Source organism: Lynx rufus, unplaced genomic scaffold (genome assembly GCF_022079265.1).
Source record: "Lynx rufus isolate CCGP_SWC_20201006 ecotype Redwood Valley unplaced genomic scaffold, mLynRuf1.p SCAF_10, whole genome shotgun sequence".
NCBI lineage: Eukaryota > Metazoa > Chordata > Mammalia > Carnivora > Felidae > Lynx > Lynx rufus.
In genome coordinates this window covers 30,283,984-30,389,619 of record NW_025814824.1, presented here as the reverse complement: position 1 = coordinate 30,389,619, position 105,636 = coordinate 30,283,984, and the positions used below count along the sequence as shown (strand labels likewise).

General features: G+C 39.9%; 2 protein-coding genes and 2 pseudogenes across 2 annotated transcripts; 3 read left to right on the top strand and 1 right to left on the bottom strand.

The window, feature by feature from the left end:
• Nucleotides 1-472: 472 nt before the first annotated feature.
• ZNF367 (zinc finger protein 367) lies at nucleotides 473-27,699 on the top strand. The gene is made up of 5 exons (XM_047103132.1): nucleotides 473-1,215; nucleotides 17,877-18,027; nucleotides 21,299-21,418; nucleotides 22,489-22,627; nucleotides 25,179-27,699. The coding sequence occupies exons 1-5, from the start codon at nucleotides 799-801 to the stop codon at nucleotides 25,399-25,401; spliced, it is 1,050 nt and encodes a 349-aa protein (XP_046959088.1). The 5' UTR covers nucleotides 473-798; the 3' UTR covers nucleotides 25,402-27,699.
• Nucleotides 27,700-30,276: 2,577 nt separating this feature from the next.
• SLC35D2 (solute carrier family 35 member D2) lies at nucleotides 30,277-94,276 on the top strand. The gene is made up of 12 exons (XM_047103120.1): nucleotides 30,277-30,428; nucleotides 38,007-38,040; nucleotides 40,043-40,129; nucleotides 45,346-45,413; nucleotides 53,677-53,748; nucleotides 54,644-54,712; nucleotides 59,412-59,514; nucleotides 60,799-60,891; nucleotides 65,996-66,063; nucleotides 91,296-91,374; nucleotides 92,871-92,953; nucleotides 93,585-94,276. The coding sequence occupies exons 1-12, from the start codon at nucleotides 30,277-30,279 to the stop codon at nucleotides 93,685-93,687; spliced, it is 1,011 nt and encodes a 336-aa protein (XP_046959076.1). The 3' UTR covers nucleotides 93,688-94,276.
• LOC124529277 (60S ribosomal protein L35a-like) lies at nucleotides 87,397-88,048 on the top strand (annotated as a pseudogene).
• A 3,505-nt stretch (nucleotides 94,277-97,781) lies between the features above and the next one.
• Nucleotides 97,782-100,267, bottom strand: LOC124524203 (syntaxin-18-like; annotated as a pseudogene).
• Between the last annotated feature and the right edge of the window lie 5,369 nt (nucleotides 100,268-105,636).

The window sequence follows — 105,636 nt, the reverse complement described above, 5'->3', positions numbered from 1 at the left end:
GGGCGGGGCCGGCTGGCGCGCGCCCCCGCTGGCCAACGACCGCCCCCCGTCCCGGCCTCATCCCCTCGCCGAAGCCTCTCCAATGCGTACCTCTCTGGCCTCCCGCCCCGCGCGCCTCCGACCCTGACAACCCGCGCAGAGGGATGACGGGGGCCGGGGCTCCTGGCGGGTGTGTCTGGGCGAGTGCCGTTGTCGCGCGCTCCCCCGGAGTTTCGAACGCAGTTGGCCCTCGAGGCAGAAAAAAATACGAGAACGGCGGCCAATGGCGTGGCAGAAAGGACCCGCGCGCAGGCCCGGCTCCGCCCTCCTCGGCTAGAAAGAAGTCCAGGCCCGGCCATTGGCTCGCGCGACCTGTCACTCGCTGCTGCGGCCAGCGGGCAGGGGCCTCGCAGTGATTGGTTCCGCCCAGGCGCGAAATGTAACGCGGGAAAAGCCGGAGCAGTGACCCAGGCGGCAGGTTGTTATTTTCGGGGGCTCGGCGCAGCACGTCCTGCTTTCCTGTCACCGAGAGGCAGGCCGCCCGCAGCTTCCCGCCGGTGCAGCCTGCGTTGGGGAGTACAAAGAGCGGAGGGCGGGCCTGACTCAGGGTTGGGGGTCTGGCGCTGGCTGCCCGGTGCCAGCCGAGCCGCTCCGCTGCTTCGCTGGCCGCCGCGCAAGAGGTTTCCGGGAAACGTCCGCCGGCCATGAGCCGGCGGGACTGAGCGCCGGCGACTGGGCAGCAGCGCGGGCGAGCGGAGCGAAGGGCCAGGCCGGGGCTTAGGGAGTGCGGCTGCCGGAGCTGCGGATCGGGGCCGGGCGATGATCCGGGGCATGGAGGCGCCGATGGCGGACAACCCGCCGCAGCCGCCGCCCGTCATCTTCTGCCACGACTCCCCAAAGCGGGTGCTGGTGTCGGTCATCAGGACGACCCCGATCAAGCCCACGTGCGGCGGCGGGGGGGAGCCGGAGCCGCCGCCGCCACTCATCCCCACCAGCCCCGGCTTCAGCGACTTCATGGTGTACCCGTGGCGCTGGGGCGAGAACGCGCACAACGTGACACTCAGCCCTGGGGCCGCGGGGGGCGCCGCCTCGGCCGCCTTGCCTGCCGCCGCCGCCGCCGCCGAGCACCCGGGGCTTCGAGGCCGGAGCGCGCCCCCGCCCGCCGCCTCCGCCGCCGCCGCCTCGGGAGGTGAGGACGAGGAGGAAGCGAGCAGCCCGGACAGCGGCCACCTCAAGGTGAGCGGCGCGGGCGGGTGGGAGGGGCGCGGGGCAGCCAAGGCCCGTTAACGGCGCGGCCAAGGGAGCCGGCCGTGCCCGCGGATGCGGCGGGCGGGGCGGGGCCGAGTTTAAAACGCGAGGTCGCCTCTGGCCGCGGCGGGGGCGGTGGCGGGTGACAGGACGCTGACGTCACTGCCGCGCGCCAAAAAACGGGTCCTCGCGGGGGGGGGGAGGCGGGGCGACGGTCACGTGAGGCTAGCGGAGGGGTGACGGGCAGACCCGAGGCCACCCAGCAGCAGGTGCAGTGAGCGCAGCCTGGGGTCGCGGAGGAGGCCCACTCGCGTTGCAGACGCTGGGCCGACCGCTGAGTCTTCTCTGGCCGGAGAGGGAGCGAAGGGATGCGGGCCTTCAGCTGTTCCTCTGGGTGCTGGACGGGAGGGATTTGCTCAGATTCCTCCATCAATGCAGATAACCCGGCCCTACTAAAGATGTCCAGCAGAGATAGCCGAAGAGCGAGAAGGGATTTTAGGGCAATCTTCCATAGCGGAAGTGGGCCCTCACTGCCCCTCATGCATCCAGCGTACCACCTTGCTAGTTGGCTGAGAGCACGCAGTGGAATGGGAAGCTGTTAACCTTGAAATGCTTACGCTCGGACTGTTGAGAGCTGGGAAAGATAGGACTACCTGGTTCAAGCTTACAATGGATCAGGCAGCTAAGCCTTAGAGGGATTGGTGAAGGGACCTCCTCAAGGTCCCACAGCTAGGTAGTGGGAACACTGGGACTATGGTGGTTTTTGTGGCTCGCAGTCCTGAAGCTTGTATTCACGGGTGCCTCTCTGCTGACATACTTATCTCTGTAGACTGTAAGCTGCTAGAGAGCCGGGATAATTTTTCTCTGGAAGACTGTTCAACTTTAATTCCTCACACTCCAAATGCTGAATAAAAGTGCTCGGTAAATATTTGTGTAATGAATGAATTGTGCTAATACAAGGTTAATATTCAGGTTCTATTTGTTAAGTGGCTATGTCAGATAAGCAGTTTACTGAAGAAAAAACCGTAAATTAGTGGATAAGTGCCTGGATATTGGCAAATACCGTATCTACAAATTGAAACAAGTTTAACTTGGTCATGATTTTACATGCAGTAACAAAGATGTTGAAACTCCATGTATTTTGAGCCCAGAGGAAATTGATATACTTTGTTACTAATGGCATTGTTATTAAAGAACTACAGAATTATAAAACTCTGTGTTTGACACCCTTGTAATTCTTGAAGCTGCACTTCAGTAGAAATTTAAAACAAATTTGAAAGGACAAGCAGTGAAAATACTCATAATAGTGCTGAGTGAGTTTGTGAAGGAAACAATCCCTGTTGCTGTCTCTAGGTAGCCCTTAGTGAGATGGCTGGGTAGCCTAGATACTTTCCTGTGTTAACATACCTAGTCTTTAAAAAAGGAAACAAAAAAAAGTTAGGTTATATAGTTGGAACCATAAAGGCATACAGTGCACAGGTACTCGTAAAATATTTTGCATTTATTATTTTACTAATCTAATTTTGGATTATCCAAGAAGATTAATGTTATAATAGATAAATGAAATTTATAGGTATGTTCATTTTGGCCTAAAATAGACTTATCTTAACAAACCTTATATAAAAGTTGCCCACAGTGCGTGGGTTTGAATTTTAGGTCCTCTTTCTCCACCTCTTTTTAGAGGTAAAATATACCAGAAATTTTGAAGAATATGTAAGCAAAAAGGCTGTTTTATATTTCACTTTTTTTCTCACACAGTCATATTTCAGAATTACTAGATGACTTGATTTTAATTTGTCCTTTAATCAGTGAAGCAATCAGCTACAGCTGCAAAAATTCATTCATTTTAGCTTTTCCATCTTGAGGGGAAAGGTCTGGAATATACCTTTATTTAAGGATGGTAACTAGTTTTGTTTGTAATCATTTCTAGACTAAAGGTAGGGAATTCCAGTCCCCTTTACTTTGTTTTGTTTCTCTAAAGTACTTGTAGTTCTTTATCTCTACACGGGTGAATCATGCTGACTGAATCTGTTTACGGAAAGATAGGACACCAGTAACATGTTTCCCCCTAGTCCCTTCTCTCAGTATACAGGTTAGAGGCAATAACAGTTGTGAGTTTGAGAAAAACATTTGTGTTCGTTTATTGTCTGTTCGTTTATTGTCTGCCACTGCCCCCCCTCCCCAAGGGCAGGTGTTAACATCTGAGACCTTCACACTAAGTGTCAGCTCTTGCCAGCTTTCTTGTTTGTTCCTGCCCTACGCTTCCTTTTCTGCCTGTGGGGAGAACATCCACCATCCACCAACTTATTTTGGCCCATCATCACAAGATTGCTTCGCACTGTTGGAGTATAATTATATATTAGCATTATCTTCTCTCAGTTTGTGAATTCTGAGAGGGGAGTGGAGGGGAGGGTGCAGGTCTAATTTCTCTCTGCCCTTAGGTTATTTCCAAGCTTCTGCACCTTGTGTCCTATCTACTCAGACTATGTTCATGAGGTTACTCTTCACTGTTGGACCTGTGTTTGGCTTCTCTGTGCATAGCCTCAGATACCATTCACTCTTCAGGACCTGCCAGCTGCCTATTCCACTTTGCCTTTCTGTCACCTGAACACTGCACAGAGTCTTACAGATAGCAGATTAGTACATATAATTTTGATCACCACGATGTTAAACATAACCTGTTAATGTAGTGGCTACAGTTTATTGCCTAGCACAGCAAACTGCTGGGCTTTTGAATTCCTTAATTAAATTAACCTTGTTTATCCAAAGAACAAGGAGGAATTAGAGAAAAGAGTCTCCAAGATTGTTTAGTTAACATAGTATGGTAAGTGGCAGAATTGATTGGCACTTTCAAGAGCCTGTGTTCTTAATCCCTATGTGGTATTGCTTCTGTATATATCATGTATGAATTGACTTTAGGGGTTTATTATTTTTTTAGTAGTAAGCTGATGATGGTAGACATATGAAATACACATTGTTTACACATGTATGTTTCTCAACTGAGGTGCTTTATGAGGGAACACGCAATACAATTGACAAATGCAAATTAAGACTTGGAAAGTTGTGCAGGTAAGGCAAGGTGGGGGATAGAATGAGGAAGCAGATATTATAGCCAAAGAAAATTTGGATCTAAATCTGAATTTAAAAAGGGAAATATGATCAATTACATTTTTCTCATTTTCTTGTCAAGGTCCACATGCCTTTCTCTGAGACCTATTTTTCTTTTCCTTCTAGGTTATATTTGTGCACTTTATTTGAATTTTACTTTGTATAAAAATGTGCCAAGGACTTTTAGGTTTGTCATCACCCAGTTTGAGTATAACTTTCTGTAAAATCTAGGTAAATGTGTCCATTATTCTAAGTGGCTTGAGAAATAACCCAAATTTTATTAAATAACTTTTTCGTAAAGATTTTCTTTTTTTTTAAATTTTTTTTTTTAACGTTTTATTTATTTTTGAGACAGAGAGAGACAGAGCATGAACAGGGGAGGGTCAGCGAGAGGGAGACACAGAATCTGAAACAGGCTCCAGGCTCTGAGCTGTCAGCACAGAGCCGGACGCGGGGCTCGAACTCATGGACCGCGAGATCATGACCTGAGCCGAAGTCGGCCGCTTAACCGACTGAGCCACCCAGGCGCCCCTTTAAATGTTTTATTTATTTTTGAGACAAGAGAGACAGAGCATGAGCAGGGGAGGGGCAGAGAGAGAGGGAAACACAGAATCCGAAGCAGGCTTCAGGCTCTGAGGTGTCAGCCCAGAGCCCAGCGCGGGGCTTGAACTCACCAACCACGAGATCATGACCTGAGCCAAAGTCGGATGCTTAACCAACTGAGCCACCCAGGTGCCCCTATTAAGTAACTTTAAAAAAAAATGTTTATTTATTTTTGAAAGAGAGAGAGCAAGAACAGGAGAGGGGCAGAGAAAGAGGGAGACAGAGAATCCCAAACACGCTCTGTGCTGTCAGCATAGAGCCCGATGTGGGGCTTGAACTGACAAACTGTGAGATCGTGACCTGAGCCGAAATCAAGAGTTGGATGCTTAACCGACTGAGCCTCTCAGGGGCCCCTTAAATAACTTTTTAAAGATAGTTATTGACATTGAAAACTCAAAACATTTATCATATGTATTTCAGAAAACACTTTGAAAATTGCTAATCTACCATCTGGTGGTACTGAAAGTCTGTCTTAAAAATGAAATTTAGGGATGCCTGGGTGGCTCCTTCTGCTGAGCTTTGGACTCTTGATTTCAGCTCAGGTCATAATCCCAGAGTCGTGGGACCGAGCTCTGCTTCGGGTTCCGCATTGGGCTCCGTGCTGAGTGTGGAGCCTGCTGATGATTGTCTCTCTCTGCCCCTCTTCCCACCTTGCATGCATGATCTTGTGCTCTCTCTAAATAAATTACCAAAATTTGCAAGTGTTTTTTTGTAATTTAATCATTTTGCTTCTTTTTAGTAGCTTATTTTGCAGGAGATGCCACAAAGTAATGTGTTGAATTTGTTTTTAAAATTTTTAAAAAATATTTTATAGAACTAAAAACTTCTTTTTTTTTTTTAAATGTTTATTTATTTCTGTGTGACAGAGTGTGAGAAGGACGGGGGCAGAGAGACAGGGAGACACAGAATCCATTGCAGGCTCCAGGCTCTGAGGTGTCAGCACAAAGCCTGACGCAGGGCTCAAACTCACTGACTGTGAGATCATGACTTGAGCTGAAGTTGGGCACTTAACTGACTGAGCCACCCAGGTGCCTGTTGAATTTCTTTTTAACTTAACTTTCTCTTGTGAGCCATCAAGCAATCCTGACAAGATTTGTCTCTTAGACTCCAGGCATACTGGATTGCTGAGGAGTTAGTTAACACTCTGTTATTGTCAGAATGTACCTAGATGCATAGTTTTCTTATTGCTAAGGCCAAAATGAAAAGGACCTTTAAGTAATGCAGCTCATTTTTGTATGTATGGTTAAAAAAAGATGCTCTTTATTTAGGGCATAAGATGATTACTTACCTTGCTTAATTTTCACAGTTGAAATGATATACTTAGTGAAGCCTTAACCTGTATATGGCTAGGATGTTGTATTATATTTTATTTATTTTTTTAGCTCTCTATTTCTCATTTGGAAATTGCAAATATATGATTTAGGCGGGGAAGCAACAAATTGTTAACTTTATAAATACTCAAACCCCCGTTAGACATGATTGAAAACAACTTTTTGTTTTGTATTATTTTTGTTTTTTTAATGGAAACAGAAGATAGTAATGGATAATCTAAAAATTTTGATATTAACTAGTGAGTTATTTCAAATTATAATAGAGGCAACAGTATGCTTTTATGTATTTAAAAATACTGGGAAGGGGCACGTGGGTTGTTCTGTTGGTTAGATGTCCAGCTCTTGATTTTGGCTCAGGTCAGGATCCCAGAGTCCTGAGATCCAGCCTGAGTTGGGCCCACGCTGGGTGCGGATCCTGCTCAAGATTCTCTCTCTCCCTCTGAGCCTCCCCTGCTCATGTGTGTGTGCACTCTCTCTCTCAAAAATTTAAAAAATAAATAAATAAAAATACTGTGAAAAGATTCTTTCATCATGGAGTAATTGTGTCACTAAGGCTTTTTAAAAATTAAATACATACAGTATTATTAGTTTCAGGTGTACAGCATGATGATTTGACAAGTCTATACATTTCTTATTGCTTATCAAGATACGTGTAATCTTAATCCCCTTTATCTATTTCACTCATCCTCTTACCTACCTCCCCTGTGGCAACCACTAGTTTGCTCTCTGTATTTGTTTTTTTAATTTTTTAAATGTTTTTATTTATTTTTGAGACAGAGAGAGACGGAGACACAGAATCCGAAGCAGGCTCCAGGCTCGGAGCTGTCAGCACAGAGCCTGATGTGGGGCTTGAACTCACAGACTATTAGATCATGACCTTAGCTGAAGTCGGACGCTTAACCGACTGAGCCATCCAGGCTGCTCTCTGTATTTAAGAATCTGTTTTGTGTTGGTCTCTTTTTTCCTTTGTTATGTTTCATAAATTTCACATGAGTGAAATCATATGGTTTTTGTCTTTCTGTAATGTATTTACTTAGCATTATGGCCTCTAGGTCCATCCATGTTGTAGCAAATGGCAAGACCTCATTCTTTTTAATGGCTGAGTAACGTTCCATTGTGTGTGTGTGTGTGTGTGTGTGTGTGTGTGTGTGTGTGTATACCATATCTTCTTTATCCATTCATCTATGGATAGATACTTGGTTTGCTTCCATATCTTGGCTGTTGTAAATAGTGCTACCATAAACAGAGGTGCATATTTGGTGCATCTATTTGAATTAGTATTTTTGTTTTCTTTAGGTAAATACTTAGTAGTGGAATTCTTGGATCATAGGGTAGTTCCATTTTTAATTTTTTGAGGAACCTCCATGCTGTTTTCCAAAGTGGCTGTACCAATTTGCATTCCCACCAAAAGTGTTCCTTTTTCTCCACATCCGTGTCAACACCTGTTACTTCTTTTTGACTTTAGCCATTCTGATAGGGGTAAAGTGTATTTTATTGCAGTTTTAATTTGTATTTCCCTGATGAATAGTGATGTTGAGCATCTTTTCATTTTTCTGTTGGCCATCTATGTCTTTGGAAAAATGTCTGTTCAGGTCCTCTTCCCATTTTATTTTAAGTTTATTTATTTATTTTTGAAAGAGAGAGGAGGCAGAGAGAATCCCAAGCAGGCTCCACACTGCCAGACTGGAGACCAATGTGGGGCTTGAACTCATGAACCGTGAGATCATGACCTGTGCCAAAATCAAGAATTGGATGCATACCTGACTGAGCCAACTGGGCGCCCTGGTCAGTCCTCTGCCTGTTTTTAATCAGATTGTTTTTTTGGGGTGTTGTTGTATAAGTTCTTTATATATTTTGGATATATCACTTGCAAATATCTTCTCCCATTCAGTAGGTTGCCTTTTCATTTTGTTGATGGTTTCCTTCATTGGGCAAAATTTTATATTTCGATATAATCCCAATAGTTTAATTTTGCTTTTGTTACCCTTGCCTTAGGAGACACATCTAGAAAAATGTTTCTATAGCTAATGTCAAAGAAATTACTACCTATGTTTTCTTCTAAGAATTTTATGGTTTCACATCTCACTTTTAGGTCTTTAGTCCATTTTGAGTTTATTTTTGTGTATGGTGTAAGGAAGTGGTCTAGTATCATTTTGTTTTTGCATTTGCATTATTTTTATGTATTTAAAAAAATATTAGGAAAAGATCCTTTCATGGCAGAGGAGTTATATTACTAAGGTTTTTAATTACCCTAATTTCATGTTCCATTTCTTAACAAAATCACCTGCTATTTTTATGGATCATAGATTGATTATTTATTTATTTATTTTGCATTTTACATTTTTAAAACAAGATTTAAACCAATTATTCATCATATAAACATTACCAGCAACAATCCAATTATTGTAACTCAATAAATGATGGTAATGGATTCTCTAGTTTTACTCCTGGTTAGATCTTTGCTGACTCTGGATTAACAGTTTCAGTAAGCAAGACTAGAGCAAAGTGTAGCTAGTAAGAGTCCCAGCCAAGGAGTAAAGGTGAAGGTGAAAGTATTTGGTAATGACCAGTAATTGCTACAAGTTGATTTGCTAGTTTGCACTAAGTCAGCGTCCAGGTAGGACCTTCCCAATTCCTAGCTTCATTATAAATGGAAACTTCTAAATTTTTTTTTTTTCAACGTTTATTTATTTTTGGGACAGAGAGAGACAGAGCATGAACGGGGGAGGGGCAGAGAGAGAGGGAGACACAGAATCGGAAACAGGCTCCAGGCTCTGAGCCATCAGCCCAGAGCCCGACGCGGGGCTCGAACTCACGGACCGCGAGATCGTGACCTGGCTGAAGTCGGACGCTTAACCGACTGCGCCACCCAGGCGCCCCATAAATGGAAACTTCTAAAAGAGTTATATAAGGTTAAGGAAATACATCAATTATGTGCCTCTTTTGTCAATTTTGATATCAAAAAGAATTGATGAGATCTTTATCCCATCAGCAAATATTTATTAACAAAGTGCCTCAATTAGCTTAGGCTGGAGCATGGTGCAGAATGCGACTGTGGAAATCCCAGTTTCAGCCTGATCATGACTCATGTTGTTCTGTCCTGTGAGGGTTGTTCTGTCCTGTGCTGGTATGCACCTTGTCTTGATCATTCTGGGACCCCGAAGGAACATCTCCTACCTGGGGACATTTGGGTCTCAAGGCAGAGAGAAATGAGAGATGAAAGAGTCATGTGATGGCTTCTAAAGCTTTTGCTTAGAAGTCATACATATAATTTCCACTCACATTTTATTGGCCAAAGCAAATCATATGGTCAAGTTTGCCTCATTGGTACCCACAGTGAGAAGAGGGGCAGTGAATATTTGTACAGTATTATTATCTGCCTTTCCACTGTGCCTTTTATGTGCCTTTCCACATATTGCCTTTCCACATTCCTTTTTGGGGTGTGTGTATGGCAAAAAACAACAAAATTTACCATCTTAATTGTTTTTTGGTGTTAACTATATGCACATTGTTGTATAACAGATCTCAGGAACTTATTGATCTTGCAAAATTGAAACTCTGTACCCATTGAACTCTTCTTTTCTCTCTCCCCATAGTCCCTAGCAACCACCATTCTACTTTCTAAGAGTTTGACTAGTTTCGATACCTCACATGGTGGAATCCTGTCGAATTTGTGGTGTGTGTGTGACTGGTTTATTTCACTTAGCGTAGCCCTTTTAAAGTTCATCCACATTACAGCACATGGCAGGATTCTCTTTTTTTAAGACCGAATAATTTTCCATTGTATTGTAAATACCACCTTTTTTTTCTTTTTAATCTATCTGTCAATGGACATTTAGATTGCTTCCACCTGTTGACTGTTAAGGAAATGGATTTTAATATCTAAGAATTTTTTAAACATGACTTATCCTTAAGAAAACTCACCCATGTTGAGATTGAGCTTTCTTTCAAAGTGAAAATTGGTGGAATGGAATTTTGCTGGAGCTTATTGTTATCCATCAAGGCTTTGGCCTGATGTTTTTAAGGATTTGGAAGGCTTTAAGTTTTTATATTGTAGGCAGTAAAAACATCTTCATTTTGTTTGTAGTTGTATATAATCTTTTTATGATTTTTTTTCATGTAACTTGTATGTATAAAATTTAATTTACCTGGGAAATGAGAAGGTTTTTTTTTTTTCAAGTGAATGTTTATTTTAGATTAGTTCTAGATGTATGGAAAAGTTAAGATAGTACCGGGTGTTCCCATAAATCACATACCCAGTTTTCCCATTGCTAACATCTTAAATTAGCATGGTATGTGTGTTACGATTAATGAACCAGCTTGATAAATTGTTATTAACTAACATCCATAGTGTATTCAGATTTCCTTAGTTTTTTTTTTTAAATTGAAGTGAAATTCACATAACATAAAACTAACCATTAAAAAAATTTTTTTTTTAATTTTTTTTTTTTCAATGTTTTTTATTTATTTTTGGGACAGAGAGAGACAGAGCATGAACGGGGGAGGGGCAGAGAGAGAGGGAGACACAGCATCGGAAACAGGCTCCAGGCTCTGAGCCATCAGCCCAGAGCCTGACGCGGGGCTCGAACTCACGGACCGCGAGATCGTGACCTGGCTGAAGTCGGACGCTTAACCGACTGCGCCACCCAGGCGCCCCACCATTAAAAATTTTTTAATGTTTATTTATTTTTGACAGAGAGAGAGAGACACAGAGAGACAGAGAGAGCATGAGCGGGGGAGGGGCAGAGACAGAGAGGGAGACACAGAATCTAAAGCAGCCTCCAGGCTGTGAGCTGTCAGCACAGAGCCCAACATGAAGCTCGAACTCAGGAATGGCGAGATCATGACCTGAGCCAAAGTCGGACACTCAACTGACTGAGCCACCCCAAAATTAACCATTTTAAAATGTAATTCAGTAACATTTAATAATTCACAATGTTGTGCAACTACCACCTATATCAAGTTTCAGAATATTTTTATTACCCCAAAAGAAAGCCTTGTCCTCAGTAGTTACTTCCTATTCTCCACTGCATGCAATCTCTGGAAACCAATCTGAGTTCTGTCTCTGTACACTTAACTATTCTGGAAGTTCCATTACACGGAATCCTACATATTTGGCCTTTTGAGTCTGCCTTCTTTCATTTAGCATACTGTTTTTGAGGTTTGTCTACCTTGTAGCATGTATCCTTTCTATTGCTGAAAATATTCCATTGTGTATGTGTATGTTTATGACATTGTACCATACTCTGAAATTGTTTTCCCACCAGCAGTGATTTTGAGGGCTCCAATTTCTCTACCTCTTTGCCAAAAACCACTTTTATTTCCTATTTTTTTCTTTTTCTTTTTTTGAGTATAATCTAGTTGGTGTGAAGTCGTATCTTATTGTGCTTTTTGAAAAATTAATTTTATCGAGATGTAATTTACCTTATAATTGTTTTGATTTGCATTTTGCTAATGATGTTGGGCATCTTTTCATGAACTTGCTGGCCGTTTGTATAACTACTTTGGAGAAATGTGTTTTTAAGATCTTTACACATTAAATCGGGTTCTTTGTCTTTTTGTTGAGTTGTAAAAGTTCTTTACATATTCTGGATACTAGACACTTATTAGATATAATTTGCAAATATTAATTTCCTGTTCTGTAAGGTTGTCTTTTCATTTTCTTGAGACTGTCCTTTGATACTTAAATGTTTTTTCATTTTAAGTCCAGCTTATTTATTCTTTTTTTTTTTAATTTACTTATTTTGAGAGAGAGAGAGAGAGAGAGAGAGAGAATCCCAAGCAGGCTCCACACTGTTGGAATGGAGTCCGATGTGGGGCTTGAACTCACAAACGGGAGATCATGACCTGAGCCTATATCAAGAGCTGGACATTTAACCAACTGAGCCACCCAGGCAACCCAATAAGGGTTTATCTCTTGACTCTCAATTCTGTCTCAGTGTGTCTTTACTTAGGCTCGTACCACACTGTCTTGATTGTTGCTGCTTTGTAGTAAGTTTTGAAATAGGGACGTATGTGTCCTGCTTTGTTCTTTTTAAATATTGTTATTTGGAGCCTCTTGCAGTTTTACATGGGTTGGAGGATCACTTTCCATTTCTGGGCCTTTGGAATTTTAATAGGGATTGCACCAAATCTGCACATCAGTTTAGGTAGCATTGTTATCTTCTATGAAGCCTTCAAATCCAAGAACTGTATCCCATAAGTTTTGACATGTTGTGTTTTAGTTTACATTTGTGTTAAAGTATTTTCTAATTTCCTTTGTGATTTCTTCTTTGACCCATTGCTGTTTAAGACTGCATTGTTTAATTTCACATATTTGTGAATTTTCCAGTTTTGTTTTTGTTTTTGGTTTATAGGTTCATTCCATGTTTGTCACAGAAGATACTTTGGATGATTTTCTCAGTCTTTTAAAATTTATTGTTACTTGCTTTGTGGCCTAACACATGGTCTTTCCTGGGGAATATTCCATGTGCACTTGAGAAAAATGTATATTTTGCTGTGTATTTTGAGTGATCTATATATGTCTGTTAGGTCTAGTTGGTTTAGAGTGTTCAAGTGTTCTATATCTTTGTTGACCTGTCTAGTTCTATCTATTATTAAAAGTCAGACCCCAACTATTTTGAATTCTTTCTCCTTTCAATTCTGTCAATTTTTGCTTCATGCATTTTGGGGGTTCTGTTGTTAGGTGAGTATTTATAATTGTTATCCCTTTTTCCGTTCTTTTTTTTCTAAGTAAGCCTTAGGCCTAAGGTGGTGCTTGAACTCACCACACTGAGATCAAGAGTTATATGGTCTACCAACTAAGCCAGCCAGGAGCCCCTCCTTTCCATGCTATTCTCTTCTAACTCTTCTAACTTATTTGTGTTTTTGGATCGAAAGAAGTCTGTTGGAGACAGCATATAGTTGGACTGTTTTTTGAAAAATCCATTCTGCCCATCTCTGCCTTTTAATTGGTGATTTTAATCTATTTATATTTAAAGTGGTTACTGTTAAGGAAGAACTTTTGGTATTTTGTTATCTGTTTTCTGTATGTCTTCTACCTGTTTCATTTCTCAGTTCCTCTCACTGCCTTCTTTGTAGTGTACTATTTTCATATCTTGTTTTCTTCTTGATTTTTAGGGTTTTTGTTTGTTTTTTGTTTTTTCAACTGGCTGCCCTGGGAATTTCAATTAATCTCTTAGACTTAAAACAATATATTTTGAATTAATAACCACCTTAGCTACAATAGTGTACAAAAACTCTGCTCCTATTCAGCTCTGTCTCTCCCTCTTTGTTATAGTCACAAATTACATATTCTTACATTATGTTCCCACTAACATGGATTTATAATTTCTTTTCATTGCTCATTTATGTTTGAGAGAAACAGAGCATGAACAGGAGAGGGGAAGAGAGAGAGGGAGACACAGAATCCGATGCAGGCTCTGGGATCTGAGCTGTCAGCACAGAGCCCAAGGCAGGCTTGATCTTGAGAACTTCAATATCATGACCTGAGCTGAAGTCGATGCTTAACCAACTGAGCCACCCAGGTGCCTCGGATTTATAATTTTTTTTTAAGTTTATTTATTTATTTTGAGAGAGAAAGTGCAAGCAAGGAAGGGGCAGAGAGACAGGGAGAGAGAAAATCCCAAGCAAGCTCCATGCTGTCAGCTCAGAGCCTGACATGGGTCTTGAACGCTTGACTGAGATTATGACCTGAGCCCAAATCAAGAGTCAGATGTTTGACTGAGCCACTCAGGTGCCCCTGGATTTATAATTTTTATTTTTTTTTATTTTTTTTTTTAAATTTTTTTTTTTGACGTTTATTTATTTTTGAGACAGAGAGAGACAGAGCATGAACGGGGGAGGGGCAGAGAGAGAGGGAGACACAGAATCGGAAGCAGGCTCCAGGCTCTGAGCCGTCAGCCCAGAGCCTGACGCGGGGCTCGAACTCACGGACTGCGAGATCGTGACCTGAGCTGAAGTCGGACGCTTAACCGACTGAGCCACCCAGGCGCCCCGGATTTATAATTTTTAAAATACATTTGGCATTTGCCTTTTTTTTTTAAAGTTTGTTTGTTTGTTTATTTATTTAAGCAATCTCTACACCCAATGTGGTGCCCAAACTCATGACCCCAATATCTAAGAGTCGCATGTTCCTCTGATTGAGCCAGCCAGGTGCCCCTGGCAATTGTCTTTTAAATTATATAGGAGAAAAAGAAGAGTTACAAGCCCTGAATACAATACTTTTGGCATTTGTATTTACTTATGTAAATACCTTTACTGGGGTTCTTTATTTCTTTGTATGGCTTTGACTTTGTCAGGTGTCCTTTCATTTCTGCCTGAAGAACTTCCTTTAGATTTATTGTAGGGCAGGTCTACTAGCCATGAACTCAACTTTTGTTTCTCTGGAAATGTCTTAATTTCTTCTTCATTTTTGAAGGATAATCATGTTGGATATAAGATTGTTGGTTGACTTTTTTTCTTTTCAGCACTTCAGACATGTCATCCTACTGCTTTCTGTAGTTTCTCCTGAGAAATCAGTTTTTAATCTTCTTGAGGACTCCTTGTAACTGATGAATTGCTTCTCCTGTTTTCATGATTCTCTGCCTTTTGTCTCTTGACAGTTTGATCTAATGTGTCTCAGAGTGATCTTTCTTTGCGTTTATCCTTCTTGAAGTTCTTTAAGCTTCTTAGATGTTTACACTTATGTCTTATCAAAATTGAGAAGTTTTCATCCCTTATTTCTTCAAATATTCTCTTTGCCCATTTCTTTCTTGCCTTCTGGGTCTCCAATTATGTGTATGTTGGTATGCTTGATGCTATAGTTTGAGTATTTATGCACCCCAAAGTTTGTGTGGTGAGATCCTGACTGCCAAAAGATGATGCTGTTAGGAGGTGGGGCCATTGGGAGGTGGTATCATGAGGGTGGTGCCCTCTTGACAGGGATTAATGCCTTTCTGAAAAAGGCTCCAGAGAACTCCCATGTGAAGACATAGCTAGAGGGTACCATCTATGAGCCAGGAAGAGGGCCCTCACTTGACTATACTGGTGCCTTGATCTTGGACTTTCCAGCCTCCAGGACTGTGAGAAACACATTTCTGTTGTTTGTAAGTTACCCAGTCTGTGGTATTTTGTTATAGCAGCCCAAATGGACTAAGACACTTGATGTCCTACAGGTATCTTGGGCTCTGTCTACTTTTCCCTTTTCTCTTTCAGTTCCTCAGACTGGATAATTTCAATTGACTAGTCTTCAAATTTGCTGATTCTTTCTTCCTGCCAGTTCAAATCTGCCATTCAAATTCTCTAGTGAATTTTTCCATTTCAGTCATCATACTTTTTTTTTTTTTTAGCTCCAGAATTTCTATTTGGTTTCTTTTTATAATTTTTAAAAAAAATAATGGTTATTTATTCTTGAGAGAGAGAGACAGAGTGCAAGTGGGGGAGGGGCAGAGAGAGAGGAAGACACAGAATCTGAAGCAAGCTCCAGGCTCTGAGCTTTCAGCACAGAGCCTGCGACATTGGACTCAAACTCACGAACTGTGAGACCAAGACTTGAGCTGAAGTTGGATGTTTAACCAACTGAGCCACCCAAGTGTCTTCCCCACCTTTTTAAAAATGTTTATTTATTTTTGAGAGAGAGTGTGTGAGAAGGGGAAGGGCAGAGAGAGAGACAGAGGAGCTGAATCAGGTTCTGCACTGTCAGCACAGAGCCCAACGTGGAGCTCAAACCCACAAACCGTGAGATCATGACCTGAGCTAAAACCAAGTGTTGGATGCTTAACAGACTGAGCCACCCAGGCATCCCTATAATTTGTTTCTTTATTGATATTTTCTGTTTGTTGCAACAATGTTCTTCTGTTTTTCCTTTTGTCCTTTGTCCATGGATTCCATGACCTCATTCAGCATATTTAAGACCATTTATTTAAAGTCTTTGTCTAGTTAGACCTGCATCTACTTCCTCTTGGTCTGTTTCTGTGAATATCTCTTGTGTATGGACCATACTTTGTGTCTTTACATGTTTAGTAATATTTTGTTGAGAATGGGATGTTTTGAATATTCTACTGTGGTGATTCTGGAAATCAGATTCTTCTGTTTCCCCAGAGTTTGGTTTGGTTGTGTGCTGGGGGTTGTAGTTACTTGTTTTGTAAATTTGCTTTTTCTTTTCTTTTTTTTTTATTATTATTTTTTTTTAATGTTTATTTATTTATTTTTTTTGAGAGAGAGAGAGAGTAGGGAAGGGTCAGAGAGAGAGGGAGATACAGAATACGAAACAGGTGCCAGGCTCTGAGCTATCAGCGCAGGGCCTGATGCAGGGCTTCAACCCATGAACTGTGAGATCATGAACTGAGCCAAAGTCAGAAGCTTAACTGACTGAGCCACCCAGGTTCTCCTGGTTTGCAAATTTTCTAAACTATTTTTGTAAACTCATTTGTTGTGTTTGTTCTCAGCTAGAGATTGCTAGAGATTGCCTTGAATGCCTGTAGCCAAAAACTGAAAGGGAACAAATACCTGACTTTGCAGAGATGGCTCTGTGTTGTAGCTTTCTCTCAATGCTTACACTCATTATAACTCTGTCTTAGCCTTCATTTCCTGCTTGTGCCTAGCTGAGGATCAGAGGTGACAGCTTAGGGTCTTTTCCGGTCTTTTCTGAGCATGCTTCCTGCCCTGGGCAAGTCGGTGGCTTTCTAAATTTTTATCTTTAGGATACCAGGGCAATTTTCAATGCCCTAATTACCCAAAGAAACTCTCCCTCCAGCTTTTCCTCCCGGGCTTTTGATGTGTCCTTTTGTCTCAATTGAAACGTTTTGCCCCTGGTGGCAGCAAGTTATTATTGAAACCTTACAAGGTTTGTTTGTTTTTTTCTCTCTCTCTTTTAAAGATGGTGACTTCTTTCTTTCTTTCTATGTTTGTTTATTTTTGAGAGAGAGAAAGTATGCGCACATGAGTAGCAGAGAGACTGAGAGAGAAAGAAAGAGAGAATCCCAAGTAGGCTCTGCAGTGCCAACACAGAGCTGCCAAAGAATTGGACTAAAGAGTCAGCTGGATCATGACTTGAGCTGAAATCAAGAGTCAGACGCTTAACCGACTGAGCCACCCAGGTGCTCCTAGCCTTACAAGGTTTTGAGCGGCTCTGTTTAGCCACTTTACTGCCCTGAGAGAGTTCTGAGTTAGGTCAAACAAAGACAAACACCTTGTGTTAGTTCTTCAGGTAGCACCCTGACAGGTCAAAACAGACAAACACAATTCTTTTAGAATTAAATCTGCTTTGCTCTTTGTGGAGCCAGGGACTGAGTGAGAATGAAGGCTCTTCAAGATCACTGGTGGGGGTCAGGGAGAGGCAAGGGCAGGGAATAAAAATACTGCAAAGCTTTCCTATTGTTTTAGGTTGCCTGTGTTTTGATTCAGTGTTCCCTGTAAATCTGTTTTCTGGAGTTGTGATAAAGGTGATTTTGACAGTTTTTTCTCAATTTTTCAGTGATCTGTGGAGGGGTGGGCCTTTGGAACTACCTATTCTACTATATTCACTGATGTCACTCAAGAAAGATTTAAAAAATGATTTATTGTGATATTTTACTTTAATGAGAGGATCTAAGAAATTACATTAACGTTTATACAAATTGTTAATAGGATGGAATCCGACGTGGTAGACCTAGAGCAGATACTGTCCGGGATTTAATAAATGAAGGAGAGCATTCATCCAGCAGAATCCGTTGTAACATCTGTAATAGGGTGTTTCCACGGGAGAAATCACTCCAGGCTCACAAAAGGACTCATACAGGTAAGTTGAGCAGAAGTATTACTAAAAGCTGATCTGATGTTTGGGCCCATAAATTAATATTTTAGTTGCTTTATATTTCCTTACTGTGAAGTTTTTTAAGACAGGCACTGTATAGTCGGTTTCTTTTTTGGTAGGAAAGACTTGTTTTCTCAGCATTGGTACCATGTGACTTCTAAAAGTATCATGGTAATTAATCTAGTTGTCATAGGAATATTATTGCTAAATTGAATTCTATCATTCTGCCTACTTAAATGTCAATATTTGACATGCCCTTCAGTTGTCTGTGTAATTGATAAGATTGATTTGTAGGCCAAATACTAAAACAGTGTCCAGTTTTTAGCAGAATTACTAGAATCCCCAGTGTGCCATCAGAATGTTTCACCTAGCTATTTAATCTAAGGTGAAGTATAATTTTTCAGAATTAAATGTATTATAGGTAGTTATCCCAGGACTATCACATATCTCTATTTGTGTAGAGAAATTATACTTAAATTTTAAATACCATATAGAGAGCAAAGAAATAACATAGAAAGAGCCCTTGTTCTTTCCATAGAGAAAGTTGGCCCCAGAAGAAGGAGCTTTATGGTTATAATAATGGTATTTAATAATTTACAGATGATAAAACTGAGGCATCAAGAAAAGCAAAGACCACTGCCTTACAGCCTCCCATACCGTTAAGTCTAGGGCTGTGCTGGCAGATACCGTAGCACATGCTGCTCTTGAGCAGTTGAAATTTGGCTAGTCTAAATTGAGATGGGCAATGTGTGTAAACTATGCTGAGTATGAATAAAAGAGAGTAAACAATGTCCTTAATTACTTTTGATATTGATTATATATTGAAATTATATTTTAGATATATTGGGTTAAATAAAATATATTATCAAAATTAATTCCACCGGTTTATTTTTGCTTTTTTTAATGTGGTTCCTAGAAGTGGTTCCTATTCTCTTTCCATTGGGCAGTACCAGTCTAGAACTTGGGCTGTTAAGGCTTAGTTCCCTATTTTTTTTGCAGTGTTTATGTCACCACCTGTTTGGTTTTTTGGTTTGTTTTTGAAAAGATACATTTTAATAATATGCTAGAATATAGTTTTCTTAGCTAAATCCCTGAAAAAGGGTAAAGTTTTAATTTTGAATTATTACAAACTAAGGTGGCCAAGAGGTTTTTGACTTTAGGAACCATTCAGTAAAACCATTACAAAACGAAATACATGATTTTGAGAATTTTCAGATTTATTTTCAATCTAATTGGTCTGAAATATCCCCAGATAACTGGTTCACAAGCCACAGAGTACATATTGCCAGTGTAGATAAGATTCGGGACCATGTGGTGTAATGATAAGATCCCTGAGTCTCAGGCCTGATCTACCACCAGTCCACCATGTGTCACCCTATATTTTCAGGCCTTGGCCTACTATGCTGTATGCCAGAGGGCTGAGCCCAAGATCTCCATGGTATGGTTAAGCTCTAGTAGTACGTATATGGTTTGCAAAAAACTTTCTCTTACTATTTTATTATTTATTAACTTAAAAAATTTTTTTAAACATTTATTTTTTGAGACAGAGACAGAGCATGAGTGGGGGAGGGGCAGAGAGAGAGAGGGAGTCACAGATGCTGAAGCAGGCTCCAGGCTCTAAGCTGTCAGCCCAGAGCCCGACTTGGGGGTAGAACTCACAAACAACCGTGAGATTATGACCTGAGATGAAGTTGGTTGCTTAACTGACTGAGCCACCCAGGCGCCCCATCTCTTACTATTTTAAATACCCCCATACCCCTGTTTTATTAATGCGTGTCTATCACAATCATTTGGTACATTTCTAAATAATGAGAAATTAAGGGAGTACTTGTTACTGTTAATTGAGTCATATTGGAAGGACCAGTGCATACTTGTTGATCACAGAATGACTTTTCAAAAAATGATTTTGGGGCGCCTGGGTGGCGCAGACGGTTAAGCGTCCGACTTCAGCCAGGTCACAATCTCGCGGTCCGTGAGTTCGAGCCCCGCGTCAGGCTCTGGGCTGATGGCTCAGAGCCTGGAGCCTGTTTCCGATTCTGTGTCTCCCTCTCTCTCTGCCCCTCCCCCGTTCATGCTCTGTCTCTCTCTGTCCCAAAAATAAATAAACGTTGAAAAAAAAAATAAAAAAAAAATGATTTTAATTATGGTTAAACAATATTTTTGAGCACTTTCTCAAGCCTAGCACTGTGTTGTATATATGAATTGCAATGGAATACAAAGTATTATACATCTTTGTGTCAGGAGAGTACCAGGATACATAAATAACAGTGGATTATGAGGTAGTGAAGGGATACATAGTTCAATTATTTGGAGGTAGCAGGGAGGTACAAGGAGATTCACTGAGAGAGCCTACAGGACTGGGAACATTTGAATGGGCAGAGAAGATTGGATTTTCAAGGAGTACAACAACATGAGGAACTAACTGCCTTGTGGATGGAATGAATCTCATGGAATGAAGTAAAGTTAAACCCTGCCCTCTTATGCAGTAGCTATAGTGCAGATATTAGGGGACCACTGAAAAGTCAGCAGATAATTTTCAGCTGTTCAAGGGGTGTAGTAGGGTTTGGAGTGATTTAGGAGGTAGTTTGTATGACAAAAGCAAATGTTCTATGTCATTCACTCCAGAAGTACTGTGCAGGGGTGGAGAATAGAGGCCAGCTAGGGTTCCTGCTGGGTGGGAGGGGTGGGGAAGTTGCAATGGGAAATCAGGAGTGGGAGACATTTTAAAGAATTAGCAAGAGGGGCACCTGGGTGGCTCAGTGTCTGACTTCGGCTCAGGTCATGATCTCTCGGTTCATGGGTTTGGGCCCCGTGTCGGGCTCTGTGCTGACAGCTCGGAGCCTGGAGCCTGCTTCGGATTCTGTGTCTCCCTCTCTCTGCCCCTCCCCTGCTTGTGCTGTCTGTCTGTCTCTCTCTCAAAAATAAATAAACAACAACAAAAAAAAGAATTAGCAAGAGCTAGTGATTTGGATTATGGGGAGAAAAATGACAGGATAAGCCGAAGATAACTTCAAGGATTTGAACCTGGGAGCCTAAAAGCTCAAGGCCTAACGAAAATATTATTTTGCTTTCAAGTGGATAGCTACTTGGGAGCATTGGAAGCGCTGTTGTTAGCATTAACACTTGCAGCTTTGTAGAGGCTATGACATGTTTTATTGTTTTTGGAGTCATGACCTGTATGGAGGTCAGTTCTCTCTGTCCCTTTCTCTTCTTACATGATTGTCTCAGAAATAATATATATTATTTGTCTACTTAGGTGAGAGGCCCTATCTGTGTGACTATCCGGACTGTGGAAAAGCCTTTGTTCAAAGCGGACAGCTCAAAACACATCAGCGTCTTCACACCGGAGAGAAACCTTTTGTTTGTTCAGAAAATGGTATGGTGTTAAGAGTTAAGTTTATGTAAGAACTGGTTGTGAGTTAAAAGCTAAAATATCTTTTACTTAAGTTTTTTGGGAGGAGAGATTTCGATGTAAATTTTATAAAACATCATAAGTTCTCTTTCTAAATTGAAATCCATGCTCATTTTCTGGGAATAATTGATTTTTAAATAAAATATTCCTTCTAGGTGAAAATATTAAAAGGTAATTAAAAGTAGTAGTATATTCAGGGGGCACCTGGCTGGCTCAGTTGGCAGAGCATGCAACTCTTGATCTTGGGGTTGTGAGTTTGAGCTCTACAATGGGTGGAGAGATTACTTAAAAAAAGAAAAAAAAATAGTAGATTTAGGTAGAGGTGGTAGAAAGATCTATAGAAGTAAAAGCAGCCTTTAGAGTAGGCTTTTAATTGATTTTAAACTTTTCAACTATTAAATGGAAAGAAATACATCATTGTCTTAATTTTCAACAAAGGGGGAGATTTTACCATCTTGCTACTGCCACTGTTAGTAATTTCTTACCACTTTTTGTAAGTGATTTTCTAAATCTCTTATCACATTTCTTGAGATGTTTTCCTTATGCACCTTTTTACATAGTTATACCTGAAATTCAGTATAGTTTTGTGCTGCTGTTGTGTGGTTCTCTTGATTGTTGTCAGTTGTTATGAATGTCTATATGCTTTTTCATTTGCGTAAGCATATACACTATGATTGTCTCAATGTTGGATATTGAATATTTGTTTTTAAAATTTGTTTGTTGCCAACAAAGCTGAGGGACACGGCTTCCTCCTTAAAGCTTTGTTCATCTTATGGGATGTTTCCTTATGATGGATTCCAATAATGGAATTCCTGGGTCAGAGGTTTTGATCATTTTTGCTAATAAATCACTTTCTGGTGGGGTTGATGCATTTATATTGCCATGACCAAAAGGTGAAGGCACTACTTGCTTCTCCTTAGGGTTGTTTTTTTTCTCCTCCAAGTTACAGAATGCTAAATCCCAGTGAAAATGAACATTTTCCACATCTGCTGGATGTCCAGATTCTGATAAGTGTTTCCCTCTGTGTTTTGAAGGCTGCCTAAGCAGATTCACCCATGCAAACCGCCACTGTCCGAAGCACCCTTATGCCAGGCTGAAACGGGAGGAGCCCACAGACGCTCTCAGTAAGCACCAGGCTGTGGACAACCAGGCTGCCGCCGAGTGGTTGGCGAAGTAAGGCTCTCCCTGCACTCCACTGCACAGTACTGCCCTGCACATGGGCTGACACTGGGAGCTTTGACAGTTCTCTCCTTTTAAATAAGTTGCTTTTATACATATTTTATAAAATAACTTGAAATGGTGCTTTATTCCTTTAAACCACAGAATTGTTAGGAGTGGTGTGAGGATCTTTGTGCAATAGAAAATAAGTACACGATATTAATTAGTCTGAGTGCCCAGACCACAATTTATTTGAAAAGCAAGAATTTTCCTCATTCTTAAAGATTGTTTTATATGAATTGTACTCTACTGTGCAGCCTGTCTTTGTTTTCTTCATATCAGTTAGGTGCTGATTATTCCTGGGATATAGGCTAGATTCTTGTAAAGTCTGAAAAGCACCTGGTTGAATTTTTTTAATGGCAACAAGGGGGCCAGCATGCAAAAGTATCTCTAAAGGTATTCTGATTTAAGGAGTCATCTGGTCATCTGTTGTGTGCAAACCAGCACTGGCTGTTCGGGGCACCCCCTCCTTCATCAGATTCCTCTGCACTAAGGAAAAGTCTGGAATCCCTCATTGTGCTGTTTAGCTCTGCCTCCCTCTGGCCTTGCACCTGTCTCCAGCTACCCGGCCTTCCTGTTTGTCAGCACCACCCTCACTGTGGCTTGCAGGCCTCTGTGCCCCCTGCTCCCTCTGCCCGGAATGCTGCTTTCCTCTTCGTTTAGCCACTACTCATTCTTCATTTCTTACTGAGGTCAAACATTGTGTCAGGAAGTTCTTCCCTAACCTGCTCACTAACCTCCAGAACAAACAAGGTTAGACCGACTTAATAGATCCTTTTATAACACAGTGTGTTTTCTTTTTCAAAACCTTCATCACACATTTATTTATTCGTTTAGTGTCTGTCATCCCTGTTAGACCAGAAGCTCCACTTAGACAGGTGTTGTTTGTCTGGATTACTGCGTCACTTCCTCCCTCCCTCTTGCTCCTGGCTGGCCTCTGCCACCCCATGAGCTCTAACTTTGCTCAAGTCAGAAACTTGTTGGTCATCTTTGTGTTTTCCTCTCATTCTCCCATCTACTCAATGACAGACTAATGGATTCTACTCAGTATAAAGTCTAAACCCGGTATCATGTGATTCGAAGTCCTTCATTGCCTGGTGGTCCCTGCTGACCTTGTTGAACTTCTTTGCCATTCTTCGTTCCAAGTTGTCCTTCAAGTCATACTGAACTGTTTGCATTTCTTTTTTTGTATCTCTGAGTATTGCCCAAATTTTTCCAGGTTTGAGATGTCTGGATTTCCTGAAATCTAATAGTTGTGTTATTTTTGTATAATTTTAAAAACAGCTTTACTGAGGTGTAATGAGCACACAATAAAGTGTACAATTTGATACATTTTGACATATGTATACACCTGTGAAACCATCATCCCAGTTAAGATGGTGAACATATCTGTCACTTTCAGAAGTTTCCTCATGCCCCTTTGTAAGTCATCACTTTTGTCCCTGCTCCCCAGACTGATCTGATTTCTGTTATTATAAACTAGTTTGCATTTTCTACAGTTTTATACAAATGGAGTCATACAGTATACACTTCTGTTGTCTGGCTTCTTTTATTCAGTGTAATTATTTTGGGATTCATCCATGTTGTTGACTGTTATCAATGGTTTATTTCTTTTTCTTTTTTTAGTTTATTTTTTTAATTGAAGTATAATTGGTACACAATGTTACATTAGTTTCAGGTGTACAACATAGCGATTCTCCAAGTCTATGCATTATGCTGGCTCACAAGTGTAGCTACCATCTGTCACCATATAACCCTAGGTTCATTCCTTCTTACTGTTGAATAGTACACCATTGTATGGATACACCTCAGCTTGTTTATTCATTTGCCTATTGCTGGGCTTTTGGGTTGTTTTTGGCCATTACAAATAAAGCTAATATGAGCATTGATATGCAGGTCTTTGTATGGGACATTTTTGTATATAGTGGTACTGTTCTTTAAATGTGCCTTTCTTTAGTTACCAAAAGGTAGAATATTTTCTCTTGTGAATTATCATTTGGTTTTGTAATAGAATAATCATGGTACCTCTTAGATTTTTGAATAAGCTCTGTGTGTTGTAGACACTAATCTGTCACGTTTTGTGGGTTTAAAGTTTCTTATAGTTAACTGTCAGAAGAATAGGATAACTAATTTTCTAATGATTATTTGTTCTACTCTGTTTAATTTTTTATTGAGGTGTAATTGACAGACAACATTTGTTCTACTGTTTGTGTATTTTACTGTAGTCCATTTCACATATGATCTTAAAGGCAGTTAATTGGTGAAAACCTATGATTAGAGAGTTGAGTATAAGACCCAGAACTGCCAGTTTTTGATTTTGGAAATCTGAGTGTGTGCCTCAACTTTCCCTCTATAATGGGAAATATATGTAAAGTATATGAATCACTTTAGAACTTTATAAACTAAGACACAGAAAACAATACTGTGGTAACATGTTTTCTAAAGAAAAGTAAAGGTTTGAGGAGGTCGTGTATACAAATAGCTAATGTGCATGCATTTCATGTAGGTATTGGGAGACAAGAGAGCAGCGTGCCCCCACCTTGAAAGGGAAGCTCGTGCAGAAAGCTGATCAGGAGCAGCAGGACCCTCTGGAGTACCTTCAATCTGACGAGGAGGACGACGAGAAGCGCGGTGCCCAGCGCCGGCTGCAAGAGCAGCGGGAGCGTCTGCACGGAGCCCTTGCTCTCATAGAGCTCGCCAACCTGACCGGGGCGCCGCTCCGCCAGTAGCCTCGACACTGACTCTGCCACTGTACAAAAAAGTACTGCCCAGCGTACTTAAAAAGTAGATCCTTGGGCATAAGCTAAGCACCTTATTTGCTTATCATAGGCTGCTATTCTGTAGAAACTTATGAAGAATGTCATTGCCCCAGAATATGGGGTGAGAGAGAATTGCACTTTTTTTATATGGTAATGGATTTGTTGTAAAGTTTAAAATATTTTGTAAATATGGGACTTCTAGTACAGGGTAGAAAAGGACATATTGTGGGAAGCTAGATTTTGCAAGTTTAATGCATTCATTGGAAGCAGTTCTCACAGGAAGCACTTTCTGAATAAGACACTTGTATGAAAAAACAGAATGGTACATGTAGCCAAAGAACGTTGAAATAGATTATTTATAAGATCATTTTTTAACAATGTATATTAGTATGTTTAACAATACTGTAAACACTGAGGCAAGCCAGAAAGTATAAGATATGTGTGTAAGATATAGATTTTTAAATTGCAAAATAGTGTGCCTAATGAAAAGTGGAAAACTGACTATTTTGGAAGATGTTCTAAGTTATGGACTTTGGAAGAAAAGAGATATTTGAGGATCTTGGCAAGATGCACAATAGTTGAGAATTTTCAGAATTGGATAATATCAGTCTTATTCTGTCTTTCCGAGGCTTAACAGCTCACTCTGATGTTCAGGTTTGAAAAGCACTTGGCATCCCTGTTATGTTAACTTGGGAGCTTTTGCACGTTGCATATTTCTCATTTGCTGAAATTGAGTGATTAATCTTGCAAAGTCTAGGTAACTTGGTAATTGGTATTTTTTTATATATATATTATGGGCCCTGTAAGAGATTTGGCACTTGGATTTTTATTAATAAAAGGGACACCTACAGGGTTGTTTTGTAGTGAACTGTTTTAGATCTTCTGTTAGCAAACACTAAATTTTAATTGTATTGCTTGTTTAGAATTATTAGCAAATGGAAGCCTCCTATTTATATTTTCAGTGCATAAAGCCACCTTCTTGCTTTTCTTCAGAATAACATGCCAAGCTATTTTGTGTTCACTAAATTTAGTTATCAGGTAAACACTGCAGAAAATATTAGCTACTCAAATAAGTAGGTTTCTGAAATAGTTTCAGCTGCAAGTGTGTTAACTTGTGTGGTGGTTTTAAGCCATTTTTCCAAATAGATGAAGTTTTTAAATACCACTTTATGTACTGAGGCATGAACAGGAAAATCAAGACCAGAGCAGTTCACCTCCTTTATGTAGGCATAAACCTCCATCATTTATGCTTTTGTTTTAAGCAGAAACTAAATAACATGCATAGCATGGTAATTTGATAGATTGCTTAATTGGAGTAGACCTCAAGAGTAATAGAGGGCAATATGGGCTCTTCAGCGCCTTTTTTTTTTTTTTTTTTGAAGTAGTAGCCTACAGATGTAGTTTAAACATTATCTAAAATGTAGGCTTCTTTATCCAAAAATCCCAGTGTGTTGCAGTACACAGATAGTTTAAAATACTAGCCATGGGGAAGGGGAGGTATGTAAATGTCTTGGAAGGAAGCAAAAGTGTGAGAGATGATAGTAACAAATAATGTGTATGAACGAGGACATACTTTAAAAATGTAATTCCTCTGTACAGTAAATTACAAATCTTGAGGGATTTTTTTTTTGTAATAAGAGAATTTATATTTGTAATGGTCTGAGAATTTTGTTTGTAATCTGGTATATAGAATTTTAACTTGGAGCACTTATAAGCACAGGGAGAGAGACTGTAGCATCTGAATTTTCTTGGTTTAGGTTTCAACATTTTCTCTAGATTTTTTGCTCTCAAATATGACTTAAATGAACTATGAAAAGCAACACTCATCAGTCTTGGGAAATTTAAAATTTGATGAACTTACCTAAAGAAGGAAGGGCAGTAGGAATTTTAAAAATACAAATACTTGTCAATTCACAGATAATAAAATTTACAGTCTTCAAAAGTAAGGATTTTTGTTTGTTTCTTGGTCAGCTTTTGTCAACTATAATAGTTATATTCACAAACATTTTTTATTTGTATAATTGGAAGTTTTAAGAAATTATTACAACTACATACTATAGAAATATTTAAAATGTTCTTTTTTGATATAAGCTATATGCTTGGAAAAAATACATTGGCATCTAAAATTTGAGGTATGTTAAGACTGCTTTTTGTTTTAAAAATGTGGTTTACATTCAAATTTTTGAAGTGTTTTATGCTTCATATGGCTAAGATGTAGTTTGGCAAAGATAAATAACAGCATAAGAATAAACATGCTGTAATTTTAAAAGATGCTTTGAATAAAAATTTATTTTAATTTACAGTTTAAAGTACATGTTCATTCTTGAACCCTTTATAATTTGTTTTCCTGTGAACAATAACCATAATATAAAAAATTGAAAAGGTAGAAATGTCACCTATGGCCCTGCGTTCTTCTATCATTATTATTTGGTGCATTTTCTACTTCATTCCAGTATGAGCTCATCTCAGGTATCTTTTCAGCATAGTAGACACCATAGTGTAGATTGCTTTTTTTACTTTAAAATTATGGCCTTTTAGATTATAGATGTAAATTTAACTTCCTCATCTGGTTCATTATTACAGTGTTAAAAATACACTGGTGTGGATAGTATTGCCAGCTCTATATTAGGCCTGATGGGTGATCAGGACCTGGGATTTCATTTCATTTATATTCAGGATGTGTTGAGCAGCCGAAATAGCGCAGCTGGGAGAGCATTAGACTGAAGATCGTATATTCAGGATGTGTTGAATTTGGGGTCACCTCCCTGAGGAGACGCTCAGGGCCTGTTTACTGTTTTGTTTTAAATTTTTTTTAATGTTTTATTTTATTTTCGAGACAGAGAGAGACAGAGCATGGATGGGGGAGGGTCAGAGAGAGAGGGAGACACAGAATCTGAAGCAGGCTCCAGGCTCTAAGCTGTCAGCACAGAGCCTGACCCGGGGCTGGAACTCACCGTGAGATCATGGCCTGAGCCGAAGTCAGAAGCTCAACCGACTGAGCCACCCAGGCACCCCGGGGCCTGTTTACTGTTTAAAGAATCAAGCAAATTGGTTTAACTTTTTCATTATTTATCTTTAGTCGTATACTTGCAATTGGCAAGGTTCAGCCTGTCCAGGCTTTGAGCAAGAGAATTTCACACGCAATTCTTCAGTGTGAGTTGTGATTTAAACAGGATGAGATTTCAATAGTGACTGAAGGTCCTGGAAGTATGTATGTAGAAGCAAATTAAGTGCAAATATGATTAAATATTAAAAATGACTTTACTGTTTTGCAGTCAAAACTATTTGGAGACTCACGGGAACTAAACTGATCTTTTTAAAAGGAAATAATCCAAAATGACTTCAAGTTCTGAGTTTTTGGTTCAACTGGAATCTGACTTCATTTTCTATTTTAAAATGGTCTTAATGTGTGTTTGCTTTCTTATTTTGGGTAATGTGGACTCTTTATGGCTTTTTAAGTATTCATTAAGAGTTCTACTTTGGTTCTTACCAGTGCTGAAAATGTTCCTGGTTGTTCAATGCCTACAGATTGCATGGCAAACAATTGCATGGCATGAATACAGTTACGCTCAAATGTTTCTTTCATTTGAAATCTTCAGCTTTTCTAAAAAGCCAAAGTTTCAGATTTTTTTAATTTAAAACTTTTTTAATGTTTATTTATTTTTGAGAGAGAGAGTGAGTCAGAGTGTCAGCAGGGGAGGGGCAGAGAGGGAGACACAGAATCCGGAGCAGGCTCCAGGCTGAGCTATCCACACAGAACCAGATGAGGGTCTCAAACTCAAGAAACTGCAAGATCATGACCTGAGCCAAAGTCGGATGGCTGACCGACTCAGCCACCCAGGCACCCTTAGACTTTAAGATTTTTATAAGTTCATTATAGAATGAAAATAGGGGACGCTTACTTGCAAAATGCTACAGCAGGTAGAGTGTGGTCAAAGTAGACCGTTGTGGGAGACTCTTCAATTCCTATGAACAACAGACACTGGAGCTAGTTGCCCTTTGCCTAGAAAAGAAATGGGCCCGTGTGTAAGGAGACAACTTGCCATAAAGCACATAGAGGCAAGAAAAGACTTGAGACTTTGCACCCATCTTAACCTTTCCTCCTTCGTGTTTACCAGAGAGAAATGGAAATGGTTCACAGAAGAACTTGTACACGAATGGTCATGGAAGCATTTTGGGTTATAGCCCTAAACGGGGAACAACCAACATGCCCATCAACTGGTGAATAGGCAAACTCTGGTCCTCTTCAGCAAGTTAAAGAAACAAGGGTGGGAAGCAAAAGCAATAAAGAGTACAAAAAAGCCTTGAAAGAGTACATACATGAAATTTCTTTATGAAATTCTAGAAAAAGGGAACTCTAACTCGGCAATAGAAGTCAGAATGAGATGGGGTTGGTTTCAGTGGGGGCACAAAGGGCACTTTTAGAGGTGAGGTTAATGTGTTGATTGGGTGGTTACAAGGGTGTACGCATTTGTCCAAACGACGAACTGTGGGTCGTAAAGCCTGCATTTCGTTGTACGTTAATTATATGTTTAAAATGTATGAAAAAAAAAAAGGCAAAACAAACGTTCAGACCAAACTGAAGCGTCTCCCCGGGAGGGCCGCTGGGAAGGAGCGAGGACTTTTCACCTCTCGGGACCCCGTTTCTGCCGAGCTCAGACCCGGGCACTGCGGGACGCGGGCTCCAGCCCCCCGACGCCGCAGCGGCGGGGCGCGCTCTGGGCGGCCGCGGCCCTTCCTGTTTCGGCCGCGCCCTCTCGCGGGCCGACCGCGGGCGGGGACGGAACTGGGGCGGAGCGGGCCGGAGAGTGGCGGAGGCCGGCGGGCGGCGCGCGGCCGCGGGACATGACTGCCGGCCGCCAGGCCGAGGGCGCGGACGCGGATGCCGCGTCCGCGCGGGGGCCTTCCCGGGTGGCCAAACTGCTGTCGGCGCTCTTTTACGGGGTCTGCTCCTTCCTCATCGTGCTGGTCAACAAGGCGCTGCTGACCACCTACCGGTGAGGAGAGCGCCAGGGGGTCGGGCGGGGTCCGCGGGGCGCCGGGTCCCGGGACCGTCCGTTCGCGGCTCCGCGTGAGGTCCCGGGGTTCGGGGCGCGGCGGGGCTGCCCCTGCGCTCCCAGCACGTTGGCCGCGCGGGGGTCCGCGGGCTGGCAGGAACGGAGCGCGTGGGGTCTCACTGCCGACTCCGGTGCCAACGTGGGTGGCTGTGGGCTCGACACACCGCGTTTTTACCGAGCCGGGACCTTCCACAACCCAAGCCACAAGCTAACAAAGTCGTTTTACTCTCAGTAATCGCGGATACGCCTCTCCACCGCTTACTACTACTGCGAGACAGAGACACTGCGTAGCGCGCTTGTAGAGCTACACCCCAAAGCGTTCAAGTGCCCCGGTGCGCTGAAACAAGTGATCTGAATGTGAACTTTAAAGGCGAACAGTTTACACAAGTGGAGATGTTCAACAATCAGATGAGTCCTAAGCGGATAAGTTTATGTTTATCGTTTGATCATTCATTGTCAAATTACCAGTGTATTCATGGAAGACTGGGGAAAACCATTAGGAGTTCACATGACGAGGAAAAAAAGTTCTCATGACGTACTTTCTTGGATTAGTGTGCAGTAAACCAGATTCCTGGTTCCTTGAGCCTATTTGTAAGGACTAGAAAATCCTGTTTAATTCTGCTATCCTTATAGCAGCACTGAGAGCACTGTGGATTTAGATCCAGTTCCACCATCTAATAGCTGTGCCTGTTGGGCCAGACCCAAAGTCAGCAGTTTTCTCAAATGCAAAAGCCGGATAATTACAATCCTGTTAATTACCTGTTAATTACCTTCCAAAGCTTCGCAGGAGCTGCCGTTTAAGTAAAGCTGCTCTTTGTAAACTATACTGTCTGTGCTACAAGAGTGTAAAATCAGAATTTTATAAAGAGCCTAAAGAGACCTCAGAGAGTATCTTCAGGTTTCTTATGTTATACCTGAGAAAGCTGCGACCCACAGGAGCTTGGCCGGTTACACCTCCCACAGATATTTACTGAGCACCTACTGTGTGCCAAGCCCATTGCAGGCACCAGAGAAGCAGGTGTGATCAACACAGAGCCACTGCTCTGGAGATTCCATACCATTGGTAGAGACAGAAAGGAAGTGGGTTCAAGAATAAGCAGGGTGATTTCAGGTATGTTATGAGAGTGCCTGGGATGGAGTGGTTGGTGCTAGAGCATTCCAGACAGGCAGTCTGATGAAGTGGGCATGAGTTTGGTCTGTTGGAGGAACTGAATGAGCAAATGGAAGAAGGTAGGAGAGATGATGGGGGGAGGGAGGCAGGAAAGGCAGGATCAGACCCTTCATTCACTCAATAATATTTCTTAAGCACCTGTTATGTGCCAGGCACTATTCTAGGCACTTGAGATATAGGAGTGAATAAAGCAGATCAGAACCCTAAATGTCATGGAGCAAATATCTATCCTTCTAAAGCTTACATGGAGCTTTCTACTGAATCAGTAAATAAACTGATAGAATTTATATTATGTCAGATGCAGTTGTGTGGTCAGGAGAAAAAAATAAGGCAGGGAAGGGAGTTAGGGAGTGTGGGCATGGGAAGGAGTTTGCCATCTCAGTGTGATCAGTGAAGCTTCACTGAGGAGGTGACAGTTGAGCCAAGAGATGAGTGACATGAAGGAAATGAGGAAAGAACATTCCAAGCGTGAAAGAGAAGGGTGTTTGGGTAGAAATGGTACTAGGTGAGGGTAATGGATTGTTAGATCCTGGAGGGCCTATGAAGCTGCCATGGAGGCTCTCAGGAGATGGGAGCCACCAGCCAGTGTTGAGCAGAGGAGTAACATGATCTTGAGGACCAGGGTGGAAGCACAGGGAATGATCTAGTATTCTAGATAATTCTAAAAGATGTCTTGGACTGTGGGGAGGGGCAGCAGCAGATATGGAGGGAAGAGAGAGATCTGGGATATTTTTTGGTGATCTTACAGCTGTTGATGTTCTTTACAAGTCTCTCCCAGTGTGTTGCAAGCATGCTTGCTGGTGTCCATGGGAAACACCAACACTGCTAATGAACAAAAAAGAAAACTAAACATTTTTGACCAAAAATAATAAGAGAATGCTACTAATAGGCTTGTTTGGGAGTGGTTGGCAGTTATGTTGGATAAAGTTTGAAGGTCAGTCTCTATTTTCTGCACTTGAATGAGCCGTGTGCTCTCTGGCCATGGCAGTCACTGCCTCCAAAAACAGGTGTCTTCTTGTTGGAAGCAGGGACCAGTAAACAGTGGTTACGTGCTTTGAAGATGAAGGGGAAGTCTCCAACCAGGAAGGATTATTATTATATGAGATATCTTACACCCTAGCCTTTCCATCTTTAAAATGTTGAGGTCCATGATTAAAGGAGGAAATGGAGGTTTTTTTTTTTCTCTGCAAGACAAAACTCTTTCAATCCTTAGAAGTAAACATTTCACATTTCCGTAATGTAATATACAGTTGGAGAACCCTGTTCAAATAACATTATTCATTCTCTCATCTCAAAATGCTTTAGGAGCACATTTTTGAGGGGAGGAGGGTTGGGTTGATTTGGTTACAACAATAAACCACAAAAATCTGATCCAAACATTAGATGTTTGAAGGTAGAATATTGTGTTGTAGAGTAGAAAGAAGGGCATTTTGATAATTACCTAATCCACAGGGTCATGGGAATGTAGCTCAAGGAATATTTTTTTTTCTCCTGCATTTTGAACAGATTGTTTCTGGTTGGGGTTCAGGTCTGATGAGTGGTGTTCCTTATTTCTTACGCTAGACTTATTTGGTTCATTGTAATGCTAGATTTATCTAGTTGGACAGAGAAATCTTTGAAGGATATGAACTCTCAGAATCTGTTAGGGTGGGAGGGAAAAGCAAGGTCACCTAAGAATCTGTGGCTATTTGGTTACACTAGTGGGTCTTCGGAATCAGATTCATGAGGGTGGTGGGGTGGTCTGGAGTTGCTTTTTTGTTGCCACTGAAATACACTGTTCTCTAGGACATGCAAGAATTTACTAATGGTGCTTAATAAAAATATAGACCTTAGTTGTATTCAGTTCAATGAGTATTTCCTGTATGTCTAGTTCTTTATGTATCCTAGGACATTGGGATCATTTAGCACAGTGGTTTTCAAACCTGCCTGGGACTGTGAATTACTTGGAGAGGTTTTTATAAAATATATTGTATCAAGTCTCGGGCAGTGGGAACTGGAAATCCATACTAAAAACAAAACCAACTTGTAATTTTCTCTTTCTTTGGTGAAAACCTGCTCTCTCCTGAAGACACCGCTTCCTTGGCTTCCTTGGCTTCCTTGGCCCCTGGACGCAGCTGGATGTTGGTTTCACCCCAGGTGTGGCCAGGAGGTGGGGTGGGGTCCTCGTGGCTCCCCACTGCCCAGACTCTGTGTGCTCCAGACTTACCACTCCTTATGGTCTTTTGTGGTGGCTTCTGAGCTCCTGTCACTCACACAAGGAAGAGGCCTGATCTCCATGTGGACTGGTGTCAACCTTGGGGACTCAGGGACTCCTTGCGGGGAACCCTGGCAGTCGATGTGGCCTTGCTTCCTGCAGACACTCCCTGGGGGGTGCATGCTTGGCTGTGACCCACCAGCTTTTCACGCCCAGTGCTGTCTCCTACTGGTGTCCACATCCAACCTCGGAGTCCTTTCTGGGGCCCACTGGGCCTGGCCCGGGTCTGGCACAGCCTGCCACATGCCTCCTTCCTTCACTGAGCAAGTCAGACTGTTGTGGGAGGGAAACCACTTCTGAGCTTTAAAGTGGTAATCGCAAAGCTCAGCTGGCTCTCCTTCCTGCCCACTTGTTTCTTCTGGGGTTTTGCTTTGACTCCTTTCTGCTTTCTCCTGCCTCCTGGAATCCCACCTGCCCCCCCTCCCCCGCCCTCCACTCCCCTTCTCCGATACTTTACTGAGAAAGTGGAAGGTGTCATTTGAGGCCCCGACGGTGCCCTTATGCTAATATGTAGGGAGCCTTTTATCCACCTAAGGTCCCCCTCTCCTCTCTGTGGGTGCAATGCTCCACTCCTTCTACCCCCTCCTCATTCTGCCTCAGCAGCTCTAGCCCTGAAAACATGTTCAGGTTCTTAAGCAACACCAACCCATTTTTGATCCCTCGTGGACCCTCGTTTCTCTGTTCCTTTCAGAGTCTGAGTCTTACCAGTTGTGTACACACTTGTTATCTTCACTTCCTCGCATTCACTCCTACAAGAATTCATTTAAAAAATTGGGGATTATTTAAATACAGAATGTACAAAGAAAATAATTATCTATATTCCCCCTACCTAGAATCAATATCTATTAAATTTTTTTTGGCTGCTCCTCCCCCACTAACACTGTCTGTCTCAAAAGTAAACATTAAAAAAAATTAAAATTTTTTTGTGGGGTGGGGGGCGCCTGGGTGGCTCAGTCCCTTAAGCTTCCGACTTCCGCTCAGGTCATGATCTCGTGGTGGTTCGTGAGTTTCAGCCCAGCCTTGGGCCCTGTGCTGACAGCTCAGAGCCTGGAGCCTGCTTCCTATTCTCTGTCTCCCTCTATCTCTCTGCCCCTCTCCTGCTCACATTCTGTCTTTCTTTTTTTTTTTTTTTATTTATTTTTTTTTTTTCAACGTTTATTTATTTTTGGGACAGAGAGAGACAGAGCATGAACGGGGGAGGGGCAGAGAGAGAGGGAGACACAGAATCGGAAACAGGCTCCAGGCTCTGAGCCATCAGCCCAGAGCCTGACGCGGGGCTCGAACTCATGGACCACGAGATCGTGACCTGGCTGAAGTCAGACGCTTAACCGACTGCGCCACCCAGGCACCCCCACATTCTGTCTTTCAAAAACGAATAAATGTTAAAAGCCTGATCCCAGGGGCTCTGGAGCTGAGAGGACTCGACAGAATTCTGAGTTAGGGTGGGGCTTGGAATGCAGGGTGCTCACAGGGAGGGTGTTTGCCATGGCAAGGTAGCTTTCTTCAGCTGAGGATGTTCTTGGGCAACTGGGGAATGAATACCTCAGCGTAGAAGGGGGTATCTGGGTGGCACAACTGGTATCCATCCACTAGAATGGATTTCATTCTCATGGTGTTACTGTCCAGACATTCATTCTGTTTTCTTTGATAAGGTGAGTCAGCTCTTTACTCTCTTCTTGCCCTATCTGAAATAGGTGTGTTTTCCTCTGACATGCAGATTGAGGGCTGAGCTAGGGGTGAGAGTCTCTGAGAGAATGACTGGGAGCCAGTGCACGTTTGGGTAGTGAGCAGGGTGAGGTGATGTGCTGCCTTGTTAAATGTGGTGTGAAGTGTATCATCTAACTTACCCAGTGCCGTTTGTTGAAAGACCATCTTTCCCTCACTGCTGTGCACTGTCATCTGTGTCATGTATGTGTGTATCTGTCCTCATCTCTGTTCTCTTCCATTGTGTGGATGCAAAATGAACAAACCTTTTGGAGTCTCTAAAAGTAAGAGCTTTATTCGAGCCCAAGTTAGGACAGCTGCCCAGGAAACATATTCTTTACAAAGAAGAAAGAGCTCCAGAGAATGAAAAGGTTTTACAGGGTTTTTACAGTTTTCACATCTCATTAAAGCTTAGAAGATTATATATGAGCATATAGGCGAGAATCACAAGTTTTAATGTCAAGGAACAGGGAGTAGGAGCATTGATTGCTATCTTAAGGACAACATGGTCTTCTTTTAGGCTACTCATTCACCAAGCAGGGGTACATTGTATGCTTGGTGGGCCATGAATCAGGCTTTTGGTTTCAACAAAGTGTACGTGTAGTTATGCTGACTTAGAAAGAAATCCAAAATGGCTTCTCTTATATCCCAGGCCTTTAAAGAATTTTTTCTCTCACCAGTTGTAATGGAATGCATTTATTGTAATCTTTAATTAATCTTTTGTTAGGTTTGTTCCTGGATATATTATTTAAAAAAAAAATAGCATAGGCATACTTCAGAGATGTTGTGGGTTTGGTTCTAGACCACCACAATACAGTAAGTATTGCAGTAAAGTGAGTCAATTGAATTTTGTGGTTTTCCAGGGCATATAAAAGTTATGTTTATACTATACTGTAGTCTGTTAAGTGTGCAATAGCATTATGTCTGAAAAACAATGTACATACCTTAATTAAAAAAATACTTTATTGCTAAAAAAATGCTAACCATCATCTGAGTTTTCAGGGAGTCATAATCACTAGTCACAGATCACCATCACAAGTATAAAAATAATGAAAAAGTGTGAAATATCACGAGCATTATCAAAATGTGACACAGAGACACAAAGTGAGCAAATTCTGCTGGAAAAATGGTGCCGATAAACTTGCTCAAGGCAGGGTTACCACAAACCCTCACTTTGTAAGAAATGCAGTATCTGCAAAGCATAATAAAGTGAAGAGTGATAAAATGAGATATATCTGTCTAATGAATCACCCAAGTAGCCGTCACCCAGTGTCAACAACTCATTACATTTGTATCCCCCCTTGCACTCAATCCTACCATTTCCCCCCAGAGTTTAAAAAAAAATTTTTTTTAATGTTTATTTATTTTTGACAGAGAGAGAGAGAGAGACAGAGCATGAGCGGGGGAGGGTCAGAGAGAGAGGGAGACACAGAATCCGAAGCAGGCTCCAGGCTCTGAGCTGTCAGCACAGAGCCTGATGTGGGGTTTGAACTCACAGGCCACGAAATCATGACCTGAGCCGAAGTTGGACACTCAGTGGACTGAGCCACCCAGGCGCCCTCCTGCCTGCCGAGTTATTTTGAGGCAAATTAAAAACATATCATCATATGCATTTCAAGATGTATTTCTAAATGATAAGAAGGGCTCTTTCATTTAAAAAAAATACCACCCCAATACCTTTCATACCTAAAAAACTAAAGGTAATTCCTAATATCATAAAATATACAGTTAGTATTATTTGATGTGCTTTTAGTGCTATTATAAATGATCTCTTTAAAATTTTCACTTTGTTTCTTCTGGCATGTAGATATATAAATGATGTTTTTTTCATATATTCATCTTGTAGCCAGTGACCTTGCTAAAAATTATTCTAATAATTTATCCCCAGATTATTTTGGCTTTCTATATACATAGTCATGTTATCTGTTAATATGATGACAGACAAGGGGCAATAGAAAATTGCCAATTTAGCAACAATCAGTTTATTAAAAATTTTTTTTTCAACGTTTATTTATTTTTGGGACAGAGAGAGACAGAGCATGAACGGGCAAGGGGCAGAGAGAGAGAGGGAGACACAGAATCGGAAACAGGCTCCAGGCTCTGAGCCATCAGCCCAGAGCCCGACGCGGGGCTCGAACTCACGGACCGTGAGATCGTGACCTGGCTGAAGTCGGACGCTTAACCAACTGCGCCACCTAGGCGCCCCTGCAACAATCAGTTTAAAAATGAAAAGAAATGAACAAATGAAAAGTCAATGAATTTTATGTTAAGTTTTAATGGTCTAAGAATGAAAAAAAAGTCTAAGATTTTTAAATAACTCCTGCCATTACATATTATAGACTGCAAATTTTTATCAGTTGCTAAAATTGTTATTCTGTGTTTTTTATAGTTTCCCATCACCAATTTTTCTTGGAATTGGACAGGTAAGTGAAAATGAAAAATTAACCACTTAATTAGTTGTCATTATACACAATGAAATTTTAAGTGCTTTTGTTTAAGACTGCGGTTTACAAATTTATTCAGCTGACAGAGGGCCAGAGGATCATGGTACTTTTGGTGAAAGAGCATAAAATATTGACACACATTTTAAGTCTTTCTATAATTTAGGAACAGTTGTATTTGTAGGAAAAAGCAATTACTTGTTTCAGCTTTCTTAATTGAATTTAATTACCCTTTAAAGCAAGGGCCAGAAGACTGAAAGCCTCAAGGCCTGGTGGGGAACAAATGAATCAATTGGAGGCTGGAGTGGGACAAGGATATAGTTGCCAAAGTTGAAGTGTGCATTTGGGACTCAGTTTAAGCCACTGTGCTGAGAGGAGAGGACTCAGGAGATGAGATTGGGTTCACTATGCCCTTATTTTAACACCTCTGGACGTTTTCCAAGAGTAGCAGGGATTTTGAATTTTTACATCAAATTTGTAAATGCTAGCAACACATTCAGATTTTTACAAAACTCTGTGGGCCTAACTAAACATGTTTGCATTTTGTTTCCTTCAGTTTGTGATTTTTGTTCTCAAGTATAAAGACAAGATTGGATAAGCTTTCAGACTAACCCCATTTAGCTGCTTCTGAAATTTCCCATTAATATTTATTTGTGGCTTGTTTACTATCTTGATCATATGCTGGTGATTTCCAGTAGGCAAGTGGTAACAGGCACCAAAGGCACCTTTTTTTTTTTTGTTTGGTTGGTTTTGCTTTAATTTATAGGGAGAAAAACATAAAATTGTGAAAATTGTGTCTGTTAATTAAATTTTTAATTGTGAATCTTGAGAAGGATGTCATTTATATGATTAAACATTATTCTGGTTAAATGTTTTGCTGATAAGGTACTCTTTGCAATATCATTTTAGGAATAAAAAATATAATAATATATTTCCTTAATGCCAAAAGTACATCATCTTAATGTTTCAGTGTGAAAAATGTAGAAAAAAGTACTCTAAAAGATCAGTGAATATGTGATAATGTGCCCTTAGTAATCCCCAAGGCAAATAAAAATTCACTGGCTTGTGCTCAAAATAAAGCCTTTCTGATACACAATTTGTGGGGGAAGAGGGCAGCAGACCTCGTTTAAAAGTCTGAGTTACAGAATATTTTAAATAAATGTTAGTATATTTCTGTAAGAATTATAAGGTCAGTTATAAATACAAACTATAATTATAATTCAAGATGGCCTTATGTTACGATCTATCATAAGTATTACATTTGTAAACTCATTAGGCTCAGGGTTTAGGGATAATCATGTTGAAGGATGTCTTAAATTTTTTCATAATAATATGGAAACAATTGAGCAAGTTCTAAAATTTGCATAGGAAGATGATATTAAAATTTTTTATTTCATAATAATCTGGAGTATTTCTAATATACTTGTACTCTAGATGAGTAGGATTTGAATGAGACATTTTTGCAGTACCGGCTAAGATTGAAGAGAAAAGTAGATCCCTTTTAAAATTGTTTTTCTCTTAATTTGTCTTCTGTGTTATAGGAATATGAGACTTTACAAAAAGTGTGTTAGTGTGGAGTTTGCCCCCTTGCAGTACCCCTAGACTCACTTTATGTGGAAAGGTGTCCATATGTTCAGTACATGGGAAGTATGGTCCAGGATCAAGGACTGGCCTCACCAACTGTGGTTACTCTGGCCAGTTTTGGGGACACCATTTCTTTCTCTGAACCCCTTGAGATAATATGCATATATGTGTGTGAGTCTATTTGATCTTAACACTTTTTGCCTATAGTTCTGATAGAATTCATACATTGGCAAGAAAAACAATTTTGATATTCTAAGAAATAGTTATTTTTTGGAACCTAGAAAATGGATTTTTTTTGGATAATGTATTCTTTTTGATGAATGTATTTTCTTCTGAAGGTGTCTTTGTACCTCAGTCTTTCCAGATATTTTGCTGAAGTTTCTCCTTCCCTTTTTTTTAGATGGCAGCTACCATAATGATACTGTATGTGTCCAAACTAAATAAAATAATTCACTTCCCTGATTTTGACAAGAAAATTCCCGTGAAGGTATGTGATGACGAGTACAAATAACTATGGTGAAAGATATGAAAATACTATAGAATTACAAATTGATCTTGGAATGCATGTCGGTTTCCATACACACTGTGCTTCCTGCTTACACTGGGTAGAAACTTCTTAACAGAGATTTTATATCATTCATTCAGTTGTTCATTAACATAATGTAATAATAGTCAAAGTGTGTGCTTAGCAACTGACACTAAATAATACTATGTGTCTTCTGAATTGGCAAAGCCCTATAGCATTAGGATTTGGTAGGCTTTTTTGGTAAAAAAGCAGATAGTAAATATTTAGGCTTTGTGGGCCAGACCATCTCTGTTGCAATTATTCAGCTCTGCCACTGTACCATGATAGATAAATAAATTGCTGTCATCGTCTTCTAATGAAACTTTATTTACATAGACAAAAGATGGGCCAGATTTGGCTCATAGGCCCTACTTTTCTGATCCTATTTTAAGTTTTCATTTTTTGCCTGGATTGATAAAAGCTGTGAGTAGAATGAAGAATATAATTTGATGCACATAGAAATACATGGGTTTTTCTGTGGTGGAACTAGAAACATAAAACCTGCCTTACCTTCCTGGGAATGAGGAACAGAACTACCTTTTTTAAACAGTTGCTGGCTCAATAAACAGTTGCTTTAAGTCAACCATTTAATTCTTAGAGCAGTCCTATACAACAGGTAGTATTAACTGTATTTTGATGACATTTTTGGATTTAGGGAAGTTAAATCAGGCTGTCAGTTCCTTGAGAGTGAGAACCTCTCCTGGCTTGTTCACTACCATGTCTCTAAGCCCTGGAAAGATGCTGGCATCTGTCACTAGATTAATCATCAGTCTGACTAAGCATCAGGGACATCCACAAAAAGAGAAAAACAAAATATTGAAGTATAACGAAGGCTATTAACCCAATCATCATAGGAACAATCAGAATATCGTTGGCCTTGCTTACACTTAGTTTATGATATGCTATAGTTTTAAAACACTTTAAGCACTGTGAAATATGATCTATATGTAGGGAAAAGGCATCATACATGAACGTATACTTGAATGACTAATAACGCGTGTAATCATTACCTAGATCATGAGATGGGATCACAGAATCCTCCTTACCCACTATTTTGACTTTCGTAATAATTTTCTTACTTTCTTTGTAATTATTCTAATATGTGTCCCTGAATTATGTTTTGCTGAACTCGTACTATTCTTGAGTGTTCTGTAAAGAGAATACTGTTGTGAACATTTTTTTTGAGTTTTTGCTATTGCATATATCTTTAAAAAATATATTATTTGGGGGGCACCTGGGTGGCTCAGTCAGTTAAGTGTCCAGCTCTTGATTTCGGCTCAGGTCGTGATCTCATGGTTCATGAGATCAAGCCCCATGTGGGGGCTCCATGTTGGGCATGGAGCCTGCTTGGGATTCTCTCTCTCTCTCTCTCTCTCTCTCTCTCTCTCTCTCTCTCACCCTCCCTGCTCACTCTCAAAATGTATATATATATTTAATGTTTACTTATTTATATATTTATGTATAAATAGATATTTAATAATTTAATCTTTACTTATTTATATATATTTAATAATATACTTTTTATATATATTTGATGTTTACTCATTTATATATTATAAATGACTATATTTATATATGTATATATAATTTGGAAAATTAGATGGATATGTTTTTATATTGCATTTATATACTGTTTTTATATTTGAAAAATTATAGAATATTAATCATAATTTATTTGTGGTTTCCTTTAGATTTTTCTACATTCACGATCAGGTCATCTACAACAAATGACAGTTTTGCTTCATTCTTTCCAACATTCTAACTTTTATTCTTTTACTTCTGTTACTGTATCGTATAGGACCCTCAGTACAATTTGGTATAAGTGGTAATACTGGCTGATCTCCAAGGGCAAGCTTTTAGCATTTCACTGTTTAGTGTGTTGTTTGTTGTAGGCTTTTTGTAGATACCTTATATGCCTATTCCAGTTGTCATTTGCTGCATAACTTGTGACTCAAAACAATAATCATTGTGTTATTTCTCACAGTAACTGTGGTTCAGGAATTCAGGACAGTGTCAACTGGGTAGTTCTGGCTTAAGGCTTCCATATAGTTTTGGACAGACAGTAGCAGAGTGGAAACAACGATGGGGTTTCTGGTTAGTGCAGCTGGGAGCTGGTCACAAACCTCTCTTCCTATAATCTTAGGCCTCTCTGTGTGGTCACTCCTATAGGCTCACTTGGGCTTCCTTACAAAATGGCAGGCTCAGGGGAGTCAAAGTGGTCACATGGTGCTGAATTCTTCAAGGGTGAGTGTTCCAGCAAGCAGGGCAAAACTGCCTTGCTTTTTATGACCTAGCCTCAAAGGTCACATAGTAGCATTTCATCTGTACATTATTAATTGAAACAATCCCATGCAGTTTTAAGAGGAAGGGACCTAGATCATACCTCTGGATGGAAGAAAGTGGTAAAGTCACATTTTAAGAGCATGTGAAATAGAAAATATTATTGTAGCCATCATCTCTGATTATGGATTTGTCTATTTCTCTTGGTATTGATGTCAGGTTTTTTGTTTTGTTTAATTTATTTTGAGGCCATATCGTTAGGTGCCTAAAACTTTAGTTAAATCTTCCAGGTAAAGTGTTTAATCACAGCTCACCCTGAAACAACATGGATTTCAACTGCATAGGTTCATCATATGTGGATTTCTTTTTCTTTTTTTTTTTTGGATGAATACAGTACAGGGTTGTAAATGTGTTTTCTCTTATGATCTTAACATTTTCTTTTCTCTAGCTTACTTTATGTAAGAATGTAGTATATAACACATGTAACATACAAAATATGAGTGCCTGTTTATGTTATTACTAAGACTGCCAGTCAACAGTAGGCTATTAGCAGTTAGGTTTTGGGGAAATCAAAAGCTATACATGGATTTTTGACTGTGTAGGGTGTTGGCATCCCTAAGCTTCACATTGTCCAAGGATCAACTATATATGAGGTGGACTTCTGTTTCAGTTCTTTTAGTGTACCTGGAAACTACAGCAGGCATACCTAACTTATCAAATTGTAAAGTTAATTAATAAGTGTATCTTCCCCCTCATGCTCCTGGGTGGCTCAGTCAGTAAGCGTCCAAATCTTGATTTCAGCTCAGGTCATGATCTCATGGTTTGTGAAATTGAGCCCACTTTGGGCTCTTTCCTGACAGCACGAAGCCTGCTTGGGATTCTCTGTCTCCCTTTCTCTCTGCCCCTCCCTTGCTCATGCTCTCTCTCTTTCTCTCACAAGAAAGAAATAAACTTAAAAAAAAATAAGTGTATCTTCCCCTTCAACAGTGTAAGGACTTTTACACATTTACCCCTCCTCCCAATTTAATGTGCTGTTTTCAACAGGTACTTGAATAACTTTATGTAAATCTCACAATATATATTTATTTTCTTTAAAAAAAAACCCATCAGGGGCGCCTGGGTGGCGCAGTCGGTTAAGCGTCCGACTTCAGCCAGGTCATGATCTCGCGGTCCGTGAGTTCGAGCCCCGCGCCAGGCTCTGGGCTGATGGCTCAGAGCCTGGAGCCTGTTTCCGATTCTGTGTCTCCCTGTTTCCGATTCTGTGTCTCCCTCTCTCTCTCCCCCTCCCCCGTTCATGCTCTGTCTCTCTCTGTCCCAAAAATAAATAAAAAACGTTGAAAAAAAAATTAAAAAAACAAACAAACCCATCAATGTTTATTTATATTTACCCACATATTTACTGCTCCCTTTGCTTTTCCCTCCTTTTTGCATCCCACACTTTCTACTTTCCTCCTGATTAAATTACCTCCTTTAGAATTTCCTTTACTAATAGTCTGCTTAAATTCCCTTAGTTTTTTTTTTTTTGTTTGTTTTTTTTTTTTGTCTGAAAAAGACTGCATATTTTTCCTTTGCTTTCAAAAGACATTCTTGTTGGGGGGTAGCATTCTAATCTGACAGACCCTTGAAGATGATGCAGTTCTGCTGCCCTCTGCCTTCCATTGTTTCTGGGTTTCTGTTCTTGCTTTAGTTTTTGGCTTGGAGACTCACTATCTCCCACATATTTCATGCTTTTATAAAGGTTTTAAGTTATTTTACCTAGCATTTTTAATTGTTTTCAGCAGGGAGATTAACACAGATAATCTAGCTCACCATTACCAGGAACTAGAAGTCAGTATTGTTTTTATTTTGAATTATACATGGAAAGGAGGGCAACTGATTCTTTTCAATACCTAAGAACCTCTAAAGTTGTAATATCCCAGAAGTTTTATTGTTTAGCCAGTTGTAGGCTGTCAACCAGAATGTTGTGAATGAAGAGGAAGGTCTTGGATGCGAGGCCCTCTCTTTCTTTCTTCTTTCTTGAGCAAATCTCCTGATAATAACGTTTTCTAATTTTGGGGGGGTAAATGACACTTAGTATTTCAAAATCCTTCAAAGGATGTCTTATCTGAATTGCACACTTAATGTCTTTTTAGTGGGAAAAAAATGTTGGACTCCCCTTGATAGCTGTGGATTGTATATCAGTCAAAAAGTTCTCAGTGTGTGACCTTATGAAAGGATATATATTTTTTTTCATTTATGGAAGAGTAGGTCTTTTGATGTTTCTTCAGTATGTTCTGAACAGTATTTCTCTTGAAGAAATAATTCAGGAGGTCAGAGCTCAGTAAACCTAATTCAAGTACTACTGGTATGTTGTTTAACCTTGGTAGATATGTAATCATTCTAGACCTTGAAAACAAATAAAGTAACTCCAAAGTAATGTGGGTGGTAGACACAACTTTTTGAAAGGGTCACCAACCTTGTGACATTCCAGTGGTGTGTTTTATTTATTTACAGTTTTTACTTTATTTATTTTTGAGAGAGAGAGAGTGTGTGTGTGTGTGTGAGCAAGCAGGGGAGGGGCAGAAAGAGACGGGGACAGAGGGTATGAAGCGGGCTCTGCTTGGATAGCAGAGAGCCTGATGTGGGGCTCGTGGGGCTCGAATTCACGAACTGTGAGATCATGACCTGAGCTGAACGCAGACGCTTAACTGACTAAGCCACCCAGGCACCCTGTGGTGTGTTTTAGATTGTGGAAAATTCACAGTTGTTACAGGGAAATGATTTGCTTACTGATGGGGAGTGAGTGTCACCATCTATATATATGAAGGAAAATCATTATTGGAGTTCTAATCAAATATTCTTTTTTTTTTTCATGGAAGCTGTTTCCTCTGCCTCTCCTCTATGTTGGAAACCACATAAGTGGATTATCAAGCACAAGTAAATTAAGGTATGGTGCAGGGGAATGGTTGATGGGAGGTTCTTCACTCGATTGTTTCTAATGGTATAATACAAAGACCAAGTTTGATTTTTTCAAAATATTACATGAGATTGAGGAAAGCCCTATTTGTATAGTGAGAGTAAAAAGGGGACAGGTGGAAGGTAGACCAGAAGAAGGACATATAAAACTGACAACAGAAAGTAGACCCCTCATCTTTCCTCTTATTTGGAAAGGACAGATTGTAGTTGTGGAAAATAAAATGTGAAATACTGGTTTTAGTTATACATTTTAGTTTTTTTTTGTTGTTTTGTTTCTTTCTGGGATTGGGACGGTTTTCCTTAATTGTATCAAATTTGCATTAAAGCTTCCGGAGTTAGGTGCTATTGCTGTGTTACCATGGATCTTATTGGCTTGTCTCTGAATGAGTTCACCTGCAGCTGTGGGGAATGGTTTCGGTTAACACTGACAGCTGCTCACTCCTTGCATCGGGGGTCTCCGCTTCACAGATGAAGGCTTTGCTTCCTTCTTCTTCCTCTTCCTTCCCCCACCCCTCTTTCTCCCCCGTCCTCCCTTTTCCCTCCCCCTCCTCCCCTCCCCACCTTCTTCATCCTCTTCTGTTTTAAAAGTAGGCTTCACCCCCAGTGTAGAGCCCAATGAGGGGCTTGAACTCAAGACCTGAGCTGAGATCAGGAGTTGAACGCTTAACCGACTGAGCCACCCAGGTGCCCCTCTTCTTTTTTTTTTTAAAAGTGATTTTAGAAGCATACTTATTATAGATGTTCTGAAAGGCTCTACATGCATTGAAGAATGAGTATAACTTCCATTCATTGATACAACACTGTTCTCAAGGTAGCAATGTTAGAAACATCTTTATTACAAGTGTTCTTAAACACTTCCCTACATGCATTTGGAGAAGAGGGCTTCTCAAGTGCCGTGGGGTTTCTAGGAGAAGAGAGTTAACCAGAAAATGAGAGTAAGGAGGAAGAGAGATTGTTCACGTGGTGTCATGTAATGTGTTCTGCTGTGCCTCATATTTTCCGTAAACTGGTAGCTGGTTCTACTGCTTTGATCATATTAGGTTCAGTTTTTCAGACAAGATCAGTTTATTGGTGAAGTTGGGTTCTTTCTATTGCATCATGGGGCACATAATGTTTTAGCCCACTTCTTAAAAAAATGTTTATTTTCTTTATTTTGAGAGAGAGCACGAGCAGAGGAGGGACAGAGGGAGAGGGAGAGAGAGAATACCAAGCACATGGGGCTTGATCCCATGAACTGTGAGATCATAGCTTTGGACTGTTAACCGACTGAGCCACCCAGGTACCCCTAGCCCACTTTTTTAAAAAACCCCTGTTTGAGGTATAATTGGTATAAAATAAACTGTACATAATTATAATGCACAAATGATAAGTTTTGGCCTGTGTATAAGTCTGTGAAATCTATCACTGCAGTATCTAACACCCATAAAGATTTCCTCAAGTGACCTACTTATAATGATATTACATTGATTGATTCCCCTTTTAATGATTTTAAGGGGTCAGTCTGGTCCCTTCATTAGAAAGTGCCCCGTCAGTCAGTCAGCCAGCCAGTCTGTCTTTTTCTTTCTTTCTTTCTTCCTTTCTTTCTTTCTTTCTTTCTTTCTTTCTTTCTTTCTTTCTTTCTTTCTTTCTTTCTCTTTCTTTTTTCTCCTTCCTTCCTTCCTTCCTTCCTTCCTTCCTTCCTTCCTTCCTTCCTTCCCTCCTTCCTTTTTTAATGTTTTATTCATTTTTGAGAGAGAGAGAGAGAGAGACAGAATGAGAATGAGTGAGGGAGGGGCAGAGAGAGAGGGAGACACAGATCCAAAGACGGCTCCTGGCTCTGACTGTCAGCACAGAGCCCGACATGGGGTTCAAATTCATAAACCGTGAGATCATGACCTGAGCTGAAGTCAGATGCCTAACTGACTGAGCCACCCAGGCACTCCCATCAGTCTTTCACCTAATGGTTTTAGATTCATTGATGATGACTTTCTAGATCCATTATTTCATTACAAGTTGCAGATCACCCTGTCTTCATGTATTATGTAAACTTCTTTAATAAATACAAACTTTCACCATTTCACATAAGAAAGGCAGGACGTAAGCTTTATTTATATATGTTCAGTATAATAAATTAGTGTCCTGTCACCTTCAATGGTGACCAGTGAGAGTTTTTGCTTGTTTGTTTTTGTTTTTTACTATAATCATTATAAACTCATGAATTTCCATTTACTTGATAGAAGTCTTTTGTCAGATCTGTGTTTTGCAAGTATTTTCTTTCAGTCTGTAGTTTTGTCTTTTTGTTCTCTTAGTGTTGTCTTTCAGAGAAGTTTTAAATTTTAATGAAGTTCCATATCATTTTTTTCTCTCATGGTTCATGCTTTTGGTGTTGTATTTAAAAACTCATTGTTGAGGGGTGTCTGGCTGGCTCAGTTGGTGGAGCATATGACTTTTGATCTTGGGGTTGTAAGTTTGAATCCCATGTTGGGTGTAGAGATTACTTAATAAAATCTTAGGGGTGCCTGGTGGCTGAGTTGGTTAAGTGTCCAACTTTGGCTCAGGTCATGATCTCATGGTGCGTGGGTTAGAGCCCCGTGTTGGGCTTTGTGCTGACAGCTTGTGGTCTGGAGCCTGCTTGGGATTCTGTCTCCCTCTGTCTCTGTTCCTCCCCCACTCTCTCTCTCTCCCCCCACTCTCAAAAATAAAATAAAACATTAAAAAATTTCTTTAAAGATAAAAAAAAACAACTCATTGCTGTACCCCATCACCTACATTTTGTCCTGTGCTATCTTCCAGGAGTTTGATAGGTTGCATTTTACATTTAAGCATATGGTCTATTTTGAGTTTATTTGTGAAAGGTTTAGGGTCTGTCTAGATTCCGTTTTTTGCATGTAGATGTCTAGTTGTTTTAGCATGATTTGTTGAAAAGACCATCCATTCTCCATTAAATTATGGTTGCTCCTTTGTCAAAGGTCAGTTGACTATACTTGTGTGGGTTTATTTCTGGGTGCTCTAGTATATTCTATTGATCTATTTCATTTACTTGATGTTTTTAGTTAATTATATAAATAATTCTTTTGATGCTCACATTATCCCATCTCAGGCCAATGGGAGCCCCTATGAGTTGGCTTTTATGTTCTAGGTCCCCAGTGCTCTGGTTAGTTCCTTGCTTTCTGGCACATGATGTCCCAGGCTTATCTTGAACTTTTCCTGCCATTCTCCAAGGATCCCCTGTTTGTTTTTATTTTATTTTATTTTATTTTATTTTATTTTATTTTATTTTATTTTATTTATTTTGGAGGGAGAGAGAGAGCACATGAGCAGGGGAGAGGGGCAGGGGAGAGAGAGAGAATCTTAAGCAGGCCTGATGTAGGGCTCCATCCCATGACCCTGGGATTATGACCTGAGCAAAAATCAAAAGTTGGACGCTCAACTATGTGAGCCACCCAGGCACCCCTCCCCTGGTTGTTTTTAATGGTAAAGGTTATGTTCAGGCCACAATCTAGGTTCTGGATATATTGTGAAGGACCAGCCAACACAATTTCCTGATAAATAACATGTGTGGGAGAAAGAAAGGAGACAAGGATGACTTCATTGAAGAATGGGATTGCCATTGATTGGATTTATGTCTAGGAGTAGGATTGCTGGTCATATGGCAGTTCTCTGTTTAACATTTTGTGGAACGTCAAACTATTTCTCAAAGTAGCTATACCAGTTTACAGTCCACCAGCCATGTAAGAGGGCTGCAACTTCTCTACATTCTTGCCAAATTTGTTATTGTCTGTTGTTCTGATTATGGCTGTTCTAGTAGTTGTGAAGTAGTATCTCATGGTTTTGATTCCATTTCTCTGATGACTAATGGTATTGAGCATCTTTTCATGTGCTTATTGGCCATCTATCTATATAGATATAGATATATTTTAGAGAAATATCTATTCAGATCTTCTGTGTATTTTTAATATGGTTATTCATCTTTTTATTATTAAGCTGTAAGTCCTCTTTATATATTTTATATACAAGTCCCTTAACACTTAACACACAAGATTGCAAAGTTTTCTCTTATTTTGTAGGTTGTGTTTTTACTCTCTTAATGGTATACTTTGAAACACGAAAGTTTTAGGTTTTTAAAAATTTAATTAACAATTAAGGTAAAATATATGTAACATAAAATTTACCATTTTAACCATTTTTAAGTATATGGTTCATTGGCATTCAGTATATTCGCATATTGAGCAACCATCTTCAGTATCTATTCCTTGAACTTTAACATCATCTTAAACTGAAGCTCTGTACCCATTAAAAAATAACTGCCAATTTTCTCATGCTTCCAGCCACAGGTAACCTTTATATTAAATTCTATCTCAATTAACTTGCCTACTCCAGATATTTCATACAAGTGAAATGATACAATTTTTTTTTAAGTTACGGCTTATTTCAGTTAGTATAATGTTTCAAGGTTCACTCATGTTGTAGCATGTATAAGAATTTTATTCTCTTTTTAAAAGATTTTATTTTTAAAGTTACCTCTACATCCACCCTGGGGCTTGAACTCACAACCCCAAAATCATGAGTCACATGCTCTGCCAACTGTGCCAGCCAGGCACCCCTATTACTTTTTTAAGGCTAAATAATATTCTTTTTTTTTTTTTTAATTTTTTTTCAACGTTTATTTATTTTTGGGACAGAGAGAGACAGAGCATGAACAGGGGAGGGGCAGAGAGAGAGGGAGACACAGAATTGGAAACAGGCTCCAGGCTCTGAGCCATCAGCCCAGAGCCCGACGCGGGGCTCGAACTCACCGACCGTGAGATCGTGACCTGGCTGAAGTCGGACGCTTAACCGACTGCGCCACCCAGGCGCCCCAATATTCTATTGTTTGTATATGTCACCTTCTGATTATCCATTTATAAAAGTTGAAAATTTTGATGAAGTCTAGTTTATCAAGTCTTTCTTTTGCTGCTTGTACTTTTGGTATTATATCTAAGAAGACTGCCTAATCCAAGGTCATGAAGATTTATCCCTATGCTTTCTTCAAAAATTTTAATAATTTTAGCTCCCATATTTAGGTCTTTGATATGTTATGTGATAAATTCTTGTATGTGGTGTGAGAAAGGGGTTCAAATTCATTCTTTTGCATGTGGATGCATATTCAGTTGTCCCAGCACCATTTGTTGAAAAGACTTTCCTTTCCCCATTGTATTGTCTTGGAACCCTTGTTGAAAATGAATTGACCATAATTGTATGGATTTATTTCTAGATTCTTAATCCTATTCCTTTGATTACATGTCTATAATCAATAACTAGATAGTGCTAATTACTGTACCTTTGTAATAAGTTTTGACATTGGGTCCAGCAACTTTATTCTTTTTCAAGATTGTTCTAGCTTTCTGGTTTAGCTTTCTTGCATGACCATATTTTGATTTTTTAATCTTTATTTTTTATAGATTTTTTAAATTTTATTTTTTTTATTTTTATTTTTTTTAATTTTTTTTTTTTCAACATTTATTTATTTTTGGGACAGAGAGAGACAGAGCATGAACGGGGGAGGGACAGAGAGAGAGGGAGACACAGAATCGGAAACAGGCTCCAGGCTCTGAGCCATCAGCCCAGAGCCTGACGCGGGGCTCGAACTCACGGAGCGCGAGATCGTGACCTGGCTGAAGTCGGACGCTTAACCGACTGCGCCACCCAGGCGCCCCCTAGATTTTTTAAATTTTAGATAGAGAAAAAGTGCAAGCTGGGGAAAGGGGCATGGGGTGGGTGGGGGAGAAAGAGAGAGAGGGACAGGGACAGGGACAGGGAGAGAATCTTAAGTAGGCTCCATGCTCAGCTCAGAGCCCAATGTGGGGCTCAATCCCACGACCCTGGGATCATGACCTGAACTGAAAACAAGAGTCAGATACTCAACCGAGTGAGCCACTCAGGTGCCCCAATCTTTATTTTAAGTAGGCTCCATACCCAGTATGGGGCTTGAACTCACGACCCTGAGATCAAGAATCTCATGCTGTACTGTCTGAGCCAGCCAGATGCCTCACCATATCAGTTTTAACATCAGTTTGTTAATTTCTGGGGGGAAAAAAGCCAACTGAGATTTTGATAGGATTGTGTTGAAACTATAGATCTATTTGGGAGTATTTCCAATAGTTTAACAATTTTAAGCCTATTGATCCAGAAACATGGAGTATCTTTCCACTTAACGCTTCTTTAATCCTCTAACAATATTTTGTAGTTTTTAGTGTACAAGTCTTACACTTATTTTCTTAAATTTATTCCTAAGAATTTTGTTCTTTTGATGCTATCATTAATGGAATTGTTTTAATTTCCTTTTTGGATTGCTCATTGCAATATATATAGAAATGTAATTGATTTTTGTATATGCAATTTTTTTCCTGCACTCTTACTTAACTATTCATTATGATAACTCTTTAGTGGATTCCTTAGGATTTTCTTTACATGTCATTTGCAAATAGGGATAACTTTATTTCTTGCTTTCTAAACAGTATCCTTTTTTTTTTTTTTTTTCAGTTTAATTGCCTCTTCTAGAATCCCAAGTATATGTTGAATTGATGTAGTGTTGAGAGCAAACATTCTGGTCTTATTACTGATCTTAAGGGGAAAACAGTCAGTTTTTCATCATTAAGTATAACTTACTTGCTTTTAAAAGGCATCATTAAAAATACTTTTTGGAATTAATTGACTTTTTGGTTGCTTTGAAAAAGGCAGTTCTAATCAGTCTCATAAGAGATATTTTTTTTTAACGTTTATTTATTTTTGAGACAGAGAGAGACAGAGCATGAATGGGGGAGGGTCAGAGAGAGGGAGGCACAGAATCTGAAACAGGCTCCAGGCTCTGAGCTGTCAGCACAGAGCCCGACGCGGGGCTCAAAATCACAGACCATGAAATCATGACCTGAGCCGAAGTCGGCCGCTTAACCAACTGAGCCACCCAGGCACCCCTCATAAGATATCTTTAAGTGTGGGTATAAAGTTCCTGAAAATTCTTTCTGTACTTGTTCTCTGGTTGTGGCATCATTAATCACATGGAACCCCTCCACAGGTCTGGTCCGGAGGAGATGGTCACTGCTGTCCTGGCTGTGGTTCTGACTTTCTTTCTCCAGGTCACCATCTTCTCAGGGTGACATCTGGAAGCAGGTGGAGGTTGGCTGTTCCAGCCTAGTCAGTTTTTTTGGGTGTGCATTGAGCTGTGTTTTGGAATCTCTTAGTTTTGAGGCCCCACTGAAAGTTCTTAAGTATTTTTAAAAGGCAATGAATATAGCCTCATTACATAAAGTTTTGAGGAAAAAATAACTCATAACTTTATCTTCTAACATACTATTTTAAATATTGATTTCAGTGTTTCCCCATATGTACAATGTGTCATGTTACAGTTGTAGCTTCTACATAGTTATGTATTCTCCTTGTTTTATTTAATATTTATTTTACAATAGTGGTATAAAGTTTTACATTCTAGAGTTAATGTGTAATGTTCCCTCAAATAGATTTATCATATATTTTATCACTGTCTTATGGTGTGACTTTTTTTTGACGTTTTATTTTATATTTTAAGAGACAGAGAGAGACAGAGAGTGAGCAGGGGAGGGGGCAGAGAGAAAGGGAGACACAGAATCCAAAGCAGGCTCCAGGCTCTGAGCTGTCAGCACAGAGCCTGCTGCAGGGCTCAAACCCACAAACGCAATATCATGACCTGATCCAAAGTCAGATGCTTAACTTACTGAGCCACCCAGGCGCCCCTTATTGTATGACTTTTAGGTTGTTTCTGATGTTTTCTCCAAAGACACTGTTGTAATGAACACATTTGCGCACCTGGTTTTTTTCTTTCTTTTGTATTATTACCTTGGGCTGAATTTCCCAAAAAGAAATCATTAGGTCCAAGGTTAGCACTTAATGACTGTTGATACATAATTCCAACTTAATTTGCCAAAGGGTGTGTTGGTGTATACTGCATACGGTATTTTAACATAGTCTTTGTAGTTTTAGAACAATGTTTGCAGTAGTTGGATAACATGATTTTTAAAAATTGCTAGCAAGTGAAAAAAATTGCTAATAAGCAAAAGTGGCATGAAACTACTAAATCTCCATTTCTATTATTTAATGTGATTTATTGGTGTTATATGTGAGAATTAAGGTTAATTTCTTATATTTAATTTGGAAAGTTAGTGGGCTTAATTAAAAATGTAAAGCATGTGAAAAAAATACTTGGTGTCTGATGTTACTATACTTGAATCTTTTCCCGACAGTTTGCCGATGTTCACCGTGCTCAGGAAATTTACCATTCCACTTACTTTACTCCTGGAAACCATCATACTTGGGTGATTTTTGTGTTTCCTCTGTTCCTCTCATGTCCTTTCCCCTCATCCCATATTATTTTTGCTTAGCAAGTTCTCAATATCTAATTGTTTTTCCAAATAGTCAATTTGAATTGCTAGTAGCAATAACTTAAGGACAAATGGTTTATTCATTTAAAAGCAGTCTCCTGTTTCCATGATTCCATAAGAACATGAGTGATTTTTTTTGCTTTTGATTTTATAGTAGACTAATAATATGTGTTTATAATAGAAAATTATTTAAAAAAAACCCCAACAATCCCCAAACAGATGTAAGTATGTTTCCTGAGCCAGCTGGAATATACCCTGACAGGAATACAGAGGAAAAATTCTCCATGTGTACATATAGAATAGGAATGCAGGAAGTCATGAAAATCCATTCTGATGTAGTGATTACGAGAGAACATAGGAATAAATTAATTTTTATAATGTTAGTTTAAAAATTTCTCATAAAGATACTCAGGCCAGTATCAGAAAAGGTGGTTCCTGATTTTGCTTAGGAAGATTATTTAGCAATGGAATTTGGATGATGGCCCAATGTTCTAAGTCCTATGTTGAATTTTATCTTAGTCTTTGGATGCTTGATGTAAGACCATCTAGAACTGTCGGCAGGGGCCCTTCTGCATTCTGTCACAGCATCTTTCTAATGAGAACAGAGAAATACACTTATAATTAAATTAGACAACTGTTTAAAAAAGACATTTGGTCTGATTTATTAATCCTCTTACAGATACTTACAGTGCTTTCTCTCTGTAAAGCTATGTCCGTTAGATTTTAGCTATAAAACTGTGAGCAATGTGTATTTTCAGTTTAAGAATTATAATCTATATTTTTTCCTTTTTCTTTCCTTCTCTATCATCTTTCCATCTATTTATCCCAGGAAACACTATTCCTTGAACATCATCGTCAGTGTTTTTACCATCATACTTGGTGCTTTCATAGCAGCTGGGTAAGACTCTGGACTGCTTCTGTTCAGTAACTTCTTTGTGCCTTTGACAATAGGCCCCACCCCGCCCTCATTTTCCATTTTCCATCTGGCTGCAGTTGAATTGAGCAGCCAGGAGACAAGTCTGTTGATGTTAGTGGGTTCCCCATGTGTTCCTGTGAAAATCAGACTGGGTTCTAACTTGGCTGGAACATTTCTGAGAATGTATAAAGGGAACATTAGAAGATATGAATACAGCTTTTTTTCATAAAAAGGAGTAAACTACTTGCTTTTATTACTGAATGTTTGTCTTCAGTACAAAAAATTTACTTGAAAAGTTCTTGGGCATTTGGTCAAGAATAACAGCTTTATAAAGCCCTTGTATGCTGATTTGTTTTATCACCTGTGATGCCTTAGCAGTCTGTTTCCCAGGTGGGGTACTCTAATTAAATGTATTTGTATATCTGGGACAGGAGCCAATACCAGTGCATGACTAAGTTGACCCTTGAACAACACAGGGATTAAGGGTGCCAACTGCACTCCCTCCCACTCCCCTTCCCTCCGTGGAAAATCCAAGTATAGCTTTCAACTCCCTAAAAACTTCACTACTAATAGCCTATTGTTGACTGGAAGTCTTACTGATAACATAGTCAATTAACACATATTTTGTATGTTATATGTATCATATACCGTATTCCTAAAGTAAAGCAAACTAAAGAAAAATGTTAAGAAAATCATAAGGAAGAGAAAATACATTTACATTTACAAATACAAATACAAAATACAAATACAATATTGTACTGTGTTTATTGAAAAAAAAAATCCATGGATAAATGGACCAGCACAGTTCAAACCTGTGTTGTTCAGGGTCAATTATAGTATCATATTTGTTAATATGTAAGACCAGGAATTCGGACTCCAAGTTTGCATTTGAAAGCAGACACTCAGACTCCTGGCTTTTAAATAGATTTTTTTTTTTAATGTTTATTTATTTTTGAGAGACAGAGAGAGACAGAGTGCAAGCAGGGGAGGGGCTGAGAGAAAGGGGGACACGGAATCTGAAGCAGGCTGCAGGCTCTGAGCTGTCAGCACGAAGCCCGACGCAGGGCTCGAACTCACTGTGAGATCGTGACCTGAGCCGAAGTCAGATGCTTAACTGACTGAGCCACCCAGGTGCCCTAGACTCCTGGCTTTTATAGCCTGGTGCTTAAAGCATATGTACAGTTATATTCCCTGGGTCCAAAACTTAGCCCAGCCCCTTGTCAGCCGTTTCTCAGCCTCTCTGTGCCTCAGTTTTACTCATGTGTACAGTAAAGAATAGAAAAAAAAAAAACCCTACCTGAGTGAAGGGAAGAATGCAGAGTGGATGAATTTCAGTTAAATTAGTTTCCTTAACTGATTGAGAAAGAAGAGTTCTGGATCATTAATTGCAAATTAAATAAGGGCATGGATATTCTCTTATTCTAGTCTCCTTGCTTACTAGCTGTACAACCAGGACAAGTGATTTAGCCTGCCCGCACCCCAGTTATTTCGACTATGCAATGGAGGTTAGAACAGACCCACCTACTAGTGTCTTTGTGAGAATGAAATGAGATAGAAAACTGGGGTTTACTCTAGCATGTGGCCAAGTTCACCAAATACATGTTGAGTGTGTACTATACACCAGGCATCATTCTAGGTGCTGGGGAGTCCAGCTGTTAACAAAACAGACAAGAAACCTTGCCTGCACGGAGCTTCCATTCTAGTTGGTGGAGACAGACAATAAGTAAAAGAAACAGATTAGAAAATATATCATGCCAGATGGTGACAGATATTAGCAATTTATTTGTTTTGTTTTTTTATTATTATAAATGTGGTTAGTCCCTTGCCTAACCAAAGTTTATTATTTACATTTTCATCTGTAACATCCCTGTCCCCAGTCCTATCTGTGGCTGAATTCAGCCCCTCTGCAAGCTGGCCTCTACTTTCAGCACTGTTTTAGGTCTCTGGTATGTGGACTTGAAACAGCAGCACTTAGAGCCTGTTGTAGTCGTGAAGATTTTGTTCCAAGATAATCATAGGAGCAAAGTAGCTAAAAGAGGGAGGTGCTCTGTTGAAAGTGGCCTCCTCCCATAGCGCTTTGAGGTGTCCCCTGGGCAGCCTCTTTTTTGTAAGTTTCTTAGAGCTTGATTTGGAAACTGCTCAGAGTCAATTGTATACTTTTACAAAAATGGTTTATAAAAATGTCTGTAAGGCTTTCGTGAGGAATGGTGCTTCAGATGCTGTGTATACAAGGGACCTCGTGGCGCAACGGTAGCGCGTCTGACTCCAGATGCTGTGTATACGGAGGCATATTTCCAGACCCAGTGAATAGAAATTCAGCTCATAATTAGCACATGTGATATTCTAATGAGCTCAAAGGGTAGTGTTCCCAAAACATCTAACTTTCCCCCAAGAGCCAGCTTGGAACAGTACTTCTCAACCTTTCCCATCCTCAGCACCCACAGAATGGATACTATCTAGGTGGGTGACAAGCACAGTTCTTAGCTGCAGGCTAGCTGTGACCCCCAACCTTCTCTCTGCTCATTCAAATCACCTCGTCTAAATGCAAATAACTGTAGAGCTGATTTACTCAGATGAGCCAGTTTATGCTGCTGTAACAAACAGCTCCCACATTAATATACCAAATATATTCTGCTCACACTACTTACTCAGACCAACATTAGTTAACGCTCTGCGCTCTGCGGGTGCTCAGCTCATTGTAGCTACTCAGGGACCCAAGCTGATGGAACCCCTGCCTCAAAGGGAGGGAAAAGGGCATGTGGGGAATCGTGCCCCAGCTCTTCAAGCTTTTTCCTGGAAATGCCATGCATTACTTCCTCTTACATTTTGTTTGCTGAAGCAAGTTACATGGCCAGATAAAGTTAAAATATCATGTCTGTAAACAGCCGTAAATGACAACTAAAGGGTTAACCATGAATTTGCTCTCATTTATTAAAGCAAATGAATTCTTTTCAAATTTCTGTGCTTTTACCAGTGGCCTAAACAAGTGGTGCTAGGAAACTTGAGGCCCCCGGAGCAGATCTGAGAACTCTGGGAATTTCCCTCGGGCTCTCCTAGGAAGTGAGCAACACCTTTCCACTCTCCTAGAAACCTGGCTCTTTTATCCATTGGATTCTTTGCCATTTTGTGGAACAGCAGACGCTTCTTAACATGGAGCCAAATGTGGGTAGGCATGAGATTTGGAAGACCCTTATTTTAAGAGATTTTATTTTTTGTGTGAGCCAGAGAATTCTGATTTATGATGATCTAAAGTTAATTTACATTCTCACAAATATATTTGTAGTTAATAATGCCAGCAGAAGCCTCAAGCAAATCTGGTTTAGTTTGCATTCAGATTTTGGCACAACTTTTGCCTCTCTATTTCTTTTTCTTTGGTTAGAAATGATCTTTCTTTAAAACAAATTTTTATGTTGCAGGAGATCAGGATATGCCATTCTAAAATATGCCACTTGGGCACAAACATTATTTTGAGCTGAAGGCAATTGAGAACCAACAGATGTAGGAAGAGTTCTCGATCTTCCCCTTTCCTGCCTAAAAGCAGACCATAAATTTCCCTTTGTGAATGTGCCCCCCTTCTCCTGCACCAGGAGTAGGAGAGCAGTTCTCACTGGAGACAGAGGACCTGCACCGAGATGAGTCTGTGTAGATAAACCTTACTACAGTAACGCTTATCTTCCATTGGTTTCCCCCATGCATTTCCTAGTCCTTTCTCCATAATTTATTTGTTCCTTGGAATCCAAATGTCTTTTTTTGTTAAAATGATATATAAGCCCCAGAGTCTAACCACTTATTTGAGATTCATTTCTTTTTTGTGAACTCCTATACATGTGAAATGTTTTATAAAAGTTGTATTCCTTTTTTCTTGTTAAGCTACTGTCAGTTAAATTTGCAGGCTCCAGTCACTGAACCTAAGAGGGTAGAGGAAACCTCCTTGATGATATGTATTTATGAATTATGACATGGGTCTGGTACTGTCTGTAGGATCAAGTGTAGTAGGTGACTCATATCATGGCTCAGCTGTTCTTTCTCTCCCTGTGCCGTGTGCCCCCGAACATTTTTCTACCAGTATTATTTATATAAAATGGAAGTAGAAAAGAAGATGTTCAAAAGAATGAGGAGAAGGTAGCCTTAGAGGAATTGCAGAGAAGGAATGGATCGATGCCTTGCCTTTTTGACAAACAGGGTGGGGGCGTGCTGGTGGATGATGTGACCGGCGGGACACCAGATGGAGGTGTCAGTTCCTCTTTCGACCTCTCTTGCCCCAGTCACTGCCCAGCTGTCCCCACAGGGCATCTCCCCTGGAGATGGCCCTGTTTATTACAATAAGCAAAGCCACTGGGTGGGTTGGACAAATCATTCCCCTCAGAAAAGCAGAGCTCACCGATTATTACGCCATTTGATCAGTTGGCGAAAGAAAGGGCTTTGCAGTTAAAGGAAGGTGGTTAATGTTGCTCTGGTTTTAAGCCATTCATGATTAAATTGAAGCCACCTGATGGCCTGGTTTTGTTTTGTCTGGAGGCAAAGCAGAGGAATTAACCACAGAGGGGGGAAATATGCCAGAGGAAAAGAAAGTGGTTACTAGCATCACAAGTGGATTTGATTAGGGCAAGATAAAACAGGCAGGCTTGAAGGCCAAGTTGTGAGTTTCTGAATAATCATCCTTTTGTGTTCTCCCTCCCAGTTCTGACCTTGCCTTTAACTTGGAAGGCTATATTTTTGTATTCCTGAATGATATCTTCACAGCAGCAAATGGAGTTTATACCAAACAGAAAATGGACCCAAAGGTACCAGATCTTCACTCCTTTGATTTTTAGGCTTTGTCCTCTGGCCCCTGAAATTACATGAAAAAACAAAATGGATTTGTAAAGTTGGCACATAATTTAATTTACATGATATGCTTTATAAGTCACTAATTTCTTTTCAGTTATCTTGTTTGTATGGGTTCTTGTTATCCCTTACCTTACAAAGTTTTGGTTGAAAATAAGACACTATTTTAGATGCAAAGTCAGAATATATAAAGAGATTATTTTGAGAGGCAGATTAAAATTAAAAGGTGTTTTTTGCTATCCTCATCAGTGACCAAGGCAAAGTCAGGGGTATTCTGAGAGCCACTCCAGTTTGAGAGTCTGAAGGTATGGGTTACATATAAAAGTTATGCTGCTTACTGGTTGTTGTGACTTGGACCCTTAAACTTCTCCAAACCTCAGTTTCATCATCTGTGGAATGGATCATTTGTAAGTTCTTGCCCAGCAGGAACTGCCTCTCCTGGTCAGTAACTGAGCGGTCTCCCCAGAGACTGGTGGGCAGATGGGCGTTTCTTGCATGTGGCCGCCTCCACGTCTGTGGGGGTGGGGGGACAGCGCTTACCCCACCCCAGCTGTTCCGGAAGCTCTGGAGGATGAGCCAGGCATATGTTGCTTTGTTCCAAGTTCTTTGTGTTGAGTGAGGGAGTTTGCTTTGATGGACAGACTCATTTCTGTGAGCTGCTCTTTATCTGCACTGTTTTTTTCTGCAGGGCCCTTTGTTTTTTTACTGGTGGCAGTTTTACAAAAACAGGTTTTTTGCCTTTTGAGGGTCACAGTGTGTCACCCTTTATGAAAAATGGTGGAGAAGTAGTGAAGCCACTTTAATGGAAAGTAAATTTATGCAAGATTAGAAAATGAGATACCTTGTATTTTAACACTGCTGTTCCTTACCAGAAAGAGCAGATGTTTTTAAGGAGTTCTGTTTATATTAACATTTTAAATGTTCTTAATTTTGTTCCAGATTTCTCATTTTGCAGACAAAATGATAAAAAAAAAACAATTAGAATGTGAGAGATGGGTGGGCCTCAGAGTCCATCCATATTCATCCATTTTATCTGCCATTTTTGTTTAAAACAAATGTTTGTTTTGCTATCATGATATGCTTGAGGTGAAGCATTTTACATTAGGAATTTACTGAAAATATTCCAATATAGAGTTGGTCAGAATAGATTTTTAACTCTGCATAAATACATAGTTATATAAATGCCTTCGAAATTTGATGCTTTGTGTTTCTAAAATTCAGTGTTTTCTTTGTTTTTGTAGGAGTTAGGCAAATATGGAGTGCTTTTCTACAATGCCTGCTTCATGATTATACCAACTCTTATCATCAGTGTCTCTACTGGAGACCTTCAGCAGGTGAGCTGGTGACAGTCATTACATTCCTGCTGAGCAGACTCTGAGAGTCTTAATAGTTAACTTTTTGTACTGCAGTGTAAAGCATAAAGGTAAGTCGGATTACCAGGAGGGTACATGGAATCGAGATGTGTGACATCACCAGTAATACCTGTGACACTATCCTTCCTTTGGTGTTTATCTTTAGACACCTGGGAAGCAGCAGAAGTAGTCACAAGAATTCTGGACTTGATTTTGGAAAACTACAACAGTAAAAATCTGAGTTTGAGCCTTCGTATCCCTGTTTGCTGATGTGGGGATCCTAGGAAAACTAATTTAGAAGGGGATTTTGATAGTTTTAAAAATGGATTTATTTATCTATTACCTTTATAATGCACATTTTGAAACATATGCAAAGTACAGAGAATAATTAAATGAACTCTCCTGTACCCACCACCCAGAGTCAATACTGTTCGGCGTTTTGTCGTTCTTATTTCATCTGTCCCCATCTGCTTTCATTTTTTCCCCCCTCTGGAATATTTTAAAGCAAATTCCAGATATTATGGGATTTTGTCTCTAAATATTCCAGGATGTACATTTGAATTTTGAGAACGTGTTGTTCTTTTGGTATCTGCCCTGCTCACCTGTCTGCTGCACATACATGAGAGACAAATCAGATGGTAGATGAGTAGAAACAGAGGGGGCCCAGCTGGAGGGAGTGAAGACCAGTCATTCAGGAAGGGTGATGTTCACCCAGTAGCATCCCCAGTAGCCACCTTGAGGTGTGTCAGCCCCTGCCAAGCCCTACTTTTTCAGAAAGTTGCCAGCTACACCTCTTCTAAGAATTTTGCCTGTATCTTAAGGGAGATGTTTAAGCTCACGTGAGAAGATTTGCTAGGCAAAATTATGGTCCAGTCTGGCCTCCACCCACAGAACCAACCCTCAGCAACCCTTTTGTTGCTGGACCGACAGGGGTGAGGGTGAGAGGGGGGTGTTCAGAGAGGCCTTGTGCAGTAACCCATCACCTGCCACATGACTGTTATTTCTGTGTTTACTAATCAGCATGTTTCTGTGGTGCAAACAGTTTGAGTTGATTCCATCTCCCCCCATCCAACCCCCGCCTTTTAGGGGGTTGAGTACTTCCAGAAGGCTGCAGGCTCTTGTGGGCTCCTGGGTGGATGTCAGGGTTTCGTATTCTTTCTCAAAGCTATACTTTTCATTTGTACAGTTCCTGTCCAGAAGAGGAAACAGACCAGAAACTGAAGTTTAGGTACCTTATGAGTTAAATTGACTAGATGTATTATGTTAATAATTGATAACATTGTTTTGATAGGAATATATGTTCCCACACCCAAACCATTGCTTTATAACTTGTAACATGGGCTCTCAGAAGTTTCTCTTCCTTGTAACGATTATCCCTGCAGAATTATTATACTTTCTCAGGTAATAATAAAAGTAATAGCAGCTAATATTTATTGAGGACTTATTGTATCAGACATTGTTTAAAGCACTGTACATGAACGATTTCACTGCTTTCCACAGCAGCCTTCTGAGGAGAAGGGACTGTTTGCTATTCATCTTGTAGATGAGGAATCTAGAGCATGGTGTTTAAATATCATCCAAGGACAGCAGGTGATCGATCCAGGCAGTCTTGCTCTGGAACCCATTCTCCACTGTAATCTTAGTTACCTTATTGTACATGAAAAGTGTTTCTTGCCTTCATGCATGAAAAACCATAACCTATCACTTATATCTTAGAAAGTACAAGAGGCCTAACGTATACTTTAACTCATTAAGTAGTGGTGTTCTAGGAGAATGTTATGCTCCTATCCTGGTTTTTGGTGCTGAACTATCTCAATATGTACCCTATCTAGTCTCTTTTTTGACCAGGCTTCTAATCTACAGTTTCTCTAGGTACCTTAGAGCCCCAGCTGTGATTACTCTCCACAGAAATTCCAGATGGAGCAGAGCTAAATATATAGATTTATTTAAAAATCTATAAGAAACTTATAATTGGAAAAAAATAGAATGTGTTTATAACTGTTAAAAGGGCCTTCTGTAAAAATGATAAGATACAAAATCACGAAGTTAAAAATTTGACTCTATTTTAATTTAAAAGTATTGTATGATAGGAGATCCAGAAGATATGGGACACTCACTATAATCAGTGATTTTTAAAACCCTGTGGAAAAAAATAATGTATTTTTCACTAGTAAGATTGTTCTGCTGTGTGTTAGTTCCATTGAATCGTAAGCTTCTTCCAATTGGTTACTTTTAACCATGTGTGAATCCATTTTAGATTGTGAACTGAATGTAATAAAGAAGAGAACTTATATAATTAGATGTGTTAGCCTATAAAATTGCATTTTGTTTGCCAAGTTTGGTTTGATTATAGCAGAAATTGATTGATAAATTAGGGCAAAATATTAACTTGTTAATAGAAAAAGTACTTAGTTGAAGCATTTTTCCTGGTTGGCTGGAGAGGATCAGAGGTTGTGGTTAAGACTCATGTGTATGACTTACTGCATGGAGATTCATTCACTCTGGGACCTTGGACTTACATGGTCAACAAACCTGGTAACAGCACCTTGACTCTGTCTCTGATTGTCCAAGTCCATGAAGCCAGCTCCTCTTGTCAACAGTTTGTGCCCCTGGATAATACTGTTTGGGTGACCTTTTTTTAGTCATTTGAATTGCTGCACCAGGCTCAAAGTACATGGGGTATATTGCATTTGATGAATAGGGTAAATAATAGGATTTATTTTTCTGATAAAAAAAACACATAAATGCAAAATAAAAAAGATGCATGCTCCACCATACTGCTAGAGAAATAGCAAGTCTAGTATATGTGCTGCCGAAGCGAGCACAGCAATAGCAAGTCTAAAGGAAGCAGCACTTCATCGTTCTTCACCTTTAATTATTTTGTTTTAAAATAAATGTCATACTACATTATTTTTTACATTATTTTTTTAAATGCCACCAGCACAGCCTCATCATTATTAAAGGAACAAAATAAAACTAAAATCTATTAAAATATAGATTGGCAAAGAATCCAGATATTTTTGTGAAGATTACTACATAGCCCTCAGTGGTTTATATGGTATCAGAACAGTTTTTATTTACTGTTTGCAGAAATACTTTCAGCTTGTTGAGTAAATACTTCCAGTTTGTTGAGCAAATAAATGTTTTTCTATCTGTGGCTTGGAGTTTGGAGCATATGGTTTTCTCTTATTTCCAGTTTTATTTTAACTTTAGATACAGAGTGTTTTCTATAGTTTTTGTTTGGTTTTGATCTTTGACTACCTTGGATGTTTTCTGCCCCTTTGACAGTAAGACAGCTTTATATTTATATTTTCCTTTCAGAAGTAAGCATTAAAAAAATAATTTTATGCTGGAAACTTTTAAAGCTATACAGAAGGAGAACAAATAGCATAACAGACCCCACGTACCCACCAACCAGCTTCAACAGTTATCATCAATATTTAACGTGTATCTTTTTGATAAGAGATGTGGGCAGAGTCTTACTAATGAAAAAATAACAAGTGTGGCAAGATTGTATTAATTGGGGGAGAATTCCATTCTAATTGGCTTAAAATTTTTGAATTCTAAACTTAACAAGAATTTAAATAGTTTTAAATCTGTAAACTTATAAAACTTGATTAACCAAGTTTTGCCTAGTAGGAAGTGAATAGAGCTTATGTTCAACTGTGTTATTCAGCATATGCTTATGTGCAGCACATGCTTATTGTCTTGAGTCACTTTAAAATCATTTTTGGATGTAGACAAAGGACAAATCATGAATAAAATGCTCCTTTTTATTGTTACCTGTCATTTCAAGGGGTTAATTTCATCTTCTCAGCTAAGTTCTTGAGAGTTGAAACTCCTGCACCCAACTTCTGTCTTAACTCCACCACCCCAATTACTTCCTTGCTTTGTAAAAAGCAAATAATTTAGGGGCGCCTGGGTGGCGCAGTCGGTTAAGCGTCCGACTTCAGCCAGGTCACGATCTCGCGGTCCGTGAGTTCGAGCCCCGCGTCGGGCTCTGGGCTGATGGCTCGGAGCCTGGAGCCTGTTTCCGATTCTGTGTCTCCCTCTCTCTCTGCCCCTCCCCCGTTCATGCTCTGTCTCTCTCTGTCCCAAAAATAAATAAACGTTGAAAAAAAAAAAATTAAAAAAAAAAACAACAAATAATTTAGTTTATTTGTTCATAATACTTACTAAGCATTTGTAAATTCTTGAAAATAGTTCATGGACTTAGCCATTATTATTAATTTTCTAATAAGCTTTCTTCTAAGATTATTACCAAAAAAAGTTTTAATGTTTATTTTTGAGAGAGAGCGAGCAAGCATGAGTGGGGGTGGGGCAGAGAGAAGAGGACAGAGGATCCAAAGCGGGTTCTTGCTAACAGCGTGAGCCCAATGTGGGGCTCGAACTCACAAACTGGTGAGATCATGACCTGAGCCAAAGTTGGATGCTCAACTGACTGAGCCCTCTGGGCACCCTTCTAAGATTATTTATAAAAAGTAAACCCAATCCTGATTTTGTGACTACAGATTAATAAAGAGTTAATTACAGATTAATAAAGTCACAGCAACAATAGTGATACTGGATACTTGGCTCCCGCCAGGTTCTAAATAGTTTCATTAAATCCTCACATGGACTTTTTGAGGAAGTTTTTTTAAAAAATCCCTGTTTGTGGGGCGCCTGGGTGGCGCAGTCGGTTAAGCGTCCGACTTCAGCCAGGTCACGATCTCGCCCTCCTTGAGTTCGAGCCCCGCGTCAGGCTCTGGGCTGATGGCTCGGAGCCTGGAGCCTGTTTCCGATGCTGTGTCTCCCTCTCTCTCTGCCCCTCCCCCGTTCGTGCTCTGTCTCTCTCTGTCCCAAAAATAAATAAAAAAACGTTGAAAAAAAATTAAAAAAAAAATCCCTGTTTTGTGAAAGGAATCTGAGATTTAGGGAGTAAAAGTGATATGCCCAACATCCCACAGCTGGTATTGGCTAGGATTTTTTAAGTTGTATTTTGTTTGGGAAAGTGGTTCCTGTAATAAAACACGATTTGGTAAAATCCATAAATTTAAACTGCAGTATTATGAGTCTAACCATTAGTTTTCTTTCTTTTTTGTAATAGGCTACTGAATTCAATGAATGGAAGAATGTTCTATTTATCATACAGTTTCTTCTTTCCTGTTTTTTGGGGTAAGAAACCATAGACAAGTAGAAGCTCAGTCTATGACATCTCTTGACAAGTCAAATCGAAATATACGTTCTGTATGCTCTGTTAAAATCCCTTTGTCTGTGCTTCTCCAGCTTTCTCTGGAAAGTACCCCGGCAGCAGAGGAGTGAAGTGAGACCCAGGATCCCTGGGAACACAGCCCAAAAGACCAGGAGCAAGCATGAAACACTGTTATTTTTGAGAGTCATGTTAACATCACATTTCTCCAAAATATGATGTTGTCTATTGATTTCTGAAAGTTAGTCTGCATGAGGTCCGCTGATGTATTGCATTCAGTGCTATTTGTTGTCTTTGCTACAATGTCCCTCAGTTTTCAAGATCTTCCACCCACATAAATATGTGGAAATGACAACCATTTACTCTAGTGCCGTACCTGCTGTATTCAGGGAAATTTCTGAGGAGCATTGTCCAAGCCATTGTATTGTCCAACAATTTTAGGCTTTTGTCTTAAAATTTTCCTTACGTCTGTCTTCCTGTTGAGAAGCCATGCAGCCTGTGTCTTTTATCTTCCGAAAACTTGAAAATTCCCTTTCATGAATAGGTAATACACGCAACTAAATAATCCAAGAACTGCAACAGAATTCACAGGGAACAAAAGCTACTCTATTTTTCCCTGTCCCCCAGCACTGCAGTTTTCTTCTTCAGAGGTGACCCCTGTTTGAAGTTTTTGGCATATCTTTCCTGAGTGGGGCTACATGCATAGATGAACACCTATCTTATCCCATACTGAAAGGTGCTTTGAATGACTATGTCAGGGAATTACTTATCAAAAGTAATTCTGTGAATTCCCCCCCCCCCTTTTTTTTACCGCCAATAGTACAGTTTTCATTATGTTTAAATTGGCTAAGAACACCTCAGTCTCTTTGATCAACACTTAAAAACTCTCAAACTTGATTTTAATTGCAGTGATGTAGTCTCACACGATGCAAACATTTATGTATAACTTCCATTTCACTAATTCTCTTTTTAGCTGTGTCTGATTTAATGTTGAGCCTCTTGATTGACTTTTTTTTTCAATATATGAAATTTATTGTCAAATTTGTTTCCATACGACACCCAGTGCTCATCCCAAAAGGTGCCCTCCTCAATACCCATCACCCACCCTCCCTCCCTCCCACCCCCCATCAACCCTCAGTCTGTTCTCAGTTTTTAACAGTCTCTTATGCTTTGGCTCTCTCCCACTCTAACGTCCTTTTTTTTTTTTTTCCTTCCCCTCCCCCATGGGTTTCTGTTAAGTTACTCAGGATCCACATAAGAGTGAAACCATATGGTATCTATCTTTCTCTGTATGGCTTATTTCACTTAGCATCACACTCTCCAGTTCCATCCACGTTGCTACAAAAGGCCATATTTCATTCTTTCTCATTGCCATGCAGTATTCCATTGTGTATATAAACCACAATTTCTTTATCCATTCATCAGTTGATGGACATTTAGGCTCTTTCCATAATTTGGCTATTGTTGAGAGTGCTGCTATAAACATTGGGGTACAAGTGCCCCTATGCATCAGTACTCCTGTATCCCTTGGGTAAATTCCTAGCAGTGCTATTGCTGGGTCATAGGGTAGGTCTATTTTTAATTTTCTGAGGAACCTCCACACTGCTTTCCAGAGCGGCTATACCAATTTGCATTCCCACCAACAATGCAAGAGGGTTCCCGTTTCTCCACATCCTCTCCAGCGTCTGTAGTCTCCTGATTTGTTCATTTTGGCCACTCTGACTGGTGTGAGGTGATATCTGAGTGTGGTTTTGATTTGTATTTCCCTGATAAGGAGCGACGTTGAACATCTTTTCATGTGCCTGTTGGCCATGTGGATGTCTTCTTTAGAGAAATGTCTATTCATGTTTTCTGCCCATTTCTTCACTGGGTTATTTGTTTTTTTGGGTGTGGAGTTTGGTGAGCTCTTTATAGATTTTGGATACTAGCCCTTTGTCCTATATGTCATTTGCAAATATCTTTTCCCATTGCGTTGGTTGCCTTTTAGTTTTGTTGGTTGTTTCCTTTGCTGTGCAGAAGCTTTTTATCTTCATAAGGTCCCAGTAATTCATTTTTGCTTTTAATTCCCTTGCCTTTGGGGATGTGTCGAGTAAGAGATTGCTACGGCTGAGGTCAGAGAGGTCTTTTCCTGCTTTCTCCTCTAGGGTTTTGATGGTTTCCTGTCTCACATTCAGGTCCTTTATCCATTTTGAGTTTATTTTTGTAAATGGTGTGAGAAAGTGGTCTAGTTTCAACCTTCTGCATGTTGCTGTCCAGTTCTCCCAGCACCATTTGTTAAAGAGGCTGTCTTTTTTCCATTGGATGTTCTTTCCTGCTTTGTCAAAGATGAGTTGGCCATACGTTTGTGGGTCTAGTTCTGGGGTTTCTATTCTATTCCATTGGTCTGTGTGTCTGTTTTTGTGCCAATACCATGCTGTCTTGATGATGACAGCTTTGTAGTAGAGGCTAAAGTCTGGGATTGTGATGCCTCCTGCTTTGGTCTTCTTCTTCAAAATTACTTTGGCTATTCGGGGCCTTTTGTGGTTCCATATGAATTTTAGGATTGCTTGTTCTAGTTTCGAGAAGAATGCTGGTGCAATTTTGATTGGGATTGCATTGAATGTGTAGATAGCTTTGGGTAGTATTGACATTTTGACAATATTTATTCTTCCAATCCATGAGCACGGAATGTCTTTCCATTTCTTTATATCTTCTTCAATTACCTTCATAAGCTTTCTATAGTTTTCAGCATACAGATCTTTTACATCTTTGGTTAGATTTATTCCTAGGTATTTTATGCTTCTTGGTGCAATTGTGAATGGGGTCAGTTTCTTTATTTGTCTTTCTGTTGCTTCATTGTTAGTGTATAAGAATGCAACTGATTTCTGTACATTGATTTTGTATCCTGCAACTTTGCTGAATTCATGTAAAAGTTCTAGCAGACTTTTGGTGGAGTCTATCGGATTTTCCATGTATAATATCATGTCATCTGCAAAAAGCGAAAGCTTGACTTCATATTTGCCAATTTTGATGCCCTTGATTTCCTTTTGTTGTCTGATTGCTGATGCTAGAACTTCCAACACTATGTTAAACAACAGCGGTGAGAGTGGGCATCCCTGTTGTGTTCCTGATCTCAGGGAAAAAGCTCTCAGTTTTTCCCCATTGAGGATGATGTTAGCTGTGGGCTTTTCATAAATGGCTTTTATGATGTGTAAGTATGTTCCTTCTATCCCGACTTTCTCAAGGGTTTTTATTAAGAAAGGGTGCTGGATTTTGTCAAAGGCCTTTTCTGCATCGATTGACAGGATCATATGGTTCTTCTCTTTTTTTTTTATTAATGTGATGTATCACGTTGATTGATTTGCAAATGTTGAACCAGCCCTGCATCCCAGGAATGAATCCCACTTGATCATGGTGAATAATTCTTTTTATATGCTGTTGAATTTGATTTGCTAGTATCTTATTGAGAATTTTTGCATCCATATTCATCAGGGATATTGGCCTGTAGTTCTCTTTTATTTACTGGGTCTCTGTCTGGTTTAGGAATCAAAGTAATACTGGCTTCATAGAATGAGTCTGGAAGTTTTCCTTCCCTTTCTATTTCTTGGAATAGCTTGAGAAGGATAGGTATTATCTCTGCTTTAAACGTCTGGTAGAACTCCCCTGGGAAGCCATCTGGTTCTGGACTCTTATTTGTTGGGAGATTTTTGATAACTGATTCAATTTCTTCGCTGGTTATGGGTCTGTTCAAGCTTTCTATTTCCTCCTGATTGGGTTTTGGAAGAGTGTGGGTGTTTAGGAATTTGTCCATTTCTTCCAGGTTGTCCAATTTGTTGGTATATAATTTTTCATAGTATTCCCTGATAATTGTTTGTATCTCTGAGGGATTGGTTGTAATAATTCCATTTTCATTGATGATTTTATCTATTTGGGTCATCTCCCTTTTCTTTTTTGAGAAGCCTGGCTAGAGGTTTGTCAATTTTATTTTTTCAAAAAACCAACTCTTGGTTTCGTTGGTCAGCTCTACAGTTTTTTTAGATTCTATATGGTTTATTTCTGCTCTGATCTTTATTATTTCTCTTCTTCTGCTGGGTTTAGGCTGCCTTTGCTGTTCTGCTTCTATTTCCTTTAGGTGTGCTGTTAGATTTTCTATTTGGGATTTTTCTTGTTTCTTGAGATAGGCCTGGATTGCAATGTATTTTCCTCTCAGGACTGCCTTCGCTGCATCCCAAAGCGTTTGGATTGTTGTATTTTCATTTTTGTTTGTTTCCATATATTTTTTAATTTCTTCTCTAATTGCCTGGTTGACCCATTCATTCTTTAGTAGGGTGTTCTTTAACCTCCATGCTTTTGGAGGTTTTCCAGACTTTTTCCTGTGGTTGATTTCAAGCTTCATAGCACTGTGGTCTGAAAGTATGCATGGTATAATTTCAATTCTTGTAAACTTATGAAGGGCTGTTTTGTGACCCAGTATATGATCTATCTTGGAGAATGTTCCATGTGCACTCGAGAAGAAAGTATATTCTGTTGCTTTGGGATGCAGAGTTCTAAATATATCTGTCAAGTCCATCTGATCCAATGTCTCATTCAGGGCCCTTGTTTCTTTATTGACCATGTGTCTAGATGATCTATCCATTTCTGTAAGTGGAGTGTTAAAGTCCCCTGCAATTACCACATTCTTATCAATAAGGTTGCTTATGTTTATGAGTAATTGTTTTATATATTTGAGGGCTCCTGTATTCGGCGCATAGACATTTATAATTGTTAGCTCTTCCTGATGGATAGACCCTGTAATTATTATATAATGTCCTTCTTCATCTCTTGTTACAGCCTTTAATTTAAAGTCTAGTTTGTCTGATATAAGTATGGCTACTCCAGCTTTCTTCTGGCTTCCAGTGGCATGATAAATAGTTCTCCATCCCCTCACTCTCAATCTGAAGGTGTCCTCAGATCTAAAATGAGTCTCTTGTAGACAGCAAATAGATGGGTCTTGTTTTTTTATCCATTCTGATACCCTATGTCTTTTGGTTGGCGCATTTAATCCATTTACATTCAGTGTTATTATAGAAAGATACGGGTTTAGAGTCATTGTGATGTCTGTATGTTTTATGCTTGTAGTGATGTCTCTGGTACTTTGTCTCACAGGATCCCCCTTAGGATCTCTTGTAGGGCTGGTTTAGTGGTGACAAATTCCTTCAGTTTTTGTTTGTTTGGGAAGACCTTTATCTCTCCTTCTATTCTAAATGACAGACTTGCTGGATAAAGGATTCTCGGCTGCATATTTTTTCTGTCTAGCACACTGAAAATCTCGTGCCAATTCTTTCTGGCCTGCCAAGTTTCAAAAGAGAGATCAGTCACGAGTCTTATAGGTCTCCCTTTATATGTGAGGGCACGTTTACCCCTTGCTGCTTTCAGAATTTTCTCTTTATCCTTGTATTTTGCCAGTTTCACTATGATATGTCGTGCAGAAGATCGATTCAAGTTACGTCTGAAGGGAGTTCTCTGTGCCTCTTGGATTTCAATGCCTTTTTCCTTCCCCAGTTCAGGGAAGTTCTCAGCTATTATTTCTTCAAGTACCCCTTCAGCACCTTTCCCTCTCTCTTCCTCCTCTGGGATACCAATTATGCGTAGATTATTTCTTTTTAGTGTATCACTTAGTTCTCTAATTTTCCCCTCATACTCCTGGATTTTTTAATCTTTCTCCCAGTTTCCTCTTTTCCATAAATTTATCTTCTAGTTCACCTATTCTCTCCTCTGCCTCTTCAATCCGAGCTGTGGTCGTTTCCATTTTGTTTTGCATTTCGTTTAAAGCGTTTTTCAGCTCCTTGTGACTGTTCCTTAGTCCCTTGATCTCTGTAGCAAGAGATTCTCTGCTGTCCTCTATACTGTTTTCAAGCCCAGGGATTAATTTTATGACTATTATTCTAAATTCACTTTCTGTTATATTATTTAAATCCTTTTGATCAGTTCATTAGCTGTTGTTTTTTCCTGGAGATTCTTCTGAGGGGAATTCTTCCGTTTGGTCATTTTGGATAGTCCCTGGAGTGGTGGGGACCTGCAGGGCACTTCCCCTGTGCTGTGGTGTATAACTGGAGTTGGTGGGCGGGGCCACAGTCAGACCTGATGTCTGCCCCCTGCCCACCGCTGGGGCCACAGTCAGAAAGGTGTGTACCTTCTCTTCCCTCTCCTAGGGGCGGGATTCACTGTGGGGTGGCGTGGCCCGTCTGGGCTACTTGCACACTGCCAGGCTTGTGGTGCTGGGGATCTGGCGTATTAGCTGGGGTGGGTAGGCAAGGTGCACGGGGGCAGGAGGGGCAGGCTTAGCTCGCTTCTCCTTAGGTGATCCACTTCAGAAGGGGCCCTGTGGCAGAGGGAGGGAGTCAGATCCGCTGCGGGAGGTTTGGCTCCGCAGAAGCACAGCGTTGGAGCAAGTTCCCTGGCAGGAACTGGTTCCCTTTGTGATTTTGGCTGGGGGATGGGCGAGGGAGATGGCGCTGGCGAGCGCCTCTGTTCCCCACCAAACTGAGCTCTGTCGTCCGGGGGCTCAGCAACTCTCCCTCCCTTTGTCCTCCAGCCTTCCTGCTTTCTGAGCAGAGCTGTTAACTTATGACCTCCCAAAGGCTAAGTCCCGCTTGCTGTCGGAACATACTCCGTCACGCCCCTCTGTTTTTGCAAGCCAGACTCGGGGGCTCTGCTTGGCCGGCAGGCTGCCCCTCCGCCCCGGCTCCCTCCCTGCAGTCCGTGCAGCGCGCACCGCCTCTCCGCCCTTCCTACCCTCTTCCGTGGGCCTCTCGTCTGTGCTTGGCTCTGGAGACTCCGTTCTGCTAGTCTTCTGGTGGTTTTCTGGGTTAGTTAGGCAGGTGTAGGTGGAATCTACGTGATCAGCAGGACGCACGGTGAGCCCAGCGTCCTCCTACACCGCCATCTTCCAACCTCCCCTTGATTGACTTTTTGATTTTAACAATTTTTTATTTGTGAAAGTTTCATGGTTTTTTTTTTTTTTTTTTACAAACTTATTCATTCCTAACATTCTCTCATTGGTGATCTTTGGACTGTAGTAACTTTCATTTCTTTAAATGTTATACACATAGCCGTTCTGTATTCTTCATTTAATGATTCCAATTATCTGCAGTTTTTAAGAATCTAAATGTTATATATTGTTTGTGACTGTCAAACTGTGTGTGGTTGGTGACTTGTCGTTGTGAGCACAGTGCTTAATCAGTGTTATGGGCTGAATGCTCATAACAAAATGCAAATTTGAGAAACCTTCCTGTGGGGACAAATTGTTTCTGGTCCTGCTGACAGCCAGGCATTGCCCCTGACCTGGACTGCTGTGTGCATTTCTGAGGGTCTAGGCTCAGTGAGTAAAGTGTCCCTCCCAACGTGGAGTCTGGCTGAAGGCTGTTTCCAGACAGTGCTGTTCTGCTAAGGTCTCTGCCCCAAGGTACCCCTATTCTGTTTCAGTTGTGTTCTGCTCCGACTCCTGCCTGGCCCTAATACTTTATCAGTCTGTGTCCAGTTCCTCCTTTTTTAAAGGAAGAGGGTTTGGGTGACCTCTTGTGCCTCTTTCAAGACCAGTGATCTCTCAAGTAGTGTGTCCTTTCCAGGCATAGGTTGCTTTGCAATGGGAGGGTCCCTTAGTGCACTTAGGTAGCCATTGTCAGAAACATAAGTTAAGTGAAATATTTGTAGTTTTCCCAGTTGTTGGCTGACATTTAACTTTGAAAACAAAATCTAAGCCATGCTTGTGAATCACCCTTTGTCAAACCATCTTTTCTCTCTGGTTAAAAAAAATTCAACCTATATCACACAAACTCAGACTAGCACTTTTCCCTGGCTAATCCCAGATTCATCTATGAACAACAGAGCTAAATTTCAAAGTTTTTCTCATTTCACTATAAACTCAATGAGATACTGTTTCTATTTTTTTTTTTTAATTTTTGTTTTTTTTTACTTGCATTATACCACTTAGTCATTCCTTGAAGGAAATCAAGAAGTAAACCCTCCAATGTCAGCTGTCTTCAGTGAATGATGTGCTGGGGGGGTCTGGATATGACTGCCACTCTCTGGGACTTGCCTGCCATAGGCCTGGCCCTATCTGTGTATAACTCCATGCATTTTTTCCTATTTAATAATGTGTTTCTTAGAAAACAAATACTTTACAAAAGTTTTTGTCATCAGTAGTCACTTTGCAAATGAAAATGCCATAAAGGCATATCAATTATAAATAAATCAGTAAATGATGAAATCATCAAGATTTCAGGTTTTACCCAACTTTAAGGATGAAAACTAGGTAGGTCTGTTTTTTAAGTGGGTCTTTTGAGGACACTAAAATCATGGCACTATTTCAGCAGCTAAGTGTCTGAACTCTGGAATCAGATGGCCTGGGTTTGAATCATGGCTTTGCCACTTACTAACTCTGGGTCCTTGGACAAGTTATTTAACCACTCTGAGCCTCAATTTCCTTATCTTTAAAATGTGGACAATGAGATAAAGTATCTGATTCATAGGATGTGGATTGAATGAGATAATAGAGATGAGCACTTAGAACAATGCTGGACACGGAAAATGTCCAGTAATGTTAACTGTTGTTAAATATTTCTATTTCTTGAGGTCAGCCTGTTTTTGAGCTGACCTCTTTTCACCCCAGACAGAATTGGTTCTTCCTATGGTGCATGGCTTCAATAGTTTCTTTTTCTGTTACATATACAGTTGACCCTTGAACGACACGTAAATGAACTGTGTAGGTTCATTTATGTGTGAATTTTCTCAATAAATACATACAGTACTCAATAAATACATAAGTATATTTTCTCTTCCTTATTATTTTCTATTTTTATTATAGATATTGAATCTTTATTAGCTTTATATACTTAAATATCTCATTCCAGCATGTGACTTGTCTTTGTTACTTAGGGTTTTTCTTTTCTTTTTTTCTTAGAGTACATAATTTATTTAAATTGAAGTTCGTTAACATACAGTGTAGTATTAGTTTCAGGAGGAGAAACCAGTGGTTCATCACTTCCATATAACACCCAGTGCTTATCCAACAAGTGCCCTCCTTAATACCCATCACCCATGTAGCCCATCCCAACACCAACCCTCAGTTTCTTCACTGTGTTTAAGAGTCTCTTATGGTTTGCTTCCCTCTCTGTTTTTGTCTTATTTTTCCTTCCCTTCCCCAGTGATCATCTGTTTTGTTAATTAAATTCCACATGAGTGAAATCGTATGATACTTGTCTTTCTCTGACTGACTTATTTCATTTAGCATAATACATTCTAGCTCCATCCACATTGTTGCAAATGGCAAGATTTCATTCTTTGTGATCACTGAGTAATATTCCATTGTATATATATACACCACATCTTCTTTATGCAGTCATCAGTTGATGTCCATTTGGCTCTTTCCATGATTTGGCTATTGATCGTGCTGCTAAAACATTGGGGTGCATGTGCCCCTTCAGAATCAGCATTTTTGTATCCTTTGGATAAATACCTAGTAGTGCAATTGCTGGGTGGTAGGGTAGTTCTATTTTTAATTTTTTGAGGGCCCACCATACTATTTTCCAGAGGGGCTACCCCAGTTTGCATTCTCATCAATAGTTCAAGAGGGTTCCCGTTTCTCTGCATCCTTGCCAACATCTGTTGTTTCCTGAGTTGTTAATTTTAGCCATCCTAACAGGTGTGAGGTAGTATCTTATTTTGGTTTTGATTTGTATTTCCCTGATGATGAGTGATGTGGAGCATCTTTTCATATGTCTGTTAGCCATCTGGATGTCATCTTTGGAAAAGTGTCTCTTCATGTCTTCTGACTACTTCTTTATTGGATTATTTGTTTTTTGGGTGTTGAGTTTGATAAATTCTTTTTTTAAAATTTTTGTTTATTTTTTAAGTTTACATCCAAGTTAGTTTACATATAATGCAACAATGATTTCATTGTTCAGGAGTAGATTCCTTAATGCCCCTTACCCTTTTAGCCCACCCCCTCTCCTACAACCTCTCCAGTAACCCTCTGTTTCTTCTCCATATTTAAGAGTCTCTTATGTTTTTGTCCCCCTCCCTGTTTTTTACTATTTTTGCTTCCCTTCCCTATGTTCATCTGTTTTGTATCTTAAAGTCCTCATATGAGTGAAGTCATATGATATTTATCTTTCTTTGACTAATTTTGCTTAGCATAATACCCTCCAGTTCCATCCATGTAGTTGCAAATGGCAAGATTCCATTCTATTTGATTGCTGAGTAATACTCCACTGTATATATATACCGCATTTTCTTTATCCATTCATCCATGGATGGACATTTGGGCTCTTTCCATACTTTGGCTACTGTTGATAGGGCTTCTATAAACATTGGGGTGCATGTGTCCCTTTGAAACAGCATCCCTGTATCCCTTGGATAAATACTTAGTAGTGCAATTGCTGGGTCATAGGGTAGTTCTAGTTTTAATTTTTTGAGGAACCTCCATACTGTTTTTCAGATTGTTTGCCCCAGTTTGCATTCCCACCAGCAGTGCAAAAGAGGTTCTCTTTCTCCTGATCCTCGCCAACATCTCTTGTTGCTTGAGTTGTTAATGTTAGCCATTCGGACAGGTGTGAGGTGGTATCTCATTGTGGTTTTGATTTGTATTTCCCTGTTGATGAGTGATGTTGAGCATTTTTTCATGTGTCAGTTGGCCATCTGGATGTCTTCTTTGGAGAAGTGTCTATTCATGTCTTTTGCCCATTTCTTCACTGGATTATTTGTTTTTTGCGTGCTGAGTTTGCTAAATTCTTTATAGATTTTGGATACTAACCCTTTATCTGATATGTCATTTGCAAATATCTTCTCCCATTCTGTTGGTTGCCTTTTAGTTTTGCTGATGGTTTCCTTTGCTGTGCAGAAGTTTTTTATTTTTATGAGGTCCCAATAGTTCATTTTTGCTTTTGTTTTCCTTGCCTCTGGAGACGTGTTGAGTAAGAAGTTGCTGTGGCCGAGGTCAAAGAGGTTTTTGCCTGCTTTCTCCTCTAGGATTTTGATGGCTTTCTGTCTTACATTTAGGTCTTTCGTCCATTTTGAGTTTATTTTTGTAAATAAATAAAAATTTTTTTTTTCTTAGAAGTGGTCCAGGTTCATTTTTCTGCATATTGCTATCCAGTTTTCCCAGCACCACTTGCTGAAGAGACTGTCTTTATTCCATTGGATATTCTTTCCTGCTTTGTCAAAGATTAGTTGGCCATACGTTTGTGGGTGCATTTCTAGATTCTCTATTCTGTTCCATTGATCTGAGTGTCTGTTCTTGTGCCAGTATCATACTGTCTTGATGATTACAGCTTTGTAGTACAGTTTGAAGTCCAGGATTGTGATGCCTCCTGCTTTGGTTTTCTTTTTCAAGATTGCTTTGGCTATTTGGGATCTTTTCTGGTTCCATACAAATTTTAGGATTGTTTGTTCTAGCTCTGTGAAGATGCTGGTGTTATTTTGATAGGGATTGAATTGAATGTGTAGATTGCTTTGGGTAGTATCAACATTTTAACAATGTTTGTTCTGCCAATCCAGGAACATGGAATATTTTTCCTTTTTTGTGTGTGTCTTCTTCAATTTCTTTCATAAGCTTTCTATAGTTTTCAGTATATAGATTTTTCACCTCTTTTGGTTAGATTTATTCCTAGGTATTTTATGGTTTTTGGTGCAGTTGTAAATGGAATCAATTCCTTGATTTCTCTTTCTGTTGTTTCATTGTTGGTGTATAGGAATGCAACCGATTTCTGTGCATTGATTTTATATCCTGCAACTTTGCTGAATTCATGGATCAGTTCTAGCAGTTTTTTGGTGGAATCTTTTGGGTTTTCCATATAGAGTATCATGTCATCTGTGAAGAGTGAAAGTTTGGCTTCCCCCTGGATGATTTGGATGCCTTTTATTTCTTTGTATTGTCTGATTGCTGAGGCTAAGACTTCCAATACTATGTTGAATAACAGTGGCGAGAGTGGACATCCCTGTCTTGTTCCTGACCTTAGGGGGAAAGCTCTCAATTTTTCTCCATTGAGGATGATATCAGTGGTAGGTCTTTCATATATGTCTTTTGTGATCTCGAGGTATGATTCTTCTATCCCTACTTTCTTAAGGGTTTTTAGCAATAGAGGATGCTGTATTTTGTCAAATGCTTTCTTTGCATCTATTGAGAGGATCATGTGGTTCTTCTCCTTTCTTTTATTGATGTGATGCATCACATTGATTGTTTTGCAGATATTGAACCAGCCCTGTATCCCAGATGTAAATCCCACTTGGTCGTGGTGAATAATTTTTTTAATGTATTGTTGGATCTGGTTGGCTAATATCTTGTTGAGGATTTTGCATCCGTGTTCGTCAGAGAAATTGGTCTGTAGTTCTCCTTTTTAGTGGGGTCTTTGTCTGGTTTTGGAATCAAGGTAATGCTGGCTTCATAGAAAGAGTTTGGAAGTTTTCCTTCCATTTCTAATTTTTGGAACAGCTTCAAAAGAATAGATGTTAACTCTTCCTTAAATGTTTGGTAGAATTCCCCTGGAAAGCCATCCAGCCCTGGACTCTGGTTTTTTAAGGAGATTTTTGATTACTAATTCGATTTCTTTCCTGGTTATGGGTCTGTTCAAATTTTCTATTTCTTCCTGTTTCAGTTTTGATAGTTTATATGTTTCTAGGAATTTGTCCATTTCTTCCAGATTGCCCATTTTATTGGCATATAATTGCTCATAATATTCTCTTAGTATTTTTATTTCTGCTGTGTTGGTTGTGATCTCTCCTCTTTCATTCTTGATTTTATTTATTTCGGTCCTTTCCTTTTTCTTTTTGACCAAATTGGATAGTGGTTTATCAATTTTGTTAATTCTTTCAAAGAACCAGCTTCTGGTTTTATTGATCTGTTCTACTGTTTTTTCTTTGTTTGTTTGTTTGTTTGTTTGTTTGTTTTTGTTTTCAATAGCATTGATTCCTGCTCTAATCATTATTATTTCTTGTCTTCTGCTGGCTTTGGGTTTTATTTGCTGTTCTTTTTCCAGCTCGTTAAGATGTAAGGTTAGATTGTGTATCTGAGACCTTTCTTCCTTCTTTAGGAAGACCTGGATTGCTATATACTTCCCTCTTATGACTGCCTTTGCATCCCAGAGGTTTTGGGTGGTGGTGTTATCATTTTCATTGGCTTCCATATACTTTTTAATTGCCTCTTTAACTTCTTGGTTAAACCATTCATTCTTTAGTAGGATGTTCTTTAGGCTCCAAGTATTTGTTATCTTTCCAAATTTTTTCTTGTGGTTGATTTCGAGTTTCATAGCATTGTGGTCTGAAACTATGCACAGTATAATCTCAATCTTTTTGTGCTTGTTGAGGGCTGATTTGTGTCCCAGTATGTAATCTATTCTGGAGAATGTTCCATGTGCACTGGAGAAGAATGTATATTCTGCTGCTTTAGGATGAAGTGTTCTGAAACAACCTGTTAAGTCCATCTGGTCCAGTGTGTCATTCAAAGCCATTGTTTCCTTCTTGATTTTCTTCTTAGATGATCTGTCCATTGTTGTAAGTGGGATGTTGAAGTCCCCTACTATTATGGTATTTATAATCAGTGAGTTTATGTTTATGATTAATTGATGTATATATTTGGGTACTCTCAAATTTGGAGCATAAATGTTTACAATTGTTAGATCTTCTCGGTGGATAGACCTCTTAATTATGATATAATGCTTTTCTTCATCTCTTGTTACAGTCTTTATTTTAACGTCTAGATTTTAATCTAGATATAATCTGATATAAATATGGCTACTCCAGCTTTGTTTTGTCGACTGTTACCATGAAAGATGGTTCTCCATCCCCTTGCTTTCAATCTGAAGGTGTCTTTAGGTCTAAAGTGGGTCTCTTGTAAACAGCATTTAGATGGATCTTGTTTTCTTATCCATTCTGTTACCCTATGTCTTTTGATTGGAGCATTTAGTCCATTGACGTTTAGAGTGAGTACTGAAAGATATGAATTTATTGTCATTATGTTTCTTGTAGAATTGGAGTTTCTGGTGGTGTTCTCTTGTCCTTTCTAGTCTTTGTTGCTTTTGGTCTTTTTTTTTTTCTTTTTTTTTCCGTCTTTTCCCCTTCAGAGAGCCCCCATTAAAATTTCTTGCAGGGGTGGTTTAGTGGTCATGAAATCCTTTAATTTTTGTTTGTCTGGGAAACTTTTAATCTCTCCTTCTATTTTGAATGACAGTCTTGCTGGATAAAGAATTCTTGGCTGCATATTTTTCTGATTCAGCACATTGAATATGTCCTGCCACTCCTTTCTGGCCTGCCAAGTTTCTGTGGATAGGTCTGCTGCAAACCTGACCTATCTTCCCTTGTAGTTTAAGGACCTTTTTCCCCTTGCTGCTCTCACGATTCTCTCCTTGCCTGAGTGTTTTGTGAATTTGACTGTGATATGCCTTATTGATGGTCGGTTTTTGTTGAATCTAATGGGAGTCCTTTGTGTTTCCTGGATTTTGATGTCTGTGTCTTTCCCCGGGTTAGGGAAGTTTTCTCCTATGATTTGCTCACATAACCCTTCTACCCCTTTTTCTCTTTCTTCATCTTCTGGGACCCCTATGATTCTAATGTTGTTCCTTATTGATGAGTCACCAGTTTCTCTAATTCTTGTACTCTTTTGCCTTAGTCTCCCTCTTTTTTTTCTGCTTCATTATTCTTCATAAGTTTGTCTTCTATATCGCTGGTTCGCTATTCTGCCTCATCCATCCTTGCTGCCGTGGCATCTATTCATGATAACAGCTCAGTTATAGCATGTTTTATTTCATCCTGACTAGCTTTTACTTCTTATCTCCACAGAGAGGGATTCTAATCTGTTTCGACCCTAGCTAGTATTCTGGTTATTGTGATTCTAAATTCTGGTTCAGACATCTTGCTTGTATCTGTGTTGCTTAAGCCCCTGGCTGTCATTTCTTCCAGCTCTTTCTTTGTGGTGAATTCCTTCATTTCATCATTTTGAAGGAAGAAAAGGAATTGATAAGGTAAAAAAAAAATTAAAATTAAAAAATTAAAAACAACACACGCAAATCAAATGCATGATGCTAGATTCTAGGTGTGTTTTGGTCTGGTTATTGAAAAGAGCTTGATAGAAAAAAAAGGGAAAAAAAAGAAAAAAAGTTTAAAAATTTGAGAAAATGAATACAGTGAAATAGAATAAAATGAAATGGAAGTAAAATAGAATTTGAAAAATTTACAAAAGAAGTAAAAAATATAGTTAAAAAAATAAAAATATTTTTAATAAAAATTGAAAATAAAAATAACTTTTTTCTCTCTGTATTCAAGAAAAGAAATGAAAAAGAAAAAAAAAGAAAATTGAATAGATGGACCCGTAAACAGACTGAAATATGATTGAAATTACATTGGTTTCCCCTAGAAGTCAAACTATGAAGCACTTTATAGTCCACAAACTAGGCAGGCGGAGAGATTTGTGATGTTCCTGAAGAGCGAGGTTGGCCCAGTTGGGTGGGGCTTAGTGCAACAACTCCATTCTCCACTAAATGGCGCTGCTTAGATTACTGGGGTGATTGTTGTGGTGCTTGTAGGTATGTATGAGCATGTGCAGGAGGGGTGAAAATGGCATCACCCAGCTACCCAGTCTCTAGTATTGGAACTCTGTGCTCTCCCCAATGAGCAACTGCACACCTGTACTTTTTCTCCGGCTTCTGTCTACTCCCCGCTTTTACACTGTCTGTGACCAAGCCATCGGGTTGTCAGGCCGCACCTCCTTCCTGAGTTTTATCTCACATGTGGCTGTGTTTCCCAACCCCTCACTTCTGAGGGGCTGTGGCTTTCACCCACTCAGATCCTCTGGGGGAGAGTCTCACCAAGCAATGGCTGAGTGTCGGCTGCACCCAGGAATGTTCGCGGGACCGTGCTGCTGCTGATTCCCAGAGACTGTGGCTGGGTGGCAGCCTGCCCCAGAAAAAGTTCACGTGATCGTGTAGCAGCAGTGTTTCAGGGATTACGGAAAATCACAACACGCATCTGGCACCAGGCTTCACCCTTAATGACCTTGCTCCAGTACCAGTGAATGTGATTGTTCTCTGGGGTCTGCTGGGACTGGGTGGCTGCATAGCCTCTACCAAATGCCCTTCCAGCAGTGGAACCGTTTCTCCCTGTGTGGCCTGAGAACCTCCCGGACTCCACTCTGCTCCTGGGGATTTGCCCTTCCCACCAGAGCACCGCCAAGTATTGAGCTGTGGAGTTTCAGACTCTGTGCTCCCCCTGTTTATAGAGTCTTAATGGAATTTAAACCCTCTCCTTTCTCCTTTCTCCCTTTTTAGTTCAGTCCCTGTGGCTGTTTCCAGTTTTCCACTTTCCAGCTGCTTTTGGAGGGGAGGTACTTTTCCCGAACTCTCTCCCTATCTGTGTCCTCTCTCCACAAGCAAAACAGCTCCCTTCCCTCCGTGGCTTCTCTCTCCCGCAGTTCACTTCTCCGTGCCGTGTACCTGCTGAGTTCTGTGGTTCAGGTTGTGCAGATTATTGTGTTAATCCTCAAATCCATTTTCTAGGTGTGCAGGATGGTTTAGTGTTGATCTGGCCGCATTTCATGGACGCGAGACACACAAAAAACTTTCATGCTGTTCTACCATCTTGGCCTCTCCCTGAGTTTGATCAGTTCTTTATAGATTTTGGATACTAACCCTTTATCTGATATGTCATTTGTAAATATTTTTTCCCATTCCATTGGTTGCCTTCTAGTTTTGTTGATTGTTTCCTTCACTGTGCATAAGTTTTTTTATCTTGATGAGGTCCCAATAACTCATGATTTTCTTAATAATATTTCCTTTTCTCTAGCTTACTTTATTGTAAGAATACAGTATTCAATGCATATAATATACAAAATATGTGTTAATTGACTATGTTGTCAGTAAGGTTTCTGGTCTATTAGCAGTTAAGTTTTTGGGAAGTCAAAAGTTATACCTAGATTTTTGACTGGGGGGAGTTGGCACCCCTAGCTTCTGTGTTGTTCAGGGATCAGCTCTACTTTACCTTCAGGGGTCAAATTTTAATTCTGAAACTGCTCTTGAAGGAAACTCCAATTTTGGCATAGTGTATTTTTCAAAATCCTTTCTCGAAGTTTCTCACTCAAAGCATTGGATCACTTATTTTTTCACAGTAAGAGAAGCCATTATAAGCTTCTGAGCACATTCTTGGTTTTCAGAACAATTGGTACTGGGCTCATCTGTCCCTTTTCTTTAGCCTCTGCTCAAGGAATGACTTAGGGCTCATACATATGCATCCCAACCCTTGATTCCAGAGGATTCTGATGCTCAGCTTCTTACTTATTTTCACTCTTTCAAGTTTGCATTTCAAACTTGCTTTTTCTAACCACCAAACGTCTGTCCCCTGTTGAAATATAATTACAGAATTATAACACTTAAAAAATATATGTTAAATGAATGGAATGGTGAAAAGGGTAGGATTTTAATTTTTTTCGAATTATGGTAGAAAGATTCAGCTCTTGAAAATGCTGTTTGTAATAAGGAGTTTGTAAATAAAACATATGATTGAGTTTAATTATGTCAGGAAGGTAAACTGGATTGTGGGACCTAAGATAATTTAATGCAGGCAAAAGTAAAATATAGGCTGAAATTTAAGTTGACAAACTAGATTTTAAAAAGCTCACTCTGCAAGTCTTTTTAATATTGCTGAAAAATTACAGGCTCCAGTTCATTCATACCAGTGGCTGGCCCAGCCCTTGGGCCTTGGAGGTGATTATTCTAGTCTCTTTCTGCCCCAGTAGCAGATCTTTTGATCCCACTGAAGCAGTAATATATTCCTTAATGAAAACACAGAAGTGTCAAATATTTTCTAATCACAGGATAAAAAAATGTTTTATTCTTTGAACCTTCACTTCTCCCACCAAGATGTAACAGATAAGAGAAAACAGGACCCTGCAGATAGCTGGGGCATAGGAGCAACGGCACTTTAAAGACTGCAGATGTTCCCACATTCTCAACAAATCAAATCTTAGTGTAAGATTGGTGCTTTGGGAGGATGGACCATAGTTATCCCACGATTTTGGCATCCCTGGCACACCACTGAGAGCTTGGGTAGGAGTGTGTTCTTACTAGAGATGGGTGAGATGATATTACTTGAAATTCTTTGAAATCTGGAATTAGAGTAATGTGCTAGGGTACCACTGTGGTTTGTGAAAGGACTGTAAAAGTGGCCCATTATTATTTGAACATTTGTGTTGAATTTATGTATATGCTCATTCATGGAATGATAACCAGCACAAGTTGTAAACGAGGTCATTTGTGTTCTATTTGTGACTGCTGCCGGTTTGCCATACAATTTTGGGTAAATCAGTTATTTTTTTGTGTCATTTTCAGAAATGGTAAGAACCTTGGAGCAGGAGTTCTGCTCCAGGGTTTCCATGTGAGCACCTCCATCTCTTGGAGACCTATAAGCTCAAATATACTGTTGGCATCTGTTGTCTGAATGTGTATCATATATATGTGCTATTATTTTTCAAATGTACATAGATGATATCTGATCTAAAAAATACAGAATGGCAAGAAGCTGCTAATTCAGCAATGCCTTTAAATATCTGCATTTTGTTAATCCACGGATGCTAAAAGCAAAACTACTGTCAAGTGGAGGTTGACATTTTTAGTGTTAAAAGTGGTATGGTTTCTTTTGTACTGAGTTAATAGAAGTTCTTTTAGTTTAGAACCTTGTTCTTAGCCAAAGGACTATATAGGGTGCACATTTGCATATAGAAAGGTTGTTTCTTAGAAAGAAAATTGTAATACACTACTTTGATCCTTATGGATATATCTATATATATACATCCATGTCTATATATCTATCTATGTGTATCTATTTATCTTCCCTCTGGGGACACCTGGTGGTGATACTGAGAAGTGCAGCCTTTTGGTCTAGAGGCCATCTTTTACTTAGGACATTGGCTAATTCAGACTCCTCCAGACCTTGGAGAGGGGAGCTCCTTCTGTGCTCTGCCCAGCTGATGAGTTTGTGCTCTAGTTGTCCACACTCATGGATACTGAGATCTTATATCTAAGGTATTCTCCAATTCTGAATGTAAGTGGAGGTGTTTTCACTAAAATTAGGATGGAGAAAACGTTGCATGATTAGAACCCTGGGGTAGGAATTTTTAAATAAAAATAAAAGTAAAAACTATGACTGCTTTGGGTTTAAGCCTGTACTAATTTAGGAAGCCTGCAGGAAACTTTTCTGTATCCGGTAAGTTGGGTGAGACCCCTTCTCTGTGCTATAATCTCTGGTATTTTATTAGACTCACCTCCTCCAGGGCAGATGCTGTGGGTTATGTACTCTTACTATCTGGACCTAGCAGAGTAGGCACTCAGTAACATCATATTGAGTTTTTTAATCTTTTTATTTTATGCATGAATAGGATTATTTATAGTTCCTGGGGCTATGAATTAATGTTGAATTTATGAAAATTATAAACATAAAAAACTTAGATTTTTTTAAGCCTTTAAATTCAGTTTATGAATACTGTTGCTCTCTTTATAAAGTTACTAATTTTTGTATTGACATAGCATTTACTTTCATTATTTATTAATGGTTTATTAACTCAAGTTTAGCTGATTAAAACCTCCTAAACAATTTAGTGTACATTGGTCTCATTTACCAAAAAAAATTAAGCATTTTAAACTGCATTTACAAATACAATTCATCTGATTTTTCTCCAGCTATTCTAAGCCCTAATAAAGCCCTAGCAAAGCTTATGAGCCAGGTTGCTTAACACACCTAAGCAACTCTTTGAAATCTAATAAACCAAACTTAGAAATGTGGTAAATCAGCTTCTTTTAAACATCAGATACTGTGTTCAGATGGACTCAGATTCTTACTTCTTTCAAATGAAAATTGCAAGTGTAATCCCAATTGCAAATTTCAGTTTCAAACCACAGAGGCCAAGATGTTGGGTCCTCTAACTTGTCAAATTGTGGTAATTAGCTTAATAACAGAGACATGGTATTCTGAAGATTACAGAATTTAAGTTTGTAATTGAGTTTATTCCTTAACATGAAAGCCTGGTGTACTTTATCTCTAATATTTTTCTCTACTATCCCTATTAAGAAACATACTCAGGCCAAATGCAGTTACTGTGTTGAAGATTTGTGATCCGGATTCTGTTATTAACAGTTTGGAGATTCTCACCTGGACCCTGGGCTGGGCACTAAATTCTGGTAGGAAGATACTCCCTAAGACACAGGGACACAGGCTGAGCCCTTTCTGGAGTCTGATTCCCTCTGCTCTGTCACTGGGAGTCCAGGCTTATGCCTCCTAACTGGGATTTAGCTTTAAAATCAAACACATCTTATGATCCCTCTTTTTGGGTGGATGGAATTTGCACCCCACTTACGCCTCAGCTAATTGTCTTCACTTCTTGAGTGAAATGAACATATTTCTTCTGATTGGATTCTTTCCTGTACATATATGCTTTTTGTGTGGTTCTTGATTACAGTTCTGTAGTCATTTTCTTTTCAATATAGTACTCAACATTGAATGTCTGGTGAGTTAACTTTGGTCATAGGGTACAGGATTATCACTGACATATGGAATTCACTAATTTCTCTCTCTCTCTCTCTTTTTCTCATGCACTCTTTAGTCCCCATCACCTATTTCACACATCCCCCCCACCCACCTTCCCTGTGGCAACCATCAGTTTGGCCTCTGTGGTTAAGTGTCTGTTTCTTGGTCTCTCTCTCTTTTTCCTGTGCTCAACTTGTTTTGTTCTTTAAATTCCACATACGAGTGAAATCATATGGTATTTATTTTTCTGTGACTGACTTATTTCTCTTAGCATAATACTCTCTAGCTCCATCTATGTCATTGCAAATGGTAAGATTTCATTATTTTTCTTTTTTATGGGGGAATAATATTCCATTTATGTGTGTATATAGCACATCTTCTTTATCCATTCATCTCTTTTTTCCCAGTTTTTAAAAGAAAGATTTATTTAATAAATTTCACTTAGCACAGTACATCTAATGGAAATCACAATACAAGGAAAGTTTTAAATCAAAGCCTCAGCATCTCATACAAATAACATGACCAATCTCCTAAAGTATTGGTATTAAATTTCAAAATTGTACCAGATCTTAAAAAAAATACAAGTGTACACTTACATGCCTTATAGGATATTAAACCAAACAGTTAGAATTAACAAACATGCCAGGTGTTTTCACTCTGAATCATAGACACAGCTCCTACATTTCAGTCTGGCAGAAAAGTGTATTTCTCAACATGTATCCAAAGCTTTCAGAGTATTGTGCTATAAGAGCAACATTTAGCTCTTTCTGCCATCTTGGAACCTGTGGAGGCCTGCTGGGAACAGGACTCCTGAAATGACAAATATATCTGGAAGGCTGTGGTCCAAAGCCATTTTTGCTGGCTGTAAGCAGGGTCTCCAGAACCAAAGGGAGCACACAGCTTTTCTTCAAATTGAAGGTCTTTATGCTTGAGATGAAACTGAATTCTCTTTAGGCAAGAGATATGCTTATGTGTACAAAGCAAAGAACAACACAGTGACTCCTGAAGGCAAACCAAATAAAACCAGAGTAATCTGGGGAAAGGTAACTTGTGCTCATGGAAACAGTGGCATGGTTTGTGCCAAATTCCAAAGCAACCTTTCTGCTAAAGCCATTGGCCACAGAATCCATGTAATGCTGTATCCCTCAAGGATTTAAACTAACTGAAAAGTAAATAAAGGTGTAGAAAGAAAAAAAAAACATCATTTAACATAAGTGTAACTGTTTTAACCTACACACACTTGCTGCTTAGGCACACTCCTACAATATAACTAACTTGAGGAAAGCTAAAAATTGTTTTAACAGTGATGGTCAGTACTGAATATTGCTATTACATCCCAGATGAACATTTCAGTGTTCAAAATTACTGAGCTTGAAGTTCTTTTTTTTTTAAATTTTTTTTTTTCAACGTTTATTTATTTTTGGGACAGAGAGAGACACAGCATGAACGGGGGAGGGGCAGAGAGAGGGAGACACAGGATCGGAAACAGGCTCCAGGCTCTGAGCCATCAGCCCAGAGCCTGACGCGGGGCTCGAACTCACGGACCGTGAGATCGTGACCTGGCTGAAGTCGGACGCTTAACCAACTGCGCCACCCAGGCGCCCCTTGAAGTTCTTTTTTTTTTAATGTTTATTCATTTTTGAGAGACAGAGACAGAGTGTGAGCAGGGAAGGGGCAGATAGGGAGACACAGAATCCAAAGCAGGCTCCAGACTCTGAGCTGTCAGCACAGAGCCCAATGTGGGGCTCGAACTCATGAACTGTGAGATCATGACCTGAACCAAAGTCAGACGCCTAACCAACTGGGCCACTCAGGCACCCCTGAGCTTGAAGTTCTACAACAACCTTAACCTTCACGTTAGAGCAAGCATGAATCATGAGCCTGTAATGCAAAACTGTTAAATGTAATTTTTTTTATTTTTAATTAAAAAAATTTTTTTAAATGTTTTTTATTTTTGAGGGAGAGACACACAGAGAGCAAGCAGGGGAGGGGCAGAGAGAGAGGGAGACAGAGAATCTGAAGCAGGCTTCAGGCTCTGAGCTGTCAGCACAGACCCCAGCATGGGCTCAAACCCACGAACTGTGAGCCAAAGTCAGACACTTAACCGACTGAGCCACCCAGATGCCCCTAAATTTAATTTTTTTAAAGTAGGCTTCACACCCAGTGTGGAGCCCAGTGCAGCGTTTGAATTTGCAACACTGAGATCAAGAGTTGGAAGCTTAATTGACTGAGCCACATAGGCGCCCCTAATTTTTGTAGAAAGAAAGAAAGAAAGAAAGAAAGAAAGAAAGAAAGAGAGGGAGGGAAGAAGGAAGGGAGGGAGGGAAGAAGGAAGGAAGGGAGGGAGGAAAAGAAGGAAAAAAACAAAGGGAGGAAAGGAAGGAAGGAAAGAGAAAGAAAAGAAAGAAGCTGACCAAGAATGATCAGAATCAATGCTATTTCCCTTTCACCAATCATACCTGATATGCTAGACATCCCTCCCGTTCTACAACTGCCATTATCCATTCATCTCTTGATGGACACTTGGTCTGCTTCCATAATTCGGCTATTGTAAATAATGCTGCAATAAACATAAGGGTGCATGTATCCCTTTGAATTAGTGCTTTTGTATTTTGGGGGTAAATACATAGTAGTGTGATTACTAGATCATAGGGTGGTTCTGTTTTTACTTTATGAAGAACCTCCACATTTTCCACAGTGGCCACACCAGCCTACATTCCCACCAACAGTGCACAAGTATTCCCTTTTCTCCACATCCTTACCAACACTTGTTGTTTCCTGTGTTTTGGATTTTAGGCATTCTGACAGGTGTGAGATGATACCTCATTGTGGTTTTGATTTGCATTTCCCTGATGATCAATGATGTTGAGCATCTTTTAATTTGTCTGTTGCCCATCTCGATGTCTTCTTTGGAGAAATATTTGTTTATGTGTTCTGCCCATTTTTTACTGGATTACTTATTTTGGGGGTGTTGAGTTTAATAAATTCTTTATAAATTTTGGATACCAACTCTTTATCAGATCTATCATTTGAAAATATCTTCTCCCATTCAGTACATTGCCTTTTAGTTTTATTGATTGTATCTTTTGCCATGCAGCTTTTGATTTTGATGTAATCCCAGTAGTTTACTTTTGCTTTTATTTCCTTTGTCTCAGGAGACCTAATTAGAAAGATGTTGCTATGACCAGTGTCAAGGAAATTACTGCCTGTGCTCTCTCCTAGGATTTTTATGGTTTGAGGTCTCACATTTAGGTCCTTAATCCATCTTGAGTTTATTTTTGTGTACAGTGAAAGAAAGTGGTTCAGTTTCATTCTTTTGTACATTGTTGTCCAGTTTTCATTAGTTGAAGAGACGGTCTTTCCCGTTGTATATTCTTGCCTCCTTTGTGGAATATTACTTGACCATGTAATTGTGGGTTTATTTCTGGGTTTTCTGTTCTGTACTGTTGATCTATGTGTCTATTTTTGTGCCAGTACCATACTGTTTTGATGACTACATCTTTGTAATGTAACTTAAAATCTGGAATTATGATACCTCCAGCTTTGGTTTTCTTTTTCAGGATTACTTTGGCTAGTCAGGGTCTCTTCTGGTTCCATACAAATCTTAGGATTGTTTGTTCTAGTTCTGTGAAAAATGCTGTTGGTGTTTTTATAGGGATTGCATTAAATCTGTAGATTGCTTTGGGTAGTATAGACATTTTAACAATATTTGTTCTTCCAATCCAGGAGCATGGAATATCTTTCCATTTCTTTGTGTCATCTTCAGTTTCTTTCATCAGTGTTTTATAGTTTTCAGAGGACAGGTCTTTCACTCTTCGGTTAAGTTTATTCCTAGGTATGTTATTATTTTTGGTGCGATTGTAAATGGGATTGTTGTTGTAATTTCTCTTTCTGCTGCTTCATTAGTGTATAGAATAGCAACAGATTTCTATACATTGATTTTGTATCCTGTATACTACTAAATTTGTTGATCAGTCCTAGCAGTTTTTTGGTGGAGTCTTTGGGTTTAATTTATAGATTATCATGTCATCTGCAAATAGTGAAAATTTTACTTCTTCCTTACCAATTTGGATGTCTTTTGTTTCTTTTTGTTGTCTCATTGCTGTGGGATCCATTCATTTCATTCTTTTTCATCCAAAGCCGGTGACCCTTCCCTGATTTTCCCTTCTAACACCAGTGGTTCTCAGCTGCTGCACATTAGAATTATCTATGGAGCTTTGATATTGCATGCAGCCAAGGGCCCCAACTCAAATCAATGGAAGGAGAACTTCTGTCAGGCATCATTGTGTGTTAAAAGTGTGCCAGCTGATTCCGATGCACAGAAGGTTAGAGAGCACTGTTGTGACATAGTTGTTAAACAAAAGATTTCAGACCATTACAAAAACTTTCCCAGTCTTACCCCCCTTTACGTGGAAATATAATGGGAAGTGCACAGATAGAATGAAAAGCATACCTAAGGGTGAAAGTTTGGCTGATTCACCACTGGACGATTTTCCTGTAACAATTTGGAGTTACAAAGGGGATGTTTTTAGATGTAGGCTATAAAATCTTTATTGTACGTTTTTCTTTTTTATTTGTTTAAAGCATTTGTGGGTGGGTCACATGGGGACTCTTCTTAATCTGTTATTATACGCAGCACAGTAAGGCACACATCCAAGCGTTTCCTTCCTTGCCCCAGGTTTCTGTTGATGTACTCCACAGTTTTGTGCAGCTATTACAATTCAGCCCTCACGACGGCAGTGGTTGGAGCCATCAAGGTAAGGGGGTGACGCCTTGGGAATTGGGAAATCAGCCATGAATCCAGTCTTCATGATAGAAGCAGAGTTTGATTTTATTGTTGTTACAGGTGGGATAGTGAGCATGGAGGCTTGTGGCATTTTCAGCTGCACCTGGGTGATCCTTTCTTAGGTCTTCTCATCCCCCAATCTGTAAAACAGAGGCAGGGCTTGTTAATTTAAAAAGGAGAGACAAATTACCACTTTAAGGTTAGGGGTGGTGAAAGGGGATGGTCTGGGAAAATGACGTAAAACTGAGAAAAATTCCAAATTTCTGCGCTCAGCAAGATACCTTGTTTGGTACCTTGTTAGTACGGTTTGGTTTTCTGGGAGAGCCTGCTGACTAGGAAAGAGAAGCCCAGGTGAGGCGCCTGGGTGGCTCAGTCAGTTAAGCGACTGACTTTGGCTCAGGTCATGATCTTGTGGTTTGTGAGTTCGAGTCCCACTTTGGGCTCTGTGCTGACAGCTTGGAGCCTGCTTCAGATTCTGTGTCTCCCTTTCTCTCTGTCCTTCCTCTTCTCATGCTCTGTCTCTCAAACAAAAATTAAGCAAATAAATAAGCATTAAAAAATGTGTAAGAAAGGGAAGCCCCCTGAAGAACTGTTTTTCAATCTAGGTATATGCTCACTTATAAGGTTCTAAACTCATGGATTGTGCGTAGGTGTGTTTTATGTGTGTGCGTTTGAATCCACACAGTCCTGAAGAAGAGGATGGGTTTTCTGTGTTCTCCCATACAGTTGCTTTGTTTCTCTGTTCACATGAATAAAGTGAGTGAGAAAGACTGCCTGCTTTAACAGTTGACTTGTCTGTTGGCTGCCCAGACCCTCCTAGAATACCCAGGGCAGGGCACTACTTGGAATTTGCTGGATGTCTGATCTGTGTGAGTTTAGGGTCAGTATGATTAAAATTCACTACCCAATGATGGTAAAGAGATGGGATCTGAAAAGCTGATGACAACTCAACTCTTACACATCTTTTTTTGTGTGTGATGCAGTGTTCTGTAATTATGCCATGGTTTACCTTATTTCTTTATAAAGCCATGTGTAATGGTTTTTTACTTATTCATTCAATACTCTGTGAACACCTATGTACTTACAAGTCTCTGAGCAAAGTTAAAGTCTCTGAGCAAAGATAAAATATTTAGTTTCAGATTTTACCATATACATGTATTTCCCCCTTAAATTCTTCACTTTTAAAATGACTGATCCGAGGCACCTGAGTGGCTCGGTTAGTTAAGTGTCCAACTCTTGATTTTTGGCTTAGGTCATGATCTTGTGGTTCATGAGATCAAGCCCCAAGTGGGCTCTGTGCTGACAGCATGGAGCCTGCTTGGGATTCTCTCCCTCCCTCTCTCTGCCCCTCCCCTGCTCACATTCTCTCTCTCTCTCTCCCTCTAAATAAGAAAGTAAGTAAGTAAATAAATAAATAAACTTTAATAAAGTAAAATAAAATGACTAATCCTCTCTCTCTTTCTGCAGAATGTATCCATTGCCTACATTGGGATGTTAGTTGGTGGAGACTACATTTTCTCTGTGTTAAACTTTGTAGGGTTAAATATTTGGTAAGTGGGATTTCTAAATGAACTCATTTTAGTAAAATATGAGTTTTAAAAAGTCTGATTTATAAGTGAAAGAATGTAAGATGTTTTGACATTTCAGTTTCTAAGATAATTTTACTTAAATCACTCAGTTCATCTGTTTTAATGACATGCTCCTTCACGTGGATCATGGGGACGTGTGTAATGAAAATTCAAGGGGCTGAGATCCAAACTTAATTCATGTGTCTTTCTCACAAAAAAAGTCTCCTAAATTATGTTTCTTCCTCTTGTGAAGTGGGCCTCACTGATGTCCTGCTCTGTCAGAGCACCATCCACTAAGGATATTGGGAGGAGTGACTGAGATACTTTTGAAAGGCATTTTGGGGTCCTACACATGGAGTGCTGTTTTAAGATAATAGCATAGTTTATTCAATAATAAAGTATTTGTTTCTCTCCAAAGTTTTGTATTAGATTTGATCTACTTTTTTTCTTCCCCAAAAGATTTCTAGAGGAGTGATTCTCATCAAGTAATCCACAAACTTGAGGAGAAAAATTCCCTTCAAATTAAGCGGGCTATACTTATAAAGATGTCAGGAATTGCTGGTGGTACCACCTATGAGATTTATTTATTCTCACTTTTTTTTTCTCCTTTCAGCATGGCAGGGGGCTTGAGATACTCGTTTTTAACTCTGAGCAGCCAGTTAAACCCTAAACAATCTGTGGACGAAGAAAGCATCCCTCTGGATTTAAAGAGTTAGGATTTGGGGCAGAATCGCAGCCTGGCTTGCAAACTGGGAACATGCAGCGGCATTCCCACATGTAGGAATGTGGATCCCGATGTTCTAGTCATGGGCAACACTTACCCCCCTGCTTAAAGCACCACAGGAACGTCTGCAAAATGCAGAGAGAATCTACCTCATGTGCTGCTGCACGGCGAGCCCTCATCAGCCCTGAGATATGTATTTGGGCAGAGCTTTACCATCTGAAAGTGAATCTTTCACAGTAAACCATTGGTTAAAGGTATTATTTCCAAAGGTCTTGCACAGGCAGAGCACTGAACGGTTGGTGATCCATCCAAATATCTGTGCTGCTGTTTGCCAGTACCTTGTGTGCTAAGAGGAGGGGAAAGGTCGATGGTGTGATTATCATCAGCACGTTGGCCTTAATTTTAAAGGTCCCAGCCAAAGCAAAGTGCCAGTGAGAGCATTTTTTTTTTCAGTTTAAGCAGACTTTTCTTTATTTTAATAAAGTTAGCCAGTTAGCTCCAAGTTATTTGTTAGCTCTGATTTCATTTTATATGTTGGTATCTTTTCCCAGTTATCAAAGTAAAATAAAAAATAATTTATACTCATGTCTCATACTGTTTCATTATTGGAGATAGGCAGAAAGATAAGTCAATTATTCACTGTGCCTTCAAGGGTGATCTTCCTTTTAAGGCTCATGCTGGAAAAAACTTGTAAAATAACTCAACAGGAAAAAAAAAACAAACTCCATGTGTCCTGTTAACATTTAAGTAGCTCTTATTTCTCTCCCATCTCTCTAAGTTCAGGGGGCTTTGACATTCAGATCACTTGGACTTTAACCAAAGGTACATTTCTTCACAGGCTCGTCTAACCTCCCAGATGTGTGGTGTGTGGGAAGGAGCCCTGAATGGATGAGTGTTATTTTTATCTCCATCAAAAAATGAGCTGGGATGGGGCACCTGGGTGGCTCAGTCGGTTAAACATCTGACTTCAGCCTAGGTCACGATCTCGCAGTTCCTGGGTTTGAACCCTGCATCGGGCCCTGTGCTGAGACAGCTCAGAGCCTGGAGTCTGCTTCGGATTCTGTCTCCCTCTCTGCCCCTCCTCCACTCACTCTCTGTCTCTCTCTCTCAAAGAAAATGAATAAACATAAAAAACATTTAAAAAATTTAGTTTTAATTGTAAAACGCACAACATAAAATTTGTTATCTTAACTATTTCTAAGTGTATACATTTAGTAGTGTTAAGTATATTTATCATGTTGTGCAACCAATCTCTAGAACATTTTCATCTTGCAAAACTGAAACTCTGTACCCATGAAACAATAGGTCTCCATAGCCCCTGGCAACCACCATTCTTTCTGTCTCTTGAATATGACTACTCTAAATATATAAGTGGAATTGCACAGTACTTGTCTTTTTGTGCCTGGCTTACCTTAGTTAGGCTAACTAATGTCCCCAAAGTTCATCCATGTTGTAGCATGTGTTAGAATTCCTTTCTAAGGCTGAATTATATTCCTTCATATGGATGGGTATACCACATTTTGCTTATCCATTTGTCTGTCAATGGACATTTGGCTATTTACGAATCATTCTGCTATGAACATGGGAGTACAGATGTGTCTTTGAGACCCTGATTTCCATTCTTTTGGATATTAAAATTTCTTTCCTTTGTACACATAACACTCCTGGCATCAAATGTGTGGGGTGTTGACCTCATATTAAGGAATTCTCCCATTCTCTGGACACCAACTAGGTGTCCTACAATTCAATTCTGACATTAACTACCTGGAGCTAGCGCAGACCCTGCAGGTTAAGGGCTCAGTCCCACAAGGTTGCCCCCACCCACTTCAGATGCTGATCCCAAGTCCCAGGTTGTGCTTCTGACCAACTGGCCATGAATCAGGAGTTTCCATACCCCCTTCCTTGGGTTTCACAGTTTGCTAGAATGGCTCACAGAACCCAGAGGAAGTTCCTTACTCTCTCTTAAGGGTTTATTATAAAGGATACAGCCCTGGAATAGCCAGAAAGAAGAGATACGTAGGAAAAGGTGTGTGGGAAGGGGCTTGGTGCATCCATGCCCTCTCTGGGTGCACCACCCTCCTACACATTGATGTGTTTACCAACCTGGAGCTCTCCAAACCCCATGGCTTAGGTGCCCTTACTGTTTCCTACAGCTGCTGCAACATTCACACAAAAGTTCCAATTTCTCCATGTCTTGTCGAACAGTTGCTATTATTTATTTATTTTGTAGTAGCCATTCTGATGGGTGTGAGGTAGTTATCTCCTACCTAAGAGTTTTGATTTGTATTTCTCTAATTTTTAGTGATATTGAACGTTTTTTTCTGTTGCTGTTGGCCATTTGTATCTTTGGAGAAATGTCTATTTGAGGCACCTGGGTGGCTCAGTCAGATGAGTTTCCAACTCTTGACTTTGGCTCAGGTCATGATCCCAGGGTTTTGGGATTGAGCCTTGCATCAGACTCTGCTTGGAATTCTCTCTCCCACTTCCCCTTTCCCACTGGCATTCTCTCTAAAAAAATCTATTTAAACCCTTTGCCCATTTTTGAATTGGGTTGTTTTGTTGTTGTTGAGTTGCAAGAGTCCTTTACTGTTTCCCTTTTCCTTTTAAAAGGCTCCTAGAGTCTGACCTTTGGGGCTCCCAAGCTGTTGTAACACTTTCTTGTGTCATGAACACCAGTTCTGAAACCCAGAGGCCAAAAATGCTAAGATTTGAAAACATCAACTGTAAACATCAACTCATGTTTTCAGTGACAAAACCAAAAGTAGCAAGTTTTTGCTTTCTTCCAAAATGTTTTTTTTTTATTTTCATTCTCAGAATTCTTAAAGGAAGATGATTTTGTGTTTTTCTACTCTTAAAATGATTAATCCTTTGTTTTCATAGTTGGGATGCCTCCTGGGTGTTCTTATTTAATTTTTTTTTTTCTTCTGTAATCACCCTGAGTACTTTTCTTGGCCTTTTTTTTTTTTTTTTAACATTTATTTATTTTTAAGACAGAGAGAGACAGAGCATGAACGGGGGAGGGGCAGAGAGAGAGGGAGACACAGACTCGGAAGCAGGCTCCAGGCTCTGAGCCATCAGCCCAGAGCCTGACGCGGGGCTCGAACTCACGGACCCGCGAGATCGTGACCTGAGCCGAAGTCAGACGCTCAACCGACTGAGCCACCCAGGCGCCCCATCTTGGCCTTTTTTTATATGACCCTTTTTTTACCTTCCTATGGAGGCGTCTTCTCCTGCTTCCATGCATGGCCAGCAGAGGGCACTCTCAGAGCAGCTCAGCAGCCCTCGTAGCTGGGTTGAAATTAGCAATTTCCACAGTACCTTTAAAGACCCAGATTCTCCAGCTGTGGGGTTGGTGGGAGCTCAGTCTGGCTTTGGAATTAAGATTAGCTGAGGAAGCTGGGTGGCAGAGAGGTGGTGCAAAAGGGATTCATTAGCCTCAAGGAGGTTAAAGGGGAAATGCAGCCTAATGCCCCAGATCTTCAGACTTCTCTTTTCTTACTAAAGAAGTTGTAAAAGCCACTCTGGGTGGGACAAAGAAAATAAACTTAATATCTTTGATATTTTGCTTACTCCTAGCTGTTGTACTGCAAATAACAGTGACACCATTTGTTAAGTTAGACTTTTTCCTTCTAATATTTTTCCTGCATATTAAATGTATCTCAAATACAGAGGCACTAGAGTTTTGGACAGCTGAGTTTTCTTAGAGAATAGAACCTAGTTTAGAGAAGTGTTCTATATATATTTTTATGTGCGCTCAGGAAAATAGTGAAGGTACAAATGTCCATAATTTCATAGTCTTTAGTTACTTTTTTTTTCACAATCATTTGCCCTTAATTTTCTCCTTTCTTTTCAATTTGTGTTCATTGTTTTTCAGCTACAAAATAAGCTTAAAACCACAGGTTTTGGTGTACCTTCTTTGAGAGTACATGTTTATCTCAGCCTCCCTCCCCCCAGTGGCTCTGGGATAACATCTGGTCACAAGCCACACTCTGATGTTGGAGACCCAGGACAGCATACCGTGTGCCAGGAGTAATGGGGCAGCACCCACCATAGCAGTTGCCTAGACTATGGTGGGTGCATATCAAGTTAGAGCAAGGAGAAGGAGCACATCACCAGAAGAAGAGCACCCACACTCGAAGCCAGCATTTTTCTTAAGGGCTGCTCTTCATCGCTTTCCTTGATATCCTCAGTTACTTCTGTAACCCATTGGTGAATGCCTTCAGTTTCGGCTTCTTGTTGTAAACCCTTGTCTGTGACTATCTCTTAGAGACTCGAAATTTCAACCACTATTCCTTTGATTTACCCCAGTTCATCAAACAGGCTGTTCTCTTCACCAATGAGGCATTGATTTTCTTGTTCAAACGTTTGTATTTCTTCTGGGGATAATTCATCTTCCCCTTTGCCATCTCCCCACATGCTCAATTCAGGTTGTGCTTTGTTCGGAGTCTATTTTGGGTATTCCTCAGTGACAGGTTTTTTTTTTTCATAGTCTTTTGAAGGATTCTGTGAAACTTTCTCAGAAGACATAAATTCTCTTGTCTTTGTATTTGGTTCTGGTTCCAACTTACATGATCTTTTCTCATCACTGCTCGTTTAACTCTAGTGACTCTTTGTTCTGAGTAAAGTTTACATAGTCTTTTTTTTTTAAGTTTATTTATTTATTTTTGAGAGAGCATGTAAGAGCAGTTGGGGAGGGGCAGAGAGAGAAAGAGAATCCCAAGCAGGCTCCGTGGTGCAACACACTGAAACAGCACTCCTGTGCTTGCTGGAAACGTATCTCCTTGTGGGCTTGTGTCTTAAGTTGCTGAGTTGCTTCTGAGCAGATCCTCACGAATGTCTGAGCACCCTTGTCTATCTGATATGTGTCATCCTCTCACACCCAGACGTGATGTGGCTGTAAGCATTAATATAATCTGTCATGTGTTCCAGAAGATAACTTCTCAGTTTGCCAGTGTGCAAAAGCTTATGCAGGACAGAAGCGCATGGGTGGTGACCAGCTGGGTGCAGTAAGTGCCAGCACAGAGCAGGTATGCAAGGCACCGAGCTAGAGGCCACAGGCCTTTGTTTCCCCTCAACCCACAGCCATTCCGATCCACCAGATGAAGACAGCACTTCCTCTAAGGGTTATTCTAGAATTCAATGAGATAACACCTGTAGAATGTTTTGGCATTACTTGGCCCCTAGTGACCAATAAAATGTGTTACTGTTGTGGTTATTATTGTTACCGTTCTTATTTCTATTTGTGGTGGGGAAGAACTCTGGAGAGAGTGTTGCTCTACAGAGAAGGTGTATTGGGAGGATGGCTAGGAATTTATCAGATGAGGACGAAGGTGGAAGACCACTTCAACTTGAAAGTCTTGGTGACTTGGCCTTGTGAATCATTGTTGCTTTCTGTGAATGGATGCGTGTGCTCGTGCATCAATTTTGGGTGCTGGGACTTGGTGAGGGTCAACAGCCTAGGTGACCGGTACTTGCTGCTCCGTGGCACCTTTCATGAAGCTGAGAGTGCCCAGCAGTTCAGAATCTCTGTTTCTTTTCTGTCATAAGATACTGAAATACATGGAAAAAAGAAAGCATGCCCCTTGGGATGAAGCCAGGAAACCCCAAGGCATCCTGGCAGATGGTCAGGGTCAGGAAGTACTGTCTGTGTGCCTTCTGACTCTTACCTCTACTCCCCCTGTGATAAGCCTCTGAGCCTTTTCTCCACAGCCTGGACCAGAACATCAGCGTTACCTGGGGACTTGTGAGAAATTCGGAATGTCGGGGTGCACACAAACAATCTGCATTTTGACCCAGGTGATTTGAGAAGCACCATCCCAGGCTATTGGTCCAGGCCATACTTTTAGTACTGGTGGTTCTCAGACAGGGATTCACAGGATTTAGGGGGCTGGTGAATGTGGATAGGGAAAGAATACATCCTGATGCTCCCTAACCAAAATGTAGCATTTTTCATTTGAAAATGTAGACAAAACAATGTAGTATTAGCTGTATTTCTGATTTTGTTACCAGTGGAAGTGGAGATATTTTCAGATCACCTTACAGTTTCTGCAGAAAAATCATTTATGCCCTGCTGAGGATTCTAAGTTATCAGACCTTCCACTCATTCTTGATGTTTAATACGTTCATAAAGAAGCATATTTTTAGTACATCATATTTAGAAAACGTAACTTTTTTTTGGAAATTGGTTTCCTTTATAATTTTATGTATTTTATTCTAGGCATTTAAAGCCATTATTTAGGGGAGGAGGCTGTAACCATCCCTAAGCTACTGCTGTGGTCCATGGCACTGAGAAAAAGGAAGGATTCCCTGCCAAAGAGGGAAAGAGAAATTTCCAGATTATGTTTTCTCAGGAAATTGTTACATTGTTGGCCTTTCTACCAGTGGAGGTTTGTTGTCCAAATGGGTGTAGAGGTACCTAGGAGAGGTACCTTGTATCTGCCAGCTGGTGGGAGGGGGTCATCCTTCAGCCAGTGGTGGTCAGTTGTCTGCAACTGGAGGGCCAGCGTGAGAGCAGGAGAGAGAAGCAGAGAGGGACCGACAATGGGAATAGGGCAGCTAGGCTTCACTGCCATATCCTCCTCATTCGAACATCAGAACAGAAATGTGGATCCTCAATTGTGTCACAGTACAGAACCTTGTTCTTCAAATCCTGTGACTACTTACCTGGAGTATAAGGTTAAAGGTCTATGTAAAGGTGGAGCAGCAGTGTGAGGAGCTTTGTGGACCCACTCTTCAGTGAAACACACAAAACTAGAGAAAACTGTAAAAAACAACCATTTAAGGTCTCTGGAAACTATCCTAAGGGCATGTAGCAAATGAGGAAACATTGATTCAAGAAAGCCCAATAAACTTGGCAAGAACACTGAGAATGTGGCATTTGAGCCTTGACACTTTCTCCCTTTCCCTTTCCTCAGCTCAGCTTGATGGAAGCTCCATCCCAGGTAGGTGTGGCTAAGAAGATGGGGCTCCCTCTCTTCTCTGCTCCCAATGAAGGGTTACTATATCTGACAAGGAGGGGAGGCCGCCATTGTTTCTTCTCTTCTCCAAGTAGAAGAGGTGCAATTCCTGGTGAGTTCAGCAGATGGAAAGGGCCTCCCTTTACTACTCCTCACCCATAGGATGGAGGATCGACCCAGGTGTGGAAGCCAAGAATATTGGGTTCCCAATCACCCTGCCCCAACTTGATCATAGGGCAGAGGTTTGATGTAGGGAGAGGCAAGCAGACAAGACCAGAGGCTACCACCTTGCCCAGCATTCAGAGTAGTGGCTCAGACAGTGTGCCCAGAAGAGGCAGTCTGTGCAGTAAAGACTTTGACCTTACACAAAAAGATGTCTGGCCTTTGCCATTGGATTCTAGGTAATTCTATGCCCTTGGAATATTATGCCTGATAGAAATGTTATTGTTTGCCTCGTGTCTCTGGGTCATACTGGATAGTCTGACAGTATGATTTAGGATGGGGGCTGGCCACACCAGGAAGACCAATAATGTGGTTTAGGGTGGGGACTGACATCAGCCATATGGGCAATCAATCATGTCTATGTAATGAAGCCCCAGTAAAACTCTGAACATTGAGGTTTGGTTTGGCAATACTCCATGCATATTATCACACACTGATGCTAGGAAAGTCATGTGTCCTGACTCCATGGAGAGAATAATGGAAGTTCCACGTTTGGTAGACTCTACTCTATGCTCTCTCTTAGCCCTTACAGCTTTGTGATGGAATGTTATTGTGCAATTGGCTTTTTAGGGATACTGAAAATTACTTGAGGGAGGTAATTTCTTTTTTCAGAACTCCCCAGGGGATTGGGGACTTCCCTTTTGGGCAACTCTTCTAGACTGAGTTGTTCATGCATTCCTGTCTCAGACTTGAGGTATTGGCATGGTATTGGCTTGAAGAGCAGGGAGCGGATAGTGTTACCATGTATGTAGTTTTGAATGGAATGGTCCAGTACCGTGCATTTTATTTAGGAAACCAATTGAGGAAATTGCTGACATCTAGATGACTTGCATTTTCCAACTGCGATATTTTTCTCTTGTTATGGTTGTATAGGAAGGCACTAGTTGTGTGAGGGTGGCTTCTGGAATCAGATGGCCTGGATTTACACCCTAGCTCTGTCAATGTTAAAACACAGATTTATTGAGGTATTATTTAAATACCAAAAAATTTACCAATTGCAAGTGTTTACTGATTTGTTGGTCAATATATAGAGCTGTGCACCCATCACCAAATAATTTGAGAATGTATCCATCATCACCCCAGAAAGAGCCTTCATCCCATTTCCAGTCAATTTCTAATCATAGCTCTAGCCCTAGACAACCACTAAGCTGCTTTGTTTATTTAAAAAAATATATTTTTAATGTTTATTTATTTTTGAGAGAGAGAGAGAGACAGAGTGCAAGCAGGGGAGGGGCAGAGAGAGAGGTAGATGCCGAGTCTGAAGCACAGAGCCCACCGCAGGGCTCAAACCCAGGAATCGCAAGATCATGACCTGAGCTGAAGTCAGACGCTTAACCGATAGCCACCCAGGTGCCCCAGACCTGCTTTGTTTATAGTGCATGTCAAAAACATTTGCCAGTTAATCTACCACCACTAGGACATGAGGGAAAAGTTCAGTTTTGCTGCATCCTCATGAGTTCTGAGCCACAGCTTCAAGTTCTACTTAATAATTTACATAAATGTAGTATTTTATTCACTTAATTTGCATTTCTAATGATGTAGGAGGTTAAATATTACCCCACACAATTGCACACTCATTGTATTTCCTCTGTATTTAATTTTCTGTTTATGTCTTTTACCTCAAGGTGTTCTTTGACTTTTGGCCTCGACATTATGTCCTGAACCTGGAACCTCCTTTGGGCTCCTATCTGGGCCAGGCCTTAGGCATTTGAGTTTTTGATCCTAGTTCCAGAGGCCCATTTTCAAACTATCTGTGTCTAACCCAGGCGGAGTTGCTAGATATGTATGGCAGGGAAATTTTTCTGTTACTAATTATTGTGCTTTAAAAACAATGTATTTATTGGCTCAGTTGGGTGTCAGACTCATGATTTTGGCTCAGGTCATGCAAGATCTTGCAGTCGTGGGACCTGGGCCCCACACTGGGCTCTGTGCTGTGTGTGGAGCCTGCTTGGGATTCTCTCTCTCCCTCTCTCTTCCCTTCCCCAGCTTGTGCATGTGCTCTCTCGCTCTCTCTCTCTCTAAAAATAAATAAATAAACATTAAAAGATAATTTATTTAGGGGCGCCTGGGTGGCGCAGTCGGTTAAGCGTCCGACTTCAGCCAGGTCACGATCTCGCGGTCCGTGAGTTCGAGCCCCGCGTCGGGCTCTGGGCTGATGGCTCAGAGCCTGGAGCCTGTTTCCGATTCTGTGTCTCCCTCTCTCTCTGCCCCTCCCCCGTTCATGCTCTGTCTCTCTCTGTCCCAAAAATAAATAAATGTTGAAAAAAAAAGAAAAAAAAAAGAAAAAAAAAAGATAATTTATTTATAGGTGCACCTGTGTGGCTCAGTCAGTTAAGCATCTGACTTTGGCTCAGGTCATAATTTCACTGTTTGTGAGGTTTGTGGAGTTTGTAAGTTCAAGCCCAGCATTGGGCTCTGTGCTGACAGTGCAGAACCTCCTTCAGATTCTCTGTCTCCCTCTCTCTCTGCCCCTCCGCCACTCTCTCTCTCTCTCTCAAAAATAAATAAATAAATATTAAAAATAATTTATTTATAGAGAACAGATTGGTGGTTGCTAGAGGGGTGGGGTGGCGGTGGGTGAAGGAGGTCAAAAGGTACAAAGTTCCAGCTATAAAATAAATAAATCATGGGATGCACAGAGCCCAACATGGGCTCAAACTCACAAACAACTAGATCATGACCTGAGCCGAAGTTGGACACTTAACTGACTGAGCCATCCAGGCACCTTGGAATATATTTTTTAATATTGTGAAGTAAAGGTGAGAACTTTGGTTCAAAATCAAGTACAGAAGTGAGCTGCAGCTTCCATATCTGGTAATATGGAAGGCTAAGTTATCCACCCCCATCTTTCCTCTGCCCATTAATTGTAGGATAAAATTTGTTTAAAATTGAAGTATAATTTACATGCAGTAATTACACAGTCCTTAAGTGTACAGTACAATGAGTTTTAATAATAGCATACTCCATGAAACACATACACTTAACAAAATATAGAACATCTTCATCAACCTAGAAAAGTTCCTTATGACCCTAACCAGTCAATCCTGCACTTCTACTAAGAAAGCAGTGTTCTAAATAATTTCCTGAAGATTAGATTTGTCTGTTCTTGAACTTCTTATAAATGGCATAATTATAGTATGTACATGTGGTAGATAGCTTCCAAAGTGGATCTCAATGATCCCTACCTCATTATATTTACATCTTTGCGTAATCTCCCTTTGAATGTGGCTGGAATGTGGGCTTGCTTCTCATGCACAGAATACAGCAAAAGTGATGTGATGTTCCTTTCAAGACTAGATCATAAAAGAGTGTGGCTTCTATCTTTCTCTCTCTGACTCTACTCACTTGCCTGACCTGGTGAAGCAAACTGCCATTTTGTGAGCTGCTTTATGGAGAGGCCCACCTGCCAAGGAACAGCTGTGTGTGTGTGTGTGTGTGTGTGTGTGCGCGCGTGTACTTAATCCAGGCAACAAAAATGAGTGAACTTGGAATGCATTTTTTCTGAGCTGAGCCTTGATATGACTGCAGTCATGGCTGTACTTTGATTGCAGCCTGTGAAAGACCTTGAGCCAGAGACACCCAGCCAACCCATGCTTGGATTCCTAACCCACAAAAATCATGAGATAATAAGTAATGTTGTAAGGCCCTAAGTTTTGGCTTAATTTTCCTACAAAATAGATAACTAGTGCAGTACTTTTTGATGTCTGGTTTCTTTTGTTCAACAAAATGTCTGATTTTCAGTCTTGTTTTTTGTGGGTATAGGAAGATATATTCTTAAAAATCTTATTAAAAACATCAAAAGCTACCAAGACAGCAAAATATTCCACTGTGGGAGTAGCTTCAGTCTAGAGAAGTATATTGAGCACTGAAACCACATTAGTTAAATGGAGTGACTTTGAGTGTCAGTTTTGATTGTGTGGGGACAAAAACTGACTCAAGAAGAGTCTGGTATAAGAACATCTCTCCATAAAACTGGGATCCCAAAAGGCGTTTACTTGCTCAGGATATGTGTGATCCAGAAGAATAAGGTATATAGTCAATAATATTGTGATAACTTCTTTTTGAAAAAAAATTTAAAAAATGTTTTTAAGTCTATTTATTTTGAGAGAGACAGAGGCTGTGTGAGTGGGTGAGGGGCAGAAAGAGAAGGAGACAGAGAATCGCAAGCAGGCTCCACACTGCAAGTGCAGAGCCTGAGGTGGGGCTTGATCCCACAGACTGTGAGATCATGACATGAACCAAAACCAAAAGGTGGATACTTAACCGGCTGAGCCACCAAGGCACCCCAAAATATTGTGTAACTTTATATGGCAACAGATGGTAACTGCACGTACCATGGTGAGCAAGAATAATGTATAAAATTGTCAAATTACTGTATTGTACACCTGAAATTAATATGACATTGTATGTAAACTATATTTCAATTTTAAAAAAGGATAGACTCAAGACTTTCCCAAATGTAATTACTTTTGTAAATTTGTCTTTGAAGCCATGTAAATGTTTTACACATTTATAAAGTTAAACCATAAAGAATTAAAAAAGATCCAATCTCTGAAAAAATGAAAACAAAAGAAACAAGTATATTTACATCCAAGAGAAGAAAGCCAATACATAAAGAATCAAGATTTTCAGTGTCAGATGAAAATAATCCAAATATAAAATCAAAGATATTAAGTAAAACTCATATAATCCTAACTCTGAATGACTCATGAAGTATATTTGCTTAAAAAATTTTCCCAGTTTTGCCCTAGAAGGATTAGAAA

What these genes read in the sequence shown, in the direction of transcription:
- ZNF367 (XM_047103132.1), top strand. Translation starts at nt 799, where the DNA reads ATGATCCGGGGCATGGAGGCGCCGATGGCGGACAACCCGCCGCAGCCG. An exon ending in CGGACAGCGGCCACCTCAAG is followed by an intron (nt 1,216 to 17,876) that starts GTGAGCGGCGCG and finishes AATTGTTAATAG; the next exon opens with GATGGAATCCGACGTGGTAG. An exon ending in TTTTGTTTGTTCAGAAAATG is followed by an intron (nt 21,419 to 22,488) that starts GTATGGTGTTAA and finishes TGTGTTTTGAAG; the next exon opens with GCTGCCTAAGCAGATTCACC.
- SLC35D2 (XM_047103120.1), top strand. Translation starts at nt 30,277, where the DNA reads ATGACTGCCGGCCGCCAGGCCGAGGGCGCGGACGCGGATGCCGCGTCC. An exon ending in GCGCTGCTGACCACCTACCG is followed by an intron (nt 30,429 to 38,006) that starts GTGAGGAGAGCG and finishes TGTTTTTTATAG; the next exon opens with TTTCCCATCACCAATTTTTC. An exon ending in AACAGAAAATGGACCCAAAG is followed by an intron (nt 59,515 to 60,798) that starts GTACCAGATCTT and finishes TTGTTTTTGTAG; the next exon opens with GAGTTAGGCAAATATGGAGT.